This window comes from Mobula birostris, chromosome 11 (genome assembly GCF_030028105.1).
Source record: "Mobula birostris isolate sMobBir1 chromosome 11, sMobBir1.hap1, whole genome shotgun sequence".
Taxonomy (NCBI): Eukaryota; Metazoa; Chordata; class Chondrichthyes; order Myliobatiformes; family Myliobatidae; genus Mobula; species Mobula birostris.
The window spans coordinates 89756290-89900468 of NC_092380.1; the positions used below are offsets into that span (position 1 = coordinate 89756290).

Here is a 144179-nt window from a genome sequence, read left to right on the forward strand (position 1 = left end):
AACTGTACTCATGATATCAGCAGGAGTTATCTCTTTTACCCACTCTGTATGTTTAGTTGAAATGTAAAATATTAGACCAGAGCAAGCTAGTTACATTAAATAGCACAAATTACCGATTGTTACAGAAGATTGTGTTAATTATAAATAATGGGGCAGAATTCAGCATTTTATATTGAACCTTACACATAAAGGTCACGGTATTACTTTACATTTTTAAATGGAAATACAGAGCAAGTTTTGGGGAAACAGTCAACATTACCACAAGCAATTCTGCAAGCGGCTATTAAATTGAATTTACATTGAATTTGAGTGACAAGTGAACACATTAAAGGGAGCAAAGAGAAATCATATTTCAAAATTTTCTATTATAATTAAAGTATCAAACAAATAAAGAACAAAATGCTGGAGGAACAGAACACATCAGGCAACATCTATGGAGGGGGAATAAACAGTTGATGTTTTGGGCCAAGACCCTTCATTAGGACCACATCAGGACTCAAAGAAGTGAACAATTACTTCAAGCTGAATCGATTTATTACAACAACACTACATTAACAGTTGTGCTTAGAAACTTAAATTTCAAAGCAAAACTACAAAAAGTTCTCGGCAATAAAAAAGCAGAAAATACTCTGCAGGTCAAGCAGCATCTGTAAAGGAGAAAGAAAGTTTCATATGATGACAAGTCATTTTACCTAATATATTAACTCTAATTGGTTCAGAAATGTTACCTGATCTGCCACCAATTTGCAGCATTATCTATAGCCTTTTTTGGATTTATGGAGTATTTTATATTTCAAATTCCAATAGATTGGTCAATTAAATAAAAATCCAGCAATGGAACGTATTATTGCACATTTTGCTTCCAACTGAAATGATGTCTTTGCTAAGGGTACTCATTAATTGAAACCACTTCAATAAAATATCTCCTGAATATTCAGCTCGTTACATAAAATCTAATTTTTTGGAGTCAATCTAATCCTAACTTTGAATTTACATCATTATATGTGTTCTGGTTTTAAGTCAAGAAGAGCACTGATTCACAAAATCAGTTTTCTGCAAGTGGAAGACATACTCTGTATTTTTTTTGTTAAAGGAACAATGGCGGAATTTTACAATTATTCCCTGTAAGGCACCATGCTGTTAATAATTTAAATTAAACTATAAGTCTGCCTGATTTAAATATTTTCAGCACAGCAGACAAATGATCACAATTGAGTGCTGAAAAGTAATAGATATAATGTCACAGTCATTAACTCAACATTTCCCCAAATATTCAGCTTGGGGACTTTTAAATCCATCTATTTTCCAATGAACTATTTCTGCTATTTTGCTGGCCTGCTGCATTTAAATGTATGTCATAAATTATTGTTACTTTTACCTAGGGAAGTGTTGATTTTTTTCTTATTAAATTCCACTCTTCCAGAGCAAATGCAGTGACATTTCATTTAGATATAAAAGTAAGATATTGTGCTGATTGTTCTAATTTATGTCACTTTATCAGCCAAACAATTGGAATTTAGTGATCACTTAAGTATTTCATGATGCTGAAATTATCATCTAGAAAATACTTTTTTCCAACCCTAATCCTTAACAAAAACAGAAGGACAGGAGACTCCATGGATAAGGCTAAAGGAAAACTTCCCAATTTGTTTCAGATTCCATTGATACCTCAGTATTATCAATTACCTCTGTAATTCTTTCAGAGAGTACTATATCCTGCTACTTGTTTTATAGTTCACATCTTCCAGCAACATCATTGCTTTGACTCCCAACTTCAACAGATCAGTTACTTCATCCGCATGCTGTTTGCATTCAGATTTTGATTGTTGGTTTGACAGTGTCACTTACAATCAAATGAGGAAAATTATTGAATCATCAGTAGTAAATTAATTGACTTAAAATTAAATTACAGACAGATTTTTTGTTTCCACTCGGTGATTAATTGTTTTGTTCCTTTTTTAATTATTTTGTATCTTTTTTGCCAACAAATGGTCAAAGCTGAAAGTAAAGCCAAGATTCAGAGGTGCTTTGCTCTCATTCAGCATGTTTATTTGCTTAGAAATGCATTTCTTTGACCAAATGACTTAACTTTTAACCTTTTGAGTGCCTAGCATTTGTGTCTTTAGATGAATGTGATGCTATTTTATCCAGATCACACGTTTGGGCCACGTTTCCTGTTTGTCTACACATCAAAGCATGCATTTTTTTGATCTAATAATTGGATGCTAATTGAACAAAGGACATTTGCTATGTTATGACAAGAAGTGTTTAAATATGTAAATATTTGATAAAGTTCTAGGATTATTAAAAGATAAACTCTACTGCCCCTGAAGATAGATTTTATCCCTTCAAAAATTCAAATATTTGCAAGATTCTTTCCTTTGCCAATGATAAGAATATTAATATAGTAAATTTAATGTTCTTTGATGGAATTGCACCAGGGCTTTTAACCCTTTGAGCACTCAGAAATCATTTTATAGCTTTACAATACAAGTGCTTCTTTATTTAAAAAAGGTATTTTTCTGATTGAATTTTTGACCATTTATCCTATATATTGACAAATTTTATAGCATGCAACTTGCTAGTTTTGTGAACTTGGGTTATTCAATAACACTAGAGGTTGTGTTGTCCAATGTACAGTCTGCCCATAACCCAGAATTTACTTAATTCAAATGATATCTCTCTCTTCACATTGAACTCCCATTTTGCTGTGTTACCTACACCACTTATTTCAAATTGCTTTCATTTTTTAAAAATGCAGATTAACCTTTGTATTATCAGGAGTAGAGATTTTATTGGGGATCTTCTGTACTCAGTGGGTTAAAATACTTGGGTAGTTAACTAACTGTGACAATAACTGAAAAATTGAGCTATTTAAGATGAAAATTATGGAATTTTAGGGAATTAACCAATTTTCATGTATAGACTTATATTTGGATAACAACCAGCTCAAATATCCATATTGCCAGGTATCTTAACTAGAACAGCATTTTTTTTTTGTGTGGAGTAATTCCATTGCACTCACAGGAATATTTTGTATTCCACTTTGTCAACTTAGAAAATACTATAAAAGCATAAATATTTTTAAATTGTTTTGAATATTATGTTGCATTTAACAGAAGGGAAAGCAAAATAAATAGATTGAAATATAATACTGCATTTGGACATTAGTCATGCATTTGTCTTCCAGTTGTGTAATAATATATTTTTGTTGAGCAGCTGCATAACTAATTTGGGACTTTGTAATTATCCTAAATTAAAATCTGTGATATTTAAGACAGTCTTGAAACTGCTAACTTTGTTCAGCTAGAAAATGTTTACAGAACAATTGTTTAGTGTGAGCTATATATCTATGTGTGTACATAAAATGAATTGGTTATTAAAATTGGATGTTTTCTAAATGTTTTATATCTGTGTAATATTTGAAACAATGAACTGTGCTTATTTGTTTTATCTTGTCATCATAATTAGTTAAAACTTCTTAAAAACACCACTATTTGTGACTCATAATTTTGACCATCTTTATGAAATTATATTAAATAGTGAGGCAAAGCAAGGAGATAGAGAGTATGGGTGGGGTATAAGTACTTCCATAGTTCCTTTGGACCATATACTATGTTTCTGTGCTATAAAATTGTTTTGTATCATACAAAACAATTTCAGTTCTTTCTTGTAGGAGGGAAAAGCACATTAAAATGAAATAAATTAGTACTAAATACTTCATTAGACAAATTAACCAGTTACACCTTTATGCCCAGTTTGGACTTCAGCTTTCCCATTTGTATCCATTCCTAGGTGTTGCAGGTTGCTCTGACTAAAGCATTAGATAGATCAATAATTGATTATCTATAGTATCGTCATACAATATTTCCTTCAGATATATATTGTGTGTTCACAATTTCTGTTGTGCTAGGATGATTTCTGGTGCTTATGACTGGGCTGGGTGAGCATAGTTTTCCTATATACTCACAACCAAAGAGGATTGCAGTATCTCCTGGTGCTCCAGTTTCCTCCCACAGTCTAAAGATGTACTGGTTAACAGATTCATTGGTCATTGTAAGTTGTCCTGTGATTAGGCTACAGTTAAACAGGTGGATTGCTGGGCGGTGCATCTCTTTGGGCTGGAAGGGCCTGTTCTGCTCTGTATCTCTGAAAATAAAATGAAGTAAATAAATAAATAATCTGATTAAAGTGTTTACCCCTATATCCACATCTTTTTCTATTTTATCTCTATTTTGCATAAACACTAGAATGTATGATGCCTGCAATATTTTTCAAAGTTTAAATGAGTTTATTATCAGATACATACATGTCACCATATACAACCCTGATGTTAATGTTCTTGCAGGAAAATAAAGAAATTTCATAGTTTATAAAACCTATACATAACAGACTGGCAAGCATCCAATGTGCAAAAGAGAACATAATAAATGAAAAAGTAAATAAATAGTACTGAAAACCTGAGTTATAGAGTCGTTGTGAGTGAGTCTATAGGTTGTGGAATCCATTCAGCTTGAGATGAGTGAAGTTATTCACACTGGTTCAGGAGCTTGATGATTGTAAGTTGAACCTGGTGTTGTGGACCAAAGGCTCCTCTACCTCTTGCCCAATGGTAATAGTGAGAAGAAATCATGGCCTGGAGGATAGGGGTCGTTGATGATGGATTCTGCTTTCTTTTGTTTTGAGATCCTGCGCTGAACAGTCCTTCCGGCCCTTCAAGTTGTGCCACCCAGCAACTCACCAATCTAACCCTGGCCTCATTGCAGGACAATTTACAATGACCAAATAACCTTCTACTGGTATGCCTTTGGACTGCTGGAGAAAACCAGAGCACCTGTAGGAAACACACACACGCACACGCGCGTGCACACACACTCATGCACACACTCACACTCTCACTCATGTACACACTCACTCTCTCACACACACACTCACTCTCTCTCATACACACTCTCACTCACACACACTGTCACTCACACACATACACATTCTCTCTCACTCTCACTGCCAGAGTTGACTCCAAACTCCGATGCCCTGAATTATAATAGCATTGTGCTGCTTATGGTAATGCTCCTTGTAAGCGTGCTGAGAGATGGAGAGGGCTTTGCCTGTGATGGACTAGCATTGTATGTTTTATTATTATAATAAATATTGGTGCAAAGCAAATAAGAGACACAAGAATGTTGTGCATTCTTGAGAAACACACACACAACACTGGGGGAACTGACAAAGGGTTTTGGTTCAAAGTGTTGACTGTTTATTTCCCCACCCCCCACCCATAATGCTGCCTGACTAGTGAGCTACCTCAGCATTTTATGTGTCATCGTGCAAATCAAAATGATGTGACAATGGGACAAATATAGAACATACAACATAGAACCTAAAATATTACAGCACAGTACAAGTCCTTTGGCCCAAGATGCTGTGACAACCTTTTAACCTACGCTAAGAACAATTTAATCCCTCCTACATAGCCCTCGACTTTTCTATCATCCTCATACTTATCTAAGAGTTTCTTAAATGTCTCTAATGTATCTGCCTCCACTACTGCCCCAGTAGAGAATTCCACGCACTCACATCTGATATTCCCAGTATATTTTTCACCAATCACAATAAAAGTATGTCCCCTTGTATTAGCCATTTCTGCCCTGGGAAAAATTTCTCTGCTTACCCACTCAATTTATGCCTCTTATCATCTTGTACACCTCTATCATCACTTCTCATCTTCCTTTACTCTAAAGAAAAAAGCTTCAGCTCACCCTACGTATCTTCATAAGACATGCCCCCAGCATCCTGGTAAATTTCTTCTGCACCCTCTATACAGCTTCCACATCCTTCCTATAATGAGGCGACCTGAATTTAACACAATTTTCCAAGGCAATCTAACCGGCATTTTATAGAGCTGCAACATTACAGTGTGGCTCTTGAACTTAATCCCCCAACTAATGAAGACCACAGAAAAAATGCCTTCATTACAACCCTATCAACTTGTGCAGCAACTTTGAGTGATCCCAAGATTCCTCCATTCTGCCCAAAAATCCTGTCATTAACCCTGTATTCTGCCTTCAAATTTGACCTTCAACCATCAGGCTTTTGAACCAAAGGGGTTAATTTCACTTGCCCCATCATTGAAATGTTCCCACAACCAATAGACTCACTTTCAAGGAATCTTCCTCTCATGTTCTCGATTTATTGCTCATTTATTTATTATTATTACTTATTTTTGCACAGTATTTGCAGTTTGTTGTCTTCTGCACACTGGTTGAATACCCCAATTGTACGGTCTTTCATTGATTCTGTTATGGTTATTATTCTATATATTTATTGAGTACGCCCACAAGAAAATGAATCTTGGGATTGTATGTGGTGACATGTGGTACTTTGATAATAAAATTTACTTTGAAGTTTGGGTTTTGAACAAAAAGAATCGTTCATACTTCTCCATGTTGTACTCTGTATGCCACTTTTCAGCCCAGCTGTACATCCTGTCAATGTCCTGGTTCAACCTACGATAACTCCAGCTTTGTGTCATCTGCAAACATTAACCCACCCTTCCACTTCCTCTTCCAAGGCAATTATAAAAATCACAAAGGACAGGCAGAACCCCACTAATCACTGACCTCCAGGCAGATGGGACTACCTCACTCCGCCTTCTGTGGGCTAGCCAATTCTGTACCCGTGCTGCCAAATTCCCCTGGATCTCATAAATATAGTTTAAGGAAAGACTCCAAACCCATCTGGGACAAAAATGGTAAACTAAGTTTTTTAGTTGAAATGAGCGGTTGTTTTCGCCAACGTAGTGTTGTGCTGTATTATGATCCACTGAAAGATGTGCTTTAAATACTAAAGAACTTGAGTAATAACTGCACAGTGTTTATCTGACATTCAAAACAACAACTGAGGATAGCATTCCCTTTAAAATACAAAACATGACTAAATTCTATTTTGGAAGTATGAAGCATGCATACAGATGGATCATGGCTCACAGTGAAAACCATTATTTTCTCGCTCGTGTTTCGCCATCCAAAAGCTGCTCAATAAGTAGCTGTGACCTGATTTGTATCTTTTTGCTGGAATTCCAGAAAGACTTTGAGAAGGAAAAGCTCTGGCACAATACAGCACAAGCCCTTTTCCACTCAGTTTGGAAAATAATGGAGATCTTTGTTTTAAAATAAAGGAAAGCTGGAATGGTTAAAGGGACCAAAACAAAACTCTCTTGCTGTCCCAAAAAATAAACCGTTTAACTCCAGCAAGTTCAGCATAATTTCATGAGGTGGGAGGCAGGAGTTGGCTCCTATCCAATTTACTTATGTAGGACATTACAACCATGGAATATAGACCGTTACTGTATAATGCGGGACCTTTGGCTCTCGATGTTGTGCCAAACTTTTAACCTACACCTGCTCAAGCTCATGACGACCTGCTCCTCATCAAACCATGTTGACTATTACCGATCAGACTATGCTTGGAAATCCTATTTCTAAGCATCCGCTCCAAGTTTGCCTACCAGTGATAATAAGACTCACTAGTTTATAATTCTCAATTATCCCTGTTACCTTTCTTGAACAAAGGTATAACATTTGCCACCCTCCAATCTCCTGGTGGTACTCCTGTGAGGATGCAGAGATCATTGCCAAAAACACAGCAATCTCTTCCCTCACTTCTTATAGAAACCTCGGGTATATCCCATTCATCCCTGGGGATTTATCTTTCCTAATGGTTTTCAAAATTTCCAGCACATTCTTTCTCTTAATGTCAACATGTTCCATTATGCTGTAAAAGTGCTGTAGCACTTTTTTTATTTGCAGTGTTATGTAAATAACACTATTCTTTGCATTTCTGGTCAGATGTCTAATGCATTTCATTGGCCTTGCATCTGTACTCGGTACAATGACAATGAAGTTGAATCTAATCTAATCTAATCTAATCTTATATTTACTTGTTCTATGCTGTCCTCGCGTGTCGAGGTCTCTCACACTGATGAGTACTGAAGCAAATTATGAAGGAGCTTTTCGACTCCAGATACTTTTCCTGTACTATCACTGATCAGTACTATTCTCCCTCGAGTCACCTTCCTGTTCATCACATCCGTGTAAAATGCCTTTGGAATTTTTCTTAATCCTACTTGCCAAGGCCTTCTCATGTCTCCTTTCACACTCCAAAAGCCATTCTTATGCATCTTCCTGGCTACCTTGTAACATTCTCAAGCCCTCTTTGATCCTTGTTTCTTAAACCTTTCAGTATGCTTCTTTCTTCCACTTAACTGTCCCACATCTCTAGTTTTTTTATATATATATTTAGAGATATAGTACAGAACAGCCCCTTCTGGCTCAAAGAGCCATGCCACCTTGCACCCCACCTATTTAATCCTAGCCTAATCACTGGGCAATTTACAATGAACAATTAACCTACTAACTGGAATGTCTTTGGACTGTGAAAGGAAACCCAGGCACTCAGAGAAAACTCATGGAGAATGTGCAAATTCCTTAAAGATGGTACTGACATGGTTCCCTCATCATACTATCCTTTCCCTGTCTCAATGTGTCAAACCTATCCAGAACTCCATGCAAGTGCTCCCTAAATAACCTCCTTATTTCCATTGTGCATTTCCCTGAGTACATCAATTCCCCAATTTACACTCTCAAGTTCCAGCCTAATAGCATCATAATTCACCCTCCCCCAGTTAAATACATTCCCACACTGTCTGCTCCTATCCCTGCCCAAGGTAATGGTAAAAGTCAGTGAGAAGTAGTTACAGTCTCTGAAATGCTCACCTTCCAAATCTGGCTAGAATCATTGCCTTGTACCAGATCATTATGATCTTTCCTCTAGTTGGCCTGTCTACATTTTGTGCCAGAAATCCTTCCTGGCACACCTAACTAATTCTGCCCCATCTACACCTTTTGCCAATCAGTATTAGGGAAGTTCAAGTCATCCATGGCAACAGCCTGTTATTTTCACACCTTTCCAAACTCTGCTCCCGATCTGCTCTTCAGTGTCTCTGTTGCCATTGGAGGGAGATCTATAGAATAATCCCAATAATTGCTCCTTTCCTGTTTCTGACTCCACACAGACTGACTCAGTAGACAATCCTTCCACAATTATCTTCCCTTTCTGCAGTTGTGATACTATCCCTGATCTGCAATGCCACTCCCCACTTCTCGTAAATGTTACCTGACTTTTAAAATATATATTATTTCTGGTTTTTGCATGATTTTTAATGTATTTAATATGCATATACTGTAATTGATTCACTTATTTATTCATTTTTTTCCTCCTCCTATATTATGTATTGCATTGAGCGGCTGCTGCTAAGTTGACAAATTTCACGACACATGCCGGTGATAATAAACCTGATTCTGATTCATGTTCTTACCTCCCTCCCTGTCCCATTTGAAACATCTAAACCATGGGTCATCCAGCAGCCACAACTTTGTAGTTCCGTATACTGATCTGTGTTCCAAGTTCATCACCCTTGTTCCTGATTCTTCTCACATTAAAATAGACACATTTCAACCCATCCAACTGACTGCAATGATGCCCTATCCACTGCCTGTCCTTCCTCACAGTCTCTCTACACACTGCATCTGCCTTTACCCCAACTGCCCCATCCTCCAGCCTATTACCGTGGTAGACATCCCCCTGCCAAACTAGTTTAAACCCTCCCTTTCCAAAGTACGGTTTTATCTGCCATCCACAGGTATATTTTCAAGACTCATTTTCAAAGTGAAGTTCTGTTGCTTCTACAGGATCATGCTGTTGGAGTGGATCAACAAAGGCACTAAGTTAAATTCCAGGGAAAACCCAACACATACAGTAAACTATCATGACACTTACTTTCATTAGCTAAGACACAGAACATAAGAGCAAGAAGGTTTTGTACAATTATCTAACCTCAGTCATGAGAATTGTGTCCAGTCTGATCATCACATGAAGGGGAGGATGTAATTGCAGTGGAGAGAGTGCAGAGGACATTCGACAGATGTTGCCTGGGATAGAATGAGGAGGCATGAGGTAGGCTGGATTTGTTTCTATACTGTATATTTATTTGATTCTCTAAAACTCTGGGAAATTATATATCTATATAATAGCCTCCATAGATAAGGACAGCAATCAACATACTCCTGATCAGGGAACTACAGGTTTATTATTCTAGACTTGTACACTTATTTCAGTGGTTGATATATTTTGTTCCATTTAGTCTCTCTCCTTCCATGGCTGACCCTCTTTTTCTACTTCAATCCCTTGCCAGAAGGAAATTTACAAGGGGAACGATACTATACAAAGCTTCTCTAAAGTACAATATGTTATGGACCAGAGAAAATAATGAAAAGTAAAAATGGGAGTATATTTACGCAGATGCCACTTGACAACATTTTCTATTTTTATTTCACATTGCGATCATCTGTAGTTTTTGATTAGTGTTAACCTATGGACACTTTCAATGACTCTTCATCTCATGTTCTTATTGCTTATTTATTTATTATTATTATTTTCTCTCTTTTGCATTTGCACAGTTTGTTTTATTTTGCACATTGGTTGTTTGTCTGCCCTTTTTGGTGCTGTCTTTTATTGATTCTACAATGATTCTTGGATTTTATTGAGTATGCCCACAAGAAAACAAGCCTTAAGGTTGGATATGGTTCCATATGTACTTTAATGATAAATTTATTTAGAACTTTGAACCTTTGAGTTGTGAAAATTGAGGAACTGCACCAACAACAGAGATATAAATAAAATCTGCCAGTGTTATTAGGTTTTAATTAGCACCCAATAATGGGTTTCCCTGCCAATTTTATTGAGACTTTTTATGGAGTCTGATTCTATATCATGGTTGTTGGCCATTTTTATTTCTGGCAATTATTTTCTCTTGTAACATTCATTCAAGCAATGTAGGCTTCACAGTCTGAGCTAGCATTTAATTGCCATCTCTAGTTGTCTTTGATGGAGGTTCACTGCTGCAGTCCGTGAAGTATGAACATGCCCACAATGCTACTTGGGGGAGATTCCCCAGAATTTTGACCCAGTGACACTGAAGGAATGGTGGGCAACTTTTCACTTTTCTGTTGCCCTTGTCATTCTAGCTGGTAGAAGTCATGGGTTTGGAAGATGCTGTCTAAGAAAGATTGGCTTTATTTGTCACATGTACTGTATATTGAAAGCAACGCATACAATGAAATGCAATCACAAACAAGAGAAATCCAAGCAACACACACAAAATGCTGGAGGAACTCAGTAGGCTAGGCAGCATCTATGGAATAGAGTAAAGTTGATGTTTCAGGCCAAGACCCTTTGGCAGGACTGGAAAAAAAAAGATGAGGAGTCAGAGTTAGAAGGAGGGTGGGAGGGGAGGGAGAAACACAAGGTGAAAGGTGAAACAGAGGGGGGAAGGGTCGAAGTAAAGAGTTGGGAAATTGATTGGTGAAAGAGATACCAGGCTGGGGAAGGGGGAATCTAAGAGGAGAGGACAGAAGACCATGGAAGAAAGAAAAGGGGGGGGGGAGCACCTGAGGGAGGCAATGGGCAGGCAAGGAGAAAGGGTGAGAGAGGGAAACAGGAATGGGGAATGCGAAAAGGGAAGGGGGGCCCATTACCGGAAGTTCGAGATATTGATGTTCATGCCATCAGGTTGGAGGCTACCCGAATGGAATATAAGCTGTTGCTCCTCCAACCTGAGAGTGGCCTCATCGCGGATTGACATATCAGAATGGAACGGGAAGTGAAATTAAAATTGGTGGCCACTGGGTGATCAAACTTTTTCTGGCGGACAGAGGGTAGGTGCTTGGCGAAGCGGTCGCCCAATCTATGTCAGGTCTCGCCGATATACAGGAGGCCACACCGGGAGTACCGGATACAGAAGATGACCAGACTTTAAAATGAAGTGTCGTCTCACCTGGAAGGACTGTTTGGGCCCTGAATGGTACTGAGGGAGTAGCAGTAGGGGCAGGTGTAGCACTTGTTCCGCTTGTAAGGGTAAGTGCCAGGAGGGAGATCAGTGGGGAGGGATGAATAGACAAGGGAGTCGATCTGACTATGTGCTGGGGGCAGCCCGCAAGTGTTGTCATGCTTCTGGCGCCAACATCACATGGTCACAACTTACTAACTCTAACCTGTATGTCTTTTGGAATGTGGGAGGAAACCAGAGCATCCAGAGAAAACCCAAGCGGCCATGTGGGGAACGTTACAGACAGCAGCGGGAATTGAACCGATCCTAGTTTGAATGCCGTCTTGATATGAAGGGCAATGCTTGAACAAAGACGATAATGAGGTAAGGAACTGAGCTTACATGAGCAGGGTGTCGCTAAGTAAGTGCCACTTGTTGTACTGTCAATTATCCCTTGCACCATTTTACTGATGATCAAGAGTAGCCTAATGGGACAGTTGGAAAGTAATTGACCAAGTTGTACTTTAACCACTTTTGATTCATCGGCTCAGTGGAGGAGGGAATGGGAGGGATAAACAGCAGGTTTCCTTGCCCAGGTTTAACCTGATGCTATGAGATTTCATGAGAGTCAATACTGAAGACTGTTTAATTTCAGAATTTGAATTCATATTTATTATCATCTGATATGGTGGGATTTGAACCAAGTTCCTAGGATTTTACCCTGGGTTATATATCCAGTCATGATACCACTGCGCCATTGCCTCCCCCAGTTCTAAGTCTCTGTCATGAATTTTAACTCTCACCACTTTTCAGAACTTTACTTGAGGTACATTAGCAGCGTATTATATGTCCCACTCAATTTTACTCCAGTTATTGTTTATTTAAAATGTAGGTAGGTATTAATGAGACAGAAAATGTGCTCAAGAAGATGTGATCACGTAAAACATCACCCTGTCTGAAATCTACGCCTTGGTTTATAACTCGATCAGCGGCATGCAAATATAATTCATATCCCATTTTAAAATCAGGCATTCTACATGACATGTTTATTTCCTATACTATCAATTACAATTAAATAGCAAACATCATACATATCAAATGTTCCTCGAAGCTTTGCAGCTGAGCCAGGCTTCTTTAATGCTGGTGGTTTCTCTGATGAATGTGCTTGAATTATTCAAATATGAGCACGTTATATTTCTGATGTTCCCACAACTAATGATTTCAGTTTAAGGACTCTTTAACTTGTTATTTCGTGCTTGTTATTTGTTGCTATTTACTTATATTTTCATTTGTACAGTTTGCTGTTCATTGATCCTATTTATAGTTACTGTTATAGGTTTGCTAAGTATGCTCACAGAAAGAGAATATCAGGGTTGTACATGGTGACATGAATGTACTCTGATACATGTATCTCTCTCTCTCTCTCTCTCTCTCTCTCACTCATCTCTCATCTCTTGAGTCAAGTATGATGTTCTCCTACAGGATTCCATATTGGTGGGTCCTCAGGTGTCTGTTTTGGGCACATGGCCAAGTGGTTAAAGCGTTCGTATAGTTACCTCAAGGTCGCTAGTTCGAGCCTCAGCTGTGGCTGCGTGTTTTTCCCTTGAGCAAGGCACTTACTCACACATTGCTCTAGTCTGTGCGAGGAGTGGCGCCCCACACAGACTTCCAATCTGCGCCTTGTAAGGCATGAAAATGTCCGACGCAGGCCTCTCATGGTCGACGTTCCCTCCCCCTCAGGTGGCTGTAGAGGCCATTCTGTAATCCACATATTCAGAAATATTAAGGTGGCTTTCTTTAATGGAGACTGCCTGAACATGACTTTATTTAACATGGGAAGGCTGATGCACAGATAACCTCCACATAATCCTTGACAGACTCACAAGCCTCTCCACCACTTCGGGGTGACAATCCTCAGAAGTTGTATATAAGTATTTAGGAGAACACTGCAATAATACATCAACATAATTTTCTTCTTTTTCATCACTCTAAAGTTCGAAGTAAAATTTATTATCATATCAGAGTACATACATTTCACTACATACAATCCTGAGCTTCTTTTCCTGCAGCTAATCTATAGTACAGTAACTGTAAACAGGATAAATGAACAAAAAACTGTGCAAATGCAAATATTCAGTGCTGCTAGAAAGTTTGTGAACCCTGCAGGATTTTCTCTATTTCAGCATAACTATGACCTAAAATGTGATCAGATCTTCATGTAAGCCCTAAACCTAGGAAAAGGGAACCCAATTGAATAAATAGCACAAAAATCATTATACTTGTTCATTTATTTATCGAGTAAAATGATCCAATATTACATATATTTGTTGGAAAAAGTATGTGAACCTTTGCTTTTAGTAACTGGTGTGACCCTGTTGTACAACAATAACTTCAACCAACCGTTTCCAGTAACTGTTGATCAGTCCTGCACATTGGCTTGGATGAATTTTAGGACATTCCTTACAAAACTGCTCACCAACTGCTTCACCACGGGGATGCTGGTCGGCTTCCTAGAAGAACTGCTTGCTTCAGGTCCTTCCATGACATTTGTATAAGATTAAGGTCAGGACTTTGATTCAGCCATTCCAAAACACAAATTTTCTTATTTTTAAACCACCCTATTGTTGATTTACTCTTGTCTTTTGGATCATTGTCTCATTGCATTATCCAACTTCTAATAAACTTCATATGACAGACTGCTACCCTGATATTCTCCTGTAAAATGTTCTGATACAATTTTGAATTCATTATTCCCTCAATGATTGCAAGCTGTCCCGGTCCAGAGGCAACAAACCAGCCCCAAACCATGATGCTTCTTCCTCAATGCCTCACAGTGGTATGAGACTTCGGTGTTGGTGTGAAGTGCCCTTTTTCCTCCAAACATAGCAAGTGCATTTCTGCCAAAAAGTTCAATTTTTGTCTCACCTGTCCCAGAGGCACTGTAGAACATCCAGGTGGGCTTTTACAAACTTGAGATGTGCAGCAATGTTTTTTTTGGAGACCAATGGTTTCGTCTGTGGTGTCCTTCTATGAAGACCATTCTTGTTCAGTGTTTTTCTTATAGTGGACACATGAACAGAAACTTTAGCAAGTTCTAGAGATTTCTGCAGGTCTTTTGCTGTTACCTTTGGGTTCTTTTTTACCTCCTTCAGCATTACTTGTTGTGCTCTACTTGTGATTTTTGCAGGATGCCACTTCCAAGGAAGAGTAGCAACAGTATTAAGTTTCCTCTACTTGTAGACAATTTATCTTACTGTGGACTGATGGATGCTCTTTTATAGGGCAGGGCACGTCTACAACCCACACCTCCAATCTCATCCCATTGATTGGAACACCTGACTCCAAATAGCTTTACCAGAATGCATTACCCCAGAGGTTCACATACTTTTTCCAACAAATACATGTAATACTGGATCATTTTTTTCAATAAATAAATGAATAATTATAATGTTTTGTGTTATTTATTTAATTGGGCTCCATTTAATTTTAGGATTAACTTGAAGATCTAAAGATCTGATCACATTTTAGGTGATATTTATGCAGAAATAGAGAAAATTCTACAGGGTTCACAAATTTTCTAGCTCCACTGTAAATAAATAGCAATAAATAACAAGAGCATGAAATAACAAGACAAAGCGCCCTTAAAGTGAGACCACATCTTAAGCTTGTGGGAACACCAAAAATTGAATGAGTGTGGTTACCTTCCCTTGTTTAGAGCCTGATGGTTGATGGGCAGTAACTGTTCCTGAACCTGGTGGTGTAAGTCCTGAGGCACCTGTACCTTCTACCTGATGGCAACAGTGAAAAAAGACCATGGCCTGGGTGGTGAGGATCTTTGATGATGGATGATGCTTTTCTATGACAACATTTCATGTAGATGTGCTCAATGGTTGGGAGGGTTTTACCCATGATGTTTTTGACCAAATCCATTACCTTTTGTAGGATTTTCAAAAAAGACAATATTTATTTTTACACAAATGGACCCAATCTCTGAATACTGTGCAAAATATCTCAATCCACAGATGAGACAGTCATTCTGACCGTAGAACTGTCCAATTCCTGCAGTCTTTTTGGGTTGCATTGGTATATGCAGCAGAGTCTTTGGAGCCATCTGAAAAGTTTAAATCCAGTTTTAGATCAAACAAGCATGTTGTTAGTAATAAATCTAAAATTCTGATTGAAGAATAAGGCAAGGATGTCAAAATCTTTTTCAAATGCCAAATATATAATTCAAATGAGGAAACAAAAGGATGCCCATAAAAGTGTGAGATTATCTACTTGCATCAAATTGTTCTGATCCAATTCATTAGTATCCTAATGCATTGGAGTGATTGGCACCTTTTTTAAAAGCTTTTAACAGCAACAAACAAATGAGCTAAATGGATACCATACTGAGATTTTTGAAAACAATATTTATCGTGCGTGAAGTACATTATATAACATGTTACAATTCTATCACCACAGCAATTACCAACTCTTCAGATTGTCTCAATAGGATTAAGATATATCCAAAATTGTAGCAGTGCTTTAATAGTGGTTGATTTAAAAGTTTAATCCTTTCACTGATTAATAATGTTCACTCAAATATTATGCTCTTAATTTTATTATTTAAAAAAAAAGACTTGGTATCCATTTTGCTAGGATTCCTGGCACCCACTGGTGGGTATTATCGCCTAACCTGCAACAAGAACACATTTGACTCAACTAAACCAACATTAAAGGGATCAGGCTATTGTACCATGAAAGCTGTTTTGTGGTATCCATACAAAGGAATTGAGAAAGCTTCATATCCCGGCATGCCATGAGGAACAAAGAGACTTTTATTAGCTTTTCAAATAAGCTGTGAGTTGAAGCTTAAGCGTCCTTCCTTCTCTGAACCTCTGTGACTCACTGTCCACAAGACTTCCAAACCCATAGCAAAACAGCAACCACAGTACCAACAAAACAGGATTCATTTCCACAGGACTCTGGGTATGTTAGTACTTAAACTACTACCAGAATGAAATCCATTCAGTAGCCTTTTAAAATGATGACAAAGTATGAATCTTTCTCATCCAATCACAGTGTTTGGCCATAAGCGGGCCGAAACTCCTGAAGACAGGTGGCAGATCAACTGATGATCCCACTGGTGATAGCACAGGACAGTTAACATCTTAGTCCACGTGTATTTTTAACACTGATAATAGTCAAAACATAAACAGGATGATCTTTTCTTTGAAACATAATAGGCAACTTCACGGACAGAAGGAAGAATGGTTATTTCAAAGACTTGCAGCAGGGAAGATGTTACCATTAAAGGAAATGTTTACACCTCTTGAATTATCATTGGTGTAATACCTGTATTATAAAATCTGCAAGATTTGGGGCACATATTTACAACTTGCAACAGGATTGATCACCTGTACAGAGAGAAATATTCCTCCAAGTGATTGCGGTGATAAGTAATGAAGGAAATCACCCAGAGTTAAAGAAAACAATGCATGTGTGTCTATTTAAAAGATGGCTTCCTACACACATGGGATGCAGCCTTTCAAGCGTTTGTAGCTGTGAGTCAGTTAGAGAGAAGCACGTGAGCTGAGGTTACAGTTGTGATTCAGAGTACAGTATTTCGTCCTTCAGTAATTCCTTGTCGTTTTAATATTCATAGTGCTATTTACTCATCCTTGGCTTTTGCAGGAACGTAAATGGAAGCCTTAGGTCTGCTCCCACATTCAATAAGATCATAGTGGAATTTTTAGTTCAGTGCTGCACTGACTCCATATAGCACCCCCCCCCCACCCAATTTTCTTAATATCAGTTGCTTGGTAAGCCATGACTGGTTTTAACTCAACTGAACAGGTTGAGGCCAATCCAGAGTTGGTATAGAACGCAATTAGACAATAGACAATAGGTGCAGGAGTAGGCCATTCGGCCCTTCGAGCCAGCACCGCCATTCATTGTGATCATGGCTGATCATTCACTAACAGTATCCAGTTCCTGCCTTATCCCCATAACCTTTGATTCCACTATCTTTAAGAGCTCTATCCAGCTCTTTTTTGAAAGCATCCAGAGACTTGGCCTCCACTGCCTTCTGGGGCAGAGCATTCCATATATCCACCACTCTCTGGGTGAAAAAGTTTTTCCTCAACTCCATTCTAAATGGCCTACCCCTAGTTCTTAAACTGTGGCCTCTGGTTCTGGACTCACCCATCAGCGGGAACATGCTTCCTGCCTCCAGTGTGTTCAATCTCTTAATAATCTTATATGTTTCAATAATATCCCCTCTCAGCCTTCTAAATTCCAGAGTATACAAGCCCAGTCGCTCCAATCTTTCAACATATGACAGTCCTGCCATTCCGGGAATTAACCTTGTGAACCTACAGTATCCAACATCTATCCCTTCTACTGTCATTTAGGTTCCTTTCACCCTGCATATTTCAGTCATGTGGAACTCCAAATTCCAGGTATTACATGATTTAATCTGATATCCCAAATCATTAGATAGTTTTTTACATTTAAAATTTGGATTCAGAGATACAACATGGGCCATTCCGGCCCAACGAGCTGGCGTTGTCCAATTACACCCATGTGACCAATTAACCTACTAACCAATACATCTTTGGGATGCATTTTTGTGGCGTTTGAAATTTGTAAGTGTGTATATAGGCATTTAATTTTAGGTCACTGAACTGTTCTTGTTGGACTGCATTCAGTCCTTGGGTCTTGGCTCCTGGTAGTGACTACCAAAAGTATTTCCTTTCTTGTCCTGTGTACCTGGGCAGCCTCCTGGCCACATTCGCTCCTGAACCAAGGCCTCCTGTCCAGTATTAGAAAACTGTATGTCTTATTTTCCTTAATAGCCTGCTAAGAGAATCAGAATTATCTCCATGGCTACCCCGAGTTCATATTGCTGTTGCACCTCCCCAATAAGAAGTACAATCTAGCTTTGGCAGCTGATAGGTACCCAAGAGAGGCTTTTCTCCAGATATTTGAAAGGACAGATGTGTAACCTGATGGTGCAGAAAATATTCCATGCACAAAGGTAATTTGGAATTTTCAAAGTTTGGATTACCAGTTTCTATAGGTTCATGAGTGTTCCTATCTCTGCCCGATATCTAGCACAGTACAGGCCATATGGCCCATGACATGAAGCTGAACTATGTAAACCTACTCCACAATCAATTTAACTCTTCCCTCCTACACAGCATATAAATCTCTATTTTTATTATATCTATGTGCCTATCTGAGTCAAGTCAAGTTAAGTCACTTTTATTGTCATTTTGACCATAACTGCTGGTACAGTACACAGTAAAAATGAGACGTCTTTCAGGACCATGGTGCTACATGAACAATACAAAAACTACACTGAACTACGTGAAAAAAACCACAAAACTACACTGGACTACAGACCTGTCCAGGACTGCATAAAATGCACAAAACAGTGCAGGCATTACAACAAATAATATACAAGACAATATGCACAGTAGAGGGCAGTAGGTTGGTGTCAGTCCAGGCTCTGGGTATTGAGGAGTCTGAATACTTGGGGAAGAAACTGTTACATAGTCTGGTCGTGAAAGCCTGAATGCTTCGGTGCTTTTTGCCAGATGGCAGGAGGGAGAAGAGTTTGTATGAGGGGTGCGTGGGGTCCTTCATAATGCTGTTTGCTTTACGGATGCAGCGTGTGGTGTAAATGTCTCTAATGACGGGAAGCGAGACCCCGATGATCTTCTCAGCTGACCTCACTATCCACTGCAGGTCTTGTGATCCGAGATGGTGCAATTTCCGAACCAGGCAGTGATGCAGCTGCTCAGGATGCTCTCAATACAACATCTGTAGAATGTGGTGAGGATGGGGGGGGGGTGGTGGGAGATGGACTTTTCTCAGCCTTCACAGAAAGTAGAGACGCTGCTGGGCCTTCTTAGCTATGGAGCTGGTTTTGAGGGACCAGGTGAGATTCTCCGCCAGGTGAACACCAAGAAATCTGGTGCTCTTAACGATCTCTACGGAGGAGTCGTCCATGTTCAGCGGAGAGTAGTCGTTCCGTGTCCTCCTGAAGTCAACAACCATCTCTTCCGTTTTGTTGACATTCAGAGACAGGTTGCTGGCTTTACACCAGTCTCTTGAATATATTAGCATTTACACTCACCCTGACAGTTGTTCCAGGCACCTACCACTCCGTGTAAAACAAAAATACCTCTGATATTTCCCCTAAATTTTCCTTTGCTTGTCTTTAATGGATGTCCTCTGTTATTGGCCATTGCCACGCTGAGAAAAAGGTGCTGGCTGTCCACTGTAATAATTGTAAACTAAGATGCCTTTCATTCTTCTTTTCTCCAAAGAGAAAAGTCCCAGCTCACTTGATCTTTCCTCATAGTACATACTCTCTAATCCAGACATCATCCTGGTAAATCTTCTCTGCACCCTCTCTGAAGCTTCTACATCCTTCCTGTAATGAGGTGACCGGAGACAGACACAATTCTCTCGGTATGGTTTAACTAGAGTTTTAAAAAGCTGCAATATTACCTCATGGCTCTTGAACAAAATCCCTGACTAATGAAGGCCAGCACACTATATAACACCTTAACCACCCTATCAACTAGCACTTGGAGCGATCTATGGACCTGATGCAAGATTTGTCTGTTTCTCCACACTGTACTCCACCTTCAAGTTCAATCACTGTTCTCTACACTGGACCTTTCTGGACTGAACTCCCGCTGTTACTGCTCCATCCAGCTCTGCATTCTATCTATATCACAATGTAACCTACGACGACTTTCAACACTATCCACAACACCATCAACCTTCATTTCTTAAATTGGCGATTGAATGACCCAGGGAACATCTTACTCCCTTTCACAGATTAGTAATTGTTTTTACACTTCCTCTGAAATACATGTTATTTTGGTGGGCTAGGCTCAGGGTCCCTTCCTTGATGACATCATAAATGAAGCTATGGTACCAATGTGTGTCCGGTATCCAAATGCAATGACCAGTGATCAGAATCAGATTTGATATCTCAATGGCATATGTCATGAAATTTGTTTTTTGTAGCAGCAGTACATTGCAATACTTAATAATAAAAATATGTGTGTACGTGTATATATAAAATTTTATATCTATATGAAATAAGTGGTGCAAAAAGAGAGGAAAAATAATGAGTTAGTCTTCATGGGTTCATTGTCCATTCAATAATTTAAAAGTATATTAGATTTAAGTCCTTATATTTCAGAGTACAGCACAATTTTTATTTAAACTGGTATAAGACCTAATTAATCTCGAATGGGAGAGAAGTGTTAGGTTTCATATCAAAGAATGCATCTTGAGCAACTATTATTGTCTGAAATGTGAAATGGGAACAATATCCATATCGGGGACCCCACTACCCAGGCTATGCATTCTTCTCGCTGCTGCCATCGGGCAGAAGGTACAGGAGCTTCATGACTCACACCACCAGGTTCAGGAAGTTATCAGGCTCTTGAACCAAAGAGATAATTTAACTTGCCCCATCAATTATTATTATTATTTTGTTTTGTGTCTGTAAAATTGTTATCTTTTGCACCCTCATTAAATGCCCCAGTTGATGCTGTCTTTCATTGACTCTATTATAGTTATTATTCCATTATGAATTTATTTAGTTAGCCTGCAAGATAATGAATCTCGGGGTTGTAAACGGTGACATAAATGTGCTTTGTTAATAAATTAACTTTGAACAGTTTTCATTAAATTTACGAAATAGATTTTTTAAGTCTTAAGCCAAACTACTTTTAAATGAGTTCACTTGGGGAATTCAACCCTCACTCTCCAAATATCCGAGTTGGTGCCAATACTCTACCGTCTATGAATATAACATTATTTCGTCTCTCCCGCCTACTTGGAGAAGGAACTCGCATTCCGATACGTCGGTAAAAATGTCAATCCAAACAACTACACCGGCGGTTCTCCGTCAAATTTAAATGTGACCAATTAGGAAGCCGGTTACGAGTCCTGTTAGCGACCAATTGCGTGCAGCCTTGTTTGGAGGGTGCGCGATAAAAATTTCAAATGCGTTTCAGTGCTAACGGTTCGGAGGAACGGTGAAAGGTTTTTCAATCGTCCGGAGGCGCTTGGCAGGTCGGTGCTACCGAGGTGGATGTGATTACGGGATATTCCTGCTAACCGGGTAGGCAGTCCGAGTCACCGGCGCTTGGCTGCGTGCCAATGCATTATATAAGTCAGGCGGCCGTGGAGAAAGGAGAGCTCCATTTTCCCTCCCGGTGCAGCTGGTCGCTGGCTGTGAACACAATGAAGCCTAGACGGGTGGATCAGCTGCCACGGCTGCTGTTTGCCCGATTCGGCCACTTCGGTCGGTATAACCCCTATCGACGGCCTTGTTAGGAACTGGGTTCGTGGATCATGGTATTAATTTGCTATTTGCGCCCTCCGCCTAACGCGCCTTTGGGCGGGGGGGGGGATGAGGAGTAGGAGGAGGGGCTGATAAATGCGAGAAGGCGTCGGTTTTGGGGTGGCTAAGGTTGGAGAAGTGTGTAAGGAGACCCGTTTGGTGATACTCGCTGTTCACTACCTCCATCTCCTCCAAAAAAAACCCCAGACATCACTGGGGAGAATTGGGGGTGGGGTAGGGAGGAGTGCCGGATCCTGGAGGTTGAGGATGATGCTCTTCAATCGCTGAGCGTTGTGGCTTCTTCATTGCTGATGTCTGGCACCGGCCCGGTTAGCCTTGGGCAGCTCTGCAACGTTGGATCACCAAAGAATGGAGGGGCGGCATTGTGGATGGAAAGCGAGGCCTGTTGCAAGGCACCGCCGTGATATTTTGTGGGATGGTATTGATGGTGTTAACCCGATTTTCATCTTCGCGAATGACAGCACTTCTGTCAATACCGAGGGTTCTTTCCCCTTTGCAGGCCCGCGACCTGAGTGTGTTATTGTTTAAAAGGCCAAGATGAAATAACGTTGATGCATGCGGAACTGTTGGCCTGCTCCTTGCTGGTAGTCACGCGTTTTTTTTTGCATTAATTTGAATTCGACCGTCCGTCAGCAAAAAAATTGTAACCGGCTATTTCTTGCCATACCTTTCAAGTGAGCAATGAACTACCTATTGATAGCTAATTTGAAGGCTGGAAAGAAGTGTGACAAAAGCAGTGATTTTTAAATACCTCCGCCCCCCCGTGTTGATCTGATTCGTGTAATACTTTGCGTGTTTCTTAAATTTTAGATTGGGGGATGTTTTTAAGTGTACGGTTAAGTATCGTGAGACATTAGCACATAGTGTCGGACAACAGGTAGTTTTCCTTTGAATCTTTTTGGGGTGGTTCCTTCATTTGGATTTCACTTGAGTAGTGTGATTGGCATGTCATGCTGTTGACAAGCTGGGTGGATGGACAAGGATATGGCAGATACAATTTCTTTGATCCCATACAGCAATTTTAAGCTAGTGTTTAGGTAATATTGATGTTTGTTCCTGTAAAAATAGTTGACAGCCACCATGCAGGTGCAGTAAGCATTATATTTGGGCTTGTATTCCAAGAAAGTTTGAGTGATATATTTTGTAATTATGCAGGGCATTAGTGATGTCCAAAGTGTTATATACAGTTTTGTTCATCTGCAGTAAAATGAATGTCTGCTTTCAAGGAAATGTAGAATGGATTCATTTCATTTGTTTCAGGGATGGTAGATTTTCTGTTTAAGGTGAAATTGAGTAACCAAGGGTGATACTTTCTTGAGCTTGATAAGAATCAAAGGAGATTTCATTAAAACTTGCAGATTTTAAATGGCTCAACAGGCTAGCTTAAGAAAGGTTCCATGTTTTTTGCTGCCTCAGAATAAGAGGACTGAGGATGAGAAGAAATTTCTTCCCACTGCCAATTAAGTGGTGTAGGTAATTCTCTTCTCTGGGATGTAGAAGCACAACAGCTTAATTGATTTCTAGATTTGAGGGAATCGAGGGCTACGAGAATTGTGCAAGAAATGTCATTGAGGTAAAATATAAGCCACAGTCTTGATGAATCTTAGAGCATCAGTGCCAAATGGGCTACTCCTGTTTCTCTTACTGATGAATAAATTTATGATTGAAGCTTTTATCCAACAATGCTTTTCTTTTGTAATGAGGAAATAGTTGTATTATACATACCTTCGCAAAGAATGATTTCTTTTTCAAGGTGTTGGAAAGCATTTTCATAAACTGCTCTGGACTTTCTTGGAATCTTAGAATTATGTACCATAAATGCAGATTAGAAAGTTGAAGTTGGTGTCAAATTGTGGAGAAAGAAAGATTATAAAAATGAAAATGTTATTTTCCAAAATATTCAACTGAATGCTGAATAGGTTAGACTCCCAAGATTGTAAATCTTCAATCTCTGCAAGATTGGTTGGCAGTAATTAACATGTTAAAAAGATGGAATGAGCAAACCATGATGATTAGGCAGATTTAGCCCATATTAATACATTTAAACATGGTAGTTTGTCTGTCACATTTGGCGCATTGAACTAGTGTACTCAAGCCGAGCTCATCAATTTCATCAACTTTGTCTCCATCTTCCACTCTGCCCTTAAGTTCACTTGATCCATTTCTGACACCTCCCTCCCCTTTCTCGATCTCTCTGTCTTCATCTCTGGAGGCAAACTTTTATAAAGCTACCAATTCCCATTATTATCTTGACTATACCTCCTCCCACCCTGTCTCCTGTAAAATTGCTATTCCCTTTTCTTAGTTCCTTGTTTCAACTGCATCTGTTCTCAGGATGTGGCTTTTCTTTCAAGGACATTAATTGCAGATTTTGTTCTTCAAAGAATGAGGTTTCCCTTCCTCTACCATTGATGCTGCTCTTGCCAGCATCTCCTCCATGTCCCAAGCACCCACACTCATCCCATCTTCCCACTGCCTTAACAGTGACAGTTCCTCTTCTCCACACCTACTACCCAATGAGCGTTTGCATACAACACACCATTCTTCGTAATTTCCTCCTTCTCGAAGGGATCCCACCACCAAGCATGTTTTTACATCCCTCCTTCACCACTTTCTCCAGGGTTTCCCCCCTCCGCAATTCTCTTGCCATTTGTCCCTCCTCACTGATCTCACTCTGGCACTTAGCCCTGCCAGTGGCCAAAGTGCTACCTACACCTGCCCATTCAGCTCCTCCCTTCTCTCCATTCAGGGTTCCAAGCAGTCCTTCCAGGTGAGGCAGTACTTCACCTGTAAATCTGCTTGTGTTATCTATCATGTCCAGTGCTCTACGTTGGTGAGACCCATCATAGATTGGGGACAGCTTTGTTGAGCACTTCTCCATCTGCCATAAGCAGAACTTCCCGCTGGACATTCCTGTTCCAAAATGTTGATTAAATGACCTCCTCTTATGCCACGATGAGGCCACCCTTAGCGTGGAGGAGCAACACCTTTTTATTCAGACTGGGTAGCTTCCAACCTAATGATGTGAATATTGATTTCTCCTTCCAGTAAAAGACCCTCCCCACCCTGGCACCTTACTACTTGCATATCACCTCCCCTTGGGTCCCCACTCCTCCCCTTTCTCCACCTGGCTTCATTTATCATCTGGCTATCCTCCTTCCCCTTCCAACCCCCACCTTTTTAATCATTTGTCTTCCCCTTTCCTTTCCAGTCTTGAAGAGTCTCGGCTTGAAATGTCAACTGTTTATTCATTTCCATAGATGCTGCCTGACCAGCTGAGTTTCTCCAACACTTTGTGGGTTGCTTTGGTTATTTTTGTTTTCTTTTGCATAGCTAACCTTTTTGGGAGCTGCTGTTCTCTCAGATTCTATAACTAGTTGCAATATTTGCTTTGTGTTGGATTTTGTATGGAAAATTAAGCTTGTTCATATAATCTGTGAAACCTTTCAGTTTTAAGGTAGATTTCTTTAAGCATCTTAAGCATTTGTTAGTAGGTGAGGCTAATGAATTGTTTATTTTACTCTTTGAAATTTCCATTCTATTATGTTAAACTTAACTTTTTCCTTTGATCTAAATAGGAAGCTATTGTGTATATCAGTTTTATTAAACAACGCAAGAAATGTCTGTTTAAAAATAAAGTTCCAAAGTTCACCACTTGCCATTTTGTCCTCTTTCATCATTCTGTTAGATAAAAATATTGCTAGTGGCCTTTGAGTCATGAATATTAGCATATATACATGTAATTATTGAAGACAAAAAGGCAGCAGTATGTCGGGCAGCAACTGTGGAAAAATAAATGTTTCCAGTCTGACTCTTTGGAGTGCAGTTAGTAAATTTTACTTGCATGAAAGATTGCATAGTTCAGCTTGATTTCAGCTATTGGGAAAATAAATTGAAACAAAGTTATACTGATACACTTATGAAAAAATCAGTTGGAAGATTTTGGTTAATGAACTGTCTATGGACAATTTTAATAATGCAATTTTGTAGCTCTGCTGAAATCTGCATATCTGTAAAACCAATAACTAATGTAATCAATTTCAAGAGGCGGTGCAGAGGAGGTTCACCAGCTTGATTCCAGAGATAAGGGGGTTAGACTTTGAGGAGAGACTGAGTCACCTGTGACTCTGCTTGCTGGAATTCAGAAGGATGAGAGGAGATCCTATAGAAACATATGAAATAAAGAGATAGATACAATAGAGGCAGGAAAGTTGTTTCCACTGGTAGGTGAGACTAGAACTAGGGGACATTGCCTCAAGATTCGGAGGAGTAGATTTAGGATTGAGATGAGGAGGAACTTTTCCCAGAGAGTGGTGAATCTGTGGAATTCTTTGCCCAATGAAGCAGTGGAGGCTTCCTCAGTAAATATATTTAAGATAAGGTTGGAAAAGGAAGGTGAAAAGGCAGGTAGGTGGAGATGAGTCCATGGTCAGATCAGCCATGGTTTACTGAATGATGGAGTGGGCTTGATGGGCCAGATGGCCTACTCCTGCTCCTATTTATGTTCTTGTGAGAGAAGTATTTGGGGAAATTACCTTTTTATTCTCATTTCTGTAATATGACATTTGAGCTGTACGGCTTAAATCTGGCTAGTATTTTAAATTTAGTTATAACTAAACTTAAATAACTATCAATATACAGTATATAACAATGGTGGTTTCTTCAGTGGAGAAAGAAGTCTGAGTAAATTTAAGAAGGCAGTGCAGCTTTGCTGACTCAGGAGTCTTTTAGATAGATGAATCAGCATGGCTGTTAAAATGTTTTGCTGCAGCTCATGCTTCTGTATATAATGTAGATGGACAATCTCTCAAGGGTTCATTTTTTGCAATCTGCTTTTGAATGCAAGAATAATGAGGTTATGTCCTTGGTATCCTCTTAGTATAGATATCCCTTGGAAACTTCAATCACAAGGGCAGGTTCCATTTGTATGCTGTTAACAAAATCTTAGCTCTGTGCAAACACCAGGAAACAGCCATCATTTTCTGTGACTACTAGATGATGGGCAGTTTTTGCCCCTTTTAACTAAACTGTTTATAGTCCTTGTTTAGTATTGAATGTGGAAAGGGAAAGTAATTTAGAAACCACTTTGGCACTTGGTCTTTTGTGCACGGCTGTAGCCTATTCACACAGATCAGAGTATATAAAGATTTTGTGCTGCTGTTGAGTATTTCAGAAATACATTGCCAGTTGAAATTCACTGTTCTTCTGGCTAATGATTTTTTTTGTTTCACCAGGCTTCTGTTGAGTGAGCACAATACACAATAGCCATGGGTGATGAATCTGAGTGGATGAAATTGCCAATTGATCAGAAGTGCGAGCATAAGGTACGTGAAGGATTTTTTAGAATATATTTGAATAGATAAATTTGAATGTAGAATATTAGCAATTGTTGTTTCCATTGTATTTCAGTTGGGTAACCCTGCACAATTTCATTGAAAATGTAAAAGTTGTGTATTCTGGATTATGTGTGTCATGCTTCAGGTGCAACAAGCTTTTGTAATTCATGGATCTTTTCATCAATAGGATTTTCATGTTTCCACATTTGTTATCATTCTAAGTATTGTGTACTGATAATAAGCTGTCTTAATAGAACATAGAAACATAGAGCACAGGAACAGGCCCTTCTGCCCACAATGTTGTGCTGATCCAGCTAAAAATTATATCGAAACGCCCCCCCCAAAAAAAATCCCTCCCACCTACACAATGTCCATATCCTTCCATCCTCATTTTCATGTGCCTATCTAAATATCTCTTAAAAAGCCTCTAATGTATTTCCCTCCACCACCATACCAGGCAACACATTCCAGGCATCCACCACTGAGTTTTTTAAAAAAAAACATACCCCTCACATCACCTCTGAACTTATCTGCTCTCACCTTTAATGCTTGCCCTCAAGTATTAGACACTTCTACCCTGGGGGAAAAAGATACTCCATTTACTCTATCTATGTCTCTCATAATCTTATAAACCTGTCTCAGATCTCCCCTCAGATTCCGCTGCTCTAAAGAAAAAAATACAAGTTTGTCTATCCTCTAATGATAGCACATGCCCTCTAAGCAAGGCAGCATCCTAGCAGAACCTTTTCTCCAAACTCTCCAAAGTCTCAACATCTTTTCTATATTGGGGTGACCACAACTGTATGCAGTACTCCAGATGTGGCCAAACCAGGGTTGTATAAAGTTGCAATATAACCTCTTGGCTTTTGAACTCAGTGCCTCAACTAAAAAGCAACCACTCCATAAGCCATCTTAATCATCTTATCAACCTGTGTAGTCAAACCTGATTGAATTCTTTGAGAATGTGACAAAACAGCAGTGGATGTGGTGTACATGTATTTCAGTAAGACATTTGATAAGGTTCCCCATGGTAGGCTCATTGAGAAAGTCAGGAGACATAGGATCCAGATAAAATTTGCTGTTTGAAAACAGAATTGGCTTGCCCACAGACCATAAGTCATAGGAGCAGAATTAGGCCGTTCAACCCATCGAGTCTGCTCTGGCATTTGATTATGGCTGACCTATTTCCCTTTCAACCCCATTCTTTTGCCTTCATCCCTATAACTTTCATGCCCTAACATTCCAAGAATCTTATCAACCTTCACCTTGAATATTCCCCATGATCTAGCCTCCACAGCTGCCTACGGAAACACATCCTGCTCTCAATACGCCAAGTGAGACCTTACCAGTGCTTCGTAAAGCTTTGGCATTACATCCTGATTTTATTTTCTAGTCCTCTCGAAATAAATGCTAACATTACACTTACCTTACTCACCACTGACTCAACCTAGGAGTTAACCTTTAGGGAATCCTGCACAAGGACTCTCGAGTCGCTTTGCATGTCAGATTTTTGAATTTTCTCCCTGTTTAGAAAATAGTCTGTGCCTTTATTCCTTCTACCGAAGTGCATGGCCATGCACTTCCTGACACTATTCTAATACAGGTTTCCCCCTCCATCCGAAGGTAGAGCGTTCCTGTGAAATGGTTCGTAAGCGGAAATGTCGTAAAGCGAAGAAGCAATTACCATTTATTTATATGGGAAATTTTTGTGAGCATCTGCAGACCCAAAAATAACCTACCAAATCATGCCAAATAACACACAAAACCTAAAATAACAGTAACACATAGTAAAAGCAGGAATGATATGATAAATACACAGCCTATATAAAGTAGAAATACTTTTCCACAATCATTACTGAGCTGTTCTCCGGAGTGAAAATCTCACGCAAACGCTGTTGGCAAAAACACGTGCAAGCGCTCTCCAGTAACCTTTAAGCTATGAAGCTGCCAAATCATATCAAATAACATGTAAAAATACACAGCTGATATAAAGTAGAAATAATGTATGTACAGTGTAGTATCACTTACCGGAATCGGGACAGCGCCGAGCACACTGATGATGGTGTGTTAGACTGAGTCGTTGGAGTTTGGGTGGTACAGTGGCCCCCTCACCTTCCAGGCCGCTGAGCAATACATTGCTGCGAAGAACGCAGGGGTCCAGTGGTAGCCGGGAGGTACACAGAACATCTTTAAGAAAAAAGCTGAAACAAACATGCTAATTAATTAGGTGCCGCCCGTAATTGTCGGCCCAGATCAGTGCCGATTTCCGATTGCGTCGTCTCTGATCTGGGCCTACAATTATGTGTCGGTGGCACCTAATTAATTAGCATGTTTATTTCGGCTTTTTTCTTAAAGATGTGCTGTGTGCCTCCCGGCTACCTTTGCATTCTCCGCTGTTACGTACCCCGTAACTGGGTTGCCAAACCAGCAGAAATGGATCACTCAGTTGGAGTCTGGATTACTAGAACTAAGAAAGTTTTATTAAAGACACAAGCAACACAGTATTCAAAAGGATAATAAATGCAACAGTTCAGCAATGATAAACACACATGTGCACAGAATTAAGATAACAGGATCAATCAAGCGCTATCGTTGTCTAGGGGTAAATGACCAATTTCAAAGTGATGCACAGTTCAGTCCAATTTAGTTCAGTTCGCAGTAATCGTTGCTGTGGCAATGGACAATGTGGGGGGGAAGGAGAGAGAGAACAAGAACGAATGATCATTCAAAACGGCTTCCACACACAGACCTGCGATATTGCTCACAAGCAGCTTTCGGGCGAGTCCTTTGTGATGTCACCTGAGGTCACCGACTGTGACCCCTCCTCCAGATGTGGTCGATGCTCTGCAGTGAACCTGGCACCCAAGCAAGGGTGGACACACACCGGGTTCCCGCTGGTCGTACCTTTCCACCCTGTGGGTCTATGGCTTGGTTCCGCAACCAGCCTTCCAAACGACTCCCGCCGACTTGCCGGGGGGGCACCGCTTCCAGGGTCTCGTTACCTTGTGGTGTCGTGTGTGTTTTGCCTTAGCGAACCTGTCCCTTTTTATCCCCCTGCTGGCGTATCGCCTGTCCATCACACTTCAAACAGTTCAGGATTCAAAGGGGGAGCCGATCTTGACAATACCCAGACTGATGGCTCCTTCATTAACATCTCCAAATGCTGCTTCACTGTGTTCCTTATCTCTCCTTCTCCTGAGGACAGGTGGCAGACCAACTGCTGATGCCACTGGTGCTAGCCCAGGCCAGCTAACATCTTAATTTATGTGTATTCTCGTCACACCGCGAATTGCTATCTGTCCGTGGCCTGGGTGTTGGGGTGGTGGGACACTGGGGTGTCATCTCGTCGCCTGTTTCCATTAGAGCAGGCAGCTCATCTTCTATCTCTGCCCGCCTTGATGTCAAAGGTCGAGATTCGTCGTCTGCTGTGGCTGATGTGGAAGGCTTGTTTGACTGCTGAGCCTCGCGTATTTTTCTATCACACAGTTCTTTAATAAGGACTCTAACCATCCTGCAAATATCTCCTAAACCGACGTACCCTTTCAAAATTAAAGTCGTACTTTGTCATTACTCATTTGGTTTTGATTGTTATCCTTTTTTCTTCCAATTGCATCAGCTCTTCATCTGTCAGTTCTTGGTGACGGGATGCCAAAACCTCTTCAACATCATCTTCGTCAACTTCCACAAGCCAAACTCATGTTGTCCTTACTTCGTTCACCATGATCAAAATGCTTAATTATGTCTAGTTTTATCGTGAATGTAACATCCTTACGACCTCTTTCACACTTTTCCATCTTGCAAACAGCTGCTCACAGGCTCTTGTTTAAGCAATGCTGGTGAGAATCTGGGGGAGAGTGGCTGCTCGGGGCGCGCTGCCTTTTATCGTGCGCTGAATTTTTTTTTCGTAACAGTGAGGTTTCGTGAAGTGAACGTTCGAAAAATGGGGGACACCTGTATTTCGCCCATTCTCTTATTCCAAGTCCTCTAGCAACCTTCCTACTCCCTCAGCACTACCTGCCCCTTCATCTATCTTCGTATAGTCCGTAAACATGGTCACAGATCCATCAATCTTGTAACCCTAGTTATTGATATAATGAACCTTGTGGAACACCACTATCCAATCAGAAAAGGCTCCCTTTATTCCCACTCTTTGTATCCTGCAAATCAGCCAATGCTGTATCCGTTTTAGTATCTTTCCTGTAATACCATGGGTTCTTAAATTGCTAAGCAACCTCGTGTTTCACCTTGTCAAAGACCTTCTGAAAATCCAAGTAAACTACATCCACTGATCCTCCTTTGTCTATCCTGCTTGTAATTTCCTCGAAGACATCCAACAAATTTGTCATGCAAGGTATTCATTTAAGGAAACCATACTAACTTTGGCCTATTTTATCATGTGCCTCCAAGGCTAACTGGCCTATAAGAGTGGAGCGATTTTTGCCTTCTGTTGGTTTTTAAAAGCTAGTATGCTCAACCATAAGCTGCCCTTAAAAGATATATTGCGGGCATTCTACACATTCTCTTTCTTGGGATCCAAAGAAAGCACCTACCTGATTTTCCGAATCCACCTGCATATTAAAATTCCCCCTGCCCCCTATGATCATCAACACAGTGTGGTAGTTGATGGAGCATTTTCTGCCAGGAAGTTGGTAACCAGTGCTGACTGTAGGGATCTGTTTTTAACCCCTGCTTTTTCTAATTTTTTTGCTGTGACTTGGGTGAGGAAGTGGAATGGTGCGTTATTAAGGTTGGTGGTGGTGTGGATTTTCTAGAAGCTTGTTGAGTCCGTTTCAATGGCAAACTTAGTTTCTAAGTCTGGTAAGCCAGACAAACAGGTCTCGGTTACCATGCTGTGTGCTACTAGTGCAGAACAGTCTTATCTGCTCTGATGCACTGGATTTTCCTGAGGACATGCTTTGTGAATCATATGTCTTAGTGCAGGGAACTGAGATGGGGGTTTAAAAGTTCTGCTACACACAGTCCATTTGCAATCAGACCTAGTGGGTTCGTCACAGTTGTCAGGGCAAGGCCTTCTGTACCAACCAGAGGGGTCACCCTAGTCCTGGGCAATGACCTAGCTGGTAGGAAGGTGCTGCCATGCCAGAGGTGGCAGCTATACCCTTGGATCAACCCTGGAATGAGGAACTTGCTCGTGATTTCCCCTCTGTTCCTGCCTGTGTGATAACTCGTGCTCAGTCCCACAGATTTGAAGATGCAGTGAATCTTTCCTACTCCTTTGTGTCACCTCAAACTGGCTCACTTGCAGTGGCTCTGGTAGTGCCAGACTCTGCTGTGAAGCATCTAAAGGAAATTCCATCTAGTGGGGTGCTTGAGTTGCCATCTGCCTGCGGGCAGTTTATTGTAGCTCAGTGCAATAACCTGCCCTTGCTTTGTGTTGGTCTGCGAGGGACGGTGATACAGTCAGCAGCAAAAAGTGCTTACTTTGAGGAAAATGGTTTGCTTATGTCTAAGTGGGTGCCATTTGTGTCGATGATGGCTTGGGCTGCAATACTGTCTTTTAGATTGTGATACCGACAAATTACTGATGGTATGTGCTGCAGTTAGCGCATGACCAACCAGTCTTAGGACGCCTGGGTGTTACTAACACATGTAACTGCATTTTGCCCCATTTCCTTTGGCCTGGAATGAAGTCTGCTGTGGCTATTGCCAAACCAGTCTAGTATTCCAGCACGTAGGTAAACCTAACCAGGTTATTTCCCCTGTCCCTCTTCACTTGGTGCAAATGCTAGTGAATTTCATAGGGCCCTTGTCTAAAACTAAGTTGGGGGACCAGTTTTTGCTGATGATAATGTGTGTGGCCACCTGTTTTCCCTGCTCAGAATTACTGCCCCTGTTTAATTAAAACCTTGATGCTGTTTTCTCCACACCTGGTCTGCCAAGAGTTATACAAGCTGACCTGGGTATGAATTTTTTGTTCTTGAGTGTTTGCACAGGTTATAAACACACTTTCAGTCCATCATATGTCCAGTGCGTGTCACCCTGAGTCATGGCACATTAGAGTGATTTCATCAAATGCTAAGTCTATGTTGCGTGTTCATTGTTTTGAACATAGCAGAGACAGGGACACGGACGTTCCTTTTGTACTATTTGCAGTGCACAAAACCATACAAGAATCCCTAGGATTCAGTCCTGTGTTAGTTTTTGGGTGTACTGTTCGAGGGCCACTTAAACTACTCAGAGCTGCTGCTAGGAGATTACCTGAAGTTCTCATCCAATGTGTTGGATTAGGTTAGTGAATTCGGAGAACGTCTCAACGCTGCTTGTGCGCACGCTAATGAGATGAAGGTGTGTTACGATAGAAAAGTTGTGCCTTGCTTCAGTCCTGGAGACTTGGTTTTGGCATTTCTTCCCTTATCTGGATCAGCCCTCCGAGCTCACTTTTCAGTACTTGGTGTGATCGCTCGCAAACTTTTTGAAACTGACTGTGTAGTTCATGCCCTTCACCATAGGTGATAGACCCGTGTGTGCCACATAAGTGTGCTAAGGCCACTTTATGACTGGGAGCAGCGAATAGGAGTTCTGTCTTTGAAAGTAGGGGCCGCTAACTCCATTGCAGATGCTATCTCCGTGCTAGCTGGCAGCAGGGATGAAGATGGCCTAGTGTTGTGGAACACCCTGGAGCAGTGCACCAGAGTGCAGAATTCTGCGTCAGTGGAGCTCCCTGGTTGATTGTCACATCTGGATCCCCTGCAATAGTCAGATGTGTTACAATTAATTCATGATTACTTGGCTTCGTTTAACGGTGTGCCTACTCGAACAAATGTGTTGGAGCATGACATCATTGTGAATGGTGCTAGGCCTCTTAAGCAGCATGCGTACCTTGTAAACCTCACTAAAAGAGCGTTGATGCAGTAGGGCGTAAGCTACCTGCTCAATCATGGGCTAGCCCATCCTAGCACTACTCCATAGAGATCCTCTGCATCTTGGTGCCAAAGAGTAATGGAGCTGTCCACTTCTGTATAGATCATCAGAAAGTAACTGCTGTTTAAGGAGGATTGCATTGACAGTTGATTCATTAAGTTTGTCAATAAGCTTGACCTGTTAAAAGGTTATTGGCAGGTCTTGCTAACTCCTGGTGCTGCTGAAATCTCTGCCTTAGTTATTTGGAGCATTTCCTCCAGTAGTCTGTCATGGTGCTTGGAATGTGTAACGCACCTGCAACATTCCAATGACTTGTGTCCCTAGTTTTAGAAGTACCTAACTGCAAGGCTTATTTACAGTTGAAGTCAGAAGTTTACATACACTTCAGCCAAAAACTCAGTTTTTCACAATTCCTGACATGTAATCTTAGAAAATATTCCCTGTCTTAGGTCAGTTAGGATCACTACTTTATTTTAAGAATGTGAAATGTCAGAATAATAGTATAGTGATTGATTTCAGCTTTTATTTTTACCTTTCCCAGTGGGTCAGAAGTTTACATGCACTTTATGTCATGTGACTGGCAACAGTGACTATCAATTGAGGCAGGTTTTATAAAAACTATCAAATATTTATTAAACTCTGCTCAACAATAGCGAAAAATATTTAAACGACTAATTTAACCGGAAGTTAACTGCTATACGGCAACTCTGGAACAGTTCTTAGAGTAAATGCGAAAACAGTTCTTAAAGTGGTAAATTTGAACACAGTTCTTAGAATAGTAAATTCGAAAGGCCAAGAGATTTATACAGTCAATTAGGAGAGACTTTCCTGAAGTAAAGAATTCCTCGAAGACGTGACGTTACTGCTGATCCCAGCCGGAACCTGCCTTGTCTGCAGTATTCACAACGACGGAAATAAAACTGTTTAAAGGAACTGACCTTTTCCTCAGGAGAATAGACACTGCGCAATCCTTCATGCTTTAGCAGAGGATATCTCAGATGCAGGTCACTTTTTCTTGAACGAAGATTCAATAATGGTCGATCCTCTCCAAAACTGCCAAACGATACTTGACTCGGCGAATTTCTGTACTTTGGTAAGGTCTTCACTCTCCAATACTACTTGCAATAAAAAGTAGAACTCCATTTTAAAACGAAACTGCGCCATAAGACGAATACGCAGCGTAACAGAGTATCTGAGGAATTAAATAATGAACTGAACTTAAAACTCAACTGGAAAAACTAACTGCGTCACATCAGGGGTCTCCCTTTATATACCTGGTGAGAACATGTCATCACGTGACCTCACATTGGTGGGGAAATTACATCACCCTACCATCACATAACCGTTACCTCATGGTCATAAGACAGTCACAAGATATCCATGAGGTATGTAACAGTTAGTATTTGGTAGCATTGCCTTTAAATTGTTTAACTTGGGTCAAACGATTTGGGTAGCCTTCCACAAGCTTCTCACAATAAGTTGCTGGAATTTTGTTCCATTCCTCCAGACAGAACTGTTGTAACTGAGTCAGGTTTGTAGGCCTCCTTGCTCGCACACGCTTTTTCAGTTCTGCCCACAAATTTTCTATCAGATTGTGTTCAGAAAATGATGTCAAGTCTGGTTCATCCTTGGGAGCAATTTCCAAACGCCTGAAGGTACCACGTTCATCTGTACAAACAATAGTACGCAAGTATAAACACCATGGGACCACGCAGCTGTCATACCCCTCAGGAAGGAGACACATTCTGTCTTCTAGAGATGAGCGTACTTTGGCGCAAAAATTGCAAATCAATCCCAGAACAACAGCAAAGGAGGAAACAGGTAGACAAGTATCTATATCTACAGTAAAACGAGTCCTATATCGACATAATCTAAAAGGTTGCTCAGCAGGGAAGAAGCCACTGCTCCAAAACTGCCATACAAGAGCCAGACTACAGTTTGCAAGTGCACATGGGGACAAAGATGTTACTTTTTGGAGAAAGTCTGGTCTGATGAAACAAAAATTGAACTCTTTGGTCATAATGACTATCGTATTGTTTGGAGGAAAGAGGGTGAGGCTTGCAAGCCAAAGAACACCATCCGAACCATGAAGCATGGGGGTGGCAGCATCATGTTGTGGGGGTGCTTTGCTGCAGGAAGGACTGGTGCACTTCACAAAATGGATGGCATCATGAGGAAGGAAAATTATGTGGCTATATTGAAGCAACATCTCAAGACATCAGCCAGGAAGTTAAAGCTTGGTCGCAAATGGGTCTTCCAAATGGACAGTGACCCCAAGCATACATCAAGTTGTGGCAAAATTGCTTAAAGACAACAAAGTCAAGGTTTTGGAGTGGCCATCACAAATTCCTGACCTCAATCCAACAGAAAATTTGTGGGCAGAACTGAAAAAGCGTGTGTGAGCAAGGAAGCCTACAAACTTGACTCAGTTACACCAGTTCTGTCTGGAGGAATGGAACAAAATTCCAGCAACTTACTGTGAGGAGCTTGTGGAAGGCATCCCAAAACGTTTGACCCAAGTTAAACAATTTAAGGGCAATGTTACCAAATACTAACAAAGTGTATGTAAACTTCTGACCCATTGGGAAAGTGATGAAAGAAATAAAAGCTGAAATAAATCATTCTCTCTACTATTATTCTGACATTTCACATGCTTAAAATAAAGTAGTGATCCTAACTGATCTAAGACGGGGAATGTTTTCTAAGATTAAATGTCAGGAATTGTGGAAAAACTGAGTTTAAATGTATTTGGCTAAGGTGTATGTAAACTGCTGACTTCAACTGTAAATGACCTGGTGGTCTATTCTGCTGACTGGCTGCCACACGTGAGACTTTTCAGCATGTATTCATGTGTTTAGATGAGGCCTCATTGACCCTTAATTTGGCTAAGTGTGACTTTGGGAAAGCTTGGGTCACCTATCTGGGCAAAGTCGCAGGCTGAGGTCAAGTGCGTCCAGTTGATGTGAAATGTCAAGACAATGCATTCCTTCCCTGTGCCCAATGTGAAACGGCAGCTCTGGCGTTTCCTTGATATGGCTGGTTATTATTGATGTTTCTGTCAATTTCTCCAGTCATGCCCCTCTTACTAGCCTGCTGAGCTCTTCCCGTGAGTTTGCGTGGACCCCTGAGTGCCAGGCGTTGCTTGAGCATCTGAAGATGCTGTTATGCCACCCATCTGTTCTCACTGCACCTGATTACAGCAAGCCTTCCAAGCTGGAGGTTGATGCCAGTGCTACAGGTGCAGGCACAATGCTTTTGTAGGAGGATGATTGACCATCCTGTAAGTTACTTTTCTAAGAAGTTTGACAAGCACCAAAGTAACTATTCCACCATACTACAACCACTTGCATTACAACACTTCGAAGTTTACGTAGGTTCTAGCTCTCTCCCAGCAGTAGTATACACAGACTACAATCCCATTGTCTTTCTCTCTTGTATGCAGAACCAACATTTTGTGCACTGACCTAAAATTATAATATTGGTATTACATGCTTGCGTACTGAGTGTCTGTGTTCTCGTTTTCTGCTCTCGCTCTCGCTTCCCAGATGCAGTCGTCTTTAAATTGCGCTCTCCAGATACCGATTGAAGCAGTCCTGACAAGGAGGCAGGTCCAGCAGTGCTCTAAATGGAGACCAACAGTGAATCGGCACACCTAAAGCAAGGAAAGCTGGGTGGGGAGAATCGATAGTTAAAGAATCGTGCTACTTTCTTATTAACAAGCTTGTAATCTTCATGCTCTGACCTCTGTTTTCATATTGTGGATTTTTGGCTTTTGGATTACTCCTTAGACTTGGGGTCCTGGATCACTTCTGTAAATATACTGCGGATAGGACTGTCTGTGTCTGCCTTGTCCTTCTCCCGTCACAAGCAACACACAGCACTGAGGCTGGGCTTGTCTTTATGTTGCTTCCCCGCCACCCCTAGACTAAAGCCATTTATTGTCATATGCACAAGTATGTGTACGCACATGTGCAATGAAAAACTTTGTAACAGCAGCATCACAGGCGCATAACATATAAGCAGCATTCACTAAAAATGATAGATGTAATTAAGTATAAATTACATATTCTTACAAGAAACCACAAGCAGAATGGATAAGTCTTTTTGAATGCGAAGTAATCGTAGTGTTACTTAAATGTAGTGATAAGGGTTTTGGTAGTTGGTTCAACCACCCAATGAGTGAAGGTAAGTGACTGTACTTGAACCTGGTAGTGTAGGACTTCAGGTTCTGTACCTCCTGCCTGAGTGTAGCTGCAAGGAGATGGCATGCCCTAGGTGTTGAGGAATTTTGATGATAGATGCTGCCTATGTCAGGCAGCACCTCATAGATGTTTCCAATGGTGTAGAGTGATGTGCCGTGATATATATAGGGCAGAGTCCATCATGTTGGTACTAGACCATGATGCAACAATCAGAATATTTCACCAGTACATCTGTAGAAGTTTGTTTGTGTGTGCTATAACAAGCTGACCTGTGATAGTAAAGACATTCGCGTGCTTAAGATTGCATCTATATGCTAGGCCCACGACAAATCATTCAATATGTTGAAGCCCAGAAATTTAAAGCTGCTGACTTCACAGCTCGAACTATATTGAGGAAATTTGATGCTCTGAAGGACAAAGCATTCTATATGATTACTATCCAACTTTTTGTACTAAAGATTTGCTATTAATGGCAAGACCGTGTTGATGTATAGATGGATCTTGGGTCCTGTAGTTAGCTGCTCAGGGTAGTAACGAAGGTTTGCTGCATCTGTAGTCTTGCATTTAATTCTGGGTGCCCATTATAGGAAGAATCTGGAGATTTTGGAGGGAATGCAGAAGTTTACCAGAATGCTTCTTGGATTGGAGGCATGTGCTATGAGGAGGGTTTGGACAAATTTGTTTTCTCTGGTGTGGTAGAGGCTGAAGGGCGATGGATTGGAAGTTGATAAAATTGAGAGACATAGATAGTATAAACAGCTGGTATCTTCTGGAGTTGAAATATCTAATACAAGAACGCATGCATCTAAGGCAAGAGGGGATAAGTTCAAAGGAGATGTGCAAGGCAAGTTCTTTTCTGATAAGGGTGGGTGCCTGGAATGTACTGCCAGGTTATGGTAGTGGAGGCAAATATGATTGAGGTTCTTGGGCATATTCAGGTGCAGAGGATTGAGGGAGATTCTTACATAAACAGAGGGGATTAGTTTAGTTTTGCATTTAATTACAATATTCAGAAGTTCAGCACAATATCATGGGCTAAGGGGCCTATTCCTATACTGTTCTGTATTCTTTTGCCATTTGTGCACAGTAGCTGCAGGTGATGTAAGGAATGAATGGCTGCATGTACAATTTCTGAAATGTACCTTAGTATTTTACCTAGGTCACTCTGACAGCTAATTCCTAGCTATAAACTTTGCCAGAAAGTGGGACAAGAAAAGGGTGGCACGTGGTAACACCACACTGAGAGGTTCCCCTTAAAGTTTAACATTGCCCTCACATAGCTCCAAAGACAGTAGAGTCGTGATGTTCTTAAATCCTGAAGTCCTCTTCCCAGTCACTTCAAGGATAGTAGTTCACCACAATTGGGAATGAGTAATGAATGCCATCCTTATCTGTTATACCCTGATACCAAAAAAAGTTAAGTAAAATGGAAATTGGTGCAAGTAATTGATTTCAGGAAGAACTTTAAGGTGTTTATGATAACCTATCATTTTCAAGTTTATTGCCACCTGACTGTACATATATTAGATCAAATGAAACAATGTTCCTCTGGACCATGGTACACCAGTAAACATTGTGCACAGTATTGTTTACTATTTATTCAGTGTTCATACAATGGTGATATAAGTGCTGGGTTGAATTTCGGACTGAATATTTTCCATATCATTGTTGAAGCCTAGGAAGTTGCCATTCAGGTTTTCCAAGAACAATGGTGTCATATTATTCAGCTCCTTCTCAAATATTAAATGGATTCCTTTTTTGAAAGTGCAAATTAAATCTGTTTCTACCATTCTCTTGGGCAACGAATGTAATCTTGCTATATTGATACTTTTCCACATTGAACTGATCCTTGTATTTAAATTTATCTTTATAAACTTTTCAATCTGTGCATTCAGTTACTCTTCAATCTCTTCTGGATGTTTGAAATCTTCAACATGTCTATCAAATTATCTATTAGCCAACCATCTTGTTGCACGAGAACAGTTAAGACATAACTCCATCCATTTTAATTAATCTCTTCATACCCTGAATATTCTAAAATTATTCTGCATCATCTGTCTTTGTTTTTGTAAGCTTTTTGAGCATTGTAACCAGAATTGGATACATTAATTTGGGTGTAGCAAAATTTGCATTTTGAAGAGGTACAACATAAGTTTCATGTTTTTTTTATTCTCCATCTCTCCTATAGATAAGTTGTAATCCTTGCACTTTAATGTTTCTTGTCCTCTCTTGCCACATTAAAAGGTGTACATACCTGGTTTTTCCTGCAACCACTCTGAATTTTTACTTTTAAGAATGAAAGTGGTATTTTATTAGCTACAATAACATACATCTTCCATGTCTGCACACGTTACTAGTCTCTTGGTCAGTTACTATTTTCTTCCATTTTTACTACACCTGTTTTGTCGCTTGCACATTTTGAGTTTGCTGCACTCGTTATTAATACACCTGTATTCTTCAAGGAAGATGTCTGCCATCCCTTATTTCCCTTCTGGTCAACTTTGTGAAATGGCTTGGCAGCACCACCTCAGGGCACTTAAGGTTGGGAAATGTTGATATTGCCACAAACGCATAATTCCGAAGAATGAATAAATATTTTAAAAAATCCACTCGCTGATCCTTTATGTACAATATTCTTTTCTGCAGCCCAAAATATCACTGATCCTTGTCCCTAAGCTAATTTGTACTCGTACAACTACTGATTTCATTCCATGGATTGTTTTGTTGACAGACTATGTGGCTTTTTGACTACAGTGTCAACAACATTTCTATCTTCAGCCCTCTGTATCATTACAAAAATCCAACTGTGTTAGTTGAGCACTATTTTGCGTACTTATTCTGTGCTAACTTACTTTTGGATGGATGATTTAATTTTATTCCTGATTAATACTAGCCACTTTCCGAATACCATGTGATCTGTTCGGCATTGCGTTTGATGCTATCCTACTGCTGAAGGGGATGCAGATTTTAATTCCTCAGGTTTCCTAGCACTTGTGTTGGGCGAGAATAATATACTGCAGCAGCGATGGTCATATAAAACTCGTGATGTTGTATATGGAGACAAATATGGATGAGTTACTGATCCATTACTAAAAGAATATTAAGCTAATAATGAGATTGTGGCTCTGGATTAACAGGTATGATTAAGTGAAATGCAAGGTGTTTTTAATATTGATATAACGCTATTAATGTTGATGGAAAACAAATCCATTACAGGTGTGGAAAGCTAGACTGAATGGCTATGAAGAGGCTGCGAAACTATTTCAGAAGATATCAGATGAAAAGAGCCCGGAATGGTCAAAATATCTAGGATTAATCAAAAAATTTGTAACTGATTCAAATGCAGTAGCTCAACTGAAAGGACTGGAAGCTGCACTTACTTACATAGAAAATGCTCATGTTGCCGGAAAGTAAGTTTTTTTTTGAAACCGATTCTATTGATGCTTATTAATTTAATGTTTTAAATTCTGTTGGCATGGGCTTCCAAATGCACAAGCTGTATGTTGTATAAGGGTTACTTGTGTTTTGGGATCTTTGTAATTTCGTTACATTGCAAGAATTAACTAATTATCTTGACTACATACAGACTTGCCTAATATGAGATCTCCTTTCAGTGTATACACGAATGGTTTGGAATAGTCCAAGTTAATGTGGATGATAATTTGTTGTTTTTTTTTTAAATATATGTGGCTGTTCTATATGTAGAAACTGTTCCATAATATATCCATGAATTTCTTAATTTCTTTAACAAATGTTGAAAATGTATTTTAAGTCCAAATATAGTTAGAATTACTGATCAGATTCAAAACTACAGGTAAATGAACAGCTCTGATTAATGTCCAGCTCAAAAAATAACAATAAACAAAATGTAAGTGTTTCTTACAATTTGAAGCAAGTCTTCGTTTTTGAAGCATGGTCAGACTTGGTTCAAAAAATAGTTATTTATCTTGTTACTGATAGGTTGCGAAGATAAATTAACATGGTTTAAGAATCTTTTGAATGTTACCAATTTTTTTTCTTGTTCATGTGCAAATGCAGAATAATACTTTTCTCGTGCTGATCTGGAGCAGAACTGTGGTATATTTTGGCCATTAAAGTGTTATACGGGTTGAACATCCCTTATCCAAAATGCTTGTGGCTGGAAGTGTTTCAGATTTTGTAATAGTTGCGTTTGTATATTGAGATGCCTTGGGAATGGGACCCAAGTCTGAGCATGAAGTCCATTTGCGTTACACATACAGCTGGTGTGAAGCTCAGTGAACAGTCCACAGTCTGACATAATGGAACTATGCCCTCCATGGACGTTTGGAGTTGAATGATCATCCCAAACATGTTTGTTACTGGGTTCCAGCACTATGATTGGCTTCATGTATGCCATTGATTTCAAACACCTACCGGTTCCACAACTGAGGGAGGGGGTTTAGTTAACAATTTTGTGCACTGAACAATTGCGTTCAATTTTCAGTTCATTGTGATAGATCGTTGCTTATGTCATGATCAGCATACTGTTAAGCCAAGGAAGTTAACTCTGCTGACTAATCCACTCTTTCAATAAATGATCAAGATCTTCATTTTTCACTTAATGCAGTGTTTTTATATTTTTCATTAACTTCTGGTCTTTACCCATATGAGGCCACTTTTCAGAACTGTCTGTGGTGCATAGAGACCTGTGTATTGCCTCAGAACTTTTCCAGTGCCTTGTGGAATTTTCCATTTGTGATGTCATGTCAGTGCTCAAAATATTTATATTTCAGAGGTTTTGGAATTTTGGATAAGGGCTACTCAAACAGTACTCCTTTTTGTAATCATTGCTGATCTATTTTTGGTATTCATTTATACATTTATTAATTATGGGAGTTGTTTTTGCTACTTATCATTTCAGAACGGCTGGAGAAGTGGTATCTGGAGTTGTAAATAAAGTCTTCAACCAACCGAAAGCCAGAGCCAAGGAGCTGGGAATGGAAATATGTCTTATGTATATAGAAATAGAGAAGACTGAGCCTGTGCAAGAGGAACTGCTGAAAGGTCTGGACAACAAAACCCCCAAGGTGGTTGTGGCTTGCATAGAAACTATAAGGAAGGCACTCAGGTAAATCTAGCATGTTATAATTTCTTGAAATTGTAGAAATCATTGTCCCTTAGAAAAGCGAACTATTTTTATAAAAGTAATCAGATGTTCAGGTTTTGTCTTCAAATAACATCTGCACATTTAACCATGAACAAAATGATTCGGGTGTGAAATCTCTGGGAAAAGAGTAAAATTCCTTAGCAAACTAAGCCACATTTTAAAATTTATAAAATTCACTGATAATGAACATTAATTATATTTTAGTGAATTTGGTTCAAAAATAATACAACTCAAGCCAATTGTCAAGGTGTTGCCAAAGTTATTTGAATCGCGAGAAAAGGCAGTTCGAGATGAAGCTAAATTACTGGCTGTGGAAGTATACAAATGGATTCGTGATGCCTTACGACCACCACTGCAAAATATTAATTCTGTGCAGGTATGGTACATTCATAGACATATATTAACTTTGTTGCATCACTTTTGCTGTATCAAATGCTAAGAGAAATATTTGGATTTCTCCTCTTTCTCCCCCCCCCCCCCCCCCAAACCACCACCACAGTTGAAGGAACTTGAAGAAGAATGGGTTAAGTTGCCAACCACAGCCCCAAGACAAACCAGATTCTTGCGCTCTCAACAAGATCTCAAAACCAAGTTTGAGCAGCAGCAAGCAGTGGGTGATGATGAAGAAGGTCAGTAAAACACATTGATTACAAAAAGCACATGGAGTAAATTCATGATATTTGATTTTTACTCATCTCATTTTAGTTGATTTTTCTAGATAGAGCCTAGAAATGGAAGAAGCCATATATTCCTATATGACGTGTCCTTGCCCCTTTATTTATTGCACTTGAAGCCTTAGTATTCTTCTCATGACCTATACTTTCACCTGGCTTTTATAATGTTCAGACTGGCTCCTTTGTCTGACTCGCCAATATTAGTTTGTACAGCTAAGACTCCCAATACCCTGTCAGAGCCCTTCTATTGTGTGCTTAAGTACTGCTTCCCACTTGTCTGGTCTGAGTTAGAACCTCAAGAACACCAAAAAAAGGTGCAGAAATAGGTCCCCTCAAGCCTGTCGTGGCACTTGATATAATCACAGCTGATCCACACTAGTCTCAACTTTTGTGCCAGTTCCCCATTGGTATTGAATTCCTTTAATATCCTTAAATGAATCAGAATCAGGTTTGATTTCACTGGTGTGTATTGTGAGATTTGTGTTTTGCAGCATCAGTACAGTGCAAGACACAATACAAAAACTAAATCACAGTAAGTGTAAAAAGTGAGACAGTGTGGATGGGGTCACTGCCCATTTAGAAGGGAAGAAGCTGTTCCTGAAATGCTGAGTGTCTTCAGGCTCCTGTAGCACCTCAGTAGTAGAAATGAGAAGAGGGCATATTGGGCAAAGGGGGTCCTTATTGACAAATGTTGCCTTTTTGAGATATAGCCGTTTAAAGGTCCTTGATGCTGGGGAGGCTAGTGCCCATTATAGAGCTGGCTGAGTTTACAACTTTCTGTGGCTTTTTCCAATCCTGTATGTAGCCACTCCATACTGGATGGTGATGCAGCCAGATCTCCACAGTACATCTGTAGAAATTTGCAAGGGTCTTTGGTGACATGCCAAGTCTCCTCAAGCTCCTAATGAAATATAGTCATTGTTTTTCCGCCTTTGTAATTGCATCAGTACGTTGGGCCCAGGATAGATCTTCAGAGATGTTGACACCCAAGAACCTGAAACTGCTTACACTTTCCACTGCTGATCCCTCAATGAGCACTGCTGTGTATTTCTTTGACCACCCTTTCTTAAAGTCCACAATCAATTCCCTGGTCTTACTGATGTTGAGTGTAAAGTTGTTGTTGCATCACGACTCAACCAGCTGATCTGTCTCACTCCTGTATGCCTCCTCATCACCATCTGAAATTCTGCCAATAGTTGTGTCGTTGGCAAATTTATAGACACAGTTTGAGTTGTGTCCAGCCACATAGTCGTGGGTATGAGCAGAGAGTTAAGCATGCATTCTTGAGGTGCCCCAGCAAGATGATGTAATTTCAAATCCGCATGGACTGTGGTCTCCCAGTGAGGAAGTGAAGAATCCAGTTGCAGAAGGAGGTACGTAAGGCCCAGGTTTTGGAGCTTGTTGAGAACTAAGGGTATGATTGTGTTGATTGTTGAGCCGTAATATATAAACAGCAGCCTGCTGTAGGGATTGCTGTTGTTCATGTGATCCGAGTAGAGAGCCAGTGAGATCTGCTCTAGACCTATTGTGGCAATAGGCAAATTGCAGCAAGTGGAGGTCTTGGGCAGGATTGATTCTGGTCATGACCAAATTTAAAAAAAAACTTATTTAACTGTAATACCGCAAGTGATTTAGTGTGCATAACCCTCTGAAGAATTGTAGAGATTCACCACTCAAAGTTAAATTCTGTACAGCTCTGTTTTAAATGACTAGCCCTGTATCTTCTAACTATATCTTCTTGTTTGAGTCTTATTAGTGAAAACTAAGCTCCTGTTAGACAAAATTTTCCTTTTATAAATTCTGATCAATTCTATTATTATTTCCTGGGTGCTTTACTGCCATTTCTTTGTTAGCAAATGCCAATGATTCCTACGGATTGGATTTTTGGAAATAATGTTAGCAGTTTAAAAATTCATTTGGAGATTCAGTTCGAAGTGTCTGCATTTGTGAAGAGGAAAATGAAGATACAAAAGAAATATTAATCCCCAGGAACCTCTGCAGTAATTTAGGAAGAAAACGGTGTGATTAAATGAAAATCATTTGTGCAATTGAAGGGACATCGGACTATGCAGAATTGTTTGATCTTGAATTGCATCTCAGCTGCCAAATTTGTACATGTTAAAGGCAAAGAAAATTAAAGTTGTCTTCATCTTGCAGATGAGGAGGAAGCTGAAGCCCCTGTTGTGGATGCTTATGAACTTTTAGAACCTGTTGAAATTCTTTTAAAGCTTCCAAAAGATTTCTATGATAAAATTGTAAGTACTTAAACTACTGTGTGGTTCTGTATTAGGAAATTCATTTTGTTTTGTTTGAGAATAAATGAAGGAATTCTGTTCCCTTCTGCTTCATTTTCTCTTTTCTGTTAGTCTCATTTATTCAATTCACTGTTTTTAATAACTTGGTTCAATTTAGTGCACCATCTTTGAAATCCCTTGTATATTGATAAAAAAATAATTTGGAAACTGAAATACTCTTTTTTTTTTAATTCCTTTACAAAATGATTTTTTTAATGTAGCCATTATTGCCTTTGTTAAATTCAAATGTAATATACTACTGGTTTTATAATCTTTTAAATTGGATGTCAACACCTTTCATTTTCACATTTTGAAAATTAAGTAATTTTCATTGTACTTGAAGTAAGGCAAATTACCGTTTGTACTTCAAGATCTTGTAGCTTTATAAAGAAGTGAAACATTCAGCCTATATTCTGCAGTTGGAATTGGTGGTGTGGCAGATTAAGGGGCTGCATTCTTAGATGTGCACTTTGTGAACAGTCGTGTTACTACAATAGATCTAATATCTATCATGTTTGGCAGTGTATTATTAGTACTTTTCATTGATGTCTGAACATATTTTATCAAAAAGAAATATCAGTGTTTCTTAACTAAATGACACTTAAGTCCTTGTTAATGTTCAAACAAGAATTTGATTCAACAAGACGCTAAAGGATACTCCAGTTGACAGTAGATCTAATTTACATATTAAACTAGCCTTTTCCTCCTTCTAAAATAGGAGGCCAAAAAATGGCAGGAGCGAAAAGAAGCTCTGGAAGCTCTTGAGGCACTTGTAAAAAATCCCAAACTGGAATCAGGGGATTATTCAGATGTTGTGAGAGCACTTAAAAAGGTAAAGTCTGACTAGTGTGTACTGCATTTTAAATAGCTTAATTAAAGAATATTTTTCTACTGTTATACTCTTGCTACATTAATTTTCTCACTTGTGCTAAGTTTTCAGAGAGGAGGAAATACCTGCCTGGATTTTAGAATTTTGAATTCTGATTTTGAGGCAAAGTTGCATGATGTACCTCAATATCATAAGTTTAAAATCAAATATGGTGTAGAAAGTGGTTGTCATGTATATTTCTGCTTTCTTAAAACAGTGCTACCTCTTATTATTATCTTGCAAACATTTCTTTGGCAAATCTTTTGTTATTGGCCAAGTAATTATTTATTTTGTTGTTAATGTGAATCTTAAAGATAAATCGTTCTTTGTGCTTTATTTCATACCTGGGATTTTGACTTGCTCTTGAAAAATAATTGGAGTTGCAAAATCGGAGACTGATTACCTGGTCCTTAACAAACTTGCACAAACAGTAATATGATCACCCAGTAATCTGTGTAGTAATGTGGAATAAATATTTCATTGGATGCTGTGCAATAATTTTTTTTTAAATGGTGCTGTGTAATCTTTCAAATCATTTTCTGCTCTGTGGTCGATATGTCTTATTGTTTAATGTTGCATCTGACAAATGGTATTTTCCTGACTTTTGCTAGTGTAGCACTTGGTTGCAATTGCATTGAGCCACCAGCCTAGATTTCTAAAATGACACTAGGCAATAAATATGGTAGAATCAAGCTGAATGCTTTTCATATTAAGACAAAGCAAACTTTGAGCAAATTGGCAACACTGCTGGCTGCAGCATTACTCTGTATTTGTCTGGTGTTCAGATTCTAGTTAATCGCTAATGTTAGTGATCAGTGAGGGTCTGTATTCGGTATAATCCTTTAAGAATTCCTTGTCCACTTAACCATAAAAAGGTTGTCTAAGAGGGTCTGTAGTTGCTTTTGAATATCTCCTGCCATATTTTTATTTAGGCTCCCAGGTTAAAGTTATTTTGTGTCTAAATATTGAAATAGATCTTTCTGAACTCTCCGCTCTAGGTCATTGGAAAAGATTCTAATATATTGCTTGTAGCACTGGGTGCAAAGTGTCTTGCTGGTCTAGCTGCTGGACTGAGAAAACGGTTCCAAACCTATGCTTCACATGTAAGTTTCAAATAACATCTCACTTTTGAATAGTTTTTAGGATTGTTTCAAATAAATGAAGAAAACTAAAGCTTTTTGGGAATGTTTCCAAAATCAAAAGTTGCTTTAAGGATGACTGATTTGAAATGTTTTCACTGAAATATTGTAGTATTGATTGGGATCCAAGAAGATTACTGCTCTACATAATCTATGGATAACTTTAATATTCTTCTGTGTGTGTATTTTTCAGTCAGGTTAGGGTTAGGATTAGGGTGTTATGTTAATCCACCAAACAGTTTTTTTAATAGTACTTGTTAATGTCATCTGTCTGAATTCTGTTGTGAATTTACTTTTTAATTGTAATGATGCTATGAAACTAGTGTCTTTTGTTTAAATACTCAGAGTTGTAAATTAATGTGTTTATTCAATCTTTTAGGTGGTGCCAACTGTGCTGGAAAAGTTTAAAGAGAAGAAACCTCAAGTAGTTCAGGCTTTGCAAGAAGCCATTGATGCAGTTTTTCTTACAGTAAGTTCAGTATTAATACTGTGAAGCATATGTGCTGAAATGTTAACATTGTTGCAGTCAGATATCCTGTGCAATGTTGCGTATTCCTGTATTGCTGTTTTAGTTCCACCTAGATTTTTTGTTTTCTTTTGTGGATTTCTTCTTGTGTTAGTGTATCTGACAATGATAGCTGATTATGGTGTAATTTTTAATATTTCATGTGTATTATGTTTCTAGTTATCTTTTAGATACTGAGTGTAGCTATTAGCTTGAGTATCTGAGAGACCCCCCCTCCCCCCCCACCCCAGTATTTAAAATTAGTTCCATGGATTTGTCATATTTTTTCTCTTGGTCTCAAGTATCTTGAGTGGGACTCAGATTAATGGTCTTTTTACCTTGGCTGCATTTACCTTTATTGGATCTGGTTGAGAAATGCTCCTGCATGAGACTTGAATTCTCATGAAGCCCTCATACTGAAATGAGTTTATTTTTTAGGCTCATTATTCCTTAAAAAGACTATAACTGTTAGCTTGTCAGGTGATTCTGCAGTCCTGTCTATAGTCACACAGTGGTCCATATAGTAGCATGTGCCATTTACATGTTAACATAGCTTGCATATTAAGGTTAAGATATTGAGTTAAAACAGTATTACAAATCATGGAAAGTAATGCCAGAACAATACCAATTTTAGAAGTTTAATAAGGAAGTTATTAATAGGCTCAGTTATTAAGCTCTCACTGATTGATGCTGGGACCTTCTAGGGTCAAATGCATTCTGAAGTTCTTTGGAAGTGATAAGCGAATTACAAAATTTAAAAATGTTTTCTCACTTGCCTCATAAGTAAAGGGTTATAATTGTCCAGGTGGGTATCATTGCAAAATTAATTGGCTAACCAAGATATGCCATTAATGCTCTTTATTGACATTGCCCATATTTTAAAAAGTAAATTTGTATAGGAAAGTGGAGCTGGCCTAAATTAGAAAGAAATGGATACCAGGCTGTTGCAATTCAAGATTCATGTAATTTCCAGTACAAAAGTGTAAAGAAGAACAAAATAATTGTTATCTCTGCTCTGGAACACAAAAGAGACAAAAGAAGATTTAAAAAAAAATCACAATAAATATAAATACCCAAGATAACTTGTATACATTGTATGTCCATAGAGTGATGCAAGGTACGAGAGTGTCTGTATTGACTCTCACTAACAATATGGTGGTTGGGGGTGTGACGGGGTGGATTAGTGGGCTGAGATGTTGGTTATCTTTACTGCTTGGGGAAAGTAACTTTTTGAGTCTGCTGGTTTATAAGTTCCAATTTAATGTGTGAAGAGTAACAATGTGGAAAAAGATGACTGCAGGGAGGGTGCTTGCTTTGAAATCGATCAAGATGCATTTAGGTATTTTTTCATGTTCCTGCTGATCTTCAAATGTTTAATGTATGATGGCACATAGTAAATCGTTCCTGCCTCTTCCCACAGATTCAGTCTCAACTTTTAAAACTTTCTAATAAAAGTGCTTGCAGTTCTACCATCATAATTTTCATGGTAGTTACCTAATTTTGTAACTTATTGGAGTGGAACAGTTAAAACTGAACATTGTGCTACTGACATGTAGAAACATTGAAGCTTTGCATGAGCAGAGTATGCTGTCAAAATGTTATTCTTGAGATACGGGAATATGCACCAATTTTAATTACCTGTGTGGATTCAGACCACATTACAGAATGTAAGTGAAGATGTTTTGGCTGTAATGGATAACAAAAATCCATCGATCAAGCAGCAAGCATCACTCTTCTTGGCAAGAAGTTTCCGTTACTGCACTCCAACCACGTTGCCAAAAAGCCTTTTAAAACCACTATGTGCTGCACTGCTTAAGGTATGTAGTAGAGTTGTAATACAAACCTTCTGATTTTTATTTCAAAATTTTGCTATTTGTTTCATTAATGAAATAACTGTTTTAAGATAATTGAAACAATTTGTGACCCTATAAAACTAATATAATCCAATTCTGTACAGCAAATTAATGATTCTGCACTTGAGGTGAGAGATGCTGCTTTTGAAGCGCTAGGTACTGCTCTGAAAGTTGTTGGTGAGAGAGCAATGAATCCTTTCCTTGTTGATGTTGATAAATTGAAGCTTGACAAGGTGAGTCATAACAATGAATTTTTCACTACTTAGCATTTTAAAATTATAATGTTCCACAATTAAACTTGTAAATTAGGTGTCAAGTTTATTTTTCGTAGTTTGTTCCTTACTGTGAAATTTAGTGAGCTTGTTGTTACGACGCATTAGACTTGGCACAAAGCACTAGGTCTTCTGTGAAGTGAATTCTGCCCCCTATTGGCTTCTGAGACTGGGACTACCCATTAGAAGGAATCTCAAGACCACCGATACCTTCTCTGCAAAATCTTCCACCTTGACTGGAACGATAAATAAAACATCTGTTTTGTGGTCAGGCCAGCATTGCCCGTATCAAGTGATCACAAATGTGAGAAAATCTACAGGTACTGGATGTCCAAAGCAACGCACACAAATGCTAGAACTCAGCAGGCCAGTTCCAGGCAAAATCTATGGAAAAGAGTAAACAGTCGATGTTTCGGGCCTGTTAGAATGCTTCAAAACATTTGATAGAAAGATTACCCCTGAAAAATTCAACGCCTTTAAAAATCATCTATCATTTTATATTTTGCTGTTAAGACCTGACTGCTGACATCTACAGTGAAGCACTTACTCAAAAATTCAATGTGAGGAATGACGTGTCTATTCCCTTGTCCGTTCATCCTTCCCCACTAATTTCCTTCCCGGCACTTAGCCCTTCAAGTGGCCAAAGTGCTACACCTACCCACTTAGCTCCTCCTGCACCTCCATTGAGAGCTCCAAATAGACCTTCTAGATGAGGCAACACTTCACCTGTGAATCTGCTGAGGTTATCTATTGTGTCCAGCGCTCCCAATGTGGCTCCTCTACATTGAGACCAGAAAAAATTGGGAGACCGCTTTGTTGAGTACCTCCACTCCATCCGCCTAAAACTGAACTTTCCAGTGGCAGGACATTTTAATTTCCATTCCTGTCCATGGCCTCCTCTTGTGCCAAGGTGGAGGAGCAACACTTCGTATTCATCTAGGTAGCCTCTAAACTGATAGTGTGAATATCAATTTCACTTTCTGGTTGTTTTTTAAAAAAAAAAAAAAAAAAAAAAAATTCCCTCTCCTTCTCCTTTTCTATTCCCCACTCTGGCCTTCTATCTCATTTCACCTGCTTATCACTTCTCTTGGGTCCCCTCTTCCTTTTTATGGTTCACTCTACTCTCCTATTAGATTCCTACTTCTCCAGCCCTTTACCTTTCCCACCCATCTGGATTCACTTACATCTCTAGTCCTCCCTCTAGTTTTGTTTCTCTTCTCCTCTTCCCACCCCCCCGCCCCCAAACACACACACACACACACCTTTTTATTCTGGTGTCTTCCTCCTTCCTTTTCAGTCCTGATGAAGGATCTTGGCTGAAACGTCGACTGTTTGCTCTTTTCCATAGATGCTCCCTGGCCTGCTAAATTCTTCCAGCATCCAAATGCTAAGCATAAAGTCTGTTATTTCTGGAAAAGTAATGGCCACTTTGGTTGCAGTTAAAACAGATTAATGTAGAATTCTTGCTACATGTGGATCATTTGAAGCTGAAGAAAAGGTATTTGGATATCTATGCAGATGCTTATGAAATGCTATTGTTTGAGGGTAAAGTGTGGTAGTGGTCGGGGAAGAATTAAAATGCTAATCCAATGTTGGCTTTGTCTGTGCAAGTCAAATTTTTGAAAGCATACTGAATTATGGCACTTTGGTTGTTGTGTTTTGAGTCTGAATGTAAGCATGAAACCACTAATTAGTTTTGTTTTAAGTATGAACTTTATCTGGGTAAACAAGTTTGAGGTATGCAGATGCCATAAGTCGGAAGCAGAAGAGATGAAGGGTTTAGTGATTTACCTTGTGTTGAAGCTGTTTTGAGGTGGTATAAGATCAGGTCTGGTACCGCATTGTACCTTTAAAATATTGTTCTTTCTAATTGCAGCATGTTTGTTGCCATTCCAGATCAAAGAATCTTCAGATAAAGTAGAACTTGTTCATGGGAAAAAAGGTAATGCATCGAAAGAGGTAAAGACTGGAGCATCAGGAAAAGTTAGTTCATCTTCAAGCAGTGGAGACAAAGTTGATGCCTCTACAAGCAAAACTGCTGGGCAGTCAAAGAAACCTGCTAGCAAGGTAGATTTAAAGATTGAATCAACTTTTTTCTCTTGTCATAAGTAGTGAATTTGTAAAGTTTTTTTGTTTTTAACATTCTTAATATGTAGTTACTTTCGGTACTATAGATTTGCCATCTGTCTGTCGGATATAATGCTAATCTTAGTGTTTATGCTAGAAGTGATATTTTTCAAAATTTGAAAATGCTTCTGTTTAATAATGCCTCCATGCTGGTGTAATCATTAAATATTTATACCATAAAGCATCAGAGCAGAATTGGGCCATTTGGCCCATTGAGTCTGCTCCACCGTTCCATCATGGCCAATTTATCATCCCTCTCAATTGCATTCTCCTGCCTTCTCCCCGTAACCTTTCATGTCCTGACTAATCAAGAACCTTTTAGTCTCCACTTTAAATATACTCAATGACTTGGCCTCTGCACCCACTAATGGCAATGAATTTCACAGATTCATGACCCTCTTGCAAAATAAATTCTTCTTCATCTCTGTTCTAAATGGACATCACTCTATTCTGAGGCTGTGCCCTCTGATCCTAGATTCCCCCACTATAGGAAACCTCTTCACCACATTCACTCTCTCCAAACTTTTCAACATTCGATAGGTTTCAATGAGATTCTCCCCCTCCGCTCCTCACCCCTTCTAAACTCCAGTGAGTACAGGCCCAGAGCCATCAAATGTTCCTCATATGTTAATCCTTTCATTCCCGGAAGCATTCTCATGAATATCCTCTGGACTGTCTCCATGCCAGCACATCTTGGATAAAGGGCTCAGAACTGCACACAGTACACCCAAGTGCGGTCTGACTTGGATAGCCAATCTTCTATGCATGCTATTATCTTGCCTGTAATGCTCCTTAATCTTGTTAAGGAGCATAATGTGTGGCACCTTGTCAAAGGCCACCTGAAAATCCAAGTAGACGATATACGCTGACTTTCCATTGTCTATCCTGCCTGTTAATTTCTCAAAGAATTATAATTGATTTGTTTAAAAACTTGCTGTCTTTGGCCCATTTTACTATGTGCCTTCAAGTGCCCGGAAAGTTTATCCTTAATAATAGACTTTGTCTTCCCAACTACTGATGTCAGACTGATTGGCCTATAATTTCCTTTCTATTGTCTCCCTTCCTTCTTAAAAGTGGAGTGACGTTTTCAGTTTTCCATTCCTCCAGAAGCATGCCAGAATTTAGTGATTCTTGGAAGATCAATAGGACCCTACGGAAATTCCTGGCAATTCTGGACAATGTTTCTCGCCCTCTGCATGCCACCTTGGCTGAACAGAGGAGCATTTTTAGTAATAGACTAAGACAACTGTACTGCTCCAAAGAGCACTGTACAAGGTCGTTCTTGTCCTCAACCATTAGGTTCTATAATGAGTCAACCTATAACCAGGGAAGTGATGCCTCTTCTCCCCCCTCCCCCGCCCCACCTTCTCTCTCCTCTTCCGCCCCCCCCCCCCCGTTAGACTATGGTAATTTAATTTTTATTCTTTCTACTTCTAATATTTGTATCTCTGCACTTGGGATGCTACTGTGATACTGTAATTTCCTTTGTGATCAATAAAGTATCTGTTTATCTATCTTATACCTCCACAATCTTTTCAACTACTTCTTTCAGAACTCTGGGTGTACTCCAGCTGGCCCCGGTGGCTTATCTACCTTCAGACCTTTCAGTTGCCCAAGCACCTTCTCCCAAATAATAGAAACAAAACCTAATTCTGCCCCTGACCTTCAAATTTTTGGCATTCAGCTTGTGTTATCTATTGTGAAGACTGATACAAAATGCTTAATTCAGTTCATCCACCAGTTCTTTGTGTCCCCCATTACAACCTCTCCAGTATAATTTTCCGGTTGTCTGATAACCAATAATAACAATAATGGTTAGTTTACCTTCATATTTCATCATTTCTCTGCATGGATTTTTAATTGCTTCATGTTGGGTTTTAAAAGCTTCCCAATCTTAACTTCCCACTAATTTTTGCTAATAATCCCTCTCTTTTGCTGAAGACTAATGTTTAAGAATTGTGTTCACTTGGTATTTTGCAGTCTGTTGGGCCATCCAAAAAGGTGAAAGCAGTCGTATCTCCTTCAGGTCCAAGTGGGAAAGGGAAAAAAGGAACAGAGGCTAAAGAGGTGGAACCAGAGCTTGCTGTAAGTGGTAGCTTAAAAACCAGTGGACCAGTCTGCCTATTGACTGTTTCTCAAATGTCTTTTAAAATTGTTCAAACAAAATTATCATACTTTGTAATCTGACACTAAACCAATTATTGTCTTATGCTGATACATCGTTCCCATTGTATTCTTTAGGACTTTAAATTTTGTTGCAAATACAGTGGATTCCTGTTAATTGGGCCATCAGTTAATTGGGGCAGCTCCTTATTCGGGACAAGTGTGCTTGGGTGGCATGCATTTTTTGTGGCTGTTAGACACATACTTAAAGTGAACAGTTTTTAAATAGAGCCAGTTGTGTGTTTTCAAAAAGTAGCATTTTTTTTTTTTGGTCACTGATAGCTGGTAAGAAGTAAGCAGGAAGACAATTCAGAATTATTCTGTTCACTGCCATTTCAAGTATTCGGGTTTGGAGATGCTAGAAATGGCCAGGAGTGAAAATTAAATTATTTCACTACTTCAGGTTAGGAACTATGAAGAATTTGAAAGTATTGCCAATCATATTGAATGTTACAATGAAGATGAAGACTTGGAGGCAGTCTGTATTAGGTGCTGTGATGATTTTGTTCACTCACAATCAATTAAAAGAACATGTCAGCAGAAATTGGATGAATTCCTCTATTAAGAGCTAATAGTTTTATAGTACTGTAGTAATATTGATGTTCTAATTTATTGTCTTTCATTTAAATACACAATTCATTTTTCAGTTAAATAGTACGAAATAGCACCCCCAAATGCCTTCACCTTCGTTTTAGGGGATTTTAACCGGACCAGTCTGAAACAATCACGAAGCAATTACCATCAACAGATCATTTGCAATAGCAGAGGAAACAACACACTGGACCATTGTTACACCACCATCAAGAATGCCTACTGTGTTATTCCACGCCCTCACTTCAGTAAGTCTGATCACCTGGCTGTACTTCTGCTCACTAAGTAGAGGCAAAGACTGAAGATTTCAGCACCAGTACTGAGGACCAAGAAGGTATGGACAAGGGAAGCACAGGAGCGCTTACAGGACTGCTTTGAATTGGCGGACTGGACTGTATTCAGCGATTCATCTTCGAATTTGGATGAGTATGCTGCAGTTGTTACTCATGTTATTAAAACCTGTGTGGATGAATGTGTGCCTACAGAGACCTGCTGTACATTCCCAAATCAAAAGCCGAGGATGAACCAGGAGGTACGTTGTCTGCTGAAGGCTAGATCTGTGGCATTCAAGGCTGGTGACCCAGGTCTGTACCAGAAAACTAGGTATGACTTGTGGAGGGCTATTTCAAGGGTGATTTTTACTTCCTACAAAGCAAAACCCAATAGCATGAATGGCAGCGATGCTTCACTACCAGATGAACTCAATGCCTTCTAAGCCTGCTTTTAGAGAGAGAATATAACTACAGCTGTGAAGATCCCAGCTGCATCTGGTGGCTCTGTGATCTCTGTCTCAAAGGTTGATGTTAGGCTGCCTTTAAAGAGGGTGAACCTTCACAAGGCAGAAGGCAGTAGGCAGAGTACCTGATAAGGCTCTGAAAACTTGTGCCACCCAACTGGCGGGGAGTATTCAAGGACATTTTCAACCTCTCACTGTGGGCGGAAGTTCCCACTTACTTCAGAAAGGCAAAAAATATACCAGTGCCTAAGAAGAATAATGTGAGCTGCTTTAATGACTATCGCCCAGTAGCACTCACATCTACAGTGACGAAATGCTTTGAGAGGTTGGTCATGACTAGACTGAACTTCTGCCTGAGCAAGGACCTGGACCCATTGCAATTTGTCTATTACCACAGTAGGTCAACGGCAGATGCAATCTCAATGGCTCTACACATGGCTTTAGACCACCTGGACAATACAAACACCTATCATTGACTACAGTTCAGCGTTTAACACCATCATTCCCACAATCCTGATTGAGAAGTTACGGAACCTGGGCCTCTGTACCTCCCTCTGTAATTGGATCCTTGACTTCCTAACCAGAAGACCACAATCTCTGCAAATTGATGATAATATCTCTTTCTTGCTGATGATTAACCTCGGGTGTGCTTAGCCCACTTACTCTCTCTATACCCATGACTGTGTGGCTAGGCATAGGTCAGTTATCATCTATAAATTTGCTGATGATACAATCATTGTTGGTAGAATCTCAGATGGAGGTGCGAGGGCGTACAGGAGTGAGATATGCCAACTAGTGGAGTGGTGTTGCAGCAACAACCTGGCACTCAACGTCTGTAAGACAAAAGAGCTGATTGTGGACTTCAAGAAGGGTAAGACAAAGGAACACATACCAGTTCTCATAGAAGGATCAGAAGTGGAGAGAGTGTGCAGTTTCAAGTTCCTGGGTGTCAAGATCTCTGAGGACCTAACCTGGGCCCAACATATCGATGTAGTTATAAAGAAGGCAAGACAGCGGCTTTACTTCGCTAAGGGTTTGAAGAGATTTGGTATGTCAACAAAAACACTCAAAAACTTCTATAGATGTACTGTGGAGGATGCTGACAGGCTGCATCACTGTCTGGTATGGGGGGGAAGCTACTACACAGGACCGAAAGAAGCTGCAGACGGTCATAAATTTAGTCGGCTTCATCTTGGGTACTAGCCTACAAAGTAGCCAGGACATCTTCAAGGAGTGCTGAATCAGAAAGGCAGTGTCCATTATTAAGGACCTCCGGCACCCAGGGCATGCTCTTCTCTTACTGTTTCTATCAGGTAGGAGGTACAGAAGCCTGAAGGCACACACTCAGCGATTCAGGAACAGCTTCTTCCCCTCTGCCATCCGATTCCTAAATGGACATTGATCCCATGAACACTACTTCACTTTTCTAAGATATTATTTCTGTTTTGCATGATTTTTAATCTATTCATTATATGTATGCTATTACTTATTTATTTTCATCTATATTATGTATTGCATTGAACTGCTTTTGCTAAGTTAACAAATTTCACGGCACATGCCAGTGATAATAAACCTAATTCTGATTCTGGTAGCTGGTGTTTTGTTTTATATACCTTTTTAACTATTTCCATGGTGCAGCCACTTAATTGTGGAAAAAAAATAGTACTGATCCCCGATGTGTCCCAATTAACTGGAATCCATGTTATTTCCATATTTTCTGATATGCTTAAAGTACCTTTTTTTTCTTCTTAACAAGATTGAAGTTTGTGAAGAGAAAGCTGCAGCTGTATTACCGGCCTCATGCTTGCAACAGCTTGGTAGTAGCAATTGGAAGGAAAGGTTAGCCAGTATGGAAGAGTTCCAGAAGGTATCATCTGCAGATTTTCTCATGTTTGTGAGGCTTGGATTTGTTTTGTGCAAAACAAAGGGATTAAATGAGGGTTAAATGGGGTAGTATTTGGAACAAATGTATCACTTTGAAAACCAAGCTGTAATGTTGTTGACTTCCATGTTCTTTGTTTCTGTAGGAATTGTAGTGCATACAGCTTTGATTTGATTCCTTGTTATAAGGCCACTGTTAACTTTAAACATTTCAAAAGATGCTAAAACTATTTTATTAGAATTGGTGAAATACATACATCAATATTGGTATGGTTATATTCCTCTTATTAAGCTGCTAAGTATGTCAACAGCTTCCATACTGAAGTCCTTAATATAACCATACCAAGCAAAGTCCTCTAGTTTTTTTCACAGCTGTATCATGAACTAAAACAAAATGATACAGGACCACATATCAGGGCCCCATTGAAGGCTTGATCAGACATTTTAAAATGTCTTGAGAGCCAAAAGCTTTGGAAGGGAATTGTACATCTCACAACACACTGGAGGAACTCAGCAGGTCGGGCAGCATCCGTGGAAAAGATCAGTCGACGGTTTGGGCTGGAACCTTTCGTCAGGACTGTAGGGGCAAGGGGCAGAGGCCCTATAAAGAAGGTGGGGGGAGGGTGGGAAGGGGAAGGCTGGTAGGCTCCAGGTGAAAAACCAGTAAGGGGAAAGATAAAGGGGTGGGGGAAGGGAGACGAGGTGGTGATAAGCAGGAAAGGTGAAGAAAGAATAGGGGAAAACACAATGGGTAGTAGAAGGAGGCGGAACCAAGAGGGAGGTGATAGGCAGCTGGGGGAGGGGGGCAGAGTGACACAGGGATAGGGGAAGGCAGGGGGAGGGAATTACTAAGCAGCAGCGAATATCATTATCTTTCAGTATTTTTTCACTCAACAGTTGAAGGCACTTCAGTTCGAGGTGGAGTAATTAATTTCAAATTTGTACTAATCCAAATTATATTTGCGCTTTTTTGGTACAATAAAGTGTGGAAAAGTGTTGAAATAGTGGGGTAAGACTTTTGAAGGATTTCTATATGTATTAAAAATGGAAAAAATAGTTGAAGGACCTGTTTAAAGACGTCTTCTGCCTGGGAATCAGTTTAAGGGAGCAGGATGGGAATGATACAAATGGAAATTTAGATTCCATTCTATAACTTGAGTTTAGAGACTTGCATCCTCCTCAAGTGTATGAAGGATTTAAGTAATAAAATCAATTCATCGTCAATATGGAAGCTACACCTAACCTCAGAAACGTTCATTACTATATGACATTTTCTACCCAGTTCCCATTACGCTTCCAGGAGTTTGATTATTGCAAGCTATATTACATTTTTATTATTATTACAAGATTATTACATTTAAATACCATTTTATGTGTATTTTTTTTCTAGGTTGGCAATTTTTAGGGTTGTTTATAGAAATCTCTACCAGTGTTAACAACCAACAGCAATCCACACTCGAAATCCCTCTCAAGTTTTCAAATAATTATTATTTGTATGATCCTGTAAAATCAGTGAAGGAACTGATTTTTGCATCGAGTTAATGATACTAAACCATACTAAATTTGTGAAATTAAATTTAATCAGAGCAAGTTTCCCAGTTTTGTGCTGTATATACAATTTGTATCTACCTTTGTTCTAATTAAGACATGAAGGAAATATCAGTTCTTCCTGAATAACTGCTTTTCATTTAATTAAGCATGATTAAATTGAAGTAAATATGAGCGTATTTAAATATATATAGTTCCTGGTTTTTTTTTCCCTGCACCCTTCTCCATCCCAATTTGTCAAATAGAAAATTTAACTTGTAAATGTTCTTGTTTTATAGACCATATCTGCCTTGGTATTTTGTTTATGTGGTTAATCTTCCTAAAAGTATCAGATACAGATTGCATCCAGAGAACAAAACTGTAACTTCAGCTTGGATTGGTTTAGAATATTGCAACTATGTGTCTTAGAAGATGGAGCTTTTGAAGTAGTATCAGCTGGTCAAATTAACTTGTATCCTGACCCTTTCATCTACTACAGGGAGTAGAAGTCACTGAGAAGAAAGCGCTGCCCTGTCAGGCACTTGTGCGGATGCTTTCTAAAAAGCCAGGTTGGAAGGAAACTAATTTCCAGGTATGATTATTTTAAATGGGTATCTTTTGAGTTCTGGGTCTGTTCCTTTAGAAAATATTCCACCAAAATATTTTGATTTGGAGTTTGGTAACTGGCATAGTTCAGTCATAATCAGGGGATTAAAGTGAGATTCATGACACTTCTTCCTCCTGACATCTCCCATCACTTGTACTTTGGGATAATTTAGATCGTGTGAGAGTACTGATTATTGCTGTGAAACTTAAGGTGGTTATTATGTTTATGATTTCAGTTAACAAAATGCTATTTCTTGCCCTGCAGGTGATGCAAATGAAGTTGTACATTGTTGCACTCATTGCCCAAAAAGGGAGCTTTTCTAGAACATCTGCTGAAGTTATGTTGGATGGGCTGGTTGATAAAATAGGAGATATAAAATGTGGGCCAAAAGCAAAAGAAGCGCTCACTGCAATTGCAGGTGCATGTTCCCTTCCCTGGACTGCTGAACAGGTTCGTAAATCTGCCATTCTAACTGGCTCCCAAAACATCTATTTAATTGGAAGCAAGATTTAAACAAAGTAGATGCAGATGTGAAGTGAGGTAAAGTGACATCAAATTCATGGACCCTGTACAGATTAGAGGAGGAGGTGTTTGCTACCCCAAGGCAAATCAAGGTGGATAAATCCCTGACGCCTGATAAGATGTTCCCTCGGACCATACAGGAGGCAAGAACAGAAATTGCCAGGGCCCTAGCAGAGATATTTAAAACATTCTTAGTGACAGGAGAAGTACCAGAAAATTAGAGGATAGTCAGTGTTGTTTCACTATTTAAAAAAAGGCTCTAAACAGAAACCAGGGAATTATTGGCCTGTGAGCCTGACATCATTTGTGGGGAAAATTGTTGGAAAGTATTCTGGGGGTCTGGGCATATAAGTATTTGGATAAGCATAGACTGATTTAAGGGTAGTCAGCGTTGTTTTGTGCATGGTAGGTTGTGTCTAATCAATTTTGTAGTGTATTTTGAAGAAGTTACCTGGAAAGTGGATGAGGGCAAAGAAGTGGATGTTGTCTACATAGATTTTAGTAAGACATTTGACGGGCCGGCTGGTGGCGCAATGACATCAGCGCCGAATTCTGGACCGAAGGTTCCCGAGTTTGAATCCAGTTGGAGTCACTCCCGAGTGCGCTTTCCATCCATGCTGGGTTGAGTGTCAAGATCGCAACTCGACTTCATTTTAAAAAAAAAAAAAGGGAAAAATACTGCGAAATGTCTGTGTGAGGAGTAGCGCGTCACACAGTCTCTCTCTTGGACGCACACGCACAGATGAACACGCACGCACACACCAAAAAAAAAGTAAGGCATTTGACAAGGTCCCACATTGGAGGCTGGTCAAGAAAATTCAGTTGCTCGGCATTCAGGATGGGGTAGTAAATTAGATTAGACATGAGCTTTATGGGAGAAGCCAGAGAGTGATTGTAGAGGGTTGCCTCTCTATCTGGAGCCGTGTGACTAGTGGTGCGCCGCAGGGATTGGTACTGTCTTTTTTCTCATCTATATCAGTGATCCTGATGATAATGTAGTTAACTGGATCAGCAAGATTGGGTGGGGGGGGAGTGTAGTGGGCAGTGAGGAAGGCTATTGTGGCTTACTGAGGGATCTGCATCAGCTGGAAAAATAGCAAATACTGTAGAAATTAATGTAGGCAAATGCGAGGTTTAGGACCAACTAGGGTAAGTCTTGCACAGTGAACAGTTGGCAGTAGTAGAACAAAGGGATCTGGAAATACAGGTCCTTAAATCTTTGTAAGTGATGTTGTAAAGAGAGCTTTTGGCACATTGCCCTCATAAATCAATGTATTCAGTACAGCAGATGGGATGTTATATTGACATTGGTGAAATCTAATTTGGAGTATTGTGTGCAGTTTTGGTCATCTGTCACAGGAAAAATGTAAATAAGGTTGAAATAGTGCAGAGATTATGGTCAAGCCAAATGCAACCTTAATTCTGCATTTTCAAATATCTCCAGAGCCACCCACCCTCTGCTTAACCTTAAAAATAACCATTCTTACATAATCTTATCAAGTGATAGAGCAGGTGTAAGAAGGATAAGTGTTTTTCTTCTAATGTCTATGTTCATATGGTATACCTGATGCCCACTCTCATTTTAAAAACCTTGGGTGGTCTCTGATTTCAGTAATTACATTGTTTGGAAATTCTGCTTAAGTTATACAGCACACTTGTTGATGGGATGGGGTAATTTGGCATTGTAGTTCAGCAAAAAAGATAATGTCCGGCTTTAAGAATGAAAATAGTTTATGGTAGATGACCATTTAAAATCTGATATTTAATGTAGAAGATTAATGTTTATTGAAGCAACACACACAAAAGTTGCTGGTGAACGCAGCAGGCCAGGCAGCATCTCTAGGAAGAAGTACAGTTGATGTTTTGGGCCGAGACCCTTCTTCAGGACTAACTGAATGAAGAACTAGTAAGAGATTTGGGAGGCGGAGATCTGAAATGATAGGAGAAGACAAGATTTTCTTTTTCAAGAAATAGATTAAAGATTGTTCAGTCTTCAAACATCTGTAAATGATATTATGTTCAGAATTGAAAACAAATGTTTTGACAGTTTTATGTAAATTGCAGGTTGTTGCCATGGCTTTTGCACAGAAAAATCCCAAAAACCAGTCTGAAATTCTAAACTGGTTAGCAACTGCCATCAAGGAGTTCGGATTTGCTGGGTATGCTTACCTTAATTTTTCAGCTCTTTAGATTCACAATTTTCTGTTTTATCTGCTTAGATTGTATTTGAGTTCATTACCAAATTGTAGAATATATAGTATAAAACCATTTTGATCAATGTTTTAACAAAACAAAATTGAGCAGTTTGAGCATTAAGTATTGTTAAAATCAAAATTCATTAGCAAATACATGTTTCAATTTGAAATAAATTGTGAACTCTTGAGTCTAGCTAAATATTATTTTGTCTTTTGCAGGCTTAATGTTAAAGCTTTCATCAGTCATGTGAAAACTGCTTTGGCTGCAACAAATCCTGTGAGTAAAACTATGTTCATGATCTGTTTGTGTATATTGAAGTGTTTTCTAAATTTTGTTTTTGATTCATTTCTGCAGGCTGTACGAACATCAGCCATCACTTTGTTGGGTGTAATGTATTTGTACATGGGTGCTCCTTTACGAATGTTTTTTGAAGATGAAAAACCCGCATTGCTATCTCAAATTGATGCAGAGTTTGAGAAGGTAAAACGAAAATCCGTCTTTAATTCACTGTACTGATGTGCCTTGTGAACTTCCTAAAGCTAGTCAATATTTGCAGTGTACCAAGTTATCACCGCGTTACTAACAGTAAGGTTTAGGCAGTTTTATTTGGATAATTAAGCTAGCTGTTTAACAGTAGTATTTTAGCTACAACAAAAAATAATTTTTAAAAGAAAATCAGATCTCAATGAGCATATAAATCCTGTTTTTACAGATGCAAGGACAAACTCCTCCTGCTCCCATTAGAAGAGTGGGTAAGGATGATGATGATGAAGAGGAAGCAACTGAAGAACAAGATGATGAGGAGAATGGAAATGTGCAAGATCTCTTACCAAGAACAGACATAGGGTAAGTTCCCCCAATTGTAAATTTAGTCATACTCCATTGTCTTACCAAGGCAAAATAATCATCATATGTCAAGTGTTTTTGAACAATGGGGAAAATTAGTAAGAAGACTACAGATTAATAAATAAGGTTAAATTTTCAACGTATTTTTGTCCAAGTGCACTTGTATATTGTGTAGTAAAAGCCAGAGTGTGTACTTTTATTAAGCTACCCACAAACTAAAAGGCATTTTTGTTGTGATAATGGATTTTGAGAGGATGACGATAATAATGGCATTATAATTGAACTTCTGTAATATATAGGGAGAAGATTACTTCAGACCTTGTGTCAAAATTGGGAGATAAAAATTGGAAAGTGAGAAAAGAAGGACTGGATGAATTGAGTACAATTCTAAATGAGGCTAAACTTATACAACCCAACATTGGAGAACTTCCTGGGGTATTGAAAGGACGGCTTAATGACTCAAATAAAATTCTGGTAAGTGGTTCACCAGTGGTGCAAATTTTATCTTGCCTGTTATATAAGTATATCTGATTATCTGATTTGAAATTTCAAAATTGCTACTTTGACTCTTGCACTGAGATTTTTGAATTAATCATATTTATTTTGTTTATTTTTCTGAAGGTTCAACAAACACTTACAATCTTACAACAGATGGCTACAGCTATGGGGCCAAATATTAGGCAGCATGTAAAAATACTGGGCATACCAATTATTTCTGTTCTAGGTGATAGCAGGGTAAGAATTTTAAGCATTTTAAAAATATGTACTAGTGACCCCTATTTAAAACCACAAATGTTTAGATTCTATTGTTAGTTGTTCAAGATCAATTAAGTCCATCATTTCAGATGAGGGTCCCAGCCCGAAACATCGGCTGTTTACTTTTTTCCATAATGCTGTCTGGCCTGCTGAATTATTCCAGCATTTTCTGTGTGTTGCATCATTTCAGAGTAGGGTATGCATCATCTTTGGTTCTGATGGACAAAACTCCATTGTTTTCAGTAGTTTTCTTTTTCTTGTCCTTCAAAATTCGTTCTTTCTTGGAAACTTCTATCCTCGTATACAGATCCCTTTTCAGATTACTTTGAACTTTGTTACAGAAATTTTAGACCAAAGCTTATTTACAGTAAATTTAATGGTTATTTGCATTTGTATCCTCACATAATCTCAATCCATCTAGCTTTTGAAATGAGTCAAAATGCTTGAGTTTGGTGAATGATTTTCCATCTGTACCAGGTATTTGCCTTTCTCCCTTTCAAGTTAACCTGACACCTTGTATTGATACAAAAGTAGACAGTTGGTTGATGAGCATCAGTATACTTCTTTCAGAATATAGACAGATTGTTTGAAGTGCATGTTTTGTGGAAGAGAAATTTAGCTATGCCGTTTGGTACTTTAAATTGAAGGGCTATTTATTTCATCTAGAATAATAATCGAGCAGCAGCTCTTGCAACTTTGAATTTGTGGGTTGAGAAGACCGGTATGAAAGAATGGCTGGATGGTGAAGACATCTCAGAGGAGTTGAAGAAGGAAAATCCTTATCTTAGGCAGGAGGCAAGTCCAGTCCAGCTGCAGTATTTGAAAATATTTTATTTGATCTGAATGCTTAAGTTTTGTTTACTGTTTAGTTGCTAGGTTGGCTGGCTGAGAAATTACCCACACTGCGATCAGTGCCCTCGGACCTCATGCTTTGTTTACCTCACCTGTACTCTTGCTTAGAAGACAGAAATGGAGATGTACGAAAGAAAGCCCAAGATGCACTGCCAACTTTCATGATGCATCTTGGCTATGAAAAAATGTATAAAGCTGCTGGCAAATTGAAGGTAATGCTCAATAATGTAGAATGTAAACTTCCATCAGTGATTGGAAGGTTTACCCAGAAGATTTAATCTAAATATTGAAATACCTGCCAACGTTTATCGAACTGAACTGATAATTATCTTTTCTATTGCTCATAAGCAGACAACACATAGATGTCATCATCCAGCAGAATGTGCATTGATGGCGTCACCACCTGTCAGGTTTCTAAGGGTGACATTTGTTTTTTAAAGCATAAAAACATTATGCACAGATACTCTTGTGCTTAATTTCTATAAATGCAGGAATTTTCCACCATTGTGGTATGGAGCCCATAGCAGAATGAGCCATCCCTTTGGTTCATTACCCCTTTCATTAAAAGCACCAGACTGAACAAAGCATTGTTTCATTAGTATAGACAAGGAAGGAAGAAATGGACCATTCTCCATTCAGGCAGGTTGGACTGAAATGTAGCATGTTCCATGTTGCAAATGACTGGAATATTCATCTTTGTCTGATCCTAATGCATGTAAAGCTTTGCCAATGTGATACTCAACCCTCAATCATTTACAACCTGCAGCTCAGCTCAGTACTTAAGAGTTTTAGCTGGTTCATTGTGTCACAAGGTATAATTCAGTTGGTGAAACGAATGCTTTTTTTCTTCACATCCCTCCCCACATGAATACAAGATTGTAGGCATTCATCATTCTGCAGTTGGCACAAGTTTAATGCTACCTTGTTTAAGCATTAAGTAAATCATTAATGAATGAATTAGTTTTTAAAAATACATCAAATGCTGAACTAGCAAAACACCTTTTGAGATTTGTATGCAAGAAGTTAGTGCCTTCATTTACTAAGCTCTGATCCAGAAAATCTCAAGTTATGCTGAAGAGACTAAAAGGTCATAAGCTATAAGAACAGAGTTAGGCCATTTGGCCCATTGAATCTGCTCTGCAGGGGAGACAAGAGGATGCAGATCTGGAATCTGCATCAAAAGAATAGTGTTGACCCAAAATGTCAGCTGTCCACTTCCCTTTGCGGATGTTGCCTGACCTGCTGAGTTCCTCTAGCAATTTTTTTTGCTTGAAGTAATTTATCATGTATAAATTACTTTTGGAATCATTGAATAGAAAGTTGTAGAAGATCGGTGATTTATGCAGACAATATTGCAATGAGTATTGTGGCACCAATTGAGCATTATTTGTGAGATCCAGTTATTTCATTTCTCAGCTGCAGATTAAATACAGGCGCTGTTGACATTTTAGAAGTGGGGTCGTGGGGTGGGGTTGGTTTGCCTTCACAATCTCCTGTAATGGAAACCACTCAGTCTTTGCATGTGTCAAGAAATGTAGGTTGTCTAAAAAAAAGTTTGCTTTTTCACCAGTTCCATGAGAACAATGTTTATTCTGTAGCATTTTGGTTTGTGACTTATTCTCTAAGGGTGAATAGGTTATTACCTCTAATCGCCCAAAATGCAGGAATCTCTATTGATGCGAAAGTTACCAAATGCCAGGAGTTGACAGCATTGGTGAATGTGATGTTCTGTTTAATTTCTCCTAATATATCACAAATTGCTTAAACTTGATGGTTATATAGAATTGATTAATAATCTATGGTAATAGAACTTGAATTGGTCAGTTCAATTAAGTCATGTAATTGAGATTCTGGAGGTGTGTGTTTTTCATAATAATTATAGCTATATATACTTTTTTTGCTTTTTACATAAGCCTGCCTCAAAAGACCAAGTGGTGGCAGCTCTTGAGAAGGCACAAGCCATTGTACCATCTAAGCCAACAGCACCAGCTAAGATGTCTTCAAAATCAAATGCAGCTGCAGCCAGGCCACCAAGTACAGGTAACATAATCCTTCCACTAAATGTGGGTTCTAAATTTAATCTATCCTACATTTCCAGTTTTGAAGTGTAAAAGGGTCCCTTGTAGATTTTATGCCCCATTTGCCTCTTAAGAATTTAAAATTTATTGTCCAGAGCAAGTTCACGAATGTTTCTGCACTTCCATTTATTAGAGGAAATGACAGATGTTTGTTGTGCCACCTCCAACTGGATTCCACCACCAAACACATCTTTCTTTCCCTCCCTCCACTCTTTCTCCCCCCCCCCCACTTTCTGCAGGAATCCCTTGTCCATTTGTCCCTCCTCACTGATCTCCCTCCTGGCACTTATCCCTGCAAGCAGAACAAGTAATTCACCTCCCCTTACACCACCTCCCTCACTACCATTCAGGGCCCCAAATAGTTCTTCCAGGTGAGGTGACACTTCACCTTTATGTCTGTTAGGGTCATCTTCTGTATCCGGTGCTTCTGGTGTGGTCTCCTGTATATCGGTGAGACCTGGCATAGTTTGGGAGACCATTTCGCCAACGACCTACGCTCTGTCCGCCAGAAAAACCGGAATCTCCCAGTGGCCGCCCATTTTAATTCCACTTCCCATTCTCATTCCATCGAAGCTGCCTGGCCTGCTGAGTTCCTCCAGCGTTTTGTGTGTTGCTCGAATTTCCAGCATCTGCAGATTTTCTTTTGTTATTTGTTGTGATAAATGGGATCTATCAGTATTTCAATGTCGTGTGATTTTTTTTTTATAGCAAATAAGTGTAATATTCCATTGTTCAGAGTCTACTTACTTTTGTTTGTTATTTGTTGTGATAAATGGGGTCTATCAGCATTTCAATGTCTTGTGATTTTTATAACAAATAAGTGTAATATTCCATTGTTCAGAGTCCATTACTTTGCAGTGTTTAACTTGTAAAGTGTTTCATTCATTACATGCCATGTCGTATGACATGGGCAATCATGGTCTTTCCGTGACTGTGATTGTTCTTGGCAAATGAGAGAAGTGGTTTGTTATTGCCTTCTGGACAATGTTTTTACAAGATAGGTGATTCCAGCCATTATCAATACTCAGAGATTGTCTATTTGGTGTCAGTGATCGCATAACTAGGACTTGAGATATGTACCACATGTTCATATGACCATCCAGCACCTGCTGCCATGGCTTCACGTGATCCTGATCTGGGTGGGTGGGGGAGATGAAGCAGGTGCTACACTTTGCCCAAGGGTGACCTGCAGGTTAGTGAAAAGAACAAGCGCTCTGCACCTAGTTAGGTAGAGATGTATCTCTACCCCACCACCGAGGATGGAGATGCCTTGGCTTTCTAATTTTTTTTTTGTTTGCCTCATTTATATTTGGAAACACTCAACTCATCTGAGTTTTGTAAGTAATTCAGCCTGAAGTATTGGGATGTTTCAGCTTTAGCTTCATTATCTCCGTGGGTCAGCAGCATGGCTCTTAAATGTTTGGCAAACTCATCATCAATATTGTGTGCTTTAAATTATTTCATTACCTGATTATGTTGCTTAAGTACTAAGCTAGCCTATTAAAATGTTTATTCCAAATTCTGTTTTTGTTGATAGCTTCAGCACGTGTGAACAGTGCCAGTACAAATGATGAGACAGATGCATTCAAATCTGATACTAAGAAAAGCAAAGCAGTTGGAGTTGCTTCCAAAGTCAAGGTATAAATCATTGGTTGGTGAAATTTGTGCAGTTATGGTTGCCCACCCATAAGAAGGATGTCGTTAAACTGGAAAGAGTGCAGAAAAGGTTGATGAGGATATTAGCAGATCTAGAGGGCTTGAGTTACTTAGGCTAGTACTTCTTTCCCGACAGCGTATGAACCTGTGGAGGGTATATAGAATCATGAGACACATAGCTAATGTGGATTGTCTCAATCTTTTCTCAGGCTCAGGAAGATTAAAACTAAAGAACATGAATTTAACGTGGGAGGGGAAAGATTTAGAAGAGACCTGAGGGTGCAGGTACAGTGCCTATCAAAGGTATTCTCTTCCTCTCTTCTCTCCCCCGCCCCCCCCCCCAGAAGTTACCATGTTTTATTGTTTTACAACATTGATACATTGATCACAGTGGATTTAATTTGGCTTTATTGACAATGATCAACAGAAAGAGACTCCTGTGTCTAAGTGAAAACAGATCTCTACAAAATGATCTAAATTAATTACAAATATAAAACACAAAATCAATTGCACAAGTATTCCCTTCCTTTAATGTGGCACACCAAATTATCATTGGTGCAGCCAGTAGTTTTTAGAAGTCACGTAATTAGTTAAATGGAGATCTGTTTTTGGAGACTGTGTGCAATAAAGGTGTTTCAATTGATAGTAGTAAAAATACCCCTGTATCTGGAAGGTCCAACTGCTGGTGGTCTGTACTGGCAAAAACTACACCATGAAGACAAAGGAACACTCCAAGCAACTCCACAAAAAGGTTATTGAAAAGCACAAGTCAAGAGCTGGATACAAGTAAATTTCCAAGTCACTGAATATCCCTTGGAGTACAGTTAAGTCAATCATTAAGAAATGAAAAGAATATGGCACAGCTATAAATCTGCCTAAGGCAGGGTGTCCTCAAGAACTGAGCGACTGTGCAAAAAGGGGACTAGTGAGGGAGGCCACCAAGAGACCTATGACAACTCTGGAGGAGTTACAAGCTTCAGTGGCTGAGAAGGGAGAGGCTGCACACACAACTGTTACCTGGATGCTTCTTTATGTTGCAGCTTTATGGGAGAGTGGCAAAGGTGGGGGGGGGGGGGAAGCTCGCATCAAATGTCTCGGCTAGAGTTTGCTAGAAGGCATGTGGGAGACTGAAGTCAGCTGGAAGAAGGTTCTATGGTCTAATAAAACCAAAATTGAGCTTTTTGTCCATTAGACTAAATGCTGTGTTTGGTGTAAGCCAAACATCACACATCATCAAAAACACCATCCCTACTGTGAAGCATGGTGGTGGCTGCATCATGCTGTGGGCATGCTTCACTACAGCAGGCCTGGAAGGCTTGTGAAAGGTAAAGGGTAAAATGAATGCAGCAGAATACAAGGAAATCTTGGAGCAAAACGTGATGCAGTCTGCAAAAGAACTGTATCTTGGGAGAAGGTTTGTTTTCCACCAAGACAATAACCCCAAGCATAAAGCCAAAGCTACACAGAAGTGGCGTAAAAACAACAAAGTTAATATCCTGTGGCCAAGTCAAAGTCCAGACCGAAATTCATTTGAGAATTTGTGGCTCGACTTGAAATGGGCTATTTACACAGGATGCAATCTGACAGAGCCTGAGCAGTTTTGTAAAGAAGAATGAGGAAAAATTGCAGTGTCCAGATGTGCAAAGCTGTTAGACCTATCCACACGGACTCGAGGCTGTAATTGCTGCCAAAGGTGCATCTACTAAATACTGACTTGAAGGGGTGAATAATTATGCAATAAATTATTTTGTGTTATATTTGTAATTAATTTAGATCACTTTGTAGAGATGTGTTTTCACCTTGACACGAGTCTTTTACTGTTGATCAGTGTCAAAGAAACCAAATTAAATCCACTGTGATTCAATGTTGTAAAACAAAATATGAAACATCCAAGAAGGGTGAATACCTTTTTATAGGTACTGTAAATTGACTCTGTTCCCAGAGAAAGCAGTAGAGTAGGTACAAGTACAGTGTTTCAAAGACATGGGGGTGGTGTTACTGGTTCAAGGATAGGCAAGATTTTAGACTGAGACCTGCTGTAGTATTGTTGGTTTCAAAAATCCTTTCTTTACTATTTTGAGGAAGAAATGTTTATCCAAAATATTTAAGTTGTTGAGTGGGTTGGTGCACTGCCTAACTCCATTACATTGATAGGTGCTTCTATTTTTGAGTGAGTGGGATATATTAGTTTTCTTACTAATTTTTACTTTTTCAGTCTGCACCCAATAAGAAAGTGCCAAGTAAGCCAAACCTTAAAGATGATGATGATAAATCTGGTCCTATTTTCATAATTGTTCCAAATGCAAAAGAGCAAAGAGTAAAGGATGAAAGGGCTTTAAAGGTAAGAGTTTTGGTTTGATTACTGATTTGAGTTGTCTGTTTGAATGCTTTGGAACTATCTTCCACATTTTTCAAACAAAATTGTAGTTTTATTTAAATGCATGTTTTATATTAGGTGTTGAAATGGAATTTCACAACTCCACGGGATGAATACTCAGAACAGTTGAAAACTCAAATGTCTAGCTGTGTGGCTAAGTGGTTACAAGATGAAATGTTTCACGCAGACTTTCATCATCACATTAAAGCTTTAACTGTTTTGCTTGAGGTAAGAAATTTAAAATTAGTTTTGTTTTGATGTTCTTAATGCATGTATATGAACTGTGATTATTTTGACAATGTCAATAGCTAGACCAAAAAAGAATAATAAACATAGTTTGAAGTATTTTGTACCTTGTTGAGTGCCAAATCTGTTTGCAGTAAGATTTTAAAGTAGCTGAAGAAAGGCAACCACTAGGATCTATAAACTAATTTTTATTTTCCTGTTTTAAGAATATTTAATGCATGTAAGTGTGCATAATTTTTGACTAACTCTAGAATGTGTTCATTTTCTTTTGATGGTACATAGCTGTTGAGTACTGAGATATCATCAGTAGTTTGGAATAGATTATTCTCAAAGCTTAACATCCATTTTTGGCAATCATGTGCGAAGCTGACTTTCCAAGTTACAATTTCATTTTAGTGTTAGGTAAGATGTGCTGTATTAGTATATCATGTGCTAATACAATATATTGAATTTGTATAACACTGGCTTGCATTTCTTCCATATTCAGAGTAATTTACATAGACTTCATTGGCCAAAGCAATACACGATTTGTTAAAGTAAACAGAATCCTTGGATACAATCATTTGTTTTAAATCCAAAGTGTTGCTTGTTAAAGGATTTGTTGCAGATGCTGGAAAACAAGCAGTTTGGGAATGCTCAGCAGATTGGATAGCGTCTCTGGAAAGAAACAGTCAATCTTCCTTAATTATGATTTGATCAGTAATGTTTATGCGGAGAAAGTCATTGGCGTAAACATCGACTCTTCTCTTTTCCTCTGCCTCATCTACTGAATGTTTTCTGAACTTTCTATTTTAACAGAACCAAGTTATCACTATCTTGAAGCTTATATGTTTTGATTTTGGTAGAAGGGCTATTTGCACAAATACTACCTGTTGGGTAACAGTAATATATAAATTATTCTGTGTAACTATACATTATTCAAAATTGTAATTTAACAATTACTAAAGAATATGATCATTCTTAAACTATTCTTGTTGCAAATTGTTTTGACATTGCTGTCATCTATTATATTTAGCAAATATGATTTCTTGATTTAAGCTTTATTCCATTCATTTCAACAAACTGATATAACATGTTAACAGGAAAACAAAATTGTATCATCTATTGAAATTATTATTTTCATTATTAGTGTGCATTAAATAGCAATATTTTCTGTGATCATTAATGAACTTGAATTCATAATATTGAGGCTAGGACAGTTGATATAATGGTTAAGTAAACAACACCTGCAGTATTTTAGCAGGATAAAAGTTATAGGTAAGTGAGTTTAACCAAACTGTCTGAAAACTTGAGTAAATCAAGCAATTGGTTGCTGCCCTTGCTAAATTGATTTGATAATAAATAGTATAGCACATGACCTAAATAAAATGGTACATTTATTGCCGAATTAGCTACAGACAGCAACAATATTGGAATATAAATTTGAGATGGAGAAGACGAAAGACTTAAGTTTATGGTCTCAATCTTCAACTATAATTAATTGTTTAAGGATTTAAATTCCATAACATGTAAAGCACATCTTCACCAAAAGTTACTTGTCAGTAATTGAGACAACTAAGAGCACTTTAAAATGAACTGTTCCTTATTTGATATCCATATTTTAGTTCATTATGAAAATACAGGAATCTCAGTGCTGTGCCAGGTAAGTTGATAGGAAAACCAAATATTAAGAGTTATCTTCTCCCTTGATAGCAACTTTGGAACATTCACATTTAACTTCATTTGCACTCGAGACTAATTGCTGTTCATTGCACATGAAAGCCAATAAAGTTGACCATTATTAATTTACCAATAGATTTTAGCTCAATAACATGGCTGTATTTAAACTTCATATGAAACTCGTATTCTTGCAGCATTTGGAAAATGAAATAGAAGGGACTGTTGCTTGCCTGGATCTCATTCTGAAGTGGGTGACCCTACGATTTTTTGATACCAACACAAGTGTGCTGATGAAAGTTCTTGAATACTTGAAGTTATTATTTACAGTGCTAAGCAAAGAAGATTATCATTTAACTGAAAATGAGGCAACTTCATTCATTCCGTACCTAATTAATAAGGTAAATTACTGGCAGTTTTTCAATGCAGTTAATCTATGAAGGGGAGTGACCAAAAATGAGTCAGTTCTTAATTTGGAACTAAATTTTTGAAGAGGGCAAGTTGCGATGCTACAGAGTTGACTATGTTTAAGGAGTGGAAGGATATGGGAAGTATGGAAGTATGCAACAACAATGTAATAAGTCCAGAAATGTCTTTGTAGTGCAATTACAGCAATATCTTAATTAGATTGGGTGTATTTGCATAAGTGGCTGTGGCTGGATTGGAGATTTTGGCTGCAAGCAGCCAGCTGAATCTGACCTGGTAAATTGAAGAAAGAGATTTGTTTTTCTGTATTAGATAGGATGTGGTCAGTAATAATGCAGTAAATAGTTGTGGGGTTAAAGAAAGGATTTGGAAAATATGCTTGTGTGGGTGATTTGTTAGAACAGCACTTGATTGGATAAAGGGGAGCAAATGTGCAAGTTTAACAAAGATGTAGAAGCTTCAGGATAGTCAATAATGGACAACTTCCATTATCTTTTTATAGATGGTTTTCATGAAAATCGCAGGATGGAGGAGTTGCAAGTTTTTAATTAGTCTTTATTTAGCCATTAATGAAAGAAACCAGTACTGGCTGTGGTTCTGTTTAATGAAATGGGCCATACTGTGGTTAGGAAACATCTTGAAAAAGGTGGAAAATTTTATTGAAGTACTAGATCTAATTGAAGTAATTAGAAATTGTCTTTTCAGGCTTTAAAGGATCTTTGACGAAGTATGTATCTCATGAACAGGTGCCCATGAGAACGTTGACAGTAGTGGCACATATATAAATTTTAAGAGTTAGTTTAGCAAAGTGTAATACTGGTTGGTTGTACTTCAGACTTAAAGGATCAGTGTTGATAAAATTTATGAATCTGAAAATAGTGGGATTTGATAACAGCTCTGAAATTAAGCAAAAATACAGTGAGTTAAAACAGTCAGTGAAAATATCAATAGAAATATTTGCAAGAAATTTACCCATATTTTGCTATGCTACTTGAAGATTTATAATGCATTACTTCAAAGAAAAGGAATGGTTAGGAATTTGCCTTAGGTGGATGGATTGGGACTATCTTAAAGAAACACTAACAAATGTAGGCTGTCTTCAACATTTAAAATGCAGAAGTAAGATTAATCTACTAGAGCAGTAATTTTTATTGAATAAATATTATTTTGTAGAACATTATTTATCTGTTTGTCAGTGTATCTTCTGGTCAACCTCTATGTTGGGAAGGGTTGGGTGCAAATAATAGGATTAGGGAGTGATGGGTTTCTGGAAACTTTTCAAAATACGATCTTAGTTCAGAATTTGGGGTTGTTCTCAAAGCAAGATGAAAATTAATATTTTCCTGTGGAAATATGTTAAGTTTTCAAATGACTTGGGGTTCTGTTTAAATGAACAGTCAGATGTTTATTGAAACTAAATATTTCATTGGGAAATCACCATCTTTTAACTTTGGACTTCAACATATGGAGTTGTGAATAGTTCATATTCTGATTTGTATAAATCTGCAGAGTGTGGAATTAATCTATAGGTAATTTATGCATTAGGTTGGAGAACCAAAAGATGTCATTCGGAAAGATGTTCGATCCATCCTGAATATGATGTGCAAAGTTTATCCAGCTAGTAAAATGTTTAGTTTAATTATGGAAGGACTGAAATCCAAAAACTCAAAGCAGAGAGCAGGCAAGTGTAATTATTGCACATTACTGTCTACTTTCATTTTTTGTAGCTTAAGACAGATCTTGGAGTGTGTCTATGCCAGCATTCCTATTTCTTAGTCTTGGTTGTTTGAGCAGCACCTCACCAATCAATTACAGTTCAAGTTCTTGTTGAGATTCATTAAATCATTGTGTAATTATAGCCACAAGGGTTGATTGTAAATGTGTAGAGTTCAGTAGTAAATACATGAAAGATAATTTTTTGTCTTTATTTTCAGAGTGCTTAGAAGAGCTGGGTGCATTAATTGAAGTTCATGATTTGAATGTTTGCCAGCCATCTCCAGCCAAAGCACTGAAAGAAATTGCATGTCAGATTGGAGACAGAGACACGTCAGTCCGTAATGCTGCCTTAAATACAGTGGTTACTGTCTACAACTTTTGTGGAGACCAAGTTTTTAAACTGATTGGGAATGTAAGTGTACTTTTGTCTGACGTTGCTGTGGTTAAATAGCTTGAACTGTAACAAGTGTAAATAGAAAAGTGTGAATGGTTGAAGTTTATATATGTGTGTGTATATGTAGTTGTTTTGAATCCTTATCTGGAAGGGTTGAAGGGCTATCTGGAACCTTTTTAAATGCTTCTACCACTTCCTTTCTGTCACTATTCTTTCACAGAATATGCTATAATTTACCTACTTTGAAACAAAAACAAGAAAGAAAAGACCTATAGACCTCTGAGTTAGCTTGACTTGAATCTGAATAAGCTTTAATGTCACTGGCATATGTTAAGTTTGTTTTGCAGCAGTGGTACATTGCAATACATAATAAAAACTAAAAATTGCAATATATACGTAAAAGAAAGAAAATTAAATAAATGGCATAAAAAGAAGGGTGAAATAGAGGTCGTGTTCATGGGTTCTTTGCCCATTCAGAAATCTGATGGCAGAGGGGAAGAAGCTGTGTTCATGAAACATTGTGTGTGTCTTTAGGCTCCTGTATCACCACCTTGATGATAGCAATGAGAAGAGGGCATGTCCTGGGTGGGGGTCCTTAATGATGGATACTCTCTTTCTGAGGCATTGCCTTTTGAAGGTATCTTGGTTGCTGGGGAGGCTAGTGCCTGTGATAGAGCTGGATGAGTTTACAACCTTCAGCAGCTTTTTCCAATCCTGTGCATTGGCACCTCCATACCAGGCAGAGATACATCCAGATAGGGTGCTGTTTGTGGTACATCTGTAGAAATTTGGAAGAGTGGTGACATACCAATTCTCCTCAATCTCCTAATGAAGTATAGCTACTGTTGTGCCGCCTTTGTAGTTGCATGGATATGTTGGACCCAGAGTTGATCCTCGGGTGTTGACACCCTGGAACTTGAAACTACTCACCTTTTCCACTGCTGTTCCCTCGATGAAGACTAGTGTGTTTTCCTTTGACTTCCCCTTCCTGAGTCCACAAAAAATTCTGTGCTTTTGCTGATGTTGAGTGTAAGGGTGTTGCTGCTTCACCACTCAACCAGCTGATTTATCTCACTCCTGTACGCCTATCAGCATCTGAAATTCTGCCAACAATAGTTATGTCATTGCCAAATTTAATTTATGAATGGGGTTTGAACTGCGCCTAGCCAAATAATTATAGGGCTAGAGGGTCTAGAGTATTGGGCTTAGCACACATCCTTGAGGTGCACCAATGTTGATGGTCACTGAAAAGATGTTATTTCTGATCTGCACAGACTGGTCTTCCGGTGATGAAGTCAAGGCTCCAGTTGTAGAGGGAGTTTTGGAGCTTGTTGATTAGGACCGAGGTATCAATATGTTCAATGTTGAGCTGACCAATAGATGTTGTTTTAAATTTATTTGTAGGATGTGGGTGTTATTGACTAGAGAAGTTTTAAAATCAACTATAGTGCTGAGGTCATATAAGCCAGATTGCAAAAAGATGGCAGACTCCATTATTTTTCAAAGGTGGCTAAGGTGGTGTTTTTAACAATAATCTGCAGGTTTTGTGGTGACTATGCCTGATTTTTTTTTTAAACTTGGATAATGGGCCAATAACTCTCCAGAACAGTCTTTCAGGGCTCTAGGAACTGAGTAATTACTCCAGTACTTTGCTGTAGTTCCACTCGTCCTCTGGTTTCTCTTGCTACATAGCTTTTGTTAGAATTCAGTGAGGGTAGGAATAGAAGGCAGATGAATGTATCACTGATCTCTTGCATGAGAGAGGGATTTATTTTCTTTGATCATTGGGGTGTCTTTTGGGAAAGATAATAGCCTGTGGAAGAGAGAGTGGTTTCTCTCACTGTCAGTTCAGATGCAACCAATATCTAGCAGGGGTACTTGCTGGAGCTACCTGACCAGAGTAGTAGTTTGACAGAAGGTGAGAAAGTTAAAGCAAGTCCAGCTGGCAGGACAATGAGTGAGGAGCAATGTATGGGCTAACACACACAAAGTACTGAAGGAACTCAGCAAGTTAGGCAGGGCTCAATTACATTTTTGATTTGCTGCAAGAAACCTGCCAGATCAAACAGAAATCTTGGGGTATGGAATAACAATTGTGCCATTAGAGTTATTACAGAAACATGTTTGAGGGATAGGCAGGACTGGCACTACAGTGTTGTCAGGTGTGAAGTATTGATGCTTTAAGTGTGATGGAGGTAAGAGAGGAAGGAGTTGCATTTTTGATTAGGAAGAACAGTGCCCTGGGACATTGTCTGTTGAGTCTCTGTGGAACTTGGAAATAAAGGGCTAAGTCATCTTTTGAGATTGTATTATTGAATATGCAATGGTCAGTGGGAATAACAAGATTAAGTATAAAGGAAGATTTCAAATAACTAGGAATAATTGGGTTATAGTAGTAGGATCACAAGAGGTAGACCCTGTGTCCAATAAAGTTTTACAAATATGTAGACGGCCCTACTAGAGGGGAGTAACATTTGACCTGCTGTTGGGAAGTGAGCTTGGGAAAGTTTCTGGGTAATTTCTAGTGTCAGATTAATATCTATTATCTTTAATGAAACAGTAGCTAGAAGCTTCTTTGTAACGAAGTTTGAACCCTGCCACAAAATGTTATGGCAGATAACCAAAACGTTAAGGAAACATGAGAAAATTCTGTGGTGACTTGTCATCTGCTCATCCCTCCACACTGATTTCCTCCTTTACCTGGGCACTCACCCCTTTAACTACAGTGTTAAACCTTCCCCTTGAGCACCTCCCTCACCCTAAACAGACCTTCCAGATGAGGCGGTATTTCATATGTAAATCCATTGGTATTATTGCCACAAGTGCAGGTCTATATCAGGGACATTAAGTGCAGATTAGAGGACTTCTTTGTCAATCACCTCCGCCCTGTCTGCTGGTGGCCAGCCATTTCAATTCCACTTCACATTTTCACACCAACATGTCTGTCATGGTCTCCTTCACAACCAGATCACAGTCAACGAAAATTGGGGGAACAACACTTCATATCCAACCTGGTAGCTTGAATGTAGAATTATCAAACTTCCTGTAACTACTGTCTCCCTGTCCCATTTCTACTATTTTCTTAGTTCTTTCTCATCACCATCACTGTCTTTCCCACTCCTTCCACTTTTTTTTCCCCTTCCCACCTGATTCTCTCCATGCTTAACCATCCTCCAGCTCTTTGTCACTTCCACCCGTCTCTTCCTGGTTTCTGACTTTATTCTCAGCCTCATCTGCCGATCACCTCACCTGGATCCACCTATTACTTGTTAGCTCTTGCTCAACCCCCTGCCTTCCACCTTTCTTTCAATCTAGATGAAGGTCTTAAACCAAACTGTGAACTGTCTATTTCCCTCCACTTGTGCTGCTTGTCCAACTGAATTCCTCTAGTGCTCTTTGTGGGGCAAAACAAACATTTCTAAGTGTTGGAGGCTTGAGCCTCTGGCACTGTTGGGGAAAGAGCTTGTACTGGATTGGAGTTACTGTCCTGAAGAATTGAGAATTTGATTGTAATTAGTGTATTAAACTTAAGCAGTTACATTTCTGAAAAAAGAAGCAAGAATTCAAGAGGGCAGAATTCATAATGTTGAATTTGGTTGCAAGTAGAAATTTATGGATAAGACCAGCAGTTTTGATGGTTGTGGTTGCAGTGTAACAGTGAGAACTAAATATTCTGTGACATGTCTGTTTCAGAAAATGGAGGAGAAATGGTGATGAATGTGACAAGCTTAGAAAATGGATATTAGTGAAATGAAAAGTCCTAGTATCGATTAACAAAATGGTATCCAGTAACGTAGAAGTTTGAATCTACATTGTCACTTCAAGCATCTTTTGACTTTAAAGGGAGACAGAAGCAAAGGTTCTTTAAAATTATCCCTGCAAGAACTTACTTTGTCCTTAGTTTGTGATAGGATTCTGATAGGCTGACTTGTATTCAACTTGGTACTTAAGTTGCCATGTGAATGCATCATTATATAATAAAGTATTTGCAAATTACAAGTTGTTCCAAACTGATGGGTGCTTTGTTTTGAAGTAATCCTTAATCTTGATAAATATTTGATGTTTGATACGGTCTCCCTGTACTTGATTAGTCAGTACAAGAGAATTGTCAAATTCAAACAACTCTGGAAACTATTATTATTTTGGCACATTATTTTGAGATTGCCTTGTTATCTGTTGGCTGTTGAAACAAGTGGACGCATTGCAGTCTTCCTTTCAGGTGCACTATTCATTTGTTTCAGCCTCTGCCCCTGGTCAGTTTTATTTGATCATCTGTTAAGTGGATTCTGATTAATTGGGCCACTTATTCTGGTTAATCACTTATTTGGGCCAACTCTTAAAGAACAAAAACTAATCAAGAAAATAGCTGGGGTTCCCTTCATTTATTTGGTGAGAAGTAAGCAGTAAGGCAATTCAGAACTGCCTTGCTTAGTATATTTTCAAGTATTCAGGCTTGAAGTTGCCAGAAATGGCTGGGAGTAAAAATGAAATGATTTCACTCCAAAAGTTAGAAGCTATGAAGAATTTGAAGGTATTGGCAATGATGAATGTTAGAATGAAAAGGAAAATTTTGGAGGATGAAATCATCATTAACATTGTATTAAGGCAGTCCATTATCTACACTCTGCACTGAATGAATTCCTCAGTCATAAACTGTTAGGGGCTAATACTGTACTACTATTGGTAATGTTCTAACTTCTGTGTTTAACTTAAATACATATTTTTACTCAATTTGTCTCTTTTATACCTTTTTAACTACAGTATTTCCATGAAACTGGTTAATTGGGACAGCTGCTTAATTGGGCCAAAATGTACTGGTTCTCATGTGTCCCAATTAACTGGAATCAACTGTAATCTGATTATTTTCAAGCACAGTAGTTATTAGTAGCCATAACAATGTCAATTTTATAATGATCTTTCCATACAAATATCTGTAATAAACTTGAGCTGCCTTTGTTTGTAAAGTCTTATTGCTGGAGTAAGTTCTAAATAATTTGTATTAAAACTAAATTTGGTACATTTGTTTTAAAAGTTATTTATAATCTGTGGATTTTGGTATTGAATTTAAAATATGTATTAACTCTTATCTACTTGGATTTGCATTTTCTTCATTTCTAGCTTTCTGAGAAGGAGATGAGCATGTTGGAGGAAAGAATCAAGCGATCAGCTAAAAAGAGTACGACTGTATCAATAAAACAACTGGAAGAGAAGGCTCAAAGACCACAAGGAATGAATCAAAATGCAGCCACACCACGAAAGGGCTGTGAGGATGTGCCATCCAAGCTGAAGTATGTATATGTTGTTTTGTAATTTATGTGCATGGTCTCAAACAGCAATGGGAATAGTTAAACATTGAACAGCATTGTGAACAAAAATCTCAATTTTGTAAAGGTCTGGCCCTTTTGAGAGTGTTCATCACATAAATGACAAATAATTTTTCTGCAGGCAGCTACATATTTCAATGGAAAAGAATAAATGGTTGACTTTTCTGGCCAAGGCCCTTCAACAGGTCTGGGGGAGAAAAGTTGAGAAGTTAGAACAAGAAGGTGGGGTAGGGGAGGAAGAAGTACAAGCTGATAGGTGAAACCGGGAGGGTGAAGTAAAAAGCTGGCAAGTTATGGAAAGAGCTAAAGGGTTGGAGACGGGGAAACCTGATAGGAAACCATGGAAGAAGGGGGAGGAGCACCACAGGAAGGTGCTGGGCAGGTAAGGACCAAGGTGAGAGGGGGAAATGGGAATAGTGAAGGGGGGGCAATCACCGGAAGTTTGAGAAATCAATGTTCATGCCATCAGGTTGCCCCCCAACCTGATGGCGTGAACATCGATTTCTCAAACTTCTGTTAATTGTCCCTCTCTCCCCCCCCTCCCCCCATTGCCATTCCTGTTTCTTCCCCCCTTTCATCCTATCTCCTTACCTCTGGTGCTCCTCCCCCTTCCCTTCCATAGCCTTCTACTCCAGTGTTCCCTCTAATTTGTAATGACCAGTGTGTGCAAAACTCTTGTACTGGCAATTTTTTGCCTAATGACAACAGCATGTGTGGACTGAACTTTATATATAGAGCTAGCAAAACACTGTCAATAAAAACTTTGATCTCCTCTGGGTTTAATTGTTTTCGCTCTTGTTCATCTGTATTCTTTCAAAACAGACGTAACTGGCCTGTAGCACGTAATGAGGGTTTTTCTTGCCGAATTCTTGCACATTGTCCATATGTGATTTGCTTGCTAAATGACTCTTTTTAAAAAGTCAAATTTCCAAATATTACTCCACTTCTTCCCACTTACAAATTCCTCAACTATAGCATTGTGACAATACACACAGGTGACATCAGTTTCTGTATTGTACATAAATATTTATTGTAGCTGCACGTTCCTGATCTCCATGAGCTTTCAGTATAGCAGTTTATACAGTTTCCATTAAGTCTTTCTGCTTAAATGAACTAGCAGTTCTTGTGCACTAACGTCCTTTGCTTCTTTAGAATTCCACACAGTGAATCAATAATTTCTTCAATAAAAGCAGTATAAATAAGCCAGTTCTAAAATCTGCAAACAAATCATTGCAAACTTCCCGTTGTAAACACTGTCCATGTCAGAAAACGGAAAGGAAAATGTGATTGTGTACGATTGTGAAATATATTTAACATGCAAACAAGGTAGAGGGTGACAACCTTTTGTGCGCAGGTTAAATTCCTTTGTGCGCCAGTAGCAAAAGATGTGTGTGCGCACCCACCGTAGAGGAACATTGTTCTACCCTCTCCTATCAGATTCCTCCTCCTCCAGCCCTTTTATCTCTTTCACCTATCAGCTTCTCAGCTCTTTACTTCACCCCTCCCTCTTCCGGTTTCACCTATCACCTACCACCTTGTACTACTTCCTCCTTTTCCCCCCACCGTCTTGCTCTAACTTCTCATCTTTTTTTCCAGTCCTGATGAAGGGTCTCAGCATGAATTGTCGACTGTTTACTCTTTTCTATAGATGCTGCCTGACCACCTGCATTTCTCCAGCACTTTTGGTGTTGTTTGGATTTCCAGCATCTGCAGGTTTTCTCATCTTTGTACGCATTTCCTTATTGGATCCACCTAGTTGCATGATGCCCAGATTAATTGATCCCAAAGCACAGCCCCCATCTCTTTCAATGTGAAGCTGCTTCCTTGACAATTTAACCATGAATTCTTAATGGATTTTTTTTTTGTTTGTTTTTATTTGTCCTTTGTTTTAAAAACTTGATCCAAACCCTTGGTATTACTTATCTGTTAATACTGCTTCCTTCCAGCCTTAAAAGTTGATTTGTCCCATGATCACCAGGGTTCCAGATCAGAGGCAGTGATCATTTTACTTTGGTGTATCCTGTTCCTTGATTTCTCAAGGAGGAATGAATAACCCAAAACATTTTATCACATTGGCTTTATGATGAAGGTGCCTCTGTTTAATTGTAGTTGTTATATCATACATCCTATAATTTGTGTATTTTCATTTTGTATGTTATACAATATTCCAATCAGTGGTGAGCATTTAGTGTCTGTGTTCAAATGGCAAAATTTCCATTTTGAACATTGATTTGTTTTTATGATTCGTTCATTACAAAATTTAGTGGTTTTTTTCCTCTGAAGAAGCATCCTGTGGGGTTCCTTGATAGCTCAGTACTACATTGTAGGTTTAAAGGTCACTGGTTTATTAGGTTTTGGGTTGCAACAGAAAATTATTTCGCTTTCTTTGTTAATATTTTAAATAAATGCTAAATTTGCAAATTGAAATGCATCCCCTTTTGAAAAGTCACTATCCGGGAAGGATTTTTATGCAAGTATGAACCCTATCTTGTTGATTGCTTGCCATGTTATGGCTTCATGGAGATGATTTGATGTGTTTGCATCAGAATGAGCATCTTATCAGCCTTGAGTTTGCCTGCAGGCTGTTAACAGTGGAGCATATCAGCTTTTGTTATTTAACTTTCTACCTATGCCTCACTGACAGCCAAAGATATTAATACCAGTTATAAAGCTTTGACTGTAATTCTGCCTGAGATGAATAGAGCAAACTGGGCTCCATGATGGGACGTGCATGATTTTGAGAATGAACTCTGTTTTTCATCCAATTTTTAACCAAGTTTTGGAAACTCATAATTTGTAGATCAAGGAGCCCCAAGATCTTTGGAAGTAGGGTTAAAGTAAAACAAGTTCATTTTTGACTGGCATGAGCATTAAGAGGCAAGTGACTCCCCTGTGTATAGTAAATTTCTAATTTTGTAAAGGAGTCTGAACTAAATAATGGGGGGAAGATTACAGGTTCATCTCAGCTTTCAAATGCCCAACTTGTGTACAGCCTCTACATACAAACAAATTTTAAATTTTAGGGATACTGGTACAATGGATTTGTGTGCTGCTGTGGACACATTCTGCCATGCGGGAACTTCGTTCACTGTTGCATTTCGGATTTGCAAACTAGGCTATGGGCAGTTCACAGGGACAGGGCCTTGTAACTTGAGGCACTCTTGTACAAGTTAAAGGCAGTAGAGGGGTGGTTTGGGCCAAGCATACAGAAAGGTGAAAGATATATTTGAACACTTCATTAGAGGCGGTGGTAGGTGGTACTAGGATTTTCAACTTGAGGTTGTCCATGGGTGACTTTAACTTCCCTAATATTGATTGGCATCTGATTAGTTCCAAGGGTTTAGATGGGGCAGAGTTTGTTAAGAGTGTCCAGGACGGATTCCTGTCACAGTATGTGGACAGGCCGACTGGGGGGATGCCATACTAGATGTAGTACTAGGTAATGAACTGGGTCAGGTCACAGATCTCTCAGTGGGTGAGTATCTGGGGGACAGTGACCACTGCTCCCTGGCCTTTAGCATTATCATGGAAAAGGATAGACTCAGAGAGGACATGAAAATGTTTAATTGGGGAAGGGCAAATTATGAGACGACAAGGCTAGAACCTGCGTGTGTGAATTGGGATGATGTTTTTGCAGGGAAATGTACTATGGACATGTGGTCAATGTTTAGAGATCTCTTGCAGGATGTTAGGGATAAATTTGTCCTGGTGAGGAAGATAAAGAATGGTAGGGTGAAGGAACCATGGGTGACAGGTGAGATGGAAAATCTAGTCGGGTGGAAGAAGGCAGCATACATGAGGTTTAGGAAGCAAGGATTAGATTGAGGAATATAAGGAGGTAAGAAAGGAGCTTAAGGGGCTGAGAAGAGCAAGGGGGCATGAGAAGGCCTTGGCGAGTAGGGTAAAGGAAAACCCCAACGCATTCTTCAATTATGTGAAGAAAAAAAGGATGACAGAAGTGAAAGTAGGACCAATTAGAGATAAAGGTGGGAAGATGTGCCTGGAGGCTGTGGAAGTGAACGAGGTCCTCATTGAATACTTTTCTTTGGTATTCACCAATGAGAGGGAACTTGATGATGGTGACGACAATATGAGTGAGGTTGATGTTCTGGAGCATGTTGATATTAAGGGAGAGGAGGTGTTAAAATACATTAGGACAGATAAGTCCCCAGGGCCTGATGGAATATTCCCCAGGCTGCTCCATGAGGTGAGGGAAGAGATTGCTGAGCCTCTGGCTAGGATCTTTATGTCCTCGTTGTCCACGGGAATGGTACTGGAGGATTGGAGGGAGGCGAGTGTTATCCCCTTGTTCAAAAAAGGTAGTAGGGATAGTCCGGGTAATTATAGACCAGTGAGCCTTACGTCTGTGGTGGGAAAGCTGTTGGAAAAGATTCTTAGAGAAAGGATCTGTGGGCATTTAGAGAATGATGGTCTGATCAGGGACAGTCAACATGGCTTTGTGAAGGGCAGATCGTGTCTAACAAGCCTGATAGAGTTCTTTGAGGAGGTGACCAGGCATATAGATGAGGGTAGTGCAGTGGATGTGATCTGTATGGATTTTAGTAAGGCATTTGACAAGGTTCCACACGGTAGGCTTATTCAGAAAGTCAGAAGGCATGGGATCCAGGGAAGTTTGGCCAGGTGTATTCAGAATTGGCTTGCCTGCAGAAGGCAAAAGGTGGTGGTGGAAGGAGTACATTCAGATTGGAGGATTGTGACTAGTGGTGTCCCACAAGGATCTGTTCTGGGACCTCTACTTTTTGTGATTTTTATTAACAATCTGGATGTGGGGGTAGAGGGGTGGGTTGGCAAGTTTGCAGACGACACAAAGGTTGGTGGTGTTGTAGATAGTGTAGAGGATTGTCAAAGATTGCAGAGAGACACTGATAGGATGCAGAAGTGGGCTGAGAAGTGGCAGATGGAGTTCATCCCGGAGAAGTGTGAGGTGGTACACTTTGGAAGGACAAAAAGGCAAAGTACAAAGTAAATGGCAGGATACTTGGTAGTGTGGAGGAGCAGAGGGATCTGAGGATACCTGTCCACAGATCCCTGAAAGTTGCCTCACAGGTGGATAGGGTAGTTAAGAAAGCTTATGGGGCGTTAGCTTTCATAAGTCGAGGGATAGAGTTTAAGAGTCGCGATGTAATGATGCAGCTCTGCAAAACTCTGGTTAGGCCACACTTGGAGTACTGTGTCCATTTCTGGTCGCCTCACTATAGGAAAGATATGCAAGCATTGGAAAGGGTACAGAGGAGATTTACCAGGATGCTGCCTGGTTTAGAGAGTATGCATTATGATCAGAGATTAAGGGAGCTAGGGCTTCTCTCTTTGGAGAGAAGGAGGATGAGAGGAGACATGATAGAGGTGTACAAGATAATAAGAGGAATAGGTAGAGTGGATAGCCAGCGCCTCTTCCCCAGGGCACCACTGCTCAATACAAGAGGACATGGCTTTAAGGTAAGGGGTGGGAAGTTCAAGGGGGATATTAGAGGAAGGTTTTTACTCAGAGAGTGGTTGGTGCGTGGAATGCACTGCCTGAGTCAGTGGTGGAGGCAGATACACTAGTGAAGTTTAAGAGACTACTAGACAGGTTATATGGAGGAATTTAAGGTGGGGGCTTATATGGGAGGCAGGGTTTGAGGGTCGGCACAACATTGTGGGCCAAAGGGCCTGTACTGTGCTGTACTGTTCTATGTTCTATGTAAAATCAATAAAATACAAAGAAGAGTAGTTCAGTTTCAGTTAAAAGTATGAGGTAAAATTAGTTACAGCACATTGGTTGCACCTGAAATTCTTTCTGCTTTGAACTGGTGCGGAAATTTTGTCTAAGAACTGGTTATTAACAACTGGTTTTTGGTGCTACCAATTGGAATTACTACATCAGAATATTCAGCTTGCTTTGGCTCTCTGTACTAATGATATTAATGATGTTATCTAGAATTGTGTTTTTTTTTTCAGATTTCCTACATTTCAGCAAAAATTACCTTTGTGTATATTGCTGTTGTAACTTTTAACAGTGTAACTCTGCCTTAGCTTCAGATGTATTGCCACTGCTTTTTACCTTTCAAACAATGTCTAGAATTATGAAGGATGTAAATTTAATAGAATTGCCTTGTCTGGTTGCAAGGCTGATTTTAGTATTATAAATTGATTAACCAGAGTTTGACAAGGATTGTAAAATTCTATTTTTACCTCAGCTTCTGTTCAGATAAAGCCTAGCTGTTTAGGCGGTATTGCTCACGCGGTATTGCTGAGGAATGCAACTGTTGCAATCTTTCCATTACCATAAACAAAGAATATATTTTGGTATGAAATTCACAACATGTGCCAGTTGAATTCATTTGGATGCTTTCTGTATACTTTGCTGAAATTCTCTGAAATTAAGGGTGTATGCTCTATTAATTCGTGGCCTATCACTAGTTATTTAGATTACTGGTGGACCATTATGGGAAAGTATAATAGTTAAACAGAATCCTTGCTCGTCATTCAGATATAAACTTTAAAGCTAGATATTCATGAAGAGTAGTGATTGCAACCATTTTCATTTTGCTAACTTAATACCAATTACAATAGAGCTACAAAAGTACAGTGTTTAGTTGTTTGGGAATCATTAGTCCAGAATGGAAACCAATCTGTGAGTGGTGTTTTGAGGATAGAACTATTGTTAGCATTATATTTACTCTTCCCTTACTGTGTAATGTAAACAAAGACATTGGGGTATTAACAAAAATAATATCCATTAGGCTGCAAAGATTGCTAATCTGACACGTGTTTCACAGTGATGCTTCATTCACCTACCTGAGCTTGATTTATCACAGGCTAAACCTGAAATTCTCTTAGTTGAATAACTCCATTTCTTTGCTCTAATCTGATGAAAAATCTAATCAACACTGACCAAGGAAGTGAGCAGTAGGAAAAGGTTGACTAGTTTTCAGTGAGTACTTTCTGGTTGATTATCCTGGCTGGATTTATTGTATGGTTATTACAGGGTGTATTTGTTAACTTCATCTTGATTTATCTGGATGACTAAAGATGAGCTTAAGTTATATATTATATACATGTTGAATTGACTACAGTTTTCTGAGAGTAGTTGAAGCTTTCTAATAATGTCTTGCGTACAAAAAGGAAGGCCTGCTTTTTAACACCTTTAGTCAATGTACAGATTTTTTTCCTTTTGTTCAAATAAGTAGTTGTAGGATTGCTGTCAGCAGTCTGAATGTATAATGTTTTAATGATTGGGTAGAAATAAGCCACTTTTTTAATCAATGTTGTCTAGTTTAGTTTTATGATAATCTTGGGTTAAACTTACTAAAACTGATAATTGACCTTTGTCATATTTCTCCATCCCCTGCAATTTATATTTTAATTTTGGTTCCAAGTCTATTTTAAAGTGCTTAAGATTTTATTTTACTTAATTTCAAAATATAAGTAACAAAATAGAGAAAAAATAATGATCCTCAAAGATCTAACACCTTTCTCACCTCTTCAGTAAGATTATGGTTTTGTGCCTGAGGTTGAGAGTTGAGAATTCCAAAGGTTTATAGTCACCAATTGTGGAAAGCAGTTTTCTTGTCCTATACAACAGACGCAATTTTCCTGATACTATACCTCTAGTTGACATTAAGCTAGTATTTATCAAATTGTTCCATGACTACCTGTTGAAAAATGACTGAGTTGATCAATGGACTGAAGATGGGATTGCTCTTTAAGATGAGAAAGTTCATAGTGAAGTTTGAAGAATTTGGTTGCCAGAGAACATAGATGATAATTGACAAAAGAAAAGGAATAAATATCATGGGGCTTTCTCTCTCATGGTTGATTCATAACTTTATAAAAACCCTTGGTTGAGAATTCTATAGGCATGTAATTTGAATGCGAGAATATGTTCTGTTTGAATGCTTTGGATATCTTAACAGCACAGCAGGAGTATTTCATTTGGTTCCTTGTGCCCACTCCTTTAATTTTGATATTATGTATTGTGGCTATTAAGTAGTGCAAATCCTACTTGTCTAGATGTTGCTTAACTCTTTTTTTAAATTTATCTGGGGAATTGTAAATGGAGTTCAATAAATTGGTCAACAACACCCTGCAGTTAAATAGCACCTTTGAATGCAGTAAATCTTTCCAAGTAATGCAACAAGGACATTGTGAACCCTTGTCTGCATGCCACAAGAGGGTAGTTCCCTGGTGGAATCAAAGCTTTGTCAAGCTCAAGTTTATTGTCATTACATGTATACCACCAAACCAAAGTGTTTTGTTGGACCAAGGTGCACAAAGCAGTACATATAAAACACACAAGGCTTAAAGTAACATTACTACAAATAGATAAAATATTTTCTAGAAGATTGACATTGAAGATTGTGAAGCAGTTTATGGAGGGAGCCCAACTCTACAGTGAAACCAAAAGGAAGTACTACCATACAAAGTAAAGTAAATGTTGGGTCAGCAGTTTCCCTTATGTAAAGTAAATCTGGCTGATTCAGATTGTTTTAACATGCCTTCTCAAACAGAAAAATGCTAGATCTATGGAAGACTCAGGAATCTCATTGTGTGAATGGGATGAGGATATGTTGTGGGTGATTGGCTGGATGAGTAGGAGTTGATTAGCTTACACAACTGGACAACAAATGAGAGATTGAGGCCAGTGTTTCATTCAACTATATTTAGGAGTGCTGGTAAAAAAAAAAGTAAGAAGTTGCATAGTGTCATTTGTTTATTTGATGGTTCCTTCAGAACTAGGACAATAGTAGAAGCTTGATTCAAGCAAATTTCATACAATATTTCTGGATAAATGGTGCAACCCCGGTTTTGAGGGTTTAGAGAAAAGGACTGGTAATTTTGGATATTGGTCACTTGTAAACAAACCACCATTTGTGGCAGGCTAACACAAATGCCTTGATTAAAGCAGCTGAAGGTAGTTGGGCACTGGTTGCTCCCTTGAAGTCCCATACAGCAGGACCAATTCAGAATTGGGGGAAAAATTTTATTTTCACTAATTTCATAAGAGCAAATTTTTCTTTTATTGTGTGTCCTAGAAATTGGGGTTGTGACCTGTGAATTCAGTAAGGGTGAATTTCCATTACCTGAGTGGCTATAATGCAGTGGATCTCCTTGTGCTATGCTTAGTCAAACCCTGCATTGATGCTACTTCGTGTACATATGCTGAACTTCTCAATTTTATCAACTTTGCCTCTAACTTCCACCCTACTCTTAAATTCACTTGGTCCATTTTTGACACGTTCCTCCTCTTTCTCAATCTGTCTCCTTCTCTGGAGACAAACTGTCAAGCAAAATCTTTTTTTAAAACTTGTGTGTCTCTCCCCACACTTTCTCCTGTAACAATGCTATTCCCTTAGCTCCTTCATCTTAGCTGCATCTGTTCCTTGGAAGTGGCTTTCCTTCCTAGTGCATCAGAGATGTCCTCCTCCAGCAAATGGAGTTTCCCTTCTTCTACCACTGATGTGGCCCTCACCTGCATCTCCTCCATTTCCCGAACATCAGTGCTCACCCTATCTTTCTTCTGCCTTAACAGTGATAGTTCCTCTTGTCCTTACCTACCACCCCATGAGCCTCTGCATCAGAGAAAATCCTCTGCAGCTTCCACCATATCCAAAGGGATCCTGCCACCAATCAGTTTTATCTCACGCCCTCTCTCTGCTCTCTGTGATTGCTCCCTCTGTGATTTCCTTGTCCATTTGTCTCTCCCCACTAATCTTCCTCAAGACACTTACTCCTGCAAGTGGCCAAAGTGCTGCACCTGCCCATTCACCTTCATTCAGGGCCCCAAACAGTCCCTCCAGGTGAAATAACACTTCACCTGTGAATCTGTTGAGGTGGTCTATTATATCTGATGCAGCTGGTGGAGCCTCCTGTAAGTTGGTAAGACCTGTCATAAATTGTGTGACCACTTCGATCACCTCCACTCCATTTGCCAAAAGTGGAATTTCCAGTGGCCAAACATTTTAACTGCCATTCCCCTTCCGACATGTCAGTCCATGGCCATCTCATGCCAGGATGAGGTCCACCCACAGGGTGGAGGAGCAACAGCTCGTATTCCTATTCCGTCTGGATAGCCTCCAACCTGACAAATACCGATTTCTTCCATCTTAAAAATATATATATTTTCGCCTCCCCCACCCTTGTTCTATTCCCCACTCTGGCCGTTTGCCTTTTCTCATCTGCCTATCAGCTCCCCTGGGCCCCTCTTCCTTTTCTACAATGGTCCACTCTCCTCTCCTATTAAATTCTTTCCTGCCCACCAGGCTTCACCTATCACCTAGCTATCCTCCTTCCCCTCCCCCCACCTTTTTATTGTCACATTTTCCCCCTTCCTCTCCAGTCTTGAAGGGTCTCTGCCTGAAACATTGACTATTTATTCATTTTCATGCCTGGCCTGCTGAGTTCCTCCAGCATTTTGTGTGTGTTGCTTAGTCAAAGTTTGCCTTGAGGTGAAAGGCAGTTAGTCACTAGTTTGGAATAAGATTTGTACTTGTTTGAAGCAAGACAATGGTGTGGTTTGGAGTTGACGGGTTGCATGCAAAGGTGACCTGCACTTTCAATGAATTTTATGATAGCTATGATATATATTGAAGCTTGGCTGTAACAACACAGAAAATCCTGCAAAATCTCAGGTTAGGCAGCATCTTTGAGGGAAAATGCCAATGTTTTGGTTATGTGGTCCTTTAATAGAACCGGGAAAGAGATACAAGTTGCTTTTCAGTAAAGGAGCAATATGTAGAACAAATTCTGTGATACAAGGAGTTGAAATTTTATTTGTAAAGCTCTGCTATTGCAAGATCAATTTTCCATCTGCGATGGACGTCAAGATGGTATGCATATTCCATTTTGGAACAGAAGTCAATTTTATCCATTGAAGTCAAGCTTGCCAATGGCCCATCTCAGGACTTCAAGGTAATTGATTAATACCTGCAAGCTTTTAGTATGCAGTTAAATCTGAAAGAATTGGGGCCACTTTAATAAGATCTCACTAAAGTGGTTTGTGGGCTTGGTTAATTGTAGTTGGCATAATGCTTCTAATTTGGTTTTGGCATAATTGTAAGTTTTAAGGTAGATGGTGATTATGTACCAGTATTATCATCTACTTGTATTGTACAGCCTGCAAATTGCTTGCTTTTTGTCTAAATTAACTCCATCATTACTGGCATCTCAAAGTATTTGCCCAAAATGTCGTACTCTTTGTTTATTTATCTAGCTTTCAGCTGTTTCATTAGCAGCCTTCTCTCCAAGTAATGATAGGTTTACTAATGGGTGTTAATGTAGGATTTGAAGTAATTCTCATCCTCCTGTTACTGCAGCCCTGCAAAGTAATACTTTGGGGGTGGTGGGAGGGGAGAGAAGGAGTAGTATATATTGAAGCCATGTGGTCAATGAATTGGATTTCTGCCTTCCAAGTCTTCAAAAGTAGCTTAAAGTCAAATCATATTGAGTACAAATGCTTATTTTCTTCACTTAACTTCTTTTGTTGTGCTTTGTCTGTTGCTTTTATAATTGTGCTTAAACTCTAAACCTGTGTTCTGGCTTCTTTCACCGCATTTCCCTGGAAAGAATAATGTATCGAACCTATCGAATGTAAGTAAAACTTATTATTGTTGGCTGACAGTGTTCTGCTGTCAAACCAGCATAATAGCTGCCATTCATGATTAATATGGCAGTTCTTGCAGTATTGTGCAAAAGTCTTTGGCACATAGAGCTAGAGTGCCTAAGACTTTTACACAGTACTGTATTAATTTTATGTATTGCACTGTACTGTTACCACAAAAATAGTTCATGGTGTGAATGATAAATCTGATTCTTGGTGTGGGTCTGTGTTGTGGACTAAGTGGGTAGGGGGCAGGAAGAGCCAGATCATAGTTGGGGGGGAAAAGGGGAAGGCAGAGGAGAGGGAGCGAGAAGCTGCAAGAGACATTCTGTATTGATCAAAAAAACTGATTTTTTGGAATCAAATTACCTTTCCTGGTGTCTCAGGGCTGACTGTGTCTGCCCCTGACACCCCTACTGTGCCACCTGTCCCACGCCCCTCTTGCAGTGCTCCACCCTTGCCATTCTCAACATCCTTTGCTCCCATTGGATTTACAAACTTGCTGTCCACTCCACATTGACCGACATAGGAATGTGCAAAAGTCTTGGTCTGTGCCCAAGACATTTGCACAGTACTGTAAACTTTGTATTATGGTACACATTGCTTCTCAGAAACTAAGACTAAAATAGCTTGACATGTTGAGTGTCAAAAATGTTAAGTGCAGCAGAATCTAGTTTAATACAACGATTTATTCAGCAACAGATTCATTTGCCCAGTATGGGTTATAATTGTTCTAGGATTTATTGTAAACATTGAAGGCAATACAGTCTGTCATGTACATAAATTTCTTTGGCGGTTTCTGATGTTGGGATTCCTTGCAGTTAAGCTGAACTTAAAGCTTGGACTTACTAAATACAGTGGATTCTGGTTAATTGAGATAGATCGGGAGCATTATGCTTTGGCCAAATTCAGTGGCTGTTCCAATTAGCTGAAATTTTATAGAAATGGTTAAAAGGCTATTTTAAAAACTATGTTGAATTATGCAGCAAATTATGTATTTAAATAAAATGCAGAACAAATTAAGAACACTGCCTGTATTACTGCAGTGCTATAAAACAGTGCTGGCAGAGTACTTGGTAATCCATCTATTCTTAACCCCTTAAAACAAGAGTTTATCATTTTTCCCAACAACCAACAGATTGTTTTTCAGTTTGTGACATATTTGGGCAACATAACAGTTATGCAATGCACTTTCTTTGAACCTGATAATATAGCATTTGTTGCAAAGAGAACCATATGGCATGGCACTATTTTTTTTTTTTTTTTTTTTTTTTGAAAAGCCAGTTTCATCAGCATTGCAGATATCACCTGCATAAAATTTTTGAAGCAAGTCGGGAGTTTTGTAGACTTCCATGTTTCTGCACTTGGAGCATCAGTACCACTTTCTTCACCATGTGCTTTCTTGAATTTAATGTAGTGCCTACATCAGCCAACCATCTGTTGCTTTAAATTCTTTGTGACACATCTTTTTAGCTGGCTCTTCTGACTAGATTTTTTTAAACTTTGGTCTCCTGACGTGCACACCTTGTCCATTTACAATGGAAAACCATTTATTGAGATCTTTAACATCTAGATCCTTACCTTTCAGATGTTCCCTCTTGTCCCTTGTGTAATGCCCATTTTTCTTGCAGGTTTATCTTGCTGATGTGTCAAATGTGCAGCTGTAGATTTTGGACTCCAGTTATCTCTGCCAACTGGCAATGAGTGGTGTTAGGTGGATGGCTTTTAATTTGGTCCAATAGGGTAACTTTTTCAGCTAGTGTCAAATCTTTTTGTGTATTAGATTATGAGAACACAGTCCTCGTTTATTGTCAATTAGAAATGCATGCATTAAGAAATGATACAATGTTCCTTCAGTATGATATCACAGAAACACAGGATAGACCAAGACTAAAACTGACAAAAACCACATAATTATAACATATAGTTACAACAGTGCAAAGCAATACCATAATTTGATAAAGAGCAGACCATGCGCACGGTAAAAAAAGTCTCAAAGTCCCGATAGCCCCATCATCTCACGCAGACGGTAGAAGTGAGAAACTCTCCCTGCCATGAACCTCCAGCGCCGCAAACTTGCCGATGCGGCACCCTGGAAGCACCCAACCACAGCCAACTCTGAGTCTGTCTGAAAACTTCAAGCCTCCGACACTGAGCACCTAGCACCATCTCTGCTGAGTGCTTCGACCCCGTCCCGGCTGCCGAGCAACAAGCAAAGCCGAGGACTCGGGGCCTTCCCCTTCGGAGATTCTGGATCTCATAGTAGCAGTGGCAGCGAAACGGGCATTTCAGAAGTTTCACCAGATGTTCCTCCGAGCTCTCACGTTTGTCTCCATCAAATCAGGATTGTGCACAGCACCCTACTTGACAGATAACAGATATTCATCACTGGAATGGCTGCTGTGCGCTGAGTCGCACCGCCATCTTCTCTTTTTGTGGTGATTATCTCAATTTCTTTCAAAAAAAAAGTAACAAAAATCATTGCTTTTGCATCAGTGTCTGTCAGTCCAAATGGGTAACAGAACCATAAGCACATGCAACTGATACCACTGTTCATACTGAGCAAGATGTAGTGGCTAACGGTCACACAAGTGCATGTGACTAACTGCCTTGTACCACAATTAAGCATCATAGTGTCCCAATAAACAAAGGGAATCCCAGCTATTTTCTTGATTTTATTTTTGTTCTTTGAATTGTCCTATATAATTGGTTGCCCCGAATAACCATTGGTTCAATTAGCCAGAATCTACAGTGTGTATAGTTAAGCTTTGTGCACCAGAAGTTGTTAAGTTTGTGCCCTGATTTCAGCTAAAATAGCTGCTCTCTGTTAGGATGTTGCTACAATTTGCTTTTTATGTTTGAGTGACAGAAGAAAATTTGCTGCTTGTCCCAATAACTTGTCTATTGCCAGTAGTTGGAAGGTATTCACTGAAATTGGGTATGTGCCTGAAAATGTCCACACAAAGAAAGTACTGGAAAGTAATTGAAGCATTTGATCTGTAATACCAATCAAATTAAACACATGTGAGTGCAAGCTGTCAGCAGGGAGGTGGACTGGGGAGGTTGATGGCGATTAATATAAGAAATGATTTGTTAATAACTTGCAGCATTTGAGTTTCTTGTAAGTTTTTAAAAAAACATTATCCGAACGTTAAATATTTCTTGCAGTCAAGCACGCTCCAATAATGCACACTCCGCTTCAGAGTCTACGCACACGGTTCCAAAAGAGTTCCAGCTGGATCTTGATGAAATTGAAAATGACAACAATGCTGGTGGATGTGAATTACCAGATCTGGTACAACACAAGCTTGATGAACTCTATGAACCTGTTTGCATTCCAGAACCAAAGTAAGTCACCACTATAACGTACACAAAATGCTGTAGGAACTCAGCAAGTTGGGCAGCATCAATTGAAATAGGGGTGAAAAAAAGTTGATGTTTCAGGCAGAGATCCTTCATCAGGACTGGAAAGAAAGGGGAAAGATGACAAAATAAGGTGGTAGGGGAAGAGAAGGAGTACAAGCTAGAAGATAGGTGAAGTCAGGTGAAATAAGCCGGGAGGTAATATGTGTAAAACGTAAAGAGCTGGAGAAGAGGCGGCGGCCATGGGCCGACCACGATAAGGCTACACCTCATTCTGTTCGCGTAGTCTCCAACCTGATGTTAAAGAAATGGATGTTCATACCCTCAGGTAATTTCCCCCCTCTCCCTTTTCCCTCTTCAATTTCCCCACTCCCTCCTCTTACCTCTTAGCTGCCTATCACTCCCCCAGTGACACCCCCTCCTTTTTTTCTTTCTCCCATAGTCCACTCTCCTCCTGTATCAGATTTCTTCAGCCCTTTACCTTTTCCACCTATCAGCTCCCAGCTTCTTCATCTCACCTGACTTCACCTCTGACCTTTTAGCTTGTACTACTTTCACTACTTTCCCCCTTCTCTTCTCTTCTTTTCTCTTCTCTCTCTTCCCCCCCCCCCCCCCCCCCCGGTAGCCAGACAGCTGCATCCATCATTATGAGTTATCATGTGTTTCGATTTGCTTATCAATGTAAAGGCTATTCTTTGGAATGTAGGGTATTCTGTGGGGGGGTGGGGGAGGGAGTAAATGTGAATGTATATATTTCCACCAATGCTTAAGGTTGAAAAGTGGAGAAATAGAAAAGAATTTAAGATGCAGGATCGCAAAAAAAAAATAATGGTAATGGAAGTAGTGCAGAAGGGAAAGCTAAAGTATGCTGGAGCTTTAGGACTCTTTATGTGGTGCTAGACTATGGGCAGGTATGTTGCAGTACCAACTGGTATGCCAATAATTTACTAACCCTAATCTGTAAATCTTTGGAATGTGGGAGGAAACCCATGCTGAGATGGGGAGAATGTACTAATTTCTTACAAACTTTAGTGGCAGTGGAAGCCCGATCTTAGAGCTGGTGTACTGTATAAAGTGTTTCATTAACTGCTACACTACTGTACTGCCCCTAGGAACAGATGTCTACGTAATTATTAAAAACTAATAGGGCAGGTTGAGGAAGTGTGTGTGTGTGTTTTTTTTAAGCCATAAGAGCCAACAGTGTGAGAAAAGTGGTTACAATTTTAAATACATTACCAGTCAGTGTAGTTGAAGTGGTTTCAATTGTAGCATTTAAGAGGTAAATGGAAAGAAAAATTGGTATTCTGGGAGAGGGCAGATAATCCAAATAATTTGGTCTTCCAAAGGTTTAGCATGACGGGATGTCAGTTGGCATCCTCTTCACCATATCCAGTTTTATTCTGTACTATTGATATTTTTTTTTTGAGTGTCACTTTGGATTCCCTTTGATATTTCAGAAATCGTTCAGTTTCTCCACACTATGATGAGATGCATGGCAGCACTGATTCTACTATCAATTTTGTTGTGTCGCAGGTGGCAAGTAGTGACATTAACACCAGCATCCAGGCTCTTGCCCAGGTAAGATATCAGTGCCACTGTGTGTTTTGGCATTAGAGCCAGGTGTATATTTAACTTTTAAACTTGTTTTTCTGGTTGTTATTTTGGATAAAATAATATAAAATGCCCATTGAATAGATCTATTCATATTAGTCTACAACATCTTGGCAACTATGAGCATCAGAATTGCACTCACCACACTTTGTCAAGCCAGGAGATATCACTGGTTAAATGGGCATTGGAGAACATGCAGGAGTGACAAAAGGTGCTTAAACAGGATGATTGTCATAACGCAGTGTAGGAAGATATGTATGCAGAAACTTGAAGCAGCAAATTGGTCCCATAAATCTGTTTAAAGTTTAGAAAATTTTAGGAAGGATGAGTGAAACAGATCTAATGAGAAGCAATCTTAAATTCGTTCAACTTGTGTTACCTAGAATGAGTGAAAAATCAAAAAATCCTCTCATGGTCTTCAATTTGCATGCAATTTAGCTATGACTCTTGAAGTCATTGTCAATAAAGTCGGTCCCTGTGATATCAAGAAATGGCAGTGTTCAACGGGAAGAGCTTAAGCCAAGGATTCATACTCCTCCAGAATTAGCATTTCTTTTAACTGAGCTGCCTAGGTACAGCTTCAAAGTTCAAATATGTCAATAAATTGAAAAATTGCGTTCTGTATCCTCCAAAAAAAAAAACTGGATTTAAATATTTTGACAACTTGACATACTATAATACCAGTCATCTGCAAAGGAAAGGTGTTATTGATGGCACATGACACTCACATATTCTTAGCATTTAGTTTGGGTTGTGTCATGGCTACAAGCTGCATTTCAGCTTTGATCTAGACATTGGAAGCAGCATTCCAGAAATGAGGTGAAATAATGTCTATATGCCTATCTGTCATCAAAGAACCCTGGCAAATTTAAAACTAAATTCATTGTGATGGATGAGTATTTGCACACTGGGTTGTGGTCAGTTACCTCATACATTAATCATTGCAGTATCCTACAATACTTCATAGCCTACACAGGATGTTGAGAATTTATTGTATAGAATTCAATACATTAAGGATTCAGTGTCTTGTATTTGGATGTTTCTGTGATGAGGCAAATTGAAAAATATTGTTTTGTTTTCAGATTGATGAAGTTTTGCGACAGGAAAGCAAAGTTGATACCATGTCTGGTCACATAGACCAGTTTCTCATTGCAACCTTCATGCAGCTCCGATTAATTTACAATACTCATATGGCTGATGAGAAACTTAACAAGATGGAAATCCTAAAACTTTACAGCTGTATTATTGGGAACATGATTACGGTACGGTTTTGAATTGTTGCAATATCGCTTTTTTAAATGAAGATCTGAACCTATGTTTATATTGGACAGATTAACTCTTAATGGCCACTATGCCATGTGCTCACTGCCAAAAATGGACAAAACTGACAATGATAGAAATGTCACTAAATTATGATTTATGATAGAAAAGCCATTATTGAATTTCTAGATTATAATAGGCTAGGATGTCACTAAATTATGATGCCTCATAAATGAGGCTGGTTGTATATCTAGATTGCATAAAATTAGGAAACTTAGCATTTTCCAGATAGGCTAGTAGAACTGTGAGAGTGATGAGTTGCACCATTTAAAGGAGTAGTTATACAGTGATGATAGCTACTCTTTTCTGAACCCTGACGACTAAACAATGTGCACAGGGGCCATCTGACTCACAAACAAAGACACTTGTATGGAAAGTAGGGTGAATAAGTAAGGATTTGTGCAAGAAGCAACTCTGGGCCGTAACTCTCACGAAAGAAAATCATTGGGAGCTGCAAAAGGCAGTAGCATTTCCACTAACTTCACAAGTCTGTGTGCAACTTTAGTCTGATTTGATCAAAAATTAAACTTCTGCAAAATTGAACCAATAAATTTTACTTGAATACTCAAATTCTGCACTTATGGCCAGCATGCATTTACCCTTCCTAACTGGTTGATGTACTTGCATGTCAGTTTTATTTATCCTCAAGGACATCCAGGTCCCTCTAAGCCAGGGGCTCCCAACCTGGAGTCCATGGTCCTTTCAGTTAATGGTAAGGCTCCATGGCATAAAAATGTTTGGGAACCCCTGCTCTGAATCTTTAAAGAAAATGGCCTTTTAGTTTTCCACACTATAATCCATTTGCCAAGTCTTTGTTCTTTCATTCAGTATTCTCTATAAAACATGCATCCAAATGTCAGACCAAGCTGCTACCTAACTACGGATTGTCAACAGGTTTTGTGTTGTACTGTTGCTTTTGCACAATCATCTAATTACCTGCTTACTAAGATTTTATTGTTATCCTGTTCAGTTATTCCAAATAGAACCATTGGCAAAGGAAGCTTCAATGGGAGTTTTGAAAGACTTGATGCATGGATTAATATTATTAATGTTAGATTCGCGCTTGGAAGATTTGGATGAAGGTCCTCAAGTTATACGATCAGTCAATCTGCTGATGGTAAAAGTATTGGAAAAATCTGATCCAACCAACATTTTAAGGTAAAGGGGAAAAGCTTGGCTATTGTAGTTACATTAGGTTACAGATTACCTTGAAGCTGGTCTTCTGTATCTTTCTTGGAATTTTCATAAGATCAATCATCCGATTGTGATATGTAGACAAGGATGAATTTGGCATTAGTAATGTTGTTAGAAACCTTTGTAGAACTATGGCACCTTTGAAATTATTTCACTGGCTGGTAGTAATCATGTATGATCATGTCATGAGAATATTGAGGTAAATTGTTTGCTTTAAGGAAAATGGAAATCATTGTCATTTACAAATCATTAACAGTCCTGTCTCCTGAAGACGATTTAGCAGCAAAAAAAGGAATTAAAAGATTAATGGAGAAAATTTCACTTGAGACCTTTTGGTCAAAGATCTGAGTGCAAATGCTTTTCACAGAGTTCGTTGTAGTTTAGAGAATGATCATATAGAGTTGTTAAATGACATCTTAAATGAAAAATTTCTTTTGTAGTTCCCTGATCGTACTCTTGCAAGATAGTCTTCTCGCTACCACAAATAACTCTCCTAAGTTTTCAGAGCTTATAATGAAGGTAATGTATTACTTCAAATACATTGAATACTATATGAAATGTATCTTTTATTTATCCTTGTAAAATTCCATACATAGTTATTTAAGCTCTTTCTCTTTAACTTTTAGTGTTTGTGGCGTATGATACGTCTTCTCCCAAGCAACGTGAACGTTATCAATGTTGACCGAATACTTTTGGATGTACACAATTTCATGCGTGTTTTCCCAAGGGAGAGATTAAAGCAGATGAAGAGTGATCTTCCCATGAGAACACAGAAGACATTGCTGCATACGCTTTGCAAGCTCTTGGGACCAAAGGTTTGTTGACTGATGTAATGATTTTCCTGCTTAATGATGCAGTTGTTTATCTCTCACAATATTTAAAATAAAAACTAAATGCCCCAGATGTTTCGGAGAGGTAGGTGTGAGTTGTAAAACCTACTATAAGAAAGTTGAACAAAGTATTGCCCAATTTCAGCAGAAGTTGACGTGAACATCCTGTGTTTATTTTCAAATTTTAGTGAAGGTTGATAGCTTTTGCAATTTTTGTTTTTTCAGTCGACCTCTCTTCAGGTTTCTTCTGGTTTTAAGTAACCTGAAGGCTACTTATTTTGTACCATTTCGAGTATTAAAGTTTAAATTTAAAGGCTGTTTACAACCGTCAGATTGCTTATTACTATTTTATCAGTTAAACACTTAATCTATAAATTTGTCTATGTGTAAAGACATGGTTTGGTCAATTTTAAATTGGAACTCATCTCTTTGTCAGAAGTCTTTTACAGATCAAGTGGTCATTTGCAGCTGTGGTGAAACTGACTAATGCGCCCTTTATGTGGGGAGTCCTATTTTGAAACTTAGGGATACCCCCATTATATTGACTGGCACCACCACAATCGTGCTAAATGAGGAGGGAGACCCTTAAAATGTTTGGCATTTCTACAAGCAGCTAAGTAATGTACAGTGTATCACTATCTGGAACCTCATAACCCAGCAAATAAATATTCTACTGTTAGAATCGAGCCAGGGGATCAATCTGCTTGAATGAATGCAGAAGAGCATGCTGACACCAGCACAAGTGAACCTGAAAAAATACCTACCAGTTGAACACAAGGTGACGCATATTAAACAGTAAGAACAGCATTCAGTATACTGCAAAAGAATGTGCAACCAGTAAGTCAGATCAAAGGCTGCACTCTGCCTCAGCCAATCACAAATTGTGGTGGAAACTTAAACAGCTCCAGAAAGTTCCCCCATATCAACGATGGCACAATTCAACTTGAATATGAAGATTTTAATGCATTTAGAGGACGCCAATCTATCTTCCTGTCTATTCAAGGTCCCTAATGTAACAAGCAACACACAAAATGCTGGTGGAATGCAGCAGGCCAGGCAGCAATGTCCCTAATTTAACAGGCTGTTTTCAACTAGTTCAATTCATTCTGTGTAATATTTAAGAAGTTCACTGGTTGCAGCCAAAGCTCTGGGACTGAGCAAGATTTCAGCTGATGTACTTCAGAACAAGCTGCACCACTATGAACTACTCCAGTGCAGTTACTTGTAGAAAATAGTCCGAGTATTCATTTTTCATGAAGGACATGCTGAATCCAATCTGGCTTTTCTTTCCTGGTTGGCATGAACAAGTTGGGCTGAAGGGCCTATGTAGTGAAGAAAATTATCTAAGATTGCAACAGGATCTGGAGTAGGTTTAGGGGCTGAGGGTGCAGTGTTTGTTTGAGAATAATTGTGGTGGCAGTGTTGCTACTATCTGTAGTGATTGCAGGAAGTCAAGGATCCATTTGCAAAGGAAATGTGTTAAGACCCATGTCTAGGAGTTTGGAGATGAGTACTGAACGAATTTGTCATTAGTTACACAAGTACCTGCTCAGTTTATTTACATCAGGGTGTCTCAGCTCCAAACTCAACCACCAGACAGAACCTGAAGATCTGAATCCAGGGATAAGTTTAGGTTGAGTGCCCTTTGTTGGAATGTGACCTTGGGGGGGGTGGGGGGGTACTTGTGGATGAGCATCTGTAGGAAAACACTCTGGTTGGAGTCATATCTTTTACAAAGAAAGGTGACTGTGATATCTGGGGTGAATCATTCCAGCCCCACAATTTCTCTGCAGGTACTTTTCAGGATGTTCAGCCCCATTACTCCAGTGAACAACCTTACATCATAAGGCTGGAAAGGGGGATGTCTGTTGATTATTATAGTGCAATTCCATTCATGACTCCTCTCAAAATTGCCTGTGCTTGCATGCAGTGAGATGCAGACAATGTTTGTGTACGGGCTATTGTGGCAAATACTATGTACCATAATTACCAATGCAGCATGGTTAGGGCACTATATCTAGGTGATCTTGCTTCCCTTTCTTTAGGTTCAATAAAGGAGACATTATTTCGTTAAGCTCTTTGGAGGTTTGAGTTCTCTGGGGATAGGGGGAGTAGGAGTTCGATGTTGAGTGATGGATGATGGTGAGGGAGTAACCTGTGTTAGTTCCAACACTTGAATGTGATTTGTTTAACTTCAAAAGAACTTTCTTTATTCCTCTTGTGGAGAAGGATTGAGCTGACAACTGTCTTTCTGGGGTTGCTGTGAATTCAAAGATCGTCACATATTGCATTTCGCTTGTGTGACCGATGTTAAATGAATAACTACAGAATTTGAATGATATCTATTATTTTAAAATAAAAAGATTGTCATAAGAGTATGAGTAGAATTCAATGCTAGCGAGTTGAAAAAATTATGCACAGTGTTTAACTTTAAATTGTTCTTTATATACCAGATTATGGATCATCTGACACTGATTGAGAACAAGAATGAATCTGAGCTTGAGGCTCACCTACGACGTGTCACTAAACAGTCAATGGCATTGTCAGGTGGAAAGACTGATTCAGAAACGGAAAAGCGTGGTTCTACAATAGTACGTATTGAACTAAGAAAGGATAAAACCTAACCAATTATAATTACATTATTGTGAATCTTTTTATTGGAATTGAATTTAATTCTGCTTTTGAATATTGCATTGCAGAAACAATGCTATAGCTTTATTGAATTTACTTCATTTATGGTATAGAAAATATTGTCAACAGTTGCTCCATGAAAAGTTGGACTATTAATGTGAATTGAACTTGGAAAGCTATGAAGTATTTTATTGATGGATTAAATTTATGGTTGTTGATCTTCAGTAAAGTTTCACCACAGTGCAAGTGACTAAGTATGTAGGAGTTGTTGTTGACTGGGAGACAATATGCAGAAGTCAGAATTAAAATGGCAAGCTAGCCTGAAGCTTAGTCAGACTTGTGGACTGAATAGTAGTGGCATAGTAGCTTAATCTTTGTCATTTAATCATACTTTCTTTGCCAAAGAGAATGAATTTAGAGTTAGAGAAGTTTTGTCATCATCTGACATGAATCAAAAGCTAGGTCTATCTGTTTTTGGTTCTCCTTTTATAGGAAAGATTCTTGCCTTGCTAACTACAGCATAAGATCACCAGGTTAATTTTTTGCAATGAGAGAACTGAGAGTACCTTATAATGGACCAATGTTTTCTGCAGCTCCAAAATGCTCTTGAAGTTGTAGTTGTATAACAAGATAGATTTTAGGAGGATATGACCAATTAGAACCCAAGGCTATTTGTCCTGGCCTGGGATCTTTGGACTTAATAAGATACCAAATTATCATGAAATTGAAACTCTCTAACTTTTAGTGCTGAGAACTCTATGCTTGGTCGATGAATCCATGGGATTTAAAGGAATGAAGCTACTTGAAGAGAAGGCAGAGTTTTAAAGTTTCATCATAAGCTTACAGGGTGCTGAAGCAAGCTTGAATGAGTGTAGGAGTGAAGCAAGCTTGAAGGAGCTCTCTTGAATGTGAATCTTTCAGTTTTTAACCAGTATATTTGAATTCTAAATCCTGTAGATGTTATTTGATGCTGGGAGGCCAGGAGCTGACATGACAGTTGAATCTTGCATGAAGGCATGCTGTGGGGCAGGGGGCAATATAAGTGTGTGAAAGGGAAAGTAGGTAAGCATTTTGTGGGATGAAAAATCATGAACCCAGAGAGTGACTGAAATGGCAGAGTTGAGAGCAGGGGTCCCCAACCTTTCTTGGATGTCATAGATCAATACCATGAAGCAAGTGGTCCATGGACACCAGGTGGAAACCCCAGGCCTAGAGGCAGGAAGGGTCCTGTGTGAGGATGGATAACATTTGATGTTCTGGGAAAGGGAGCGTTGGGTTGAAGAAATTTTTAAAGGATGTAGACCACCTGTATTAACTAGTGATGGGAATCTTTGAGCAAGTATGTCAAGTGCCTTGATGCAATGGAGACTATAAACTGAAAATGAAATAACTCTGGTTGTAAGAGAGAACAGGTTAGCGGCTGCATGTTTGTAACAGTTGATTTGTATTGTGACTCCCCAAACCTTTCCCACCATTTTATTATAAGGCAGGGATTAATACCTTTTTGGGTATAACTGCAGCAGCACAAGATTGAAACAACTGAAGGCAAAGCAACTCATTGATCCATCCACCATATACTGGTAAACATCCATTTCCTCCACCTTGGGTGCATTATGGATTTTGTAATTGCAACAACACATTGGAGAAACTTCCACCAGAGTTCTTTGACAGCAGCTTTTGAACCATGATATTTAAAGGGGCTCACCATCTTTAAATGCCTATGTTTCAGATTAAATGGAAATGCAATGCATTATCTTCGTCGCCACTTGTCCTAGATCTTAATTGCATTAATACCAGGCAGTTCAAGGTGAACAAGCACTGTAATATATTTAGCTGAATTTTATCATGAGCAATCACAAGCAAGTGATAAATACTAGCCTTCAACACATCACAGGGAATGAATTTAAAATAGTTTTGGCATTCTGCCTGCATATTCCTCTTCTTCTCCCAAATCCAGATTGATTTCTGCACATTTTATTTGAAGACTGGAATAGGCTATGCTCTGGCAAACCCAAAGACATTGACCATGAGCTCTGCCCCTTTCCAAAATAGGAAGAATGGATGGGGTGGTGGTGGTTGTTACAGCAAACTATAGTTGTATGGTGCTTCTCTTCCACATGTTGTATTTTCTGAGATGTAAACCAAATCAATACAGAATGAGCATTGTGCTCAGTGAGAGAAGCTTGACTGATCAAAATAACATGATACTATATTTTTAAAAGATCCATAAATCCTTAGTATGAGAATGTTCCTGTCAGGATAAGGAACTTATTTGTATTATGTATTCCCTGCCCTGGACAATAATTGTGTATATATTTGACATGCTCTTTTTTTTTTTGTACTATTGTGAACTGTGTTCAGAAATTTAACAGTTCCATTTATTTAAAAAAAATACTTGATTTAAAGAAATACTAAACAACTACGAATAAAAGAATGTTCTTGGAAACTGTTGTTTTCACAGCATTGATTTCTTGTGGTTAAAAAGCACAAACACCAAATCCTACATGAGAGTAACTATGTAATTAGAATTAAGTTTTTAAAAATGAAGTATTCTATGTTCATCATTACAATTTTATTTATTCTAGGAGGGTAAAGAATCAAAAGCAAAAATAAGTGAAACTTTAGCAGAAATATTCAAGAAGATTGGCTCCAAGGAAAACACAAGGGAGGTATGTTATGATTTATTTTTGAATAATTGTAAGTAAATTATTTCTTTAGTTGGCCTTCACTTTTGTGCCCACTAAATTATCGAAAAACCATTGATATTAAGATATTTGAGTGTAGATCTGAGAAGCCTAGTATTTTTAGATTTTACTTTTCAAGGAAGTAATTTGAAGGATTATTTACTGTTCCTGGGCATTGCTTTATTCACAGGGATTTCAGTGAGGACTGATGGGCAAAGATTTTCTTACTGAGCCCTTCTGTCAACTTTCACCATGAGTTCATATTTGGCAAAGAGTGAACTTTGGGCAGGTTGGGGAGATCCATGCACTTTTTTATGTTCCGAGATGCCTGTGGCCTCATTCAACTGACTGATATGCTGTCAGACTTATAAGATCACTTGTACAAATGTATTAATATACTTACTTGTATGGATGTTCACCCAACTTTTAGAATTGTAGTTTTAATTCTTGAGTCCAGTTTATGTAAATTGTGAGCTACTTGAACCATCTCCTGTACTTATGGAGTATACTCTTTTCACATTCGTTAATGTGATTTGCCAAGTTTTAACTGATTGCTTTCCACCTCTGACCAGGGTTTAGCAGAACTTTATGAATACAGAAAGAAGTATTCAGATGCCGACATTGAACCATTTTTGAGGAAATCTTCCCAGTTCTTTCAGAATTATGTTGAAAGAGGTTTGCGGCTTGTGGAAAATGAGAGGGAGGGGAAAGGAAGGATGTCTTCTTCGTCTAGTTCTGGTAAGATTTATTTTAACAAAAAGTAAATTCAATTTAAAACTTAATGGAAAAAGAAATTTATCTCAAATTATTTTGCCACCCAGTGCTTTTTAACTTAAATCAGAATTGCGCTTCTTGAGTAGCTGATCAAAAGTTCATAGTTCGTAGTTTTTAGTTCATAGATTACTACTGTAAATTATTATTTAGATTTCTGTGTACCTTTATTCTTCATAAAGTGTAGAGCTGTCCACTGCCCTCACAATGTGTTGTATACAAAACTAAGCAGGGAGTTAAAACAACTCAAAATGCACCCGAGCCAGAGGCTTTCTTCAGAGTTTTTAATAAGAAAATTTTGTGAAACTGCAGAAAGTTAAATAAAACACATATTAATTCAATACAGAATCATCGCACATAAATACCTGAATATGGTATTAATTGATTATTCTCACTATCAGTATTAAATAAGGTAACGCACCATGTGCAACATTCTGTAGCTGTGCTGTGGACTAGAGTGAACTGTGGCGCAATGGTAGCTTAATGGTGATGAACGATAAATGTATACTTCCTTCAAAGTACACCTACTAAATGTTTACCAGTACTAAGAAAGCTTAAAGCTCATGGTTGCTACTCTTTTAAGATCAAATCAAGAGTGGACGAAAATGGATGTCTTTCTATCAGATTTGCTCCATGTTGAAATTCAAATTAACGTGCGCAGGAAATGATGTTTCTTTAAAAAAAAGTGCTTATGAGCAGGAAGCGCTGTTTGTACAAAACGAACTTCATACAAAATGAACAGTACCTGTAGAGGCACACTGTATCAAGCAAAGACCAGTTTGTTTCCTTGTGCATAAGTCAGTTATTTGATATTTAGATGTAATTATCAGTCCAGTTTATGGGAGAGGCATAGAAAACCATGCAAGTAGCCAGGAGTAAGCAAAAATCAATTCAATCTGTCATTCATTAATGAGTGGTTGTGACTGATCTTCAGTTAAGTCATTTTCTGACATCTTGATTCCCTTGGGTTCAAAAACCTAACTCTGCTCTTCATCTCTTGTGTAAAGAAATTTCTTATTATCTTGATCCTAAATATCTAGTCCCAGACTGCAGGTTGTCGGAAGTTCCATTTTCAGGGTAGTCACTTGCCTGATTCTCCCTCCAATTCCTTGCCTAATTCTTTCAAGGTCGTGCTGTTTCTATGGCACATGTGAAGTCTAATCCTGGTAGGGCAAATGAGTAAAATGTAGGGGGTTCAGCAGCAGCATCATCAGGTGCCATGCCCAGTTTGAGCTTTGACTGCCATGGCCCACATATTCCTGTTTCGGGTCAAGTGGATCAATTCATTGGTATTCATTTCCAGTTCTCTGGCTGTTGTCTCCATCATCATTTGTCTTTGTCTTCCTCTTGCTTTTTTTCCCTTCAGTCTTTCCCATAATTACCATGCATTCTAGCTCTTTCCTAATCACATGTCCAATGAAGTTACGTTGCCTTTTCATGATCTCTCACATTATTTCTCTTTTTGTGTTTGCTCTGTTTATAACATCCTTGTTAGATATTCATTTTGTCCATGATATTCTTTGCATCCTCCTCAAAAACCACATCTCTGCTGCTACAATTCATTTCCTCATGTTACTAGATACTGTCCAACATTCTGAGCCATATAACATAACTGGATAAATGTAACATCTCAGTACTCTGAGGCGGGTTGTCATGCCTAGTTTAGTATTGGTCAGTATACTCTTCATTCTTGTAAAGGTGTCTTTTGCTATCCCTATTCTTCTTTTGATGTCCATGTTGCACCTGCCATCTGATGTCACCCAGCTTCCTAAGTAGCAAAAGTTCTGTACTAGTCTTATGTCTTCTCCGTTTATTCTCAGCCTGCAGATAGGATTCTCCTTTTTGGATATCACCATACATTCTGTTTTTTTTGCAATTGATAGATAAACCCATTTTTGCACTTTCTTCAACAATTATATCAATTAAGTTTTGTAGTTCTTTCTCTGTACCTGTAATTAACACAGTGTCATCTGCATATGTGAAATTATTGATGTTTTCACCGCCAACTTTGATTCCCAAGATGTCTCTTATTTTTTGTAATATTGTTTCACTGTACACATTAAATAAATCGGGAGAAAACACACCCTTGTCTAACGCCTCTCTTGATTTTCGTAAACTGACTCACTTCTCCATCTATTCTTACAGCGGCAGTTTGTTCCCAGTATAGATTTCTGATTAGGCGAAGGTCTTTCGAATCTAGATCTAGAGTTTTCTGTAATGTGTTAAATATCTTATTGTGCTTCACTTTATCAAATGCTTTTGTGTAGTCGATAAAACAAACAAATCTTTTTGCAGTTGAATAGCTCATTCTGATAGTATCCTTAAAATCAATATTGCGTTTCTTGTACCTTTGTCTTTCACAAAACCACATTGTTCTTTGCCTATTTCAGCTTGTATCTTACTTTTAGCTCTTGTCATCAAAATTTTTAAAAGTATCTTGGTGATATGACTCATTAAACTTATGGTCCTATGGTCACATTATATTGCTCCAGCTTTCTTAGGAAGAGTGATAAATACTGATTTTTTTTTCCATCTCTTCTGGTATTATTCCAGTCTCATAAATATCATTGATTAAATCAGTAAGTTTTTCAATTCCATAATCTTCAAGGGCAATAATTTGTTCTATTACTAATTCATCAGAACCTGTTGCCTTTCCTTTCTTCATCTTATTTATTGCATTATGAACTTCAGATTTTAAAATACTTGGACCTTCAATATTTTTCTTAATTTCTGGTTTTTTGCCTTGATTGTCTTCAAACAATTCCTGAGTATACTCAGTCCATCTGTTCATAACCTCATCTTTTTCCATGATAATGGTACCGTCCTTTGCTTTCAAACATCCACCTGAAGAACAGAGGAGCTTTTTACTAGTGATATTCTTGATTTGTTGATGTAACCTTTTTGGATCAGTAATAGGGATTCTTTCTATTTGCTCATATTCCTGGTTTAACCATTCTTCTTTGGCTTTTTGACATAAGCTTTTAACTTTTTTATCTAAGGACTTGTATTCTATAGGATTTACTTTCTTCCATCTCCTTTCTTCCATTAGATTTTTGATTTCATCTGTCATCCATTTATTCTTTGTGCTTTTTTTTTCCTGTTTTAGGAATCACTGACTTTGCTGATTCTACCAAGGCATCCTTTAGAGAGTTAAATTTCATTTCTACATGATTGCTATCATCTTCAACAGGTTCTATTTCTAGACTTTGATATCTATTCTTTACTTCAATTGTAAATTTTTGTCTTATGCGTTCTTCTTTAATTAATTGCAAGAAGTCAAGGGATTGTTCAGGTTTTTGCTTTAGATTTTTTAAGTTTTACTTTTACGTGACATACTACTGGGTTATGGTCACTATTACAGTCTGCACCTGGATATGTTTTGCGTTGAGTCACTGAGTTTCTAAATCTTTGGCTGTGGTCCCCAACCACCGGGCCGCAAAGCATGTGCTTCTGGGCCGCGAGGAAACGATATGAGTCAACTGCACCTTTCCTCATTCTCTGCCACACCCGCTGTTGAACTTGAACGCACGCGAGGTCATTACCCACACGAGGACATCAGTTGGTCATTAACCTACAACTACTCGAGTAAAAACAAACGTTGCTTGAGAGTTTCTTTGGAAGAAATGGTAGGGGACATAAAAGGCTTAACGATGATGATAACGCAGAGGCAGCGGAGGCCGAGACTGCAAAAATAAAGCTTCCTTCAATAGAAAATACGATGAGTTGTACATAAAATATGGCTTTATTGCGACTGGTGACTCGCACGCTCCAAGCCCCCTCTGTGTCATTATGTGGAGACAAGCTGTCGAATGAGGCAATAAGGCCCTCAAAACTGCTTCAGCACCTTGAGTCCAAGCACCCTGCACTTAAAGACAAACCCGATGAGTTTTTTGAGTGGAAAAATCATGAGCAAGTGGGACAGAAGCAAGTGCTGAGAGCCACCATCTCCACAAATACTGCTGCTCTGAGAGTGTCGTACTTATTGGCTAGCCGTATTGCTAATTCTTCACTGTTGGTGAGGAATTGATTCTGCCTTTTACCAAGGACATGTGCCGTGAACTGTTGGGAGAAGCTGCAGCCAACAAGATGGCACAGGTTTTTCTTTCAGCTACCACAATTTCAAGGAGAATTGATGACATAGTGGAGGACATCGATGCACAGCTGTTGGAACGGCTTAACGAGTCTGGTTTCACTACCCGAGTCAAAGAGGTTGCTCCTGAATGCCAGTCTACACACTGTGTCACACCCAGGGAAATGCTGGCTAGCCGAAAAATGTCACCTGATCTTAATAGCATATTGAGTGACGTTGTTGAAGTTATCAATCACATCAAAGCAAAAGCCCTTAACTCACGTCTGTTTGAGCAGCTTTGCGAGGAAATGGATGCAGAGCACAAGCGTCTTCTCTTACACACTGAAGTCAGGTGGCTATCAAGGGGGAGAGCCCTGGCCAGGGTTTTTGAGTTAAGAGAGCAGCTACAGAGATTTCTTTTAGGAAAAAAGTCACCACTGGCAGCACACTTCAGTGATGAGTGGATAGCAAAACTGGCTTATCTGTGTGACATCTTCAACCTGCTCTGTGAACTCAATTTGTCACTTAAAGGGAGAATGGCGACTGTCTTCAAGTTGGCAGATAAAGTGTCTGCTTTCACAGACAAACTGGAACTATGGGGACGGCGAGTGGACAGGGGCATATTTGACATGTTCTCGACATTAGCTGGGAATTTGGGAGAGACTGAGGCGCACAGCTGGTGCGCGAACACCTATCTTCGCTGTCGACAGAATTTGAGCATTACTTCCCAACCGCAAATGACCCAAGACGTGCAAAGGAATGGGTCCGTGACCCATTTGTGAATGTCCCTGGTGAATCATCCACGTCAGTGTGGGAAGAAGATCAACAACTCAAGCTTGCAAATGACGGTGGGCTGAAAAGTATGTTTGACATAACATCTCTGCCGGCTTTCTGGATCAAAGTCAAGGCTGAATATCCTGAGAGAGCCATGAAAGTAATGAAAACGTTGCTTCTATTTCCAACATCATATCTCTGTGAAGCGGGGTTTTCTGCAATGAATGCAACGAAAACTAAATTATGGAATAGACTGGACATAAGGAACCCCCTTATGACTTATAATTGACTTAGCACATATTTTCCTTGCATGAATATAGTGATGTGTGTTTAGTATTAAATTCGTTAGATAAACCCTTTTAGAATTGAGTGCATTAGCCCCTGATAAATGACTTATAGTTGACTTCACCTATATTCCAGTCGTGATTAACACCCCCTCCCTCTGGTTGGCCAGTCCACAAGAATATTTTCAATATTAAACCGGTCCGCGGTGCAAAAAAGGTTGGGGATCCCTGGTTTATAGTAATAAAGTCAATTTGATTTCTAGTGTTATCACCTGGACTTTTCCAGGTCCACAAGTGTCTTGGATGGTTTTTAAAGTAGGTATTCATAATGACCAGATTATTCATCTTGTGCCATTCTACCCATTTCTCACCTCTTACTTCTTTCCCCTAGTCCAAATTTTCCTATGGTATTTCCATCAGCACCTTGTCCTACTTTCCTACTTTAGCATTTAGATCTCCCATGACAATAACAATATCTTGAGATTTGCATCCATTCTTTGCTTGTTCAAGCTCTTCATAGAATTTATCTACATCTTCATTTGTTCCATCTGTTGGTGCAGATACCTGTGTAATTGCTAAATCAAATGGTTGTCCTCTGAATCTAACAAGGAGCATTCTTTCTGATATTGTCCGTCTCCTAAAACACTTTTGTCATGTTTTCATTCATAAGAATTCCTACTCCATTAGTATGGGATGTTCCACAAGAATAAACTAGTGTTTTATTTCTAATCTGACATGTTCCAGCACCAATCCAATGAACTTTGCTAATTCCCATGATGTTAATTTTTAGTCTTTCCATTTAATTTTCAATCTTCCTGCTTGATTATAGGGTTCTTACATTCCAAGTGGCAATAATTTTCTTTTGTGTTACTTTAGTTTTATGGGCAGCAGCTTGATGACAGTCGGGGATCCCCTGCCGACCAAAATCAACCCTACCAAGCGAAACATTTTCAGAGTTGTCTTGAAGATTCTCTTGACGCTGTTGTTGTGTGATATTTTTGTGAGCTTGACCATGGTTTTCTCAGCAAATTGCAATGGTGGTTTGCTATTGCCTACCATTGGGTGAACTAAAGAAATCACCATTTCTCTTCCCAAGTGTTCATCTGCCTATACTATAGCCGTTGTCATTTGAGGTCGTAGCTCATCCACCTTCTCCGTCATAAGTTCAGTTACTGAACCTGCTGGATCTGCTGTTGGCCTTCGCTCGTATCCTGAGCAGGAACCCTTGCAGGTGCTACCGTTCTGGGTCAGAGCGGCCCTGGGAGCAATGAATGACTAAGGGGTAACTCCACTTTCCCCAAAGCTCTGAAAGTCCCCAGTCAGAGCCTCATCACGGGTTGCAGTTTAGAGTCATACCCAGGACCGACTTAGCAGCAGCATGCAGATAAATCTTGCTGAAAGTGGTCACACTGGTCAACAAATAATTTCAGGTGATCTAAGTAAGTGAAGAATGTCTGGTGTGTTGGCCTTAGACTGAGGCATTGTGTGTGTAACTCTTGGTTCAGCCAGCTTCTTAATCTAGGTGAAGACAGCCTCGGCCTGGCCAAACTTAACAAATCTTGTTTGGGTGGATGCTGTGCGATGTGTCCCGTTACAAATCAGTACCACGAAATGACAAACAGTACACAATATGCGATTAAACAATTGAACTTTATAATTCTTATTTTGACTATATGGTTAGTAATGAAACAAAAAAAAGAAAAGGGCCCATTCTTATGAAACGGTCTAATGCGCAACGTTAGAGCTCACAGTTCTGTTCATTTGTTTCCCATCTACCTCCCAAGCGTAGCCGACCTGCGCTCTAAATCTCACTCCATCGGTGGTCTACCAACTCTCTCCATTCACATCTTCTCTCCTCATCTCTCCCCATCTCTCCCCAGCAAAAGACCGCAAAATTCCTGCTCCCAGATCCACGAGAAAGAACAACATTCCGCTCATTGGCTAGCATGCATTCCAAAGCCCCTATTATCTCTAGTCATAACCCAAACTTTGCTGCTGCAGAGAAACCATTACCTTAGCAGTGAAACCTTACAGCGCGTTACATGTGTAAGACTTGGGTGTTATGTTGCAGCAGTACAAATTATTAGATAAACATTTGGAGTATTGTATACAATTCTGGTTACTCTTCTACTGGAGGAAAATGGTAGCAACAGAGTGCAGAATAAATTCACCAGCATATTGGCTGGTATAGAGGGGTGTATTTATATGGATAGAGTTGGGTAAGGTAGGGTTATTCTCATTGGAACATAGGAGGCTGATAGAAGGCAGAACAAGCATAAGGAGGATATAGAGTCAGAATCCTTTTTTTTTCCTTCCTCCGGGCAGGGAGAATAGAACTGTAGTGCTTAGCTTTAAGGCTTGCGGGGCATGAAATTTAAAGATCTGAAAGGTCAGCTTTTCCACTGTCGTAATAATCTGAAATGAGCTACTAGAGGTTGGAGACAGTCACAGTTACAACATTTAAAGGCATTTTAGACGATACTTGAAAAGGAAGGATGCAGGCAAATGGGATTAGCATTGATTAATGGGCATCATGTATGACATAGGTGGAAAGGGCCTTTTTTCTGCTCTAAAATTCTGATTTTGCTTTTGTTATAGCTAATGGTAAAAGAAATGTTTCATTTTAATTTATTAATCTTGCACTTGTTTCCTTCTCTCCTGTCTGACAGCCCTCTCCCACCCCTCAAACCTCCCATTAGATTTCTTCATTCTCTTCCCATGGTTGAGATGTACTTCATCTCTATTTGAGAGTTATATGCTGCTGAATTTCAATCAATGTTTTAAGTTTGTTGCTTTGCTTCCTAAACTGCTACTTCAAGTACTTTAAAAACACTGCCTCTATTGAAATGCATCTGGGACTAGAGTAAGGATGTTCTTAATTAACAATAGTCTGCCAAATGCATTAGTACTTAGAGTGCAACGAGAAAGAGGTTTAAATGTGCCTTCTAACACAAGTTGGGAACTGGTGAGGTAGGTTGTTTTTGAGTGTTGATTTGAGTACTTGCTATTGTGTATTTAGCAGGGTTTTCATCACCTCCCGATGAGTTACCACATGTAGCGAGTTCCACTTCCATCCCTTCTACAGGTAATACTAACGGAGAAGAAGTTGGTCCTGCTGTTTACTTGGAAAGGTTAAAAATTCTACGACAGCGTTGTGGCTTAGAAAATAACTCCAAGGTAACATGCATGTTTTTTGTTTAAGTTTCATGTTTTTGTGATGTGGGATTATTTCAAAGGATATAAAAAATCTTTTGATGCCGTAAGACTGTTTTTATACTTTTTTTAATTCAAATAACATGATCTACAATAATATATAGAATTTCAAAAAAGTAAGTAAGGTAGTGTTTGGTAAAATGTTAACTTTTTTCAAATTGTGCAGTTTGTGTTTTGAAATTAACTTAAATTGCAATTCTCTTTTATTCACCCCTGTATACCCACTTCCCCTAGTAAACTTGTAATATTCAGTTATGTGATCACTGCAACCTGGGGGTAACTTCAGTGAGGTTATTAATGCTGTTTCATTTGAGGTATCAGATTGCATGCACTCTCCAGAGTGTCCTGTTCTTAAAAACAGTCTTAAGTTATACTTGCTGTCTCCCCCCACCAATTTACATTGGCACCTGCAGAGCTCTGTTGTAGCGATCTTGGTCCTCCAGTCAGATACTCTAGGTTCTTTCACTTCCCTCTTCCACCCACCACACTTTGAAGATAAAAATCTGCTTGTTCTGTGAACTATAGTGCTGGAGTGGTATGGTACAAGAATTTATGCAGGATTCCCAGCACAGCAGCACTGTCAGTAATATTCTCATGTTCCCTCTTGGCATCGATTCAGTTAGCACACTTGCTACTGAGAAGCGAACCTGAGCATTTAGCAAGATACCCATGTGTGTTCTTTTTTAAAGTGCTGTGAACTTATTTTCAAAGTATGCCAATAAAAATATTCTACGTTTCCTTTTTAATGCTTCAATTTCTTTGAGGTTATGTCCCTTAAATCTGTACTTCTGATGTTTTTGATAAGTTAGGGTAAATGCAGCATGTTTTGCAAGTGCCATCAGAACAATTCCCTGTACCAGCTGCATCAAAATTATTAAGTAGTTTTAGCAGATATTTTTAGAGCAATTAGAAAACCTAAATAGTTGGTTACATACCTTTTTCAGGTGGACCATTATTTTGTTTGGGAACTGGAGGTAGTGTACGTAAATTAAAATCCTCCACAATTATCACTACTTTTCTGACAAGCTCCCTTTTATACTCTGCCCTACATTGTGATTACAGTAATGGTGCCTGTGTACCACTCCCACAAATAAATTCTTGTCTTTATTTCTTCCATTCACTCCTTAATCTCACTTTGCTGAAATTGGTCATCCCTGTCCTTTATTGTTGAAACCTTCCTCTCCTTAAATGTCATGTACTGTCTAAAATTTAGGTCGCAACACTTGTCCTGCAGCCGTGTTTCTGAAATGGCTATCTGAGCACTTTTCACTTTGTGCTCCTGGTTCTGATTTTGTTTCAAATGCATTTAGGAATAGAGATTTGATTTTTGTAACCTTTTGCTTTAACTACTTGTTAATTGCTAGATTTGTACACTGTCTTTTACTATTATTTTGTATTTTTACACCTTTTTTCTAGTCTTTCCCTACTCTTTGATTTACCACCTCTTTGTAACTTTGATACTTTGCCCCCACTATTAGTTTAAAATTCTCTTCTTAGTTATGCAGCTTGGTCACAGCATGTTTGTTCATTTTAAAGGGATTCCAAAGTATCTTATTTAATAGTTGAGAAGAAATTTACTTCTGATATTAAGATTAAGATAAGAAAATCAAGATAAAAGTCAGTTTAAGCCAGAGACCATTTTATAACCAGACAGTTATTAACAAAAAATCAGACTTTCTTGCCTAAGCCCATTCCACAGCTGCCATGCTAATTCTGTTTGCATCAAACAGAATCAGCTTTAAGAACATAGCTTTAATGGTCTTTGAGAATAATTTGGTGATGGCTTGAAAAATTTGGTTGGGAATAGTTGAAGACAAATGGTTAAGTTTAAATAATTTACGTTACTCATCTTTCTATAAGAAAATTCTGAAGTAGTTCATGTGTGTAGATTACTTTTATTTCATACTTCAGGACTAGTAATGATCTTTAAGGCACTTTCCATCAAACTTGTCATTGGGTAATTTAATATTTCCATTCTCCTGGATGTATTCTAATCAAAACAAAGTGTGACTATTCTGTCATATTGTCTTGATGCAGCATGAAGAACGACAACCTGCAACCTCGCTTCTATCCAAACCAACATTACCTACAGTTGTATCATCATCTGAGCTTCTGCACAATAAACTCACCCATCTTCGAGATTCACGAGAGTGTAACCAAGATCAAGAATCTCATCCACCAATACAAACCAATAGTAGCGCAACCTCAGCAGCTAATCTTGATGATTTGAAGAAAAGACTGGAACGAATAAAGAGCAGTCGCAAATAGATGGCCTGTGAATAATGGTGCAATGATGAAGTCTATTGAAATAGAAGGTCTCTTCATAGCTGTTGGCCTTCTATTAACATAGTGTGTATAATTTCTTTATGTACAATACAGTGAATAACTGTGTATTGTGGCATAATTCATTTCTGTATATAGGCTTCTGGACTGCAATAACGGATATTAAGACCTGTGGTGAACTTGTGAACACTTTCACACTAACACTTGTAAAATCAGTTATCTTTGATGTTCTCTACTTGCTTTCAAACTGGAGAGACTCCGGGTGGTATCAGAGTAACTTGTTGGCTACTATGTATTGCTCATATCTCCATTTGAGGCTTTAACTTCATCAGGTTAATAAAACTGGGGCTCCAATAGATAATTTCAGACCAAGCTGGCTGTATTTTCGTTTTTACTAGTACAGCACTGCCTAATAAATATTGAGGAAGTCTGTTATCTGACTAGATCTATCTGTTTAGTTCTTTTAGAAAGTTCTAATTACTGCTTGTTTTGTGTTTTCTTTTTCTTCCCTGTGATCAGCTCTTTGAAATGTGTTGATTCTCTATGGAATCATGAAGCATGGCATGAGGTTATGAATATTTGTGTTTTTTAAATAAAGACAATTAAAAACAAAATTCTGTGTTACAATATTAACCAAATTAAGCTGTATTATAATTTAAAAGATCTGTTAAAGCAATAATTTTTCATTGTGTATAGTTGTAGCAGTTAATTTGGTAATTTTTATAGCTAGGGCTCTGTGTAAGTCTAACATTTTATAAATTTCATGGAAAACTCATGACCAGAGAAGTTTTACAATTAGAAAACATTTTTCTCTGAACACTGGGGAAGCATTAATATAAACATAATAAATGATAAATATTTATATCCATTTGGGTTCTACTTATTGTTTTCCCACAAACCTGGTGAAATTTAATTTCAAGGTACTTGGGCTTGTTTTCTCCAAGTCTAACATGATATTCAGTGTGTCAGAATCACCATTGATACTACTACAAATCAGTCGGGTAGGTTCATTAAGTTGAAAGATGAAGTTTCTATTTGATAAACGTGATTAATGATTTGTTCTGTATAAATGACTTGCGTAGGAGAATTTTAAATAACATTCAGATATTGATTTATGAAGGATATTGTGTTTTGGACAATGGTCTGCAGAAGCCCCAAGAATTAAATGCAAAGAAGTCTTTTTGAATGCTGTTGTAGTACATGAAGTATGGTTTGGGCATCAGTGAAGTCAAGGAAACCTGGACATTAACTCAAAATGAAAATCTTGATTTAAGTATCTTGTTGTTCTGCACCTTTTCAGTGACACATTAATTTTATTGAACTCCAGTTTAATTGTTCTATGCAAGTTGACTACCTTCCATTGTAAAATTTTGACTTATGCCCTTCAATTCTAATTATGACTTTAGCTCATTGTTGCAGGCTATCAGGTTTTCCACTAATCTTACTACCAGAGTTTTAGCAGCCCTTTCTATCCCGTGCTCTTAGGATAATGACAGCAAAAGCATGAAAATGTAAATAGTAGTTATGGCTGATCTATCTCAAAACTACTTTTCTGGTTACCCCTATAATACATCTATTCCTTTAATATCTGGACAAGATTGTATGATTGGATAATATCTACCAAACAATCTTTGTGGAAAAAGACTGAACTGCCCTCCTCCCCCAGCAGACCAAGGTAAAGAATTCCAGACATTCAGCACCATTTGAGTGGGGGGGGGGGGTGGAAATCCTCGTTTGGGTCCCAAATGGCCCATAATTAACAGCTACCATTCTGTGCACCAATCTAATTTTTTTTTTTTTTTTTGCTGTGCGCCTTCAATAGGAGATGTATTCTGTGGGGAAAATGAGAAATGTGTGCCCTATATTCTAGGTCTGATGTCACTAGGCCAAATATATTTGTAGCAATACATTTGTACTTTTTTTTAAATACTGGAAGAACTTTAGAGTTGACCTACCATTTTATTTTCTATTTGCCTGCTCTAAATGCATGTTACTTATTGGTGGTTGGTGTTTGAGGATGCCCAGAACCCTTGGACAAGAAACTTTTGTAATCTTCCATCATTTAAAAAAAAATCAACATTTCTATTTATTTTACCTGCATACCTTGCATTTTTCCACACACCTGCCACGTTGTTATCACTCATAACTTGTCAATTTCCTCAAAGCTTCTGTCCTCAGTATTACACTTCTTCCTATTTTGTTTATAGTCATATGCAGATTTAGAAATAGTGCATTTGTTTCCCTCAGCAAGATCACTTACACATTGAGAATAGAGTGCAAGCACAGATTTCTGCAGTAATTTGCTGGATACAGACAGCAGTTCTAAGACCTGTTTATTCCTATAGCTTTTGTGTTATACAACATGAAATCTATGCTTGTAGATTATCTCCAATTCTGTTTGCTGATCTGTTGATCGACTCCCTTTAAGACATCATCAAAAGTATTCTAAAAATTGAAAAGCATCATGTCCTCTAGTTCCCCCTGCATGCATCTTCAAAGAATTCTCCAAAGTTCAAAGTATTTTGTTAGCAAAGTACATTTCTCATAAAAAGAACCCTGAGATTCATCATCTTGGGGATATTTATAGGAAATACAGAAGTACAATAGAGTCAATGAAAGACCACACCCAACAGTACAAACAATCAATGTGGAAAAGACAAACCTGTGACAATGCTCCTTGCAGCCATGTTCAATGGTGGATAGGGCTTTACTGGTCATGGACTGGGTTGTATCCATGACTTTTTGTAGGCTTTTCTGTTCAAGGGCATGGTTTCCATAGCAGGCTACAACACAACCAGTCAATATTCTCCCCAAACACGAGGAAATCTGTAGATGCTGGAAATTCAAGCACACACATCAAAGTTGCTGGTGAACACAGCAGGCCAGGCAGCATCTCTAGGAAGCGGTACAGTGGATGTTTCGGGCCGAGACCCTTCATCAGGAACATTCTCCCCAATACATCTGTAGAAGTTTGTTAAAGTTTCAGGTGACATGATGTATTTTCACAAACTCAATCGAAGTGCTGCCCTGCTTTCCTTGTAATAGTACTTAATATGCTAGACCCAAGACAAATAACACAGAAATTTAAAGTTGCAGACCCTTTCCATCTTTAATTCCCCAAATGAGGACTGCCTCATGGTCCTCAAGTTTCCTCCTGAAGTGGATAATCAGCTCCTTGATCCTGCTGACGTTGAGAGAGGTTGTGGCACCACTTGGGTAGCTTTTCAGTCCCCTTCCTATATGCTGATGTGTCACCACGTTTGAGTTGGCCAACAACGGTGGTGGTGTCAGTAAACTTGGTATGGCATTGGAGCTATGCTTAGCCTCAATCACAAGTATAAAGTGAGTAGAGCAGCGTGCTAAGCTCACAGCCTTATCTATCTGTGCTAACTGAGATTGTGGAGATGTCAATCCAAACTGGGGTCTGCAAATAAGGAAATTGAGCATCTAGTTGTGCAAGGAGGTATTTGAGGCCTATTCCTCGAAGCTTATTGATTAGTTTTGAGGAGTTTTAAATGCTGAGCTGCAGTTGAGAAGAGCATGCTTATTTATGCATTTTCACTGTCCAGATGTGAATGAAGAGCCAATGAAATGCTATCTTGTGATAAGCAGATTGGAACAATCCAAGCCACTTCTCAGCTAGAAGTTGATATGTTTCATCACCATCCTCTCAAAGCAAATCATCACAGTGGATGTAAGTGCTACTGGATGATGGTCATTGAGGCAAGTTACCACATTCTTGGGCATCAGTATGATTGAAACCTGGTTGAAGCAAATGGGTACTTCAGATGGCTGAATTGAGAGGTTAAAGATATTAGTGAACACTCTATCAGCACAGGTCTTTAATACTTGGCCAGGTACCCCATCTGCGCTGGATGCTTTCCATGGGTTTGCCCTTGAATGAAGGATGCTCGTGTATCGGCCTCACCCTGAAATCACAGGGTCATTGGGGGGCTGTGTGAGTTTGTGAAGGTGCTTCCGTGCTTTGACCGTCGAGGTAAGCATTAAAGGAACTGAGCTCACCTGAGTGTGAACCTTGTCACCTACGTTGCTTGGTTTCACTTTGATTAGACATGCCCTGTCAGAGCTGTTGAGCATCCTGTACTGATTCAAATTTAACACTGAACTGCCACTTCACATGTGAAACGGCTTTCCGGAGATTGTATCTGAACCTCCTTTACTTTGTTCACAGACCTGAACACCACTGATCTGGACCTCAGCAGATTACCAGTCTTATGGTTCAACCAGGGCTTCTGGTTGGGGAAGATGCTGAATTATGTTATGGGGACACACTTGTCTACGACTTTTATAAAAGTTTGTGCCGATTGTGGTATATTCATTCAGATCCCGTCCTTGAACATGGCTCAGTCCACTAAAGCAATCTCATAGCCGCTCCTCTGACTCCCACAAACAACTCTTCATTGTCCTTGCCTTGAGAGCCTTGTTATTTAACCTCTGACTGTATGCAGGTTCTTGGTGTTTACTTGATTTTGTGCTCATTAGAGATATTAATAGTACTTTGTGAAGCCATTGGAGTAGGTGGTGGATAATCATATGAGGAGCGGCTGGTACATATTTCAAGTCCTGATTATGCAATTGCTGATGTCAGGCTGACAATCTCTGAAGAGTATTGCTGATGGCTGGAGTCATCTGTCTTGTAAAGACATTGCCCAAAAGAAGGCAATCGCAGACCACTTCTAGAAAAATTTACTAAGAACAATCATGGTCAAAAGACCATCATATGACATGGCACATAATGAATGAATAAATAGTATTTAATGATACTGATACTTATTCCTCTTTTGCACTGGACATTTGGGCCAATTTTGTTGTACTGGTGCCTGAAATGTAAGTTGTAAATTATTTTTTAATGCCAATCACTGCCTGTCTAGTTTTAGCCATTAAAGTTACTTGTAATCTGCCACAGCCTTCCTGCTCCTCATACCTGTACAGTTTCCTTTGCTTAAATTGAGAACCAGATTTCAGAATGAAATACTGTTGGCATACCTCATTAGCAGGTCTTCCCACCTTTTTCCATCTGCAATGACGAACACCCTGAAATAGTTATTCCAATTCTCCCTAACTCCACCAGGGAAAACAAAAAATGTTAGTTGTCCTGAATCCATGTCTCTATAATAACAATTGTATTACGTCTGGGTAGCCTTCAACCTGATGGCATAAACATTGATTTCTTGAACTTCTGATAATGCCCCCCTTCACCATTCACCAACCCCTTTTCCCTTTCACCTTATCTCCGTGCCCATTTCTGCTGATCCTCCACCCCCTTTTTCTTTCTTCCAGGACCTTCTGTTCTCTCTTATTAGGCTTCCCTTTCTCCAGCCCTGTATCTCTTTCACCCATCAACTTCCCAGCTCTTTACTTCACCCTCCCCCCCCCCCCGGGTTTAACCTGTCACCTTGTGTTTCCCCCTCCCCTGGAGATTAAAAAGATGAGTATTCCTCATTCACTCTACTCCTCATCTTTTTAATCTCCAGTGCTGCTGATGGGTCTCGGCCCGAAATATCGACTGCACTCTTTCCCATAGATGCTGCCTGGCCTGCAGAATTCCTCCAGCATTTTATCTGTGTTGCTTGAATTTCCAGCATCTGCAGATTAACAATGAATACTCATTTTAAACATGTGGAAAAATTCATTGTTAAAAGTTTAATATAAAAGCACAAATAATATTTATTCTGTAGCTGTGCCCTGTATATTGTATATATATCTTACATTACTAACTTTCACATCCAGTTTTGCTTCTCTGACAGTCCTTTTGGATCTTACCAAGCCAGTTTGCAACTTTCCAAAAGGATACCACTTGGGCATAAATTGGAATGGGCATCGATGAAAAAGATGCTGAAGCTTTCTACAGCTTTCCCTGGTAGAGAATTCCAAATTCTAGAAATACAGTCCCACTCTACTCTCTTTCCTCATAAGGTTGTCCTGCTACCACTGGGACCAGTCCATTGAGTCTTTGCTGTACTCCCTGTGTAGCAAATACACCCTTTCTTAGAGATTTAGAGATCCATGTGCAGTCTTAGCAAGAATCGGTATCATTACAATAAGCCTTGTATATTCAAATCCTTTTAGAGCCAGAGGAATTTAGAAGATTAAGAACAGAAACATACACTTTTGCCCATTTTGTCCATGCCAGCCTGGTCTCTGCCTCAGCCCACCTACTGGCACCCAAACCATAGCCCTCCATATCTCCTTCACCCTTGTACCTATGCACACTTTTAATTTTTTGCAACTGTTTAACAGCCTTGTGTACCATTTGCCCCCTTTATCACTTCCTGTACCCACTGTGCAAGCTCTCCATCTTGTTCTCTTTTAATATCAAATTAACACAGTTAAAAATTTTAAGTACAAAGTGGATGACCTTTCTACATTCCTTCTACCACGTTCTTGCCCACTCAACTCATGCATGCTCCTTTACAAAATTCATTAACCTATTATGACTTCAGTGTCTAAATGTTTGCAAAGCATAGCTGAAGTACAGAAAGGGAGGGACAATGGAGAAAGAGTGTGATAAAAACACATCCAGCCACACACTCTTGGACAGAGAGATGCCCTCAGTGAGAAAGCGATGGAAGGGCAGACATTTAGAAAACCCATCACAAGTGAAACTGTGAAAGCAAGAGACGAAGAAAAAAAGAGAGAAAGAGCACTGGAGATGGAGAGTTTGGATGTGGGACAGGACTGGTGAGTACTTATCAGAGGAGTAGACATGTAGAAAGGAAAATAGACCAAAATAAAGGGCAGAAAGAAAAGCAGAATATGAGTGGAAATTAATCCCAAAAAAAGAAGATTGCTGGATGGGGGTGAGGGGAAAGACATTTTGTAAGCAATGTGTTAATGATGAGTTTATGGCTTATGGCTTTTGCCTTTTGTTTTCCTAGAAGTTCCAACTTTAAAAACAGTGGAAATCACTGGTTTATTCATAACCATGCTCCACTGCACCCCATACACTCTTCCCCACATATTATATACAGATTGCATGCACTACCTTTTTCTGCTATAATGCCGACCTCTTTAAACTACCTCCTCAATCTTGCTTTTTTGTTTTTCTTCTGTTTGCCTGCAACTTGAATGTTTCTTGAACATAGAACAGTATAGGATAGGCCTTTTGGCCCACGATGTTGTGCCAATTCTTTAACTTAAAAATCAATCTAATCCTTCATTCACATAGCTCTTCATTTTTTGTTCATCCATATACCCATCTAAAAGTCTCTTTAAATGTGCCTAATGCATCTGCCTTTACCACTACCCCTGGCAGTGTGTTTCTTGCAATTACCACTGTGTTTATAAAAAAATATATATACATACTTGCTCTGACATCCTCATCTACATACTTTCCTCCCAGCACCTTAAAGTTGCGCTCCCTTTTATTAGCCATTTCCACCCTGGGAAATGGTCTCTGGCTGTTCACTCAATTTATTCTTCTCATCACCATGTGCACCTATATCTAATCATCTCTCATCCTCTTCAAAGAGAAGAGCCCTGCCTCACTCAACGTACTGTATAAGATCTGCTTTCTAAGCCAAGATCTACAAAATCTTTGCACCCTCTCTGAAGCTTCTGCGTCCTTCCTATAACGTAGCAATGAGAGCTGAACAAAACATTCCAAGCATGGTCTAACCAGAGTTTTATAAAGCTGCTATATTGCCTCTTAGTTTTTGAACTCAATCACATTGTAGGACTTCTTAACCACCCTATCAACTGAGGGATCTATGGAGGGAACCTCAAAATCCTTCTGGTCCAGCACACTCTTGCCATTGAAATTGTGCATGAAATTGAACCTTCCAAAGTGAATTATTTCTCACTATTAAGGATTGAATTCTTTCTGCCACTTCTCAGCCCAGCTCTGCATCCTATCAATGCCCCGTTGTAACCAGGTCCTGATGAAGGGTCTCGGCCGGGAACATTGATTGTTTACTCTTATCCATAGATGCTGCCTGGCCTATTGAGTTCCTTCAGCATTTTGTGTGTGTTACACAAGTTTAAGGTTTTATTTACACAAAGTACTCTCACTCTCCTTCCTGGGGTCTTATTGGGAAATAAACTGTAACAGTTATGAATCATGTTGGCTTCACAATTCAACTTTTTAAAAGAAAGTGTAATAAAAAAAAGATGGAAATGAATTCTAATTGCATGATGATTTACATTTTTTTAAAAGGATCAACTGTGTTAGCATCTTAAATAGTCAAGTGCTCCCTATAAGACTTAAGCAAAGTAGATCTCAGCACAAAAGTTATACTGGAAATTGGGCACAATTGAAGCAGGAATTGCCTGGTCTTTGATAGCGAAAAATAATTATAAGGAATGCATTAGCACACAAAACAGGACAAGGCCTGAGATCATGTGGTTGAATAGGAGTGAAACTTTGAGTAAATATAATAACAAAACATTCCACTACAAGAATATGAATTTTAATTACAAAATTCTATAAGATGGAAGTTACAAAATGATAAGTGCAAAAACAAGGCAATTTTCACTTTGAGTATTGGTGCTTGCAGTTATTAATATAAACCTTAACTTAACAGTTCAGCCTAGGAAAGAATGACCTGCTTGTTCAGAAGACCCAAGGTGTGAATCTGTTCTGTCATAGTATAATTATGCACATATTTTGGTGGGGATAAATACTGTATGTCAGAAGAAACTAAACAGAAAAGGATTGAGTAGAAAATTGGACCAAATTTAGAATGTTGCATAAAAGATAAAATGGAGTCAGTATGAAATTAGAGTTTTTATTTTGGACATTGAATTGAATTGACTTTATTACTTTCATCCTTCCACATACATGAGTAAAAATCTTTACATTGTGTCTCTGTCTAAATGTGCAATGTGCAATTTATAGTAATTTGTAATAAATAGTATGTACAACAGGACAGTCAATATAGCATAGAAGTACAATTGTATCAGTGTGAATTAATCAGTCTGATAGCCTGGTGGAAGAAGCTGTCCTGGAGCCTGTTGATCCTGGCTTTAATGCTGCAGTACCGTTTCCTGGATGGTGGCAGCTGGAACAGTCTGTGGTTGGGGGTGACATGGGTCCCCAATGATACTTCGTGTCCTTTTTACGCACCTGTCTCTGTAAATGTCCTGAATAGTGTTTAAATTGTGATTACAATGCTCTTATGGTTTTATAGTAGCATTTGGAATCTGAATTTATTTGTTAAATTAAGCTTCCAGAGAAAGAATAGCTAGCTTATCTGGGATATCTTTAACAGATATTCAGCCAGAAACATACAATATAGAAAAGCTTGTACATACGATAGATGTCTACTATGAAATGTGCAGAATAAAATACAAAAGGGACCAGAAAATAAGCCATGAAAGGATAGAATTTTTGTATGGAAACTGTGCAATCTTTGGGTTAACATCATTGGTAAATCTTAAAGTAGGTGTAATTCAATGTCATGAAAAATTTGGCCCCCTCTTTACTTCGCTGATAGATTCAATATGTTCTACTTTAATCAATGTTTGTTGCTTTTAATTTTAATGGTATTCTCAACCTAATGACTGATATATTTCCTACACTAGACAATTAAATTTACAAAAGTACTATACTTGACAATTAAATATCTTTGAGTATATGATATATATGTTTGAATCTATCAATTATATCTCCGATAAACTGAGAAACTATCGTTTGAAGTCATCACATTGTTATTTTTTAGATTACAAATAGAACGTGCAAGCAACAACTGGCAGAAAAGTGATAAAATTTGGTGTTATGGACTACATCCAGAAATGACAGAAGATTCTTTGTTTAAAAGTATATTTTTGAAGTGAGGAACTAAGAGACTAAGAAATCTTTTCACACAAAAGGTAGCGGAGTGAGATGAATGAAATTGCATCAATGATTTTTCAGGATTTTTTAGTTTTTGTATTTTACGTTTTAAGCTTAATTAGCATAAAGTGTGTCTTTCCGCTCTAAATGATATTTCAACAAAAGTATGTTATGTTAGACTGTTCTCAAGATATTAATTACAGTGTATGCAATTCAAGGATCTAACTTTGTTGTTACGTCATTTATTCTGCAGCCTAGAATGGTATGGCGTGGGGGTTAGGCATATTAATGTGCATTCCTGCTGGTATGTTGACTGACGCTGTCTTTGTTCTTTATTAAATTTATGGAGCTAGTGATGAAAAAATTGAACATTTAAAAATTATGACATCTGGTGTGTTGACCTTTAAAGCATCTTAAAAATCTTGCTGAGGTTGAAGAGCACTATGCAGGTTTTCAAGATACTCTTCGAGTCCTGAGGATGATTGAAGGAGTTCTCAAGGGAGTCTTGAGTTGCAGGGGGCGGGCGTCCTGTAAGGGAATCTATAGTGGAGGGTGGATTATCTTAAGGGTATATTTGTTCTCTGAAGAGATGGTACCTAAGACTGTCCTATACAATGGGGATATTAAACATCAAAGGATAAACTCCTTGAGACAGTACATAGAGGGTTGGGTGTGGTGTATGTGAGAAGGCTGTTTCCTTAAGTTGGAGAGACCACTGAAAGCCATCATCCTAAATTATCAATTATCCTGAGAGATTTTTTTTCACAGAGGACATTATACATTTTCAGAATCCCCCTCAGATGCTCAGACATTGAGTATATTTAATGGTTTTGAACGGGGAATTGGTAGTTGTGTGAATCAAAATGCAATATTGCATTGGAGCACAATCATGGTCTTATTCGATGACTGAGGGACCAAGGCATCATTTAGTTAATTTTGTAAGATGGTGAATGAGGTGCCCATCAAGAGGTTTGCCTTGGCCTAATACAAATTTCTCTAGGTGTCATTGCAGCTCTATTCATCCAGGTATTGGGGCTTGGAAATGTTGGTAAGGGGTTGGGTGACTCAGCAGAATTCCCAGTGTCCTATAGCTCTATACTTGTGTGACTGGTTGCTTTGTGTTCTTGAACCATGTTGACTTCTCAATAATAGAAACGTCAGAAGTGGTGATCCCTTTAAAAAACAAAAGTATTGTTCATCGGTGATGCAAATGATAATGGCACCATACATCAGTGGTAGAGATTGTGAGTATAGGACTTGCTTCTGGAGTTACCTTGGCAAGGAACTAAAATGTATTTGTGGACATTGCACTTGGTAGCCAGGGTGCACAGGTAGTGGAGGGTGGATATGTAAGTTGGTGGATTGGGCACCAGTTAAATATCTAATATCCTCTCTTTAATATCTTGAGAGTTTTAATCCAATAAGCACTTAATTTTCCAAATATAGTGGAATCCTTCCTTGTGCAACTAGGATTGAAATGCATTCTGTTATCCAAAGAAATAAAACAATACATTTGTCACTGTACTTAAGCTTTTCTAGGAATTATTTCTTTTCTTTAGCAGCTTTTGCTTACTTTGTTTGACTTCAAGACATTTAGGAAGGTGGTGAAAAATCAGCAAAGGTTGTCAAGGAAATAATTAATCATGAAGCTGGGGCACTCCATGGGCACTTGCATGGACCCCAGCTATGCTTGTCTCTGCTGGTGACATAGAACAGCCCATGTTCAGACTTCCCCAGTTATACTCCCCAACTCTTCCTCTGCTACATTGATGACTGCATTGGTGCTGCTTCATACACCCATGCTGAGCTTGTCAATTTCATCAACATTGCCTCTAACTTCCAATCTGCCCTTAAATTCTCTTGGCCCATTTCAGACAACTCCCTCCCCTTTCTTGATCTCTCTATCTCCATCTCTGGAGACAAACTGTCAACAAACATCTTTCATAAACCTACCAATTCCCACAGTTATCATGTCCATACCTCCTCCCATCCTATCTTCCCTTTCCTATGCTAAAAATGCTATTCCCTTTCCTCAGTTCCTTTGTCTTTGGTGCATCTGTTCCAAGGATGCAACCTTCCTTTCCAGACATCAGAAATGTCTTCCTCCTTCAAAGAACAGGGTTCCCTTTCCTCTGCTATTGATGCTGCCCTCACCCGCATTTCCTCCATTTCCCAAACATCTGCAGTTATTCCATTTTCCCACCGCCTTAACAGTGATAGAGTTCCTCTTGTCCTTGCCTGCCACCCCTTGAGCCTCCACATCCAACACATCCTCTGCAACTCCTGCCATCTCCAAAGGGATCCTACCCTTATACATATCTTTACCTCCACTACCCCCTTTGCTTTCCACAGGGATCGCTCCCTCTGTGACTCCCTTGTCCATTCGTCCCTCCCCACTGATCTCCCTCCTGGCAGTAATCCCTGCAAATGGTCCAGGTGTTATACCTCCCTCACCTCCATTCAGGGCCCCAAACAATCTTCTAGGTGAGGCAACACTTCACCTGTGAATCTGCTGGGGTCACCTATTGTGACTGGTGCTCATGATGTGGCCTCCTCTACATTGGTGAGACCCGTCGTAAATTGGGGGACACTTCATTAAGCACCTCTGCTTCATCCACCATAAGTAGAACTTCCCAGTGGCCAAACATTTAAATTCCAATTACCATTCCTGTTCTGACATGTCGGTCTATGTGGCCTCCTCTTGTGCCATGATGAGGCCACCCTTAAGGTGGAGAAGCAACATTTTATATTCTTTCAGGGTAGCTTCCAGCCTGATGGTATGAATATCAATTTCTCCTGGTAAAAAAAAAAATCCCTCCCCATCTCTTCTTCTTACCTGCCTATCCCTTCCCCCTAGGTCCTCTCCTCTTTCCCTTTCTCCCGTGGTCCACTCTCCTCACCTATTGTTGTCCTTCTTCTCTAGCCCTTTACCTTTCCTACTCCCTTGGCTTCACCTATCACATTCCAGCTAGCTTCCTTCCTCTGCCCCCACCTTTTTATTCTGGCATCTTCCCTCTTCCATTTCAGTCGTGAGGAAGGGTCTCAGCCTGAAATAGACAATAGATAATAGGTGCAGCAGTAGGCTATTCGGCCCTTCGAGCCAGCACCGCCATTCACTGTGATCATAGCTGATCATCCACTATCAGTATCCAGTTCCTGCCTTATCCCCATAACCTTTGATTCCACTACCTTTAAGAGCTCTATCCAGCTCTTTTTTGAAAGCATCCAGAGACTTGGCCTCCACGGCCTTCTGGGGCAGAGCATTCCATATATCCTCCACTCTCTGGGTGGAAAAAGTTTTTCCTCAACTCCGTTCTAAATGGCCTACCCCTAATTCTTAAACTGTGGCCTCTGGTTCTGGACTCACCCATCAGTGGGAACATGTTCCCTGCCTGCAGCGTGTCCAAACCCTTAATAATTTTATATGTTTCAATAAGATCCCCTCTCAGCCTTCTAAATTCCAGAGTATACAAGCCCAGTCGCTCCAATCTTTCGACATATGGCAGTCCTGCCATCCAGGGAATTAACCTTGTGAACCTACGCTGCACTCCCTCAATAGCAAGAATGTCCTTCCTCAAATTTGGAGACCAAAACTGCACATAGTACTCCAGGTGAGGTCTCACCAGGGCCCTGTACAACTGCAGAAGGACCTGTTTGCTCTTATACTCAATTCCCCTTGTTATGAAGGCCAGCATGCCATTAGCTTTCTTCACTGCCTGCTGTACTTGCATGCTTGCTTTCAGTGACTGATGTACAAGAACACCTAGATCTCGTTGTGCTTCCCCTTTTCCTAACTTGACTCCATTTAGGTAATAATCTGCCTTCCCGTTCTTACCATCAAAGTGGATAACCTCACACTTATCCACATTAAACTGCATCTGCCATGCATCTGCCCACTCACCCAGCCTGTCCAAGTCACCCTGCATTCTCATAACATCCTCCTCACATTTCACACTGCCACCCAGCTTTGTGTCATCAGCAAATTTGCTAATGTTACTTTTAATTCCCTCATCTAAATCATTAATATATATTGTAAACATCCATGTCAGTACTCTGCCTCCAATACCATGTGCCCTAATTTTGCCCACTAATCTCCTATGTGGGTCTTTATCAAAGGCTTTCTGAAAGTCCAGGTATACTACATCCACTGGCTCTCCCTTGTCCATTTTCATAGTTACATCCTCAAAAAATTCCAGAAGATTAGTCAAGCACGATTTCCCCTTCGTAAATCCATGCTGACTCAGACCGATCCTGTTACTACTATCCAGATGTGTCGTAATTTCATCTTTTATAATTGACTCCAGCACCTTTCCCACCACCGATGTCAGGCTAACCAGTCTATAATTCCCTGTTTTCTCTCTTCCTCCCTTCTTGAAGAGAGGGACAACATTACCAATCTTCCAATCCATAGGAACTGATCCTGAATCTATAAAACATTGGAAAATGATTACCAATGTGTCCACGATTTCTAAAGCCACCTCCTTAAGCAACCTGGGATGCAGACCATTAGGTCCCGGGGACCTATCAGCCTTCAGACCTAACAGCCTATCCAACACCATTTCCTGCCTAATATAAATTTCCTTCAATTCATCCATTACCCTAGGTCCTTTGGCCACTATTACATCTGGGAGGTTGTTTGTGTCTTCCCTAGTGCAGACAGATCCAAAGTACCTGTTCAACTCGTCTGCTATTTCCTTGTTCCCCATAATAACTTCACCCGCCTCTGTCTTCAAGGGCCCAATTTTGGTCTTAACTATTTTTTTCCTTTTCACATACCTAAAGAAGCTTTTACTATCCTTCTTTACATTCTTGGCTAGTTTACTTTCGTACCTCATTTTTTCTCCACGTATTGCCTTTTTAGTTACCTTCTGTTGCTCTTTAAAAGTTTCCCAATCCTCCGGCTTCCCACTCGTCTTTGCTATGTTATACTTTTTCCCTTTTATTTTTATATTGTCCATTACTTCCCTTGTCAGCCACGGCCTCCCCTTACTCCCCTTTGGATCTTTCTTCCTCTTTGGAATGAACTGATCCTGCACCTTCCGCATTATTCCCAGAAACACTTGCCATTGCTGTTCCACTGTCATTCCTGCTAGGGTATTGCTCCATTGAACCTTGGCAAGCTCCTCCCTCATAGCACCATAGTTCCCTTTGTTCAACTCTAATACTGACACTTCCGAGTTTCCCTTCTCCCTCTCAAATTGTAGATTAAAACTTATCATATTATGTTCACTACCTCCTAATGGCTCCTTTACCTTGAGGTCCCTGATCAAATCCGGTTCATTGCACAACACTAAATCTAGAATTGCGTTCTCTCTGGTAGGCTCCAGTACAAGCTGTTCTAAGAATCCATCTCGGAGGGACTCCACAAACTCCCTTTCTTGGGGTCCAGTACCAACCTGATTCCTCCAGTCTACCTGCATGTTGAAATCCCCCATAACAACTGTAGCATTACCTTTTCTACATGCCAATTTTAACTCTTGATTCAACTTACACCCTACATCCAGACTACTGCTTGGGGGGCCTGTAGATAACTCCCATTAGGGTCTTTCTACCCTTCGAATTTCTCAGTTCTATCCATACTGACTCACGTCTCCTGATTCTATGTTCCCCCTCGCAAGGGACTGAATATCATTCCTCACCAACAGAGCCACCCCACCCTCTCTGCCCATCAGCCTGTCCTTTCGGTAGGAAGTATACCCTTGAATATTCATTTCCCAGGCCCTGTCCACTTGAAGCCATGTCTCTGTTATTCCCACAACATCATACTTACCAATTTCCAACTGTGCCTCAAGCTCATCCACTTTATTTCTTATACTCTGTGCATTCATATACAATACTTTTAATTCATTACTCCCCTCACCTCCCATATCAATTCCTATTTCACTTGGCCATACTGTACGATCCCTTCTTGAGCTTTCTGCTCTGTTGATTCTGCTGTCATTCTGAACTTTTAACAGAAAGATTGACGGTTTATTCATTTCCATAGATGCTGCCTGACTTGCTGGGTTCCCCCAACGTTTTGTTTTGTTTTGGATCTCCGGCATCTGCAGACTTTCTTGTAATTACTAAGGTATCTGCTTTTCCTTTGCTGTCTGACCTAACAAAAGCCTTTCCTATTTTAATTTCGGATTTCCAGCAGCTGCAGTTTTTAATTTTCTTGCCCAGATATTCAGAGTCTCCTCAACTGCACAGAAGTTGGTAAATATGGTAAATGAAACCATGTAACAACTCCATTCATTTAAGTGTTCTGGCTGGTTTAAATGGCATCGCTAACCTTTCGAAAGTAACCTAAGGTTTTTTTTTAAAGCAAATAAGTACAGTATTGCTAATTTACAAAATGAAAATTAAAACAACACACAGATGCTGGTTTCACGACTTATTGTCAAGTAACTCACACCTACTTCACCCTGTATATGGGCTGAGGAATAGAGACCTGCATTGTAATGGATTGGGCCACAAAGCTAGGTTCAGCCATGGGGATGAGTGGGCAGCAAATCAGATTACAGCAGGACAGTCTGCCCTTCAATCTCATAAAGATTATTTCTGGGAAAACCCAGCAGGGGGAGCTAATGATAACAAAAACTGTGCTGTGCCAAAGCTGGGAGTGTACAGGGAAGTAACATTTTGAAACAGAACAAATGCCAAGAAAGTGCAGGAAAGTTGAGAATCCAATATACATAATTTATATAATGTTAAAACTAAGCTGTTGATATGAGAGCAAACAGTTGCACCTAAACTGCAAGAGAAATCCAGGCATCAGCTTCAACTACAATGCAAGGCCCTTGTTGAAGTGTCTTTGTACGGCAACACTGCAGTCTGTCAAGCACTCCTTTCAGAATCAGCTACCCGTGACAATTCATTTCAACGTTCCATGTGTTTCATGAGCATGCAAGCCAATGTTCTAACCAAGGGGCTAACAGTGGAATCAATCTCAGTGAAGACCTTGGTCCTTGCCCAGGCACATTTACATTAGCATTTCCCATTGCGATACTGTAGCTCAGTTCTAATAAACTTCCTGCACATGTTGAACCACTGGGAAACCGTTCGCCCTGCAGCAACTACATTCCAGAATCAAGCCAACCTTGGTAATCAAGTGGAATTTGACATTTTAGCGTGCAAGCATGCAGAGTTCAAAATTATTATCATAGGCTTACTAGAAGATGGGCCTGACGCTGATCAACTGCAAGGTTTTAAACCACTGCTTTGACAATAAGTTCCATTTTGGGCAATACCTCCTGATTAAGGCAAAAATTGACAATAGACGTCAATGCGATATCTCAGACTTTGGATGATTATGGGAAAGGGTGTTTGAAGACGAAGACTGCCATCTTTGCACAAAACCATGGACTACTGGGCAGCAGTGATCACTGTTGTCTATTGCTGAGAACTATGCTACCTCAAAAAGTAAGCATTTCAAAGCACTGGAAAGATACCACCAATGCTGTCTCTGAAAAATCCTCTATATTCTCAGGGAGGAGAAGCAAATATTAGCATACGCTCTCAATACTGAAGGCCAAATAATACTCCTCCTCCTTTGGTCAAGCCATATTTTTCACAAGTCTGACACAAGATGCCAGAAACAAATATTCCATTCTTTGTTGTCAAGGGAAGGGACCATCAGACAAATTAAAAGATGCATGCATATGCTCAAAACCTGCTTGAGAAAATACAGCATCCCAATTTATTTTAGAAATCTCTGTCTCGGGATCCATGCGGAGAGGGAACATTCAGAGTAGTACTGAAAATTTGATCCGTGCATAAGAATACCCAGAGGCCCTGCTTCAGCAAAGGAGCAGACCATCTACAAACAACCCATTCAGACATCTGTGCTAGAGTCTATCATTCACACACTGGAATGACACAGGAAACTGTGTGATAGTAAGGAAGGGGAAAAGGGTTAAGGAGCCAGTGCAGAGTATCCCTGTGGCCATCCCCCTCAACAACAGGGATACCACTCTGGATACAGTCGGGGTGGGGGAGTGGGTGATGACCTAACAGAGGAAAGTCACAGTGGCCTATTCTCTGGCAATGAGTCTCCTTCTGTGACTCAGAAGGGAAGAGGGGAGAAGAGGCATGCTTTGGTGATAGGTGATTCATTAGTTAGGGGAATGGACAGGAGGTTCTGTGGGCAAGAACAAAATTCCTGGATGGTATGTTGCCTCCTGGGTGCCAAGGCCTAGGATATCTTGGGTCGAGTCCTCAGCACTCTTAAGTGGGAGGGTGAACAGCCGGAAGTTGTGGTCCATGTAGGTACCAATGATATGGGTAGGATGAGTGATGAGGTTCTGCATTGGAAGCTCAGGGGGTTGGGTGCTAAGTTAAAGGGCAGGACCTCCAGGGTTGTGATCTCAGGATTGCTACCCATACCACGTGCTAGTGAGGCCAGAACTAGGAAGATTATACAGTTTAACATGTGGCTAAGGAGTTGGTATAGGAGGGAAGATGTGGTTTACAAATTACAACGGGAGATAGAATATACATGCCCGAAGGGCAATGTTAAAATAGTCATAGGGAATTTCCATATGCATGTAGAATAGGAAAATCGGGTTGGTGCTGAATTCCAGGAGGGAGAATTTCTAGAGTGCCTACAAAATTGATCTTTTGAGCAGCTCATGGTCGAGCCCACCAGGGGATCAGTTATTCTGGATTGGTTGTTCTGAAACGAACCAAAATTGCATCGAGTCCATCTAGTCATGGCGCAGGAAAGGATCAATCATGGCTGATTCTTTTATCCCCTCCTCAGCCCCACTCCCCAACCTTCTCCCCATAACCATTGATACCATGTCCAATCAAAAATCTATCAAGCTCTGCTTTAAATACACCCAATGGCCTGGCCTCCACAGCTGCTTGTGATAATAAATTCCACAAATTCACCACCCTCTGGCTAAAGAAATTTCTCCACATCTGTTTTAAATGAACGCCTCTCTATCCTGAGGCTGTGCCCTCTTGTCCTAGACTCCCCCACCATGGGAGACATTCTTTCCACATCTACTCTGTTCAGTCCTTTCAACATTTGGAAGGTTTCAATGAGATTCTTCATCATCCTTCTAAATTCCAATGACCCAGAGGCATCAAGTGTTCCTTTCATTCCCAGAATCATCCTTGTGAACCTCCTCTGAACCCTCTCGATGGGCCAAATAGCAGCCTAATTCTGCTCTGATATCTTATGGTCTTTTGGTCTTAACAATCAACAAAACTGGAGTGGAACAAGTTATCATTAATTTGAAGGAACTACCCAAGAAGAATACATTGATTAATAACAAAGTATTTTTCTATATCAAAAAGATAATTATCAGCAAATGCACTGAATAACACACCAAGTTTATGTTTTATTGAAAAATACTTCTTATCCAATTGAGTTACTGAACCTTGTGCTGCTTTTACAGGTGAAATATTGGTGCAATGAGGTCCCACTCTGTTTCTCACTCTATAATGTTACCAAGCTTTTCATTTTCTGTAAAAATAATAATTGCAGTATGTTTTAAAAGTTAACTTATTTGTCAAGTAATATCCAGGTTCAGCTATTCTAAACAATCCTGGGAAACAGCTGCAAGATTGTTTAGAGGAACTGAATCAGAATTTTACTTGTGCAATGTTTTTATCGAATAGAGGGAGACATGGCGATTTCTCAGTGAGGTGTAAATTGTCCTGTATTTAAAATTCTAATCAGTTTAAATATATTTGATAGAGGCATTTTCAGAAATGCAGCAACTTGACCAAAATCATCGAAGTGTTTAAATTTGTATTTGCTATTCTATAGATTTCCTGAGTATGCCTACAGGAATCCCAGGGTTGTATATGGTGAAATACATGTACTCTGATAATAAAATTTACTTTAAACTTTTTTGAACTTTGTGCTTTAGAGTAATTGCTTTCAAAGACAATGATGCATTTTCCTTATCAAACTTTCTCCAGTTCCTTCCAACAATAACCTCTAATGTCATTTTTATTTAATTCTTTATGTGTTGAATGCTGTTTTTATTGCACATTGCACTAACCTATCACAGCAAATTCCTAATGTATGTAAAAATTTTAACCAGGAAAAAACATAACTGCTTATCTTTGCATATGTGCTTCCAGATCTACTAAGTGTTTCCAGTAGTTTCGTTTTCAAATTAACACTATTGAACTTATTTTTGAATTCCACAACCTGACACAATAGAGCCAATAACATTCAATGAGATGAATTAGCTAAAGAAGAAGAACCATTAGTTTATAGTGGATTCTGAAAGTCTCCATAATATTTGTTTAAGGTCCTGAGAGACATTCAAAGGTGGATATCTCTCAACTCCTTTTTATTACAATGACAAATCTATAACAAAACAACGTTTAAAAAATAATATCAAAATGTAACCGCTTGATTACAATTGTTCTTTGGCATTAGAACAGCTAACGAGAACTACTGATTTAAATGAATGATATCAGAATCAGAATCAAGTTTAATATAATTGGAACGTCATGAAATTGTTAACGTTGCAGCAGCAGTTCTATGCAGAACGTAATAATAGGAAAAAATGATGAATTACAGTAAGTGTGTGTGTATGTATATATATATATATAAAATATGCGTGTGTGTAATCACTTAACTCAATGACCATATATAGTCATTGGAGGTGGTAAATGGCAATATTGCAGTTGATGCTTTGGGATTGCATACCCATAAATGAGATCACTATTTTGCTCAATTAGAATAAACAAATATTCTAATAAATTGTATCTTACAGCCTCATCTTGTCAATCAGATTAAGTCAGTAATAAGATTAAAGATCTTCCTGAATATACCATCTGAATCATTTTATTGTATTTTATTTTTAATTCATCTATTTTTCCAGCATATTAAAAGTTTTTGTAAATTTTAACCACATGTGCTTTGATTATACTGATATTTTAATATCTGGAATTTTGTTCTTCCTCTTTGTCCACAACGTCTTCATTCATATTAAAGAAACATACTATCAGCTAAATAGACCACATCTGCTTCCCCTTTGCTCCACAAATGTTCTAAAGTAAGATTGCTTCAGATTATTAAGGTTTCATTTGTTATTCAATGTTTAATTTCTTGTGATGGATTATAAGTACAAATTTCCCAGAGGGTGAAAGTACTCCCTACAGTATTATCTTAAATTTGCGTTACTCAAGTTCTTCAATTCAATACGTATCTCAATTAACTGCTGTACTCCTTTGGCCTGCATTACATATTGACCTTTTTAGGCACTATTCATAAGTACAAATGTGTGTAACGCTAATAACAGAAAAGTTAAGAACACAGCATTAGAGCAAGAGTAAACTATCCGGATTTTCAAACCTTTTCCACCATTCATCAAGATCTTGGCTGACCAAGAATGATTTTTAGATAGTGACGGAATTTACTCCAATTCCTATTTCATAAAATTGCAAATTAACTCCGCATGAGTAATGCTATAAAGAAAAATTACTTATTTTTATTTTATTAAAAAAGTCTGAAACTCCACTGGATTGTTAGGCAGGGTAGGTAAAGCAAACTACAGTTGAAAGCAGAAGAGCAACAGAGGGAAGTCATTCTAATGAAATGATGCTGTTGCAGTTTGACTCCTTAAGGGTAGACTGGTCTTGAAGGATGAGGGCCAGCTCAACTTTAGAACAGTGAGAGGAGATTTTATAGATATGTGGAAAATTCTGAAAAGTAAGTTAAAGAACTGCAGATCCTGGGAGTTTGAGGCAAAAGCAGAAAATGTTGGAAACACTCAGGTGAGTCAGCATGTGTAAAAAAGAGGACAGGGGGTCAGAGAGGCGAATCTGTAGATGCAGGAAAGAAACATGGATGGTTGTTTGCCTCCCAGGTGCCAGGATCTGGGATGTTTCTGATCACGTCCACGATATCCTGAAGTGGGAAGGTGAATAGCCAGAGGTTGTGGTACCAACAACATAGGTAGGAAAAGACTGCAGGGAGTTAGGAAGGAAGTTGAGAAGCAGGACCTCAAAGGACACGACAGTGAGTATAGGAATAGAATGAGGAGGAGGATAAATGCATGGCTGAGGGATTGGAGCAGGGGGCAGGGATTCAGATTTCTGGATCATTGGGACCTCTTTTGGGACAGGCATAACCTGTACAAAAAGGACAGGTTGCACTTGAATCCAGGGGGACCAATATCCTGGCAGGGAGGTTTGTAAAGACTATTGGTGAGAGTTTAAACTAGAATTGCTGGGGGGTGGGAATCAAACTGAAGAGACAGAGGAAGAGGCCGTTGGCTCACAAATAGAGAAAGCTTGTAGACAGTGTGAGAAGGAGGATAGGCAGGTGATAGAGAAGGGATATGCTCAGACTGATGGTTTGAGATGCGTCTATTTCAATGCAAGGAGTATCAATGAACCATAGAACCATAGAAACTACAGCACAGAAATAGGCCTTTTGGCCCTTCTTGGCTGTGCCGAACCATTTTCTGCCTAGTCCCACTGACCTGCACACAGACCATATCCCTCCATACACCTCCCATCCATGTATCTGTCCAATTTATTCTTAAATGTTTAAAAAAGAACCCGCATTTACCACCTCGTCTGGCAGCTCATTCCATACTCCCACCACTCTATGTGTGAAGAAGCCCCCGCTAATGTTCCCTTTAAACTTTTCCCCCCTCACCCTTAACCCATGTCCTCTGGTTTTTTTCTCCCCTTGCCTCAGTGGGAAAAGCCTGCTTGCATTCACTCTATCTATACCCATCATAATTTTATATACCTCTATCAAATCTCCCCTCATTCTTCTACGCTCCAGGGAATAAAGTCCTAACCTATTCAACCTTTCTCTGTAACTGAGTTTCTCAAGTCCCGGCAACATCCTTGTAAACCTTCTCTGCACTCTTTCAACCTTATTTATATCCTTTCTGTAATTTGGTGACCAAAACTGAAGACAATACTCCAGATTCGGCCTCACCAATGCCTTATACAACCTCATCATAACATTCCAGCTCTTATACTCAATACTTCGATTAATAAAGACCAATGTACCAAAAGCTCTCTTTACGACCCTATCTACCTGTGACGCCACTTTTATGGAATTTTGTATCTGTATTCCCAGATCCCTCTGTTCCACTGCACTCCTCAGTGCCTTACCATTAACCCTGTATGTTCTACGCTGGTTTGTCCTTCCAACGTGCAATACCTCACACTTTTCTGTATTAAACTCCATCTGCCATTTTTCAGCCTACTTTTCCAGCTGGTCCAAGTCCTTCTGCAGGCTCTGAAAACCTTCCTCACTGTCTACTACACCTCCAATCTTTGTATCATCAGCAAATTTGCTGATCCAATTTACCACATTATCATCCAGATCATTGATATAGATGACAAATAACAATGGACCCAGCACTGATCCCTGTGGCACACCACTAGTCACAGGCCTCCACTCGGAGAAGCAATTCTCTACTACCACTCATTGGCTTCTTCCATTGAGCCAATGTCTAATCCAATTTACCACCTCTCCATGTATACCTAGCGACTGAATTTTCCTAACTAACCTCCCATGTGGGACCTTGTCAAAGGCCTTACTGAAGTCCATGTAGACAATATCCACTGCCTTCCCTTCATCCACTTTCCTGGTAACCCCCTCGAAAAACTCCAATAGATTGGTCAAGCATGACCTACCACGCACAAAGCCATGTTGACTCTCCCTAATAAGTCCCTGTCTATCCAAATGCTTGTAGATTCTGTCTCTTAGTACTCCCTCCAATAACTTACTTACTACCGATGTTAAACTTACTGGCCAATAATTTCCTATAATCATGAACAAAGCGGATGAGCTTAGAGGGTGGATCAGTACTTGAAGCTATGATATTGTGGTCATTACAGAGACTTGGATGGCTCAAGATCAAGAATGGTTACTTAGAGTGCCAGGCTTTAGATGTTTCAGAAAGAACAGGGAGGGAAACAAAAGAGGTGGGGGCGTGGCACTGTTGATCAGAGATAGTGTCACGACTGCAGAAAAGGAGGAATTCATGCAGGGATTGTCTACTAAGTCTCTGTGGGTGGAAGTTAGGAACAGCAAGGGGTCAATAACTACCGGGTGTTTTTTTTTATAGACCTCCCAGTAGTAACAGGGACATCGAGGAGCAGATAGGGAGACAGATTCTGGAAAGTTGTAATAATAACAGGGTTGTCGTGGTGGGAGATTTTAATTTCCCAAATATTGATTGGCATCTCCCTAGAGCAAGGGGTTTAGATGGGTGGAGTTTGTTAGGTGTGTTCAGGAAGATTTCCTGACACAGCATGTAGATAAGCCTACAAGAGGAGAGGCTGTACTTGATCTGGTATTGGGAAATGAACCTGGTCAGGTGTCAGGTCTCTCAGTGGGAGAGCATTTTGGAGATCGTGATCATAATTCTATCTCCTTTACCATTGCATTGGAGAGGGATACGAACAGACAAGTTAGGAAAGCATTTAATTAGAGTAAGGGAAATATGAAGCTATCAAGCAGGAACTTGGAAGTGTAAATTGGGAACAGATGTTCTCAGGGAAAGGTATAGCAGAAATGTGGCAAAATTTCAGGAGATATTTGCACGACGTTCTGCATAGGTTCATTCCAATGAGACAGGGAAAGGATGGTAGGGTACAGGAACTGTGGTGTACAAAGGCTGTTGAAAATTTAGTCAAGAAGAAAATAAAAGCTTATGAAAGGTTCAGAAAACTAGGTAATGATAGAGATCTAGAAAGTTATAAGGCTAGCAGGAAGGAGCTTAAGAATGAAATTAGAAGAGCCAGAAGGGACCACAAGAAGGCCTTGTGAGCAGCATTAAGGAAAACCTCAAGGCATTCTACAAGTATGTAAAGAGCAAGAGGATAAGATATGAGAGAATAGGACCAATCAAGTGTGACAATGGAAAAGTGTGTATGGAACCGAAGGAGACAATGGATCTACTTAATGAATACTTTGCTTCAGTATTCACAACGGCAAAGGATCTTGGTGATTATAGGGATGACTAACAGTAGACTGAAAAGCTTAAGCATGTAGCTATTAAGAAAGAGGATGTGCTGGAGCTCTTGGAAAGCATCAAGTTGGATAAGTCACTGAGACCTGATGAGATATAACCCGGGCTACTGTGGGAGGTGAGGGAGCAGATTGCTGATCCTCTCCAATGATTTTTACATCATCAATGGGGACGGGAGAGGTTCCAGAGGATTGGAGGGTTGCAGAAGTTGTTCCCTTATTCAAGAAAGGGAGTAGAGATAGCCCAGGAAATTATAGACCAGTGAGTCTTAATTCAGTGGTTGGTAAGTTGATGGAGAAGATCCTGAGAGGCAGGATTTATGAACATTTGGAGAGGCATAATATAATTTAGAATAGTCAGCATGACTTTGTCAAAGGCATGTCGTGCCTTACGAGCCTGACTGAATTTTTTGAGAATGTGAATAAACGCATTGATGAAGGTACAGCAGTAGATGTAGTATATATGGATTTCAGCAAGGCACTTGATAAGGTACCCCATGCAAGGCTTATTGAGAAAGCAAGGAGGCATGGGATCCAAGGGGACATTGCTTTGTGGATCCAGAATTGACTTGCCCACAGACAGCAAAGAGTGGTTCTAGATAGGTCATATTCTGCATGGAGACTGGTGACCAGTGGTGTGCCTCAGGGATCTGTTCTGGGACCGCTTCTCTTTGTGATTTTTATAAATGACCTGGATGAGGAAGTGGAAGGA

At 39.2% G+C, this 144179-nt stretch overlaps 2 protein-coding genes and 1 non-coding gene across 8 annotated transcripts in view; all 3 read left to right on the forward strand.

Annotated features, from left to right (window-relative positions):
- Positions 1–1424, forward strand: part of lrp4 (low density lipoprotein receptor-related protein 4) — a 452403-nt gene extending 450979 nt beyond the window's left edge. For all 3 annotated transcript variants that reach the window (XM_072272686.1, XM_072272688.1, XM_072272689.1), the window contains exon 38: positions 1–1424. This exon is cut by the window's left edge and continues 1101 nt beyond it. The gene's annotated coding sequence lies outside the window, so the exon portion shown is untranslated.
- A 20452-nt stretch (positions 1425–21876) lies between these two features.
- ckap5 (cytoskeleton associated protein 5) lies at positions 21877–119566 on the forward strand. Of its 4 annotated transcripts, none has more exons than XM_072272690.1 (44): positions 21877–22022; positions 27500–27589; positions 41902–42095; positions 43568–43774; positions 44018–44189; positions 44313–44442; positions 46645–46742; positions 47500–47613; positions 48648–48752; positions 49168–49257; positions 50946–51110; positions 51251–51379; positions 53315–53485; positions 55526–55630; positions 58792–58902; positions 60943–61035; positions 61315–61500; positions 63637–63731; positions 63987–64044; positions 64123–64248; positions 64481–64614; positions 64914–65088; positions 65236–65349; positions 66037–66165; positions 66240–66434; positions 68136–68262; positions 69838–69938; positions 72172–72297; positions 72412–72561; positions 74433–74636; positions 76207–76342; positions 76596–76789; positions 81890–82059; positions 96863–97042; positions 98515–98635; positions 99751–99930; positions 100959–101146; positions 101623–101701; positions 101809–101997; positions 104466–104603; positions 107229–107312; positions 107900–108065; positions 116245–116402; positions 118476–119566. In XM_072272690.1, exons 2-44 carry the CDS (start codon positions 27533–27535, stop codon positions 118704–118706), a joined length of 6075 nt encoding a protein of 2024 aa, XP_072128791.1. In that variant the 5' UTR covers positions 21877–22022; positions 27500–27532; the 3' UTR covers positions 118707–119566. The 4 variants fall into 4 exon arrangements, with proteins under 4 accessions (XP_072128791.1, XP_072128794.1, XP_072128792.1 ...); XM_072272693.1 differs by having other exon boundaries at positions 116248–116402; XM_072272691.1 differs by having other exon boundaries at positions 21877–21973.
- On the forward strand, positions 100232–100342 carry LOC140205642 (small nucleolar RNA SNORD67). Its single transcript, XR_011887910.1, has one exon. It is a non-coding gene; the product is annotated as a small nucleolar RNA SNORD67 (small nucleolar RNA).
- Positions 119567–144179: the final 24613 nt, after the last annotated feature.

What these genes read in the sequence shown, in the direction of transcription:
- ckap5 (XM_072272690.1), top strand. Translation starts at nt 27,533, where the DNA reads ATGGGTGATGAATCTGAGTGGATGAAATTGCCAATTGATCAGAAGTGC. An exon ending in TATGTGCTGCACTGCTTAAG is followed by an intron (nt 51,111 to 51,250) that starts GTATGTAGTAGA and finishes AATTCTGTACAG; the next exon opens with CAAATTAATGATTCTGCACT. An exon ending in GCATCCAGGCTCTTGCCCAG is followed by an intron (nt 98,636 to 99,750) that starts GTAAGATATCAG and finishes TTTTGTTTTCAG; the next exon opens with ATTGATGAAGTTTTGCGACA.